The 140,690-nt window shown below is 30.5% G+C and overlaps 14 protein-coding genes and 2 non-coding genes across 31 annotated transcripts; 11 read left to right on the top strand and 5 right to left on the bottom strand.

Annotated features, from left to right (window-relative positions):
• Positions 1-25,380: 25,380 nt before the first annotated feature.
• Positions 25,381-29,485, top strand: LOC114187178 (sugar transporter ERD6-like 5). The gene is made up of 18 exons (XM_028075342.2): positions 25,381-25,674; positions 25,763-25,825; positions 26,151-26,240; positions 26,325-26,384; positions 26,566-26,631; positions 26,731-26,796; positions 26,906-26,981; positions 27,080-27,144; positions 27,273-27,365; positions 27,458-27,541; positions 27,630-27,714; positions 27,819-27,862; positions 27,986-28,048; positions 28,167-28,226; positions 28,311-28,364; positions 28,595-28,654; positions 28,754-28,868; positions 29,029-29,485. The coding sequence occupies exons 1-18, from the start codon at positions 25,504-25,506 to the stop codon at positions 29,145-29,147; spliced, it is 1,434 nt and encodes a 477-aa protein (XP_027931143.2). The 5' UTR covers positions 25,381-25,503; the 3' UTR covers positions 29,148-29,485.
• Positions 29,486-30,231: 746 nt separating this feature from the next.
• On the top strand, positions 30,232-35,597 carry LOC114187177 (Major facilitator superfamily protein). Of its 3 annotated transcripts, XM_028075339.2 has the most exons (18): positions 30,233-30,770; positions 30,853-30,915; positions 31,008-31,097; positions 31,562-31,621; positions 31,768-31,833; positions 31,935-32,000; positions 32,095-32,170; positions 32,257-32,321; positions 32,477-32,569; positions 32,658-32,738; positions 32,833-32,917; positions 33,010-33,053; positions 33,162-33,224; positions 33,305-33,364; positions 33,468-33,521; positions 33,764-33,823; positions 33,912-34,026; positions 35,340-35,597. In XM_028075339.2, exons 1-18 carry the CDS (start codon positions 30,576-30,578, stop codon positions 35,453-35,455), a joined length of 1,452 nt encoding a protein of 483 aa, XP_027931140.2. In that variant the 5' UTR covers positions 30,233-30,575; the 3' UTR covers positions 35,456-35,597. The 3 variants fall into 3 exon arrangements, with proteins under 3 accessions (XP_085530669.1, XP_027931140.2, XP_085530670.1); XM_085674543.1 differs by lacking the exons at positions 32,095-32,170; positions 32,257-32,321 and adding an exon at positions 32,171-32,227 and having other exon boundaries at positions 30,232-30,770; XM_085674544.1 differs by lacking the exons at positions 32,095-32,170; positions 32,257-32,321 and having other exon boundaries at positions 30,234-30,770.
• Positions 35,598-35,741: 144 nt separating this feature from the next.
• LOC114187179 (uncharacterized) lies at positions 35,742-37,331 on the top strand. Its single transcript, XM_028075343.2, has one exon. The coding sequence runs from the start codon at positions 36,054-36,056 to the stop codon at positions 36,987-36,989; it is 936 nt and encodes a 311-aa protein (XP_027931144.2). The 5' UTR covers positions 35,742-36,053; the 3' UTR covers positions 36,990-37,331.
• Positions 37,332-39,536: 2,205 nt separating this feature from the next.
• On the bottom strand, positions 39,537-39,618 carry TRNAS-UGA (transfer RNA serine (anticodon UGA)). The gene has a single exon. It is a non-coding gene; the product is annotated as a tRNA-Ser (tRNA).
• Positions 39,619-41,189: 1,571 nt separating this feature from the next.
• Positions 41,190-42,001, bottom strand: LOC146885873 (uncharacterized). Its single transcript, XM_085675121.1, has 3 exons — positions 41,930-42,001; positions 41,457-41,825; positions 41,190-41,375 (listed from the first exon to the last, which is right to left on the bottom strand). The coding sequence occupies exons 1-3, from the start codon at positions 41,999-42,001 to the stop codon at positions 41,190-41,192; spliced, it is 627 nt and encodes a 208-aa protein (XP_085531247.1).
• Positions 42,002-44,441: 2,440 nt separating this feature from the next.
• Positions 44,442-64,531, bottom strand: LOC114188198 (piezo-type mechanosensitive ion channel homolog). 9 transcript variants are annotated; one of them, XM_085674535.1, is made up of 21 exons: positions 64,103-64,519; positions 63,334-63,414; positions 62,947-63,106; positions 62,671-62,831; positions 61,341-61,497; positions 61,033-61,219; positions 57,158-57,273; positions 56,405-56,489; positions 55,359-55,574; positions 55,102-55,276; positions 54,270-54,398; positions 53,711-53,884; positions 53,367-53,591; positions 51,676-53,193; positions 48,977-51,462; positions 47,685-48,101; positions 47,337-47,495; positions 45,878-46,381; positions 45,592-45,733; positions 45,240-45,384; positions 44,442-45,121 (listed from the first exon to the last, which is right to left on the bottom strand). In XM_085674535.1, the coding sequence occupies exons 1-21, from the start codon at positions 64,149-64,151 to the stop codon at positions 44,986-44,988; spliced, it is 7,422 nt and encodes a 2,473-aa protein (XP_085530661.1). In that variant the 5' UTR covers positions 64,152-64,519; the 3' UTR covers positions 44,442-44,985. The 9 variants fall into 9 exon arrangements, with proteins under 9 accessions (XP_085530661.1, XP_085530662.1, XP_027932558.2 ...); XM_085674536.1 differs by having other exon boundaries at positions 62,947-63,010; XM_028076757.2 differs by having other exon boundaries at positions 47,685-48,080; positions 64,103-64,518.
• Positions 64,532-69,602: 5,071 nt separating this feature from the next.
• On the top strand, positions 69,603-69,675 carry TRNAA-CGC (transfer RNA alanine (anticodon CGC)). Its single transcript has one exon. It is a non-coding gene; the product is annotated as a tRNA-Ala (tRNA).
• A 2,852-nt stretch (positions 69,676-72,527) lies between these two features.
• Positions 72,528-74,451, top strand: LOC114187326 (phosphoglycerate mutase-like protein AT74). Its single transcript, XM_028075545.2, has 2 exons — positions 72,528-73,117; positions 73,700-74,451. Exons 1-2 carry the CDS (start codon positions 72,664-72,666, stop codon positions 74,125-74,127), a joined length of 882 nt encoding a protein of 293 aa, XP_027931346.1. The 5' UTR covers positions 72,528-72,663; the 3' UTR covers positions 74,128-74,451.
• A 1,724-nt stretch (positions 74,452-76,175) lies between these two features.
• On the top strand, positions 76,176-78,233 carry LOC114187403 (uncharacterized). Of its 3 annotated transcripts, none has more exons than XM_028075655.2 (4): positions 76,176-76,613; positions 76,729-77,009; positions 77,639-77,662; positions 77,801-78,233. In XM_028075655.2, exons 2-4 carry the CDS (start codon positions 76,799-76,801, stop codon positions 78,115-78,117), a joined length of 552 nt encoding a protein of 183 aa, XP_027931456.2. In that variant the 5' UTR covers positions 76,176-76,613; positions 76,729-76,798; the 3' UTR covers positions 78,118-78,233. The 3 variants fall into 3 exon arrangements, with proteins under 3 accessions (XP_027931456.2, XP_085530836.1, XP_027931455.2); XM_028075654.2 differs by having other exon boundaries at positions 76,177-76,613; positions 76,714-77,009; XM_085674710.1 differs by having other exon boundaries at positions 76,176-77,009.
• A 507-nt stretch (positions 78,234-78,740) lies between these two features.
• LOC114186756 (glutathione synthetase, chloroplastic) lies at positions 78,741-88,094 on the bottom strand. The gene is made up of 12 exons (XM_028074760.2): positions 87,861-88,094; positions 87,593-87,762; positions 87,384-87,459; positions 86,210-86,340; positions 84,457-84,579; positions 84,289-84,369; positions 83,837-83,917; positions 83,657-83,726; positions 79,974-80,095; positions 79,468-79,607; positions 79,193-79,385; positions 78,741-79,108 (listed from the first exon to the last, which is right to left on the bottom strand). The coding sequence occupies exons 1-12, from the start codon at positions 87,972-87,974 to the stop codon at positions 78,985-78,987; spliced, it is 1,425 nt and encodes a 474-aa protein (XP_027930561.2). The 5' UTR covers positions 87,975-88,094; the 3' UTR covers positions 78,741-78,984.
• Positions 88,095-94,362: 6,268 nt separating this feature from the next.
• LOC114188952 (glutathione synthetase, chloroplastic) lies at positions 94,363-101,098 on the bottom strand. The gene is made up of 12 exons (XM_028077630.2): positions 100,790-101,098; positions 97,471-97,640; positions 97,269-97,344; positions 97,039-97,169; positions 96,760-96,882; positions 96,266-96,346; positions 96,025-96,105; positions 95,848-95,917; positions 95,590-95,711; positions 95,085-95,224; positions 94,806-94,998; positions 94,363-94,730 (listed from the first exon to the last, which is right to left on the bottom strand). Exons 1-12 carry the CDS (start codon positions 100,967-100,969, stop codon positions 94,607-94,609), a joined length of 1,491 nt encoding a protein of 496 aa, XP_027933431.2. The 5' UTR covers positions 100,970-101,098; the 3' UTR covers positions 94,363-94,606.
• A 5,437-nt stretch (positions 101,099-106,535) lies between these two features.
• LOC114188542 (ATP binding microtubule motor family protein) lies at positions 106,536-116,068 on the top strand. The gene is made up of 17 exons (XM_085675305.1): positions 106,536-106,591; positions 106,728-106,779; positions 107,171-107,330; positions 107,459-107,561; positions 107,910-107,953; positions 108,579-108,608; positions 108,696-108,818; positions 108,911-108,936; positions 109,098-109,179; positions 111,235-111,276; positions 111,355-111,388; positions 111,680-111,755; positions 111,823-112,042; positions 112,132-112,223; positions 114,971-115,085; positions 115,150-115,326; positions 115,651-116,068. The coding sequence occupies exons 3-17, from the start codon at positions 107,217-107,219 to the stop codon at positions 115,813-115,815; spliced, it is 1,443 nt and encodes a 480-aa protein (XP_085531431.1). The 5' UTR covers positions 106,536-106,591; positions 106,728-106,779; positions 107,171-107,216; the 3' UTR covers positions 115,816-116,068.
• An 840-nt stretch (positions 116,069-116,908) lies between these two features.
• LOC114187309 (GDSL esterase/lipase At1g54790-like) lies at positions 116,909-120,400 on the top strand. Of its 2 annotated transcripts, none has more exons than XM_028075527.2 (5): positions 116,909-117,221; positions 118,493-118,693; positions 118,968-119,134; positions 119,250-119,520; positions 119,923-120,400. In XM_028075527.2, the coding sequence occupies exons 1-5, from the start codon at positions 116,990-116,992 to the stop codon at positions 120,189-120,191; spliced, it is 1,140 nt and encodes a 379-aa protein (XP_027931328.1). In that variant the 5' UTR covers positions 116,909-116,989; the 3' UTR covers positions 120,192-120,400. The 2 variants fall into 2 exon arrangements, with proteins under 2 accessions (XP_027931328.1, XP_027931327.1); XM_028075526.2 differs by lacking the exon at positions 116,909-117,221 and adding an exon at positions 118,031-118,355.
• An 865-nt stretch (positions 120,401-121,265) lies between these two features.
• Positions 121,266-124,072, top strand: LOC114187406 (uncharacterized). 3 transcript variants are annotated; one of them, XM_028075658.2, is made up of 10 exons: positions 121,267-121,425; positions 121,500-121,569; positions 121,647-121,772; positions 121,861-121,924; positions 122,014-122,101; positions 122,331-122,415; positions 122,672-122,728; positions 122,823-122,936; positions 123,314-123,384; positions 123,492-124,072. In XM_028075658.2, exons 1-10 carry the CDS (start codon positions 121,328-121,330, stop codon positions 123,922-123,924), a joined length of 1,206 nt encoding a protein of 401 aa, XP_027931459.2. In that variant the 5' UTR covers positions 121,267-121,327; the 3' UTR covers positions 123,925-124,072. The 3 variants fall into 3 exon arrangements, with proteins under 3 accessions (XP_027931460.2, XP_027931459.2, XP_027931461.2); XM_028075659.2 differs by lacking the exon at positions 122,331-122,415 and having other exon boundaries at positions 121,266-121,425; positions 121,647-121,735; positions 122,014-122,091; XM_028075660.2 differs by lacking the exon at positions 121,500-121,569.
• A 1,924-nt stretch (positions 124,073-125,996) lies between these two features.
• On the top strand, positions 125,997-129,032 carry LOC146885872 (S-adenosyl-L-methionine-dependent methyltransferases superfamily protein). Its single transcript, XM_085674815.1, has 10 exons — positions 125,997-126,141; positions 126,218-126,287; positions 126,444-126,569; positions 126,667-126,730; positions 126,821-126,908; positions 127,199-127,283; positions 127,518-127,574; positions 127,782-127,895; positions 128,423-128,493; positions 128,604-129,032. Exons 1-10 carry the CDS (start codon positions 126,044-126,046, stop codon positions 129,013-129,015), a joined length of 1,185 nt encoding a protein of 394 aa, XP_085530941.1. The 5' UTR covers positions 125,997-126,043; the 3' UTR covers positions 129,016-129,032.
• A 1,882-nt stretch (positions 129,033-130,914) lies between these two features.
• Positions 130,915-137,296, top strand: LOC114187408 (D-aminoacid aminotransferase-like PLP-dependent enzymes superfamily protein). Its single transcript, XM_028075661.2, has 20 exons — positions 130,915-131,201; positions 131,561-131,659; positions 131,784-131,855; positions 131,997-132,089; positions 132,327-132,464; positions 132,616-132,674; positions 132,858-132,960; positions 133,238-133,426; positions 133,550-133,650; positions 133,811-133,865; positions 133,968-134,054; positions 134,384-134,435; positions 134,687-134,772; positions 134,860-134,913; positions 135,094-135,177; positions 135,357-135,428; positions 135,965-136,045; positions 136,430-136,465; positions 136,809-136,941; positions 137,036-137,296. The coding sequence occupies exons 1-19, from the start codon at positions 131,103-131,105 to the stop codon at positions 136,935-136,937; spliced, it is 1,689 nt and encodes a 562-aa protein (XP_027931462.2). The 5' UTR covers positions 130,915-131,102; the 3' UTR covers positions 136,938-136,941; positions 137,036-137,296.
• Positions 137,297-140,690: the final 3,394 nt, after the last annotated feature.

Here is a 140,690-nt window from a genome sequence, read left to right as displayed (position 1 = left end):
TGACCGCTTTGCATACAACTGCTTCTCTCTCAGTATGCTCAGAATTATCTTCAGGTGTTCTGCATGTTCTTCTGGAGTCCGCGAGTAGATCAAGATGTCATCTATGAAAACCACCACGAACTTGTTTAGGAATGGCCTGAAGATTCGGTTCATGTAGTCCATGAACAAAGCGGGGGCATTAGTCACACCAAACGGCATCACCACATACTCGTAGTGTCCGTACCTGGACCTGAAAGCGATCTTCTGCACGTCATCAGACTTGACTCGGATCTGATGGTATCCTGATCTCAGATCAATCTTAGAGAACACAGCAGCCCCGTGCAACTGATCCATCAAGTCGTCAATTCTTGGCAGAGGGTACTTGTTCTTGATGGTTAACTTATTCAGCTGCCTCTGCACCCGTCACAACATACACTCTGCCCACTGCCTGTGGTCTCGCACCTCCCCTCGACGGTTGTGACTGAGGCTGTGATGAAGGCCTCGACACTGTGCTCCTATCAATTGGGCAATCCTTGATGAAGTGGCCCACCTGACCGCATCTATGGCATGTCCTCCTATCAGAAAGTTGGGGGCAGGCACTCCTCAGATGGGGCCCCCTACAGTGGAAGCACTGTGGCCTGAAAGGCTGTGACTGCTGGGGCTGATGTGAGAACCTCCTGGGCCCCTGAGGCTGAGGCCTAGAGTATGGCTTCCTTCGGTCGTCATGTCTGCTCGTGGACCCAGATGGTCCTCCCACCTTCAGTTGAGACTTCTGCTGATCTTCAACTTCAGCCTTAAGCTTCTCCATCACTCTTGCCTTTTCTACCAAGGCAGGAAATTCCTTGATAAAAAGCGGGGCCACCATGAGCTTGAGGTCACCTCTCAACCCATTCTCAAATTTTCTACACTGTCAGTCCTCTACCATCTTCAGGGTGTGAAATCTACCCAAGTGTTTGAACTTTTCAGCGTACTCCGACACTGACATATCTCCTTGCATCAGCTGCAAGAACTCAACCTCCTTCGCATACCTCACACTATCTGGGAAGAACTCAGTATAGAACTTCTTTTTAAATAGTTCCCAGGTGATGGTCTCACGGTTGTCCTCCAACATCATCTTCATGCTAGACCACCAATGCACGGCCTCTCCAGCAAGAAGGTACTCAGTGTAAGCAAGCCTATTCTCTGCAGGACATCTCTTAGCATCAAAGATTCGTTCCATGTCCCACATCCACTGATCAGCTCCATCCGGGCTAACCTTGCCATCAAAGCGGAATGGATGGTGTTGTAGAAAATCCTCCAAACTCCACTCTTGCACTCGAGGCAGTGAAGCTTGGGAAGAACCAGCGGCTGAACGGTTTTCCCCTATCTGATGCAGAGCTTCCAAATGCCTCTGATGAGTCGCTTCTGCTGCTAGTCTTGCAGACTCCATCTGTTGCAAGGCTAGATTCTGCTGATTCACCATATTAGCATTCTGTTGCTGCATGGCTGCTATCATCGCCTCAATTGCTCCCACCAAATGAGGATTATCTGGGTTTGGAACAGGAGGTGGAGGAGGTCTAGGTGCCATAGCTCTGATCACACAAAGAAGGAACCATCAGATTAGTCGACAGGTACAACAACTCATCACAAACACGCTACGGGGGACACACAACAGAAGCTAAGCAAGCTCACACCTACAGATCCTAGAGGAATCACTGCTCTGATACCAAAATTGTAACATCCTATTTTCATAGTTTTTAAACTATTAAACAAAACATTTAAATTTTTAATAATTCAGAAGTAGATGATGATGTGGGTCAGTATGAAATATGATACAGTCATCCTCAAAATAACCATACATACAGCTTATACTAAACACGGGTTTACAAAACACCCTAAGCATCTACTGGAGAAACATGTGACTAGCACTACTGGAAAGCATCCTGGAAACCCAAATCAACGTCTGACTGGGAAGGGTATATCTTCGCCTGCACTTTTACCTGCTCACGCCATTCAGTATAGGACGATCATTGCAAAGGTAGAAGACACACAGAACACAAAAGAACTAGAAGGGTAAGCTAACTTGAACAAAGAGCAAATCATACAATTTTATACTAAGACGGAAAACAGACTTCCATTCCACAATCCACTAACTCATCCAATTAATTCTGACCATAACACCACACATCATTCTAGACTCGATATCCGAATTATGTAAGTGGCATTGGAGCTCTTGGTGACTTGCACTTGAAGTGGCTCCTAACTCTGCAGAGTCTTAGGCACAAGGGGTATTCACCCAACCACTCTCAAGGTAAATCCCATCACCTCTATGATGGATCGGAATCATAGACCAGGACCTCCTGCTACTTCCCCCGACGTAATCCATCACACTCTACTTGAGTCTTAATGGTTACTGGAAGCGTCAGGATATCACCAATCTGAGTCCTCATGCCCTTACATTCACTAAACCACATACCTTAGGATTTCCCTTGAATCCTAACTCTAACATACTCCATTCACATCAAGTTCACACCCAACTTCTGCATATAGTTTAACATGCATAAAGATCTCATACATTATCAACCCTCATCATCTTAAAGCAACCAATCAAGAAATCAAAACAGTGGGAAAAACCAATCTTCTGCGGGGAATCTCGCTTAGGCTAGAGGGTCTCGCCTAAGCTAGAGAGCTTGTCTCGCTTAGGCGAGTTGGCCTCGCCTGGGCGAGACATCATACAGTGGCAAATAAAAATTCCTGAACGAACTCTCGCTCAGGCTAAACTGGCTCGCCTAGGCGAGATGTTATCTCGCTCAGGCGACTCCAACCCGCCTAGGCGAGATTTTGTGCAGTGACAGGGGTGTTCTTCTGATATTTTCGCTCAGGCGAGAGCAACTCGCCTAAGCGAAACTATCAGGAAATCCTCCTTGTTCTTCACATGCAAACTCGCCCAAAGTCATCCCCCACTCAAAACACACACACCAGCAATCTCAAACACCAATTCAACAGATAATTATGCAATTAAATCACTCATGGGCACAATCCACATCAAAAATGAGCTAAAGAGTTAGCTTCCCTTACCTAATTGTCAAGAATCCACTTGGTAGAGTCAAGAAATTGGCAAGGCAGCATAATGTTCAGTTCGACCTATGAGAATCTATCACCACAATAGGGAGAATGAAGAATTACATGATCAGATTCGAAATTCATAGGTTAATTTGCGAATTCTAGCTGGACTTGAACCCAAAGGAGATATGACTTACCTAAGAGGATGGAAGCTAAGGGAGGAATTGTGGGGAGTCCTGTTGGCTGGTCCTTCTAGAGTCTGAGTAGAGAAAAACGAAATTGTGAGATGGCAGCACAGAGAGAGAGGGAGAGAGTTTTGGGTTGCAGAGAAGAGTGGGAGAAATGAGGAAGAAGAGTGTGTTTCTGCTTTTAGGAGAGAAACAAAAGAGGGGTATCACAAGAATAGATCATATAATACTATAAATAAGAGATTATATAGAAAAATATAAAAAATAAACTTTATAAAAATATAAATGTTAGATAATATAAAAATAATAAATCATTTAAAACTTTAAAGAATAAATCATGCTAACATATATAAAAAAATATATAAAAATATAAATATTAAACATATGGTGGACTCGATTAACTAATCTAACGGCGTCATGTGTTATAATATATTATTATATGATTAAAAATCATAAAATATTTTGAGCTCTTAATCATATAAATTTTGTTTTCATTTTAAATGTGTTGAAAGCATCAAAAAATCCAATAGTTTATTTTTATTTACGACATTTTTATTTTAAATTTTAAATTTAAATTTGTTATTAAATTTTACCATTTTTGTGATTTTGAATTTTAAATTTAATGACATAAATTTTAATTTTAGAAAAAATTAAAATTAAAATGGTAAGTTTCTTGTAAATTTAAATAATTTATAATTTATATCTTTTAATAATCTACTTATATTTAAGTTATTGAAATATTTTTTTAAATTTGACTTATTTTGAGTAAAGTTTTATTTTTCATATTTTGTTATTTAGTTTATTAATGATGTCATTTTCATTATTTATTTATTGTTTTATATTATATTTTATATTTAAATTTATATTAGTATTATTATTTTATTTATTATTATATCCCTAAATATTATTGTGAATTATACTAAGTGGCTAAGAATTACTACATTTTTTATAACTCTTTATCTTTTCATTACTAAAAATTTTCATATTACATAGAATTTTTCTTAAAAAAAAGACTTTTTTCTGCTATTTTTTTTAATCTTATTTAGCAAGTAATTCCTTAGTGAATAATTATTTCCTACAAAATTATAAAATTTGCAAGTATTTCTTACAAAATTTATTATAAAAAGTGTTTTATACAAAATATTTTGCAAAAATATTTACAGCAATTTTCTGTAATTTTTTTTTAAAGCAAAATTTATAAATATTTTTTATGAAAAAAAAATTCAAAACAAAATTGACAAGAAATGTAAGTTTTGTTAGTAATTTACATTATATTATGTTATTGTGCTCACTTGAAAATATTTATTGTTTAGAGGAAATGAAGAGATATTATTTGAGAGTAAAAAATTGTGTTCATTTGTTGGTATTTGAAAACAAGAAAAATAGAATGAAACGTAGGCTGATTTAAGAGTGGTTAATGGTAAAATACCATTATATCTTAAATTCATTGGTAGTTTTTATTTGCTTTGTGTACACTTATGACAATAATTAATATCCAAATTTCTAAATTATTTACAAGAAAAAATAATATGTAAATATATTGTATTTTTAATTTTTTTCCAACTTACATTTAAATATTTTTTATTAAATAAATCTAACTCATTTAAATATAATCTTATATTACTTTTAATATTGAAAACAAATTAATAATTTTAATTTTTTTTAATTAAAATTAACTTTTAATCTATTACATCAATTAAATCACTCCTCAATCTTAAAAAAATTTATATCAACTTTAACTATAAATTCACTAATTTTCACTACTAAATAAATCTCTTAAAAATAATACATTTAAATTCATTTAAATTCATCGTCTCAGACTTAATTCTCAAATGTGAATATTGAGTTCTTCTTAAAGTTTAACAATTTCAAATTATTGGTATTGTATTATTGATAATGTGAATCTTAATTAAAAAAAAAGAATTTGAAGTCTTACTTATATCCATTTTTAACTTTTCTTTTATAATTGAAAGAAAAGTTCAAAGAATTTATAATTATATTTTTTTATAATACACATTTACAATAGACTTATGTTAATGTTATTAACTAAATTTAACCTAATTGTATTATAATTTTAATTGGAGCACTATTTTCATTTATTTTTCAACTTTTCTTTTATTTAGTTTGTTTTTTTATTATGAATGAAATTATTATTCGATTATTTATTTACTTTTTAATATCATTTTTTTATTTTTATATTACTAGTAATATTATGTCATTATATTATATATTATAACAATATATAATAATATACTATTGTATAATTAAGAAGGGTCAAATCTTTTTAACTCTTTATTTTTAGAATCGTTCTTATCTTACTTGTTAACCTTTAAGAAGGATTGAAAAATTCTCAAAATTGTTGAAGTCACTAAAGGTGAATTAAAAATACTTCATCTGATAGTTTTTATATTTTGAATTTAAAATACTTCATTTGATAGTTTTTATATTTTGAATTTAAAATACTTCATTTGACCGTTTTTATATTTTGAATTTAAAATATAGCTTTGTTAAAAGTAATACAATTTTTTATTATATTGTTAAAAGTTATAAAAAAGTTTATTATATTGTTAAAAGTCATAAAAAATTTTGAACTTTTTGCACAGATTTGTTTATATCTTAAATTGTATAGATTAGAAATATATGAAAGTTAACTATTAGGATTTGTGTTAAGTATTTCAAATCCTTAAACCGTCCTGCTAATGTCAAGTTTATTCCTTGACAACTAAAATCAAGATTTGATTATTTTAACTCATTTTATATATTTATTTTTAATATTATTTTATATATTATAATTTATTATTTCATATAAAAATATATAAACATCACAATTATTATTTTTTTAATCAAACTATTAAAAAAAATATTAAAAATTTAATTACATCATCAAAAATAAGTTCTAAATAAATTTATAAAAATAAATAACAAAAATACATATTAATCAATAATTATAATTTTGTAGAAAAAATTAAATAAATTACTTTGATATAAAAAAATATTAAATAAAATTAATTATCATACTTTTACATAAAAAATAAATTTTAAATAAATGGTATGATTTTGTAAATTTGTTACATGTCTCTCGACCTTTTGTCGCCATCTTTAGCTCGGTGTTGTTGCTGGTGTGAGATTTTATACGAGAGGATCATAGTGAATTGTTGCCATCTTCGACTCCATCTTAATGCTGCTGGTGTGGGATTTTATATATGAGAGGATCAGAATTTTGCATAGTAAATCTACTTAATTTACTATTAGTCAATTTTTTTTTTTCAGTTTTACAAATTTAAATATATGATTTAGTGAATATAGTAGTATAGCTTTTATAATACTTTTTATATTTTCTCTTTATAAAAAAAATATTTGGTTGAGTTTAAAAAATTGGTAAATTATTTAAAGTTATTTATTTATAATTTATTTAAAATATATTTTTAATCAAAAAGGTTAAAATATGTCATAAATATATACCATAATATATATATATATATATATATATTAATTATTTATTTATTTTAACAATAATTCTATTTAATTATTGTTTGAAAGTATTTTTTACTTCAAAAAAGATAAAATATTTGATATATTCTCCCATAATATTTTTTTTAATAATTAATGTATTTGGAATTAAAATTGTCTTTGATATGAAATATCGATCAAGTTCAAAATTTCATATCGAATAGAAAAATAAAAATTGAGCTGAATAACATATTAAAAAGAAAAATTAGAAAAGTTTTGAGTTTTAAAACTTTGGATTGGACGTGATTTCTCTTTTATATGATTTACTCATGAGTTGAATGTGATGTCTCTTATGTATGATTTTCTCATGTCTTATTCTAAGTGTATTTTTTATGAAAAAATCTCAACGAGTGCAATGAAGGTACAGCATAATTTATATGAATTATTTATTGTATTTACAAAATTTCATGGAAAAAAAGTATAAAAATATAGTCAAATAACTATTTGTATGTTTGGGTGTTTTATTCTCTATATTCATTTGCTTGCGCAACTTCAGTCTTTTATACAACCTTTGATATAACAAATAAGCATGTTAAAATATTTAGTAAGATGATGTTTAATTAAGTGGGATAGCAATATATGCAACACATAAATAAACAATGTTTGTTAATGAAATGTTAAAATTTATTTGAAAACAACATTTTTTTTTTGTAAAATTGTTGTCTTATTCTTCACGTTAATAAGAATTTTTGTATAAATTTGAGATAATACCTTTTAACAAAGTAACATATAATGACAATCACTAAACATGTGTCATGGAAGTTAGATTTCTATGTTGGTGTGTAGTTTGTCCACGTGGTTCTTTTATCATAGTTGTCAAACTTAATTTCACAAAATATTGTTTTCCAGAAAAATAAAAATGAAAAGTCCTATACATTTTGTTGTCCCATGCTTAATTCTATGTATCAAAGATTTTTTTTTATAGCATGGCCTATCAAGATTTCCACTTACAACGTATAGCGTATATCGTATTCATACAGAATCACAAAATAGTGATGTGTCCTTCACCACAAAACTAATTTAGTTGTACAATATATTAGTGTGTAGGCACGGATTAAGAAAAGTCAAACTTTACATTACACTTATTAATCAATTCAAATGTTTTAGTACAAGAGAAAATCATTTATAAGGTTGAGAAACAATAGAGGAAAAAAAACTAACGATAATAACATAAAAAAACTAACTGACCGAACAAAATTGTGTATTTCTAACTGTAATACAATATGAAGTTGTGGCTAAAATAATTTTACATTTACTTCTTAAATGTGCGATTAATGTATGATAAAAAGAAATCATAGACCATCCATAAAAGAAAACTAACAACAACCTTGTCATGTTGAATTTCTTTAAGTCATATTTATTGACACTAAAGTTATAAAAAATAATCCAGTTTGATGTAGTCTGATCTATCACAAGTTGGTCATTTAATGAGACAATCCAATCTGACTCACTTATTAGTGAGTCAAAAGATTTTGAATAGGGATCGGACCACCATGGGTTGGTGGATTAAACAGATTGATTCACTAACTCACTTTATTAAAAAAACTTTTTTTTCTTTGGACTAAAAAAATAAATTATAACTATGATTAAAATATAAATGAATTCAATAAAATCCAAGTTAAATCCAAAAAGATGTTAAACTCCAAATACAAACCAAAATTACAAAAAATACAAATTACTAATGTGTTGACTGAAAGAAACAACATAATCTGACCCAGATGCAAAGTTCAATATAATAAAAAGCACTTGTGTGCACCTTTATTTGTGGGTTGGTGAATCAACCTCGCTCATCACGGGTCTAATCCAGGTTAATCGGGTTCTAAGTGAGCCGGGAAAATTTGTAAAGAAAATTAACCCAATCCGGCCCAAACTCGTGGTGAACCAAGTTAGTTCACGGGTTCTAACCCATTTTGATACCTCTAATTAACACATTGGATATATGCATTATGAGTTTTTTTTTTTATATTTAAATTTCATTTGTTGAAATTTATTTTGCCATCATCATTTTATATTTCCTTCGAATACAATCATTGAAACTAAATTTTAGTAGCATAAGGATTATATTTGTAATCTCTTCAAACTTTTAAAATGATCAAAATTACTAGTCAAAAAACATAGTTTATACGCTTATAATGTCAATCCTCAATTTTATTTGGGTAAATAGATTTATTTCTAAAAAGTTCAAAAATAGGTGGTAGATAATAAAGGGGTGAAATAAAAATGTTATCCAAAAAAATTATTAATTAAAGGTTTTCAGATTAAAAATTAATCAAAAAATACTAAAAAATATAAACTAGAAAATTCTTTTTAAAAATTGGTGAAGAAGAAATAAAACACACAAAAAAAAAATTAAATAGAGAACCCAATCTATATTTTTCATCCAAATCACTCAATTTCCCTTTTCTTCACAGGGGCTTCTCCCTGCACCTCCAATAATCTTTTCAGTACCCCCAAAACTTAATTTATTTCCATGTTTGCCCATGGTAAAAAAAACAGTTACTCCATCTTTCACCGCTCTGTACCTCCAAAATCGTACACCCCAAAAACGCACCCCAAAACGCACCCCCAACCCCAATAATATTGTGCATGTGTATTTATATTTTAATTGATTTAATTATTTTTAGCAGTAGATTTGAAGATACATAATTCACAGTTTTTCCACACGCGTGAAACGGAAGGTTTAACTTTTTTTCAGGAAACGGAATGTGGAATCTGTTTCTCACAATTTTTTTTTTAAGGAAACGAATTATGTAATTCGTTTCCCATTATATTTTGTTTTTTTTTAAGGAAACGGATTGTGGAATCCGTTTCCCAATTTTTTTTTTAAGAAAACGAATTATGTAATCCGTTTCCCATATTTTTTTTAAGGAAACGGATTGTGGAATCCGTTTTCCAAATTTTTTTTTAAGGAAACGAATTGTGTAATCCGTTTCCCAAATAATTTTTTTTACCACACTGTCTGGCCTTCACTGTTTCAGGATCTCAAACCAACTTGATTTTGTCTTTTGACATAATTTGACATGGCATTTCACGTTAAATAAAAAATGTTAGAGAATAGCATAACTTGACAAAATCATATGATCTTTTCACTCTTACGTTAAGCGTAGTTTTTGTTCTCCTTTTTATAATCTAGATTTAAGTGATAAAGATTGAGGACTGAAACGTGAATAAAAGGGAAGAAAAAAAAGAAGCAACTACCTATTATCATATGTGCCGCTTACATTTTCATTCTTTTTCTTTCATGGGTATCTCATGATACAAACTTAGCAACTACCTATTATCATATGAAATTTTTATCTCATGTTTTGCCGCAACGCTTAAACACCTTGTCCCTGCTTCTCCGACCACTTGTTAATATTTTTTGTTATCCAAGGTCGTAATTTCATATTATAAGGTAACAGTCCCATGTGTAGATGACCAAATAATTTTTTTTTTTAGGAAAGGGATTGTGTAATCCGTTTTCCATAAAAAACATTTTATTTTATTTTATTTTAGGTGAAACGGATTCTGGAAGCCGTTTCCCAGAGTGCTGAAACGGAACTTGGAATCCGTTTTGGGATGTGTTGTTTGGTTTTTCAGCGAATGTGAAATCCGTTTTGGGCGATTCTTTTTTATTTATTAATTTTTATTTTATTTTATTATAGATATGGTTAGGACACAAAAGTAAGGTTTAAAAGTAATGGGGTGAGGTGTAATTTTGTGATGAATATGGGAAACGGAATACAAATTCCGTTTCATAACACTGTGAAACGGATTCTGTAATCCATTTCGTAAAAAATTAAAACTCAGGGGCCACAGACCACAGAGAATGAGAGCAAAATTTTAAATGAAAACCTGTACTGGGATGGAGAACAAACGAAACGGGAGTAGACTAAATAAAGTTTTGGGGGTGAAATTTACTGCGTCCCACCCACTTTCATCCACTCTCTCACCCGTAGTAAATAAGGGTATAACAGTCATTTTTGGAGTACAGAAGAATTATTGGAGGTGCAGGGAGAAGCCCCCTTCTTCACACCTTGTTTTTGTTTATATATGGCCCAATTACGTTTTTTAACAACCCAATTTAAAATTTTAATATTCACACTCTCCTATTCTTCTTTTTGGAGCACTTTTTACGGGGATAGCAGCCCGATCTTCTTAACACTGTCACCCGCATATATTTCTTTACATACCTTTTTTCTATTGGGCTTAGCATGGGTCCATTTTTAACACTCACACTCCCATTCTTTTTTTTTCTTGCACACTCCAGTTTCACTTTCATCCAGGAAGTGACACGTGTTACACTTACTCCACTCAAAATCCTGTCTACTCACAATGTGTCATGAGTCACTCAATGATTTCAAAAATATTTTCTGGAACAGTGCAACCGTTTTGGCAGAGGAACTATATCTTAAACTTATAATCCACTCAAAATCTACTAATTAAAAACACTATATATACACATGTAGACCACTTGAAATTTAAAAAAAATAAAAAGTATATACTCTTAATTTTTGAGAAATTAAGCACGACAAATTGAATAGATTTTATCAATTAAAGCTTACATCGCCCAGGTTCAATCACAGTAGTTCAAATCCTAACTAGAAATATTAAATAATGAAAGGAAAGTCCACCAATTTAATGTTAGATGGAGATACTCTTGAGTAATAAAAAATTATAAAATAGTCTCAATGTGATCTATAATGTATAAATATTTTGATCGACCAATTTTGATAGATAAATAAATCGCGATCGACCCTCTCATTGATCACTTTTGGATTGATGGTCGATCATTTTGTTCGATTACTATGATCGATCATCTTGATCAACTGGTTGCAGAATAAAGATTAACTTAACCACAAATCAACCGATTGATTAAGGTATGAATAAGTGGTGATTAGGCCAACAAAAAGGTAAGAATCCATAACACCAATTATAAATAAAGGTTTAATGTATGGTTATATACACAGGTGCATTACAACACTTAAATATCAGTGATTTTGGACAAAAAGAAGACCTTAAAGACAAAACGAACAAGAAAAAAAAAACTTTATGTGACAATTTATCTTGGAGTTGTGAACGTTTGACCGTCCATAACATTATCTAAATTTAAATTACTATAAATATTAAAATTTTATTTATTTGAATTAATAAATTATTTTAGGTTTCACGTAAAGAAATTAATCATAATAAAAACCCACGAAAACGAAATTTGATCCGGGTTTAAATTATAAATTAATCATCCATAGTCGAAAAATATAATTAAATAGAATAATTATGAAAGAAAAGCTGATCCATTCAACCTTGATGTCTATGAGTATGGTACTTAAGTAACCTATTCATTTAAAAGAAATACACGTTAAGAGAACATCGACAGAAAATAGTTCATCTTTATCCACGAATATGTTGACTTATTTTGCTCTTTTTGATTAATTTAAAAGAAATAATATTTAATGAAATGAACAAATTATTATATTTTAATTAGTATAAATAAAATATGAACATACCATAACTAAAATAAGTGGTATGGTAATTAAATTTAAATTAAATGATAAAAAAGGAAGAATATAATATTGTTTTTTTCTTTTACATTGAGAAGAATAAAACTATGATTGTTCGTGATAGAATAAAAAGGTTAGAATTTGAACCTTTATTATAATTTGATTATTATAATTTAATGATGGTATATTATTTAGGAGTGTTGAAATGAGATTAAATTTATAAGTCAAGATAGTGTTTTAATACGAGGAATTGTTTCCTGCATTTTTCTTTTTGCACTTACATATATTCATAGACTACATTTATCTTTATTAAAAAATTTAATAAATATAAATACCTTTTTTACTTTGCCTTCTTTCTCGTCGTTGAATCGCGACTTATCACTAATTTCACCTTCAACTATAATGTCTTACTCTAATTTTATTAATATGCATGTTGATTTATATTGTGCTGTCTTCTAATCTACCAAATAAAATGTCACGGGTAAAAGATATTAACATTAACTTTTAAATTAAGATAACAAAGAGTTTAATTTTTTTTTATATTATTTGAAGAATGTAATTATATAATAATAACTTAAATCATCATCGTAGTTAAGAAATTAAGATTCATGTTGAAGGTATAACCACTAAATCTTTGTATCTTGTAATTTTGTAATTATTCTCTATCACTATGCATTCATACGTATAAAATTGTTATGATGTTCAAAATATTTCAATTTCAATTTTAATTTTATTTTAATAGTTTTTTTTTTTAAATTATTTCTTCACTTAACACTTGTGAAGTGTTGTTGGATAAGATATTGGTTTTGTTTTATTATTTTGGTCAAATAATAAAGTAAAAAATAATTTGTGCAGATGAATATTCAAGATTTTGGTACTGAGATATTATATATGGTTATAGAAGGTTGGAATTTTTCCTTATAATAAAAAGAAAGTAAATATATTTACTAATTTTTTAGGTATAATTTGTTTATGCACTACAGTGACATATTTTAGTTACTAAAAATATATTTAAAGATTAATTTTAAAACTAAATTTCTAATTAGAGATTAATTTAAAAACTAATTTAATAAGCTAAAACATTGATAGTTAATTTGTAATTAATTTAGAGACTAATTTATATAAATTATAATACAGTGATTAATTATTTTTTATTATTAAAATTAATTATTATTATTTTTAATGATATAAGAGATTCAACATCATACTATTAAAACCTTAACACTCAATATCTATAAATATATATTTTTCCTTATATCTCATTCTACCTTTCATTTATGGTTAATAAGAAACTTTTTAATTAATACTTAAATTTGTAACATTAAGTAATAAATATTTTACATGAATCATTTAAACATTATTTACTTCAATTAAAATAATTTTTTTTCTGATTCAATTCAAGTTTATCATACAATATCATTAAAAACAATCATCACGTGAAAGAATAAATAAATATTTAAATTATGTTTCACTTCAATTCCCAAATAATATAAAATTTATTAGATATACCTACACATTTTTATTACTGGAGAGATTATTAACGTGTGCATGTGAATTTTTTATACGAGTAAGTAGATCTGTATCATGTACAAAGTATTAATAAAAATGAATAAAAAATGAGAGAATTATGATATTAAGGGACACATTTCACGATATAAATATTAATATTTCATGCGAGTGATTATCAACCTAATACTTATAATCTGAACTGTTAATAAATAAATAAATAAAAAGTCGAGATCAAGAATTATTAATTCATTACTCTTGTAATAAATATATCTTCATTTTCATTATTGTTTTTATTCTTATCAAATTTTACATTTTTTTAATATATTTTAGTGACCAGATTAAATATAAATTTATAAACTAAAAATAATTAATAATTAAAAAAATTTATATTATGAATTGATATTTATAATATTCACTAATATCAATTACTAAAGATTTAACTACTAAAAAAAATTTGTCTCTAAACTTATTTTCAGTTATTAAAATTAGTCATTATTTATGAATTTTCTTGTAATATATATATATAATATATATATATATATATATATATATATATATATATATATATCAAATTCAATTAATTTAATTTATAGTAGTTAAAATGAAACGTTGAAATGTTTGAAAATAATGAATAATTAATAAAATTATTAAGAAAAAATCTAAATTTTTTGAGTTACAAAATTACAAGCACATAAAATAGAGAATCTAACTTAAAAGTTTTAAATCATTAAAAATAACTCAACTAAACATATATAATGTGAATAAGAAGCAAGTGTTTAATATAATTAAATATTCGAAATTCAAGCTAAACATCATTAATTTTAATTTGAATGTTAAAATACAAAAAAACTGCAATTTTTCTCATTACGTTTTTTTTTTTTCATAATTGTCTTCTACCTCTGCAATGCACCTTATGCTAGTTTCTTTTTTTCATTTAACTTTAACCATTTTGTTGCCCTTTCTACATGTTCAATTTCCTTAATCTCTTTTAATGCATTGAATTGTTTAATAAATATATTATTTTATATAATTACCTTTGATAATTAATAATTATATTATTACAGATGACATAAATAAAATAAATGTGTATATTAAATATGTGTATCTCCTTATATATAGTTATATATAGGTAAAGATGAGTAATAATAACTTTTTGAAACCATCCACACATATTTGATAATTAATTTTTGATATATTTTCGGATTTGCAAATTGACACATAAACTAATTACAATAACAACTATTACATGTTTTTTGTTTTATCTTTAGATTAGATCTTGATTCTAAAGTAAGATTAGATCCTAATTCTAGAGTGAGTACACTATTATTTAATTTTTAGAGTCATTATGCATTTGTTGTAATCACAAACGGAATAAAAAAGTTTATAAGATGTGAAAAGAGTGTCTGTTATTTAGAAGATTAAATCATTGATATTATTATATACGTTACTAATTTTACAAATTTAGATTGACAACTATATAAAAAAAAAATCACGTGCAAAGTTTTTAATGTATTATTGTACCATCGTATTAATAAATTAATTAGTACTAATTTCTTTATTTAATTATGACGCGAGAAAACATTGAATCAGGTGTAAAAGATTATAGTAAATATTTTTTAAATATACAATAATTATGTTTTTAATTATAATAGAGTATAATTTAAAATTTAAACAGATAAAGATTTAAGTGTATGTAAATATATAATAAGTGTATTAATAAAATGATGATAGTAAAAAATAATTGGCTTTTATTTTTATCATCACTTAAATTTATCAAACTATTGTCCTTGACAAAGTAATCGGCTTTATCCTTGATAAAATGACATTACATTCCATAAACAAATTATCTTATTTTAAATGTAAGAGTTTGTTCATTATTTTTGTGATTTTATTCAACATTAAGTTAATACCTAGAGTTTTTATTATATTAATTCTCTTATAACATCTTTAACATCATTAAATTTTACACCGACTTCAAAAAATTCATATGATAGTTTATACCACTAATAATGTTGTAAAATAGGATAATAGTTATCCAACCTTAATAATGCAAAATATATACTTTTTTATCTATAAAACATCAATGATTGTATCGACAATAATAAAAATTATATAATTTTTTATGTATAAAACATCAATGATTGTATTGTATGAAATTATTAAAGGCAACGTTGTTATTCGCTGTCACTATCAAGTGCTGCAGTGAGATCGTATACAATGAGATCGTATACAATTTGAAAAATGCGATTTAAATATTTATATACATTGATATTAAAGATTTTTGTAATTTTAAATAGGTTCAAACTTTAACTTGAATTTTTTCGATCATGACGTAATACTGAAATAAAAAATAGTAATTAAAAATAATTGTATAAAACATTTGATACTATTTTATACTTTTTTTTAAACAACCAGTACAAATGGTTCGTAACAAATATAACCAAATGTTAAACATAACTTTAAAGAAACCATTTTAAATAAATATTAATATTTTTAATTAGTTCTGTCATCTTAATTAGTTATCACAATTTAGAAAATAAAAAAAATGTGAAAAGTGTAAATCGTTTTTCTTTAAATAATTTAAATTATTATGATAAAAAAATAATATTTTAAATAACTTGTAAATTTGTTATCTGATATTTTTCTAATTTAGGGCTTAATTTACTTGAAGTTTTTAATATTGATTATTTAAAATTTTTATATTTTTAATTGAGATTTTATTATTTAATAGTGAAAAGAAGGTGATAAACGTGGTGGATGACAGTTGCACAAAGTCAGTGCTTTTAGGTTATAAGGTTGATTCCGTAATTTTATAATGAATTTAGAGGTTAAAATTAAATTATTTTATTGTTTTTTTTTTTGTTGTAGTTTCGATTGTTATTTATTTATTTGTGTCTCTTGTATCCTGATAAAATAAAGAATAATGACTTTTAAATCATAATGCAGATTAATTATATGAGCATAATGGTTTTTAATTTTAATTAATAATATATTTTATTGAAGTTATAAGTTTTTATGTAATTGAATGAGTTTTTACATATAATTGAAGATGTACTTTAACTAAAAGTAAAATTTTTAAAAATAGTTAATGAATAATGTATTTTGGTTAATTAATTTTTTATTTGATGAGAAAGGAAAAACATAAATATGACTAGAGAACTTCATCAACTTAATTCAGAATTTACTTTATTTGAAATAAAAAACAATAATATGTAGCCATGAATTTATTTTGGATCGAAAAACCACTGAAAACGGTATGTTTTATTGTAATTATTTTAAAGTCTTTTATCTTTTTTGTTACTTCCTTTATTGTCATGAAATTCATATATTTGCATATAATTCTTATTTATTAGTTCCATTAGGCTAGATCATTACTTCTATCTTTAATTATTTGTATTGTTTTCTATTAACCTTTTTCTAAGATTTTATAAGAATTAAATTGTTGAAGGTCTATTTGTTGAGATACAAACTCATGATTAACTCGATCCTATCTAATTTGTTAACTAGTAACTTTAATAATCCTAAAATTATTTTAACAAAATAGTTTTAATTTGATAGACAAACGATAAAATATCAAGTTTATAAATAATCAATAAATAAAATAAAATTTAATCCAATCATAATTTATCAACTAACTGTTTGTTATTTAAGTAATAAATTTTAACTTCTTTTAAAATAATTTTTTCTAGTCTTTTGCCTCCTTCTTCATCCATTATTTTTAGTATTTAATTTTTTTTATCTTATTCTGGTTCAGTATTATATTTCATTATATATATATATATATATATATATATATATATATATACGTTTTTCATTTTATTATATTATCTACTAGAGAGGAAGTAGATAAGTATCATAGCAAAGTTCCTATACGAGGATTTTAAAACAAATAATACACTGTTTATAAAGTGCTAGAAAAATGATTTTTTTTTTATGCAAGATGTGACACTGAACAAATATGGATTGAGTAAAAGAAATGATGAGAAGGCACCATTTTTTCCCTTTCACTTTCTTCAATGTCTCATCTTGTCTTCTCTCATACGCAAATCTATCCTTTCATTTGCTCATTGCTTCCTGATGCTGTTTTTTCACGTTGCCACAAAAGCACAATTAAATATTAGTAAAATTCGTATTGGTGTCAACATATATATAAAAATGGTAATCATTAATGAGATATTCTGCGATCACTTTTCAATTCACCACTGTGTTAAATAATAAATTTTGATTTGTGATTGGTGACTCTGCACACAAATTTACGTCACCCATGTCAAATCGAAATGTTATCCACATTTGAATTGGGTTAGGGTTAGGGTTATGCACAAATGATAATGAAATTAATTAAGGGCTGGCCTGTCACTTTATGAATTTGTTGAAACTTAAGAGATAAAGTTGGTGCATTTAATTCAAGTTTGATCTCATCCGTGACAGTTGATACGTTAAGAATAACATATTAGATATGGGATGACTCGTTTTCTAAAATAAAAAATATAATAAAAAGTAATTTAAAAATAATAATAATATTATAATTTAAACAATTAATATTTAAAATTAAATTCTAACCATTATATATATAATAATTTTTTAATTTGTTCATTAAAATATTAATTAGTTAATTCAAAATTTTAAAATATTTATGTGATTATATATATATATATAATGGATTTAAAAATATAAAATGGAAATAATCGACAATTTAAGAAAGTCAACGAATTAGTTTGTCGATCCATACTGTTAAGATAAAATCAAAATTTTCAATTTACTTTATTATAATAGTTCAATTTCGCTAACTTTACTTTTAACGGGCCAATGATCAAATGACCTATTTTATTATTATTAAACAAAATTATTTTATTGAGAAATTATTGAAAATATAGACCTTCAAAATAAAATTAATAATTTTTTATTTTAGAATTATAGATAATTGTAACATCCCAATTTCAGTAGCTTAAAACTAATAAAAATAGGGAGTTTCATCATAGTTCCAAAACAGATAATCCAGTGTACCCAATATATTAATACAGTCTTACAAAAGGTATGACTATAAAAAATATATCACTTATACACTTAAACTAAACTAATAAACTCTGTACTACTGACCACTGCTAAAGCTCCCACTGGAAACCTCCTCTTCAACACTAACACGATGGCTCTTCATCCTCCATAAGTGCCTTTGACACTGCAACCACATCTGCTCCCACCGAATAGGTGATCATCGCAAAAGGAAACATACAACACAAGACAGGAACACAAAAAGCAAGGGTAAGCTAATCTGATTAAGGAATCATGCAGTTCAATTATAAACAGAAATCACGCAATCTTTCTCATTATCACCATAATCATATAGACCACCACAACACATTTACATGACTCTAGACTCAATATCCGGATTATGTAAGCGACATCGGATCTCTTGGTGGCTTGCACCTGCGATGGTTCCCAAACTCTGCAGAGTTTGGACACAAGGGGTTATCACCCAACCACTCCCAGGGTAAGTCTCATCACCTCTATGGCGGATCGGGTCCATAGACCAGGACCTTCTGCTACTCCCCCCGACGTAATCCATCATACTCTACATGAGTCTTAATGGTTACTAGGAGCGTCAGGATACCAACCAAAACTGAGTCCTTATGTCCTTACATACACTAAAACATTCCTCTTAGAATTTTCCTTGAAATCCTAGTTCAACCACTTCTTCTCATATTCCAACTTCATGCAATTTCACCGCACATATTACCAGTCATAACAATTCATGCATATCATAACTAAGTTCATATTTTAACATTCAAACATAGCTTCATCCATTAGAAACAAAGAAATAACACTCAACTGCAGGGTTTATCGCCCAAGCTAGAAGGTATCGCCTAGGCAAAAAGGCTCTCTCGCTTAGGCGAGTCATTCTCGCCTGAGCGAGGCTCAAAACAGAGAACAACCCAAACTTTGGGCGAATTCTCGCTCAGGCTAAGTTGTCTCGCTTAGACGAGAGTGACTCTCGCTCAAGCGAGACTGGCTCGCCTAGGCGAGATCTCGCACAGAAACAAGGGATGAGTTTCTGGTGTTTTCGCTCAGGCGAGAGCTGCTCGCTTAGGCGAAAATACCAGATTCCCAATCTGTTCTCACATGCAACAGTAAAGAAATCTAGCACAATCCAAGTATACACTCAATTACACAATTCAAGAACTCATACAACAATCAATCATGTAATTCAAAGTCATCAGAATGATTTCTAGATGAAATTCAAGTAAAACAGTTAGCTTCCCTTACCTGTTATCCCGTTTAGACAACTTTATAAACGTCAACGCCTTAAAAACGTCAACACCTCTAACTCCACAGGATGCTCTATCTACACATAGAAACATCACAAGAACGATCAGGACATACCGTTATGATCACTGATCAACAGAGACTCATACTGATGATTAAAACGTCGCATGCAAGCGAAAGAGGGCCTGCATGCAACAGAAAACAGAAAAAAGACTAAAATAAAGAGCGAAAACTCAACTTACGCGAACAGAGAAACTGATCGGTCCAATTTGAAGAGCTCGCCGAGAGGATCAATCCTACGGTCTCGGTTCTTCAATCAGACGACCAGAGAGACAGAACCTCTAGAGAGAAGTCAGAGAACTCTAGAAAAGTGGTTTCTAGAGAGATTGTGTGTTTTAAAATAATGAAACTCGTTTATAACAATTCTATTTATACTAAAATCTTTTAATATTAAAATAATTGAGTCTCACTATTTTTAAACCACTATCACTTTTAAAACGCCATTTTCTAGGGTTTTACAATAATCACTGTAAATTTTTAGAATAATTGAGATTTTATAGCATAGTTATTTATATAAGGATTAAATATGTTTTTCTTTTTCAGTGAATTTTGGAATTAGTTCATTTCGAAACTTTAAACTAATTTAGTTTTTCATCTTTTGAAATGTCTTGAATTTAGTCATTTTTATCAAATTTTGTTAAATTTATTTGATATTTCAAACGCGTTTCATAATAGTATTTGACTTAACATTAAAACAAAAATGTGTTAAACAGTATAAACAACTTAAAAATAATTTTGAAATGTGTACGAAACATCAAATAAACCTACCAAAATTTGATTAAAAGGACTAAATTCACGTATTTATATAATTATAAATTTAGACAAATAAGGAAATACAAAAGATATTTTACTTCATAAACTTTTACCTTTTTAATTTAGTACGGATGGTTTTAAATATATATATATATTTTAATTTAGATACAATATTAGGTTACATGTTATGAATGCATAAGTAATGAAACTATTTTTTTATTCTAAAATTATTCGACAAATTAGAGATCTATTTTGTTTAGAAGCGGTAGTCATCAATTTAATTATCATTTATATTATAGTATAAGGATTTCTTTTACCCATTTTTTTACCGGTTTTTAATTTATTGTTCTAATCATTAGATCATATATTATATTATTAAAAAGAATTTAAAATAAATAATTGAAAAGGTTTTTAATTTATCGTCCTAATTATTTTTAGATCAATCATATTGTATTATTAAAAAAAAACTTAAAATAAATAATTGAAAAGTAACTAAAATAATAAACTAAAAGTAGATAAAAAAAATTTAAATATCATTATCATATATTATAATATTGATACACATGTAATATATGTTATTATAATAATGTTGGTCAACTTTATTAACTCTTTTTATTAAGTATGTTGTTTATAGTTTATATGTCTTTCTCCTCTTGCAATTCTTTAGGTTTTTAAATGTTTAAAAGAGTGAAGAATTGACTTAAAAGTAATATGTGGTTTTTAAATCATCTTACCAAATATAGAATTTCATCAGTCTCCCTCAAATATTCTCTCATTTATTCACAATTCTTTTGAAAGGAATTGAAGCATATTATCTCCACTTACTTTCAAACAAATAGTAAATAATCTTAAAGTAACGTTACCTTAATCTAGAGATGGCAAATAAACCCGTGCCCGTGGGTATCACCCGAACCCGTCCCCGTTTTGACGGGGAATCCCCGCTTTGACTGGGTATGGGTATGGGTATGGGTAATACCCGAAATTTTCAACTGGGGATGGGGATAGGGATGGGGATATATATATACCCGCCCAAATACCCGTCCCCGCTTAAATTACTAAACTATTTATAATTTATTAAATAATCTAAAAAATATATATAAATAAATAATATATTTACACATAAAATATAATATAATATAATATAGTATATATACATATAAATAAAATATACTTATATATATATATATATATTTACACATATACATGTAATATAATATAATATAATATAATATACATATAATATATATACATAATAATATAATATAATATATATAATATATACGTATAAAACAAATTAATCATTTAACTAGTGAGATCTTTTATAAACAAATTTATAACATTACAAATTTATAAAAATTTAAAAGAAATATATATATATATATATATATATATATAAAAGCATAAAATATCTACGCATATACATATAATATATATACATAATAATATAATATATATTATTATATTTATATTATTATATAATATAATATAATATATACTTAAAATAAATATATATCTATAAAAAAATATATATAAACATAAGATATCCACACATATAATATATATACATAGTAATAATAATGTAATATATAATATAATATAATATATATAAATAATTATATATATATATATATATATAAACATAAGATATCCACACATATAATATATATATATACATAGTAATATAATATATAATATAATATAATATAATATATATATATATATATATATATATATATATATATATATATATATATATATATATAACATATTTCTCATTCTCTTTGTTTTTTGTTATATAACATATTGGCAATTGCTTCAGTTTTAGATCCAAGGTACAAGATGGACATGTTAGAATATTATTTTTATAAATTGTATGGTAATGATTTTGATCTGAAACTTAGTAGGATTCGTCAAATGTGCTATGATTTGGTTTTGGAATATCAATCAAAAAAGAATGAAACTTCTTCTTATAGAGCTACATCATTGGAGTTGGGAAAGGATGTTGATAATGATGCGAATGAATTTTTAGAGTTTATGGCAAAAAAGAAAAAATCTAGAACTACAGTTATGAAAACAGAGTTGGATTATTACTTGGAAGAAGATAATTTGCCGGTTACACAAGAATTTGATATCCTATCATGGTGGAAAACAAATGGGTTAATGTTTCCAACCCTTCAAGCAATTGCAAGGGATGTTTTAGCTATTCCAATAACAACTGTAGCTTCTGAATCTGCTTTTAGTACTGGTGGTCAGATATTAACTTCTCACCGTAGTCGACTTCATCATATTACTATAGAGGCTTTGATGTGTACAAGAAGTTGGATATGGAACTCAAACCATCTAGGTAAGTTACTCAAATTTATTAATATTTTTTGTTAGTATTTTTTGTGAATTCTCATCTAATATTCTACATTTGGTGTTTGTAGGTGTTAAAAAATTAAAAGGAAAAGATGTTCTCATGAGTGAAAATGAATCTGATGAAGAAGGTACATTATATTCTAGTAATTAAAATTTTCAATTTCAATTATTATATCATATCTAATTTTTCATTTTTTTTCTATGTGTAGGTGGATCGAATGCAAATGAAACCACTGATCATTTGTAAAATTAATAAATATTTTGGTTATTATAAAATTTTAGTAATGTGTAATTTTTTAGCTTTTATATAATTATTTGAATTTTATTTAGTTGTTATTTGATACTTTAATTTGAGATTTATACTATTATAATATTTTTCTTAATATTTGACATCATGAAAATAAAAAAGAGGATGTTATTTTAATATTGAATATTTTGATAGTATCATGATTCCGTTGGTGTGATTTTTAAATTTTTTTTATAAAAAATATTTAATTGATATATGGAACAATAAAAAAATGGGTATGGGTATGGGTATAAGAAAATACCCGTTACCCGGTGGGGATGGGGATGGGTCAAAAGTTGTATACCCGTTGAGTTTGGGGATGGGGATGGGGATGAATTTTTATTATGGGGATGGGGATGGGATCATGATACCCGTACCCGCCCCGCCCCGTTGCCATCCCTACCTTAATCATATTTTTGGTTAAAAATAGTGTTATGTTATTTTATATGCATAATACATTGGCCATTAATGTTTAAAATTCATATTTATCTCATTATACCAACCTTTTTGTCTCTCACTATCTAAATGATAAACTAATAAGGACTAGTTAAACATAAAATATATTATTTCATACTTAAATAATATTTTTAAATACATAAAATAAAATAATATTATATGAAATGAAATAATATTAGATGAAATTATGCTTACAGTCCTCTATGTTTTAATGTATTTTTTAATAAAAATAATTTTCTTACCCGTTAACATTATTGAAACTCATGATGGAACGTAGTATGTTTTTTTCCTAATTTGATTGATTCGCATGTGTTTATTTGAGTTTTGAAGGTAATTGTTTTTCTTATTCTTTTTGTTGATGTATAATATTTTTTTTACAGTAAACAATTTATATTTTTATAGTTATTTACTAAATATAGTTAATATAAATTTTGAGATTATTAGTGTACATTTATAAAATTCATAAGTTATAAGATTAATACTCGGCATTTTATATTAAATTCGCAATTTATCAAATTAGTTTAATCTCAAAACTTAATAAAATTTAATGCTTATAAAATTATTTTGGTTCTACGCTTGTAAATTCAAAATTACATTTCTATAAATTTAAAATAAATATTTTCAATTTCCTCAGAAATGATTCTAAATTTTAAAGATTAAAAACACAGTAATTAAAATAACACATGTAATACGTAATTCGCACTTGTTAATAATATAAATCCAGACATTACCGAATTGATATGACACCTAACTAAAACTTCTTTCAATAATTGCACGTGATTTAATCTGATCAATTATGATATAAGTCACCATAACATTATTAAATTTCATCCGTCTTCGTAAAATCCATTTGATTTTGTTGAAATTAGCATATGATCATGTGATACGCACTAGAACAAAAAATAATTTAAAGTATTTAAAGTAAAGAAGATACTTGTATTGTATGCATAATATTCTAAAAATCTCATAAAACATAAAGTAAAAAACCACGTGAAATGAATGTTGTTTTTTAAATAAACATATTGACAACGGGTTCTGACGTGCTCTTCACCACACCCAATACAAACCCATTCCGCGATTTTACGAAATTATGTTATTAAAAATTTAAAACATTATATTGTACGAATTTATAAATGAAAATCTTGTAAAGATATTCACGCAATCAATTTTTCAACTTTTTTCAAAGAAGTAGTTGAAAGGTTTACAAAATTTAAGTCTCTCATAAAAGAAGTGAATTAACATATGTCATATCTAAAAAAAGAATTATTCAAATTATCCAAAAATATCTCAATAAAATACTAATTTAAATAAAATATGAAAAGCGTTTAATAAAAAAGTCGTAGATTTTTGTTGTAGATAACGTGGAAGAAGAAGAGTCGTAGAATAATGAAATGGCTGAAAATACACATCGAAAAATATTTTTTTCAACTACTTTTTCTCCCAACAACTGGCTGACAGTTATTTTAATAATAAAATATTAAATATGCCATTTTGTTCTTGTGCTATGAATCGGATACAGAACCACATGTTTATCTGCTAAGCTTTCTTGTTCAGTTCAAAACAACTTGTGTGGAGTGTTTGGTCGTGTGGTGGAAACTTTGCAGTGAAGGAATCATCACTCATGGGTGTCAAAGGCAGTGAAGCAAGCGAGTCTTCAGCTCCTCTGCTATCCACGAACAAAGATGGAGTTGATTTCCATGAAATTGAGCAAAGTGAAGATTCTCAGATGACATTTATGCTTGTTTTCACCGCCGTTTCTGCTACAATTGGTTCTTACGTGTTTGGGTATGCTGTAAGTGATCGATCACACATTTTGGTTCATCACAGTTCAGAATCACCACTTATGTTCTTGCTGTCACATCACACACCTCTTTTTGCAGCTCGGATATTCCTCCCCTGCTCAGTATGGAATCGTGCACGACCTGCATCTCTCTGTCGCCGAGGTTACCACCTAACATCCTTTGTTTTTGTAATCTTTCTTAAAATGTGTCGCCGTGGTAAGAACAGTTGACTTTATTGGAAATTGAATGTTCCTTGTAAAACTCGGATGTTGTAAGTTGAGTATGTTTTTTATGGTATTCTCTAATTTTACTTGAGGACACCTCGATTGTTTGTGTAATAGATGTTTGATTAAAGGTCGTACATAGATTCTTAAGATGAAACTAACAATACCTAAGAAGTTTTCTTCTAAATTCACTCCTTATAGTTTATTGGTTCTTGTTTATTTGACCGTTTATGCCTTAAGTTAAACTCTATGCACTTTTGCAGTACTCAACTTTTGGTTCAATATTGACGATTGGAGCGATCGTTGGTGCCACTTTAAGTGGTAGAATAGCAGATTATGTGGGTCGTCGATTGGTAAGTCTGATACAGATTACTCTTAGTTTTAGTTTCAATGGGTACTGTTGTTTACTTTTGGTTATTTTGCATTTTTCCATGAAGGCCATGGGTTTCTCGGAGGTTTTCTGCATCGTGGGATCAGTTATCATAGCATTCTCAAAGGTTTGCCAATAATTTCTTTTCTTCCCAGATTTCTCAAATTGAAGTGTACTCATATTCGAGATTCTTTTCTAACAAGGCTGAAGCAAAACTATTTCTGAGTTGATTGGTTACTTTACTCCCAAAGGCACAGGGTTAATTTCCTAAAATTCAGTCTAAGATATTGAACATTCCGTGTTTGAAGGTTTCTTGGTGGCTTTATATTGGAAGAATGTTGATAGGATGTGGGGTTGGCATCATATCTTATGTGGTAATTACTTTAACGTTTGATATGTCATGACTGCAATTCAAACTAATTTTATTCAGTCAATCAAGAAATACATATAACACAGCTCCCTCTGCAAATTAGGTTCCAGTCTATATAGCAGAAATAACACCCAAGAATCTCAGAGGAGCATTTACCGAAGGTCATCTGGTAAAGGAATACTATAAATGATATCACCTAAATCATTCTACTCTTATTTTGTGTATCATGTCTCCCTCAAAGGCTTACTTTAAATTTCTTTTTGGTATTGTTGTGACAGTTAATGACTTGTTGTGGGTTGTCATTAACTTATCTTATTGGCGCATTTTTGAATTGGCGGATTTTGGCAGTGATTGGTAAATATACTTGTACTATTACTTATGTTCCTCTTTTTCACAAAACTAAATTAAAAAGGGTTCCAAGTAACTCATATAATTTTTTGTCTTTATTTCAGGAACCGTTCCTTCTATTGTGCACCTTCTAACTCTTCCTTTCATCCCTGATTCTCCCAGGTGGCTGGTGAGTTGTTCTTAGCTTCTGGAATTTTGCTCTTTGATCAGTGCATGTTGGACATATATCACACAAGCAACCAAGTTTTTTCTTCTATTTGTTAAATGATTAGATTCAACACATGTCATCTTCTGCAGGCTAAGGTTGGTCGGTGGAAAGAGAGTGAATCTGCTTTACAACGCCTAAGGGGAAAGCATGCTGATGTTTATCAAGAGGCCACTGAAATCAGAGTATACAACAAGTTCTTGTTTGCGTTATGATCTTACTACTAGGACACAAAGTTTAATATATAACATTTTTTGCACTGTACCTTCATTTGTAGGAATACACAGAAGCCCTTCAGCAACACACAGAAAAGGGCAATTTTATCGTCTTATTTAAGTTGCAGTACTTAAGGACACTTACTGTGAGCATTCTAATTTCTAAATTCATTCCATTCATTTAGGCTATCTTAATGTTTTACAGGCTCTCACGGTATTTAGTTACTTGTTTAGGTAGGTGTAGGCTTGATGATGCTGCAACAGTTTGGAGGGATTAGTGGCATTCTTTTCTATACAAATTCCATATTTATCTCTGCTGGTAGGTGCAGGTCCTTCTAACATATGCCAAATAAGAAAAAAAAAAAATCAGAGAATACCAGATTTGTGCATGATTCATTAAGCAAAAATTCTTCTTTTTCACAGGGTTTTCAGACACTATTGGAACAATAGCAGTGGGTGTTTTCAAGGTTTTTATTTCTGTTTACACAATTTCATTACTTCTGTGTGCTCAATTCTATACAAGATGAAATCAGTGCCATTTTGGATTCAAGGGTCTTCTCTTCACATAGTCTTATTATTTGTGTTTATAGGTCTCATTTTCATCTTTAGGAGTACTTTTGATGGATAAATGTGGAAGACGACCACTTTTACTGGTAAACTGGTCAAACTGTTTTTTTTTTTTCCTTTTTTCCTTTTTTCCTTTTTTAATTTTTAATTTTATTTGTTTCCATGTTCTGTTAATTCTCATCCAAAATTTTGACTCTTACACAGGCTTCTTCCACAGGAGCATGCGTAGGAAGCTTCCTGACAGCCCTATCATTCTTCTTGAAGGTTCTTTTCTTTTGATAGAAGATCTTTGCTTTAATCATTTGTTTTTTGAACATTTCTAAGAACAATTTGGCTTGCTTGATACAGGATTTACAGGAATGGAAGTCAATAAGTCCCTTTATAGCGCTTGTTGGTGTACTGGTAATGCTCTTCTAACTATACCAACACATGCATCTTCTCCATATCCTTGTCTTATGTTTTTCACTGGCCTTGTATCTGTCTTAGTAAGACCAAATTTAGGACTTTAATGTTGTCTCAGTTTAATTCTCCGACAAAATTTCAATTCATGTTGCATATTCAGACTGGTTTACTCATGGATTGAATGACTGATAGATAAATGCAATTCTGGTTTTACTTTTCCTGATGAGCAGTTATACATGGGATTGTTCTCGCTAGGCATGTCTGGAATTCCGTCTGTTATAATGTCCGAGGTAGCTTTGTTCAACTATGCTTCGACTCATCAAATTAAGATTGAAATATAATAAATCCTCAGCACATGAATGTTGTTCATATATACATTTTTTTTTCAGATATTTCCCATTAATGTGAAGGGCACTGCTGGAAGCTTAGTAATCTTGGTTAACTGGACATGTTCATTGATTGTTGCATATACTTTCAACTTTCTCATGAGTTGGAGTTCATCAGGTAAGCTTCAATTTACTTTTATTTCCTTTAATTTCCTCAAGAGACAAGGCACAAAAATCAGTAAAACATCCTAATTTAAAGAAGTATTTTAAGAAAAACAGGGAACTTCCTTATTCTTATATATATGTGTAAAATTTATGTTTTGGTTGTGTTGGATCAGGAACTTTCTTCTTGTTCTCTGGCATATGTGCCATCACTGTTCTTTTCGTAGCAAAACTAGTACCAGAGACCAAGGGGCGTACACTGGAGGAAATTCAAGCTTCTTTGAATAGCTTATGAGATATGAATTTTGGTATTTCTCTGCAACAGAATTTCTGCAAGTTGCACACTGATGGGGTTTCGTGTAAAAAGTTTATTCAAAAGTTACATAAGTTTGAATCATGGAGACAACAATCACCAAGTCACAATAATTTTTTGTGATTGTATTATTTGTCCAATATCCAATTTAATCAGTGCAATGTACGGTAACATATCAAAATTGTCAGTATTAGCAAAAACATGGACTCTGTGTATGTGTATGTAAATTTTATTTGCTGTCTTAGAATTTATATATATAAAAATGTATAATATATTTAATTTATTTTGTTTATAATATGAAAACAAGAAATTAATGTGCACACTTACTTTTACAATCCATGCTAGTCACTTTCCAATATCTCATTATTTCTTTTTCTTTTAAATTTGTGACTTAAAAATATTATTATGAGTAAAATATGAAAACAAATTAGGGTAAATTCCTTTGTATATTATTATAAATATAACTAAATCCAAATAAAGTTGATTATGTAAAGATATAACTTAAATGTTTTTTATTTACCAAATTTTTTTTAAGTATATATATATATATATATATATATTTTTTTTTTAAATTGGATACTTAAAGTTTATACTTTTGTCTAAATATTTTATATCGTATGTTATACGCTTCACACAACAATATAAGTGGTTCGAGATTAATATAATATAAATAAAGTTACTTAAGTGGATTACATTGTTGTCGACAAAAATGATTACGTTTTTTTTTCAGGAACTTAAATTTGAGTTGTAATTAAAAAAAATGCTTTCCATTAAAAGTAGAAATATAGTCAAAAGTAACATTTTAATCTTGTATTAAAAAATTAATGATGTTGGGTTGAAAATAAAATATAAATAGCTTCACACAAAAATATCTAAGTTACTGCTTCATCTCTCATCACCACTTTGGATTATGTATTGAATCTTTAATTTTATTTTTTGTTTTGTGTTTTTAAAATATATTGAAGGATACTAATTTTACTAATTTAAAGTATATTATAAATTTTTTAATATATCAATATCATACTTTAAAGACTCAGGGACGACACAAAAGAATCTTCAGGACTTAGTCATCACATGCAAGAAAAGGTAAGATTTTCAGAATGCCACAGCTTGGAGCTCTTGGCATTTTGTGCAAGCTTGTGATGACACATCCTAAAAAAATCTATGCCTATCAATTCAGATTCCACATGCCCAGTATCAAAAAACATGTCACAGTCCCTCCAATGAAGTTGAGTTCAAAACAACAAACGCTGTATCGCGAGTCAACAATACACAAACACTTATCTCCAACACTGTCGTCCTCACTTGTCATTTTTGGACCTCACAAAGCACTGTTCTTCATAGATTCATTTACTGTCACGAGCAACCTTAAAAATTCTCAGTGGCTCTTAAATCTGTTTCTTGGGAACCATGGACGGTACTAATAGTGCTGAACCGAGAGAATTTTCAATTCCTTTGCTTTCCCCAGAAACATTGCAAGCTTATCATGGTAACGATGGAGTTGAGTGTGAGGAAAAGAGGCAGAAAGAAACTTGGTCGGTACCAGCTATTCTTATACTTACCACCCTTGTTGCTGTCTCTGGTTCTTACGTTTTTGGGTCTGCTGTAAGTTCACATTCACACGTTTTTGCTTTTGGCAATTTTATGAGAATTTGGAAGTACCATTGTCGGTGTGTGAATTTTGCAGATTGGATATTCGTCTCCTGCTCAAAATGGAATCATGGATGATCTCAATCTCGGCGTGGCTGAGGTTTGAACTTTGAATCACGACCTTTGTTTTAGTTTGTCATGTATTCAACATTGAACATTTAATGCCTTTTTTATTGGCCTCGTTTTGTGCAGTATTCGATTTTTGGATCAATACTGACGATTGGAGCAATGATTGGGGCTATCATAAGTGGTAGAATAGCAGATTACGCAGGTCGAAGAGCTGTAAGTTTATTCAATTTGTGTTTTGAAATGAAAGTTTCATGTCGTTAGGTATTTCAAAGGGAGAAAACAAGAGATTTGACACAAGTAAATTGTGAAGAAGCTTATATAAGAATTCAAGACATAAGTTTTAGCAAAAACTTTAAGATAATAGGTTTTTGAGTCTATCTATTTATATGGGTCATCTTACTCATTTCACCAAATGTAAGACTTAGAAGTCTCATTCTTTTCCTTAAGTGGGAGTCTCCGATACCATTAATTCTGATATCACTGAACTATTTCAAGAAAAGAGGAAGATTTGGTATTAAAGAGTTCTGAAAGTTTATATAAGAAATTAGGACACCGTTTTTAACCAAAAACTTTAAGTTAATAAGTTTGTAGATCATTCTACTTATATATGGTCATCTTAAATTTCTAACAATTTCCCCCACCTTGAATTCCTAACGCATGTCTTACTTCAAAAACAGGCTATGGGTTTCTCCGAAGTGTTCTGCATCTTGGGATGGCTTGCCATAGCATTCTCAAAGGTTTACCATCCTTACACGCCACTTTCATATAAGCCTATACAAGCAAAATATCGTTTCGATGAGCAATTAACTTGATGATAAAGTAAACCTTGAGATTTGCACACAAGTTAAGTCGTTGTTATTTGACACTTGGTGCTTGTTTGAAGGTTGGTTGGTGGCTTTACATTGGAAGATTTTTGGTAGGATGTGGAATGGGCCTTCTATCTTATGTGGTAATTGTTGTGACTCTTAGTTTTTCACAAATGCAGTTCGAGAGGAATTCAGTCACTCAAAACAAAAACAAGTGGGTTTGTTTCTTCTGTTTCCATAATAGGTTCCAGTTTATGTAGCTGAAATAACACCCAAGAATCTCCGAGGGGGATTCACCACAGTTCATCAGGTAAAAAAGTTATGATTCTTTTCTGAGTATCACTTTACTCCCATTGCAAGTAATAGGCTTATTTTAAATCCCTATCTGGAGTTTCTTTTGACAGTTAATGATTTGTTGTGGGGTATCATTAACTTATCTTATTGGAGCGTTCTTAAATTGGAGGATTTTGGCTCTAATAGGTAATGCTCATATGCATGGTTTTCATCTATCAAAGTGAAATTAACAAAGGTTGCAATTTATGTGGCATTTTCTTTCTTTATCTCAGGAACTATTCCCTGTCTCGTACAACTTTTGGGTCTATTCTTCATTCCCGAATCTCCTAGGTGGCTGGTGAGTTGTTTGAGATATTTTTGTTGATGTGCTGTGGGACATAACATGATTCACACAAGCAACTGAGATTTTCAGTCACTCGTGTCAAATAATTGGAATCCCTACATGTTAGACAAACACATTGCAAATTTGTGATAGTTTGAAATCTTCTGCAGGCAAAATTTGGTCACTGGGAAAGGAGTGAATCCGTTCTACAGAGTCTTAGAGGAAATAATGCTGATGTTTCTGAAGAGGCCACTGAAATTAGAGTACATATAGTGTTTGTTCATTAGAGTATTGGGGTGGTAGAACAAGCCTAAGAGTGTAACACATTATTTTGTGTTGTATTTATTGTAGGATTTTACCGAAGCCCTTCAGAGCGAAACAGAAGCTACCATTTTTGGCTTATTTCAGTTGCAGTATTTGAAGTCACTTACTGTGAGCTAAGCTTTCTAAGATATATATCCTCCTTCTTGCAGACATTCCTGTTCTTTTTGCAGATTCTTATGGTATTTTTTATTTACTTTGTTAGGTAGGAGTTGGTCTTATGATACTGCAACAGTTTGGAGGGGTTAACGGCATTGCTTTTTATGCAAGTTCTATATTCATCTCTGCTGGTACATGCATGTTTTTTTTTTTTAATGCTTCTAACATATGACTGATAAGGAAGATGGTCATGAGAATATTAAACTTACAACACAATTGTCAGGATTTTCGGGAAGTATTGGAATGATAGCAATGGTTGCAGTTCAGGTTCTTCATTCTCTTCATACAGTTCATTCGCATGCCTTCTTAATATGTATAGAATGAGATAATATGCCACTGTTTTGGTGAGACTTCTCTTCACTTGTATCTTCATAGATCCCAATGACAGCTTTGGGAGTGCTTTTGATGGATAAATCTGGGAGACGACCACTTCTGCTGGTAGAAAAAGATGATGTTTTGTTTCTTCTGTTTTGTGCTGATATGTAAGATCTGAATCCAAAATGTTTAGCTTTATGCAGGTCTCTGCTTCAGGAACATGCTTAGGATGCTTTCTTGCAGCCCTATCATTCTTCTTGCAGGTTCTTTGAATAACAAACAAAACCTGCTCTACCAAGTTTTTTTTCTTCTTTTTTCAATTTAGTTATTTCAAAATGATCAATTAATTGAGCTTGCCTCATGCAGGACCTACATAAATGGAAGGAAGCCAGTCCCATTCTGGCACTTGTCGGTGTACTGGTGATGATTTTTCAATAACAATGTTTAAGCAATAATGCACCATTATTTGAATCTTTGACCACATTATGCAATCTTATGCATTTAATTGGATAATAATAACAATAACAAAACACAAATTCAAATTCATTACTTTGTTTTATGATATTGAGATGACATGACAGAATGTTACCTGTGTTGAAATAAATCCACATATCTGATACCACTGTCTGGTTTGAGAAACAGTTATTTTTTGAAATGATCAGGTATATACAGGATCATTCTCTCTTGGCATGGGGGGAATCCCCTGGGTTATAATGTCTGAGGTAGTTTCTGAACACATATATGAAACAAAAAATGGAGATCATGAGAAGTTAATGAGTGTAGTGAATTACCTTTTTTTATGATCCCCAGATATTTCCCATTAATGTGAAAGGCTCTGCAGGAAGTCTTGTGACTTTGGTTAGCTGGTTGTGTTCTTGGATTGTGTCATATGCTTTTAACTTTCTCATGAGTTGGAGTTCCGCAGGTAGGTTCATTCATGCTCACTCTTAATTCCTTGTGAGAATACTAACTCCACCCATAAAAGAGAAAACCAAAATGGAGGTTTTTTTTCTATTGTAGGCAAATGGGATGGGTTTATTACGTATATGGACAAATTTTTTAAAAATTACGGAAGTAGGCAAAACGTTTTGGGGGGACACGTTTTTGTAAGAAGAAATCGTGTACCCCCAAACGTTTTTGCGGGTCAGCGTGGTCAGCGGGGAAATCGTGTGGGGGGTGAACGTTTTTGGGGACGTAATCGATTACAGTTTGTTGTAATCGATTACTGCATGTTGTAATCGTGCAGGGGTATAACGTTTTTTAATCAGTAATCGATTACCGTTGTTTGTAATCGATTACTGAATGTGTTGCAGTTTTCTGGGTATTGTGTAATCGATTACGCACGTTGTGTAATCGATTACAAGCGAAATTTTTTGAAAAAAAAAAACATTTCACTCGATAGGAAAACAATGATGTATAATGTAATCGAATATGAGATAAAAAAATAGTGATAGTAGTGAAAAAAAAAATGACTATCAATTAAAGTACTAACATAATAATATCAATGTCAAAGTGCATTAAAGAAATACAAAGTTTTTGAATGAAAATAAACATTTGAAATGCATCTAAGATGGAGGAAATTGGCGCCGCACATAAGTCATGTCTTCCTCAAGTTGTCCAACCCGAGCATCTATACTGTCAAATCTTGAACCAACAAAAGCCCGGAGATCGCGGATGTTGTTGTATCGAGTGAAATGTTTTTTCCTATCGAGTGAAATGTTTTTTTTATCTCATATTCGATTACATTATACATCATTGTTTTCCTATCGAGTGAAATGTTTTTTTTTTTTCAAAAAATTTCGCTTGTAATCGATTACACAACGTGCGTAATCGATTACACAATACCCAGAAAACTGCAGAAAACTGCAACACATTCAGTAATCGATTACAAACCACGGTAATCGATTACTGATTAAAAAACGTTATACCCCTGCACGATTACAACATGCAGTAATCGATTACAACAAACTGTAATCGATTACGCCCCCAAAAACGTTCACCCTCCACACGATTTCCCCTCTGACCACGCTGACCCACAAAAACGTTTGGGGGTACACGATTTCTTCTTACGAAAACGTGCCCCCCCAAAACGTTTTGCCTACTTCCGTAATTTTTAAAAAATTTGTCCATATACTTAATAAACCCATCCCATTTGCCTACAATAGAAAAAAAACCCCAAAATGGACCACAAAAAGAAACAATACCAAGAAAGCAAAAACTCACATTATGTTTGTTCAGGAACTTTCTTCATCTTCTCTGCCATATGTGGCTTCACGGTTCTGTTCGTGACAATACTGGTGCCAGAGACCAAGGGGCGTACCCTAGAAGAAATTCAAGCATCCCTCAAGAGATGAATTTGTCACATTTATAAAGAACACAAAAGAGACACACTTGTATTTCTGAACAACTCTACAACTTTGATCCGAAAAGTACTTTTTCAAATAAGAACAGATGTAGAAATGATTTGAATAACCAGCAATTTAATTTTCGGACCCACATCATGTTTCTGGTAGGAACAAATAATACAACTTTGTTTTTCGAGAACATATGAATGATCAATGCCTGGGTCTTGGAGCAGGAACAACCTGCGCAAACTCCAAGGGTGAATGTCTGTGCCTTGCAAACGCGCTTATTCAAATTCAAAGACCTGGGAATTGCAGTTTGTTAATTTTGTTCGGGTGGTCAAACGGTGACAAGAGAATATCCAAAATAAAAATTGTTTTCTAATTTTTGACAGCAATTGAATCCTTGACTAAAACGTGTATGACCATAAAAATAGTAGAAAATAAATGAAAAAAATTTAACCCACAGAAAAAAGAAAGAGTCCAACGTGGGACCCGGCACCGTTTGCTCCATGAGGGATTCCAGCTCATACTCTGAAACAAACAGGCCCTTCCTTTTCTTGCGTTTTGTTTGGTTGGCACTCTCACTCTGCCACCCCATGCCCATGCTATGCTTTCTTTCTCATTTTTATTAATACCTTCTTTCTCTTCTTCTCTCTCAAAAATCCCTTCTCACCAATTCTTACAACTGCTTCTGCGTTTTGATTACGATTATGATTATTGTTACTATGCGATGACAACCTCAATCGGTATCTCCCTCTATCCTCCTTTTCTTTTCTCCATCGTCTTCCCTGCCATGATCAAATTGTTCAAGAGAAACACCTCCACTGACACGTGTCACCATCATCACCACTATCACCACCACCCACTTTTGGGCCTTGAGCTCGCCACCACAGACATCCACAGGCCTCCCAACGTTCTGGAGTCCGCCATGTTAAGGCCCAACAGCAATCCGCCTCAGCCCAAGAAGACACAGATTGGATTCCTCGATGACGATGTGGTTTGCACCGTAAGCGGTGGCTTGGCCTCCTGCACAGAGAATCTAGGTTTTGAAAGCTCCGATCAAATCAACAGTAATTGCATGGACGAGGATGCGATCGATGACGAGGAGGAGGAGGAGGTTTTCTGGAGGAGGAGGAGGAAGACGGTGAGGGCCGAGGGGAGAGGGAAGGTGAGAACATTTCCACCGCCGCTGTCGTCGCTGAACCGGAACGGTAAACCGAGTTTTTATCTCCGGCCGGTGAGGAAAGACGGGAGGTTGGAGTTGACGGAAGTGAGAATAGAGCGGGCGGAGATTCTGCATGCGTGGCGAGAGAACGGGCGGTTGACATTGCGTCTGGTGTCAGATCTTGAAGAGGAAGAGATGATGGAAGAAGAAGATGAAGAAGACGAGAAAAGAATAGAGGAAGAGAATGTGGGAGAGTGGAGGCTACGTGGTGTGGGAGGGAGTAGCGAAGGGTTAAGGAGGTGTCACGAAATGGTGAACCATCATCACCATCACCATGTTCATGGCAGCATGCGCATGTGTGGAATCAGCATTGTGTGAGGGTTGGAGGACACGTGGCATGGGAGTCTGAAATGGAAGATAGAATGTAGATGCAGTGAATGAATGATTTGAACGTTGGAATTTGCACTGCGAAAATTGGCAGAAGAAAGGTGTTGGATGTGTATAGAGAGAAAACATGCATGCATGCGGTGGTGTTTGGTTGCGGGAAAACGACACTGTTCAGAGGTCCACACACACTGTAATTACTTTAACTGCGTTTTGTATTCTTAGGCAGAGAGAAAAAGAGAGAGAGAGAGAGAGGATGTTCCACACGGAGAGCGATTGTACTGTATTTACCAAATTTTGAAGATTTATGTTAGATGCTCAAAAACAATTCTTGAACATGTTTTCTTCAGTTTTTAAGGTTGTTCAAACCAGTTAAAGTTCTCGAAAAAAATTTGCCATTTAATTAACCCAGTGGCTTCTAATTTGAACTCTCAGTAATTTCATCTCTCACTCTCTTCAATTTTAATTGGATTGTTCTATACAAGTTAGTTCATGGTGTGTGTTGGGTTGATTTATGTTCTGTCAATTTGAAGAAAAAATGTTCTGGAAATTGAAGAAAGATGGGTTCTGTTAATTTGAAGAAAGTGAGACTCAGATAGTGGGTAAGTGGTTCGAAAACTAGTTCCAGTAGTTTTTTTTTTTTTTTTATTTCTTAATGAGATTTAATATAATTATTGTTATATTCAAATAAACAATTTAGTTATATAATTATATTCATGTAATTATATATAGTTTATAGAGATGATATTTAAATAAAAAAACATGTGTACAATTCAGAAATGATTAGTAGAATAGGCCAATATACATAGTGAAAAATTAATTATAGACTAAATTGAACAAAAATAATAATAATAAAACTACAAACTGACATGTGGCATTGACATTGACATGTGACACAATTGTGAGTTGACATGTGGATAATTTGTTTAAAATTAAAAAATTTTAAAAATTTAAAAACAAAAAGAGTTGACACGTGACATGCATTGTTAAAAAATATTAACTATTTTAACACCATTATTAAAAAGGAGCAAATTAACTAAAAATTAACAAAAGTGAGAATCTAATTGAATGTAAAACGAAAATAAAAAACAAATTGAACAAACACAATAAAGTTAGCAACCAAATATTTATTTTAAAACTTGCAAATATATTTCAGATATAGCTCTGTCAAAGAATAAGGAATGAATTAATTCATTTAGGAGACTTGTCTTATTTATGCCACATCGTTTCATTTTTAAATTAGAAAACATCCTAAAATGGAATGGAAGTGCAAATGTAAAACAAGACTAATAAAGACTATTCATGCTATATTTGAAATATAATGTTTGAAGTAGCTTTTGTAAAATTAGAAAAATTACTAGAATTTTTCATATTACAATTAGATTCTTTTTGAAAATTTGTTAAAATTTTTAATTGATAGGTAATTTTTTCGTAAATAATTATTTTTTATAAAATTATAAAATTCGCAAGTATTTCCTATATTTTTTTTTTTAAAAAATATTTTATACAAAATATTTTGTAAAAGAATTAGTAATAATTTATTACCTTTTTTTCCGCAATAAAATTTGTAAGTATTTTTTATAAAAAAAAATTAAAATAAAATTAGCAAAAAATATAAACTTTTTTAATAGTGAAAATCTTCTGACCATGATCAATTTTATACAATATAACATAAACATAATCAAAAGTCAAAACTAATGCTCAATAGCCTATCTTACCATGTCACCAATAAAATTGTAATATAATGAAATCAATTAGTGTTAAGTTTTTTAATTAAATTTTAATAACACAACCTCTCAATAACCAAAAGCAGACCCACAATGAACACTTGCAATTGTCAAATTAACCTGCAAAATGCAAGTTAGACTGCAAAACCAAATTCCAGTTTCGAAATGTGATTCGTCATAACATTTCTTAAAAACCCAATATCTCTCTAAAGTCGTCTTCATGATACAGAGAATGGTTTATATGACTCAAATTACCTCCTTTTGAAGTTCAAGATATTGTCTAGTTTTCTCTACAAGTTGAGTCCTCATGTTCATGTTCCATATCTATGACCTAAAATTCAATCAACAATCAATATAATAATCTATCTTAAATAACTTCATAAAAATCTTAACAAAGTAGAAAAATGAAAAACCATGCAAAAAGTCTCTTAAAAAACAACATATTAAACCATAAATAAGTCAACTATAAGAAATGAAAAATCTAAAACTTTTGGGAACGGGAAGAACCGGGAAAATGCTCCTTATAAATTTATACTCACTTTACATAAATTTGCAAAAATGAATTGTCCTCTTCATAAATACTTGAAGCAAGAAAGTTTAAAAAAATTTGGAGGATTCACAATGACTATATTGAATAGTTTTTGGTAAATAATCTGCTTTTGAAATTGAGTATTTCATGCGTGCAAATGATGGAGGATGTATAGTTGTTGATGAGATTGATTAAAATATCTACATCATCATTAACAAGTTTATGTGTGGCTTCATTTATGAAGAAATAAATCAGGATTAGCGAGAAAATTTGAAAAAGAAAAATCGTCGACAGCAGGGTTCGAACCTGCGCGGGCGAAGCCCAATAGATTTCAAGTCTATCTCCTTAACCACTCGGACATATCGACGTTATTGATAAATTCAAGATCCATTTATATAAAATAACTTTAAATATTATGATTTATTGCAAAAAAATTGTCGACAGAGGGTTCGAACCTGCGCGGGCATAGTCCAATATATTTCAAGTCTGTCTCCTTAACCACTCGGACATATCGACAGTATTTGTTTGTACATATACATCATGTGAATAAAATTATTTAGATCATGTTAAACATTTTTTACTCTTCTTACCAAAAAAAATTAATACTTGATATTTTTAATTCAAAATAATTGAAATTTAAATATCAATATGCATATGAAAGTTTGAATTAGTTTTATTAATGATTCTAGTTTATTTTACTTTACCAGTACTGTATGCTTCCTTGTATAGGATTATCTTTTATATTGTAACAAATAAATATCTTTAATATATAAATTAAAACTAAATTTCATAAAAATAATATTATAATTAAAATATTTAATAAATTGGTATCGTGGGGAATAAATATATCAAGTGTTCTTTCTACTGTGATGACTTGTTAACGTAAAGAAAAATTATAACAAAAAAAATGTTATTGGAATATTTATATTTGCAAAAGATGTTAGAACTCTTTAAAAGTGTTTAGTCATTCAAAACCAGAAAGGAACAACGAATTGATGAAGTTTGACATATAGTTTAACTAAAAGGTGAGTTTAACTCAATTATATGAAGTGGGTTACTTAACATATGACAAAATATTAGATACAATATTTATTATCTATTTTTTTATCTTTGTTTATTCTAGTTTCCTTTTCAATAAAACTTTTTTTTATCATTGCAGTTGAAATGAAGACATAAATTAGGCAACAACATGTACTTACTAACACATTTATTTGATTATAAATTCAAAATGTTTGCGATCTTAATTAATTTAATTTTTTATTTGATTTTATTTGGCCATGAAATTTTTTCATTTGACTGGATCTCACTTCAACTGAAATTACTTACGATATATTAATTGAAGTTTATTATTTTTCAATAACTAATTGATTAGAAGATGCTGAAGTTATGTCTTTAAATATAATATTATAATATATATAATGAAACTTTGTTGAAAAAGTACAAGATTGTGATTTGTAAGATTGTTGAACATCCTTATATAATCATAACATAATATTTGTAATTAATTAAAATTTATTTTGATTAAGGATTAAATATTTTTTTAGACTATTATGAAAAAAATATGTTTCATCCTTAAATTAAATTATAAAATATTTAGTCTATATATTTTGTAGGAATTAATATAAAGCACAATTTTCAAAATTGTTTGATAAAACATATCAAAATGGACTGATGGGTTGAAATCTTCAACTCAATTCGTCCATTTTAATACGGGCTGACGGAGTGACGCATTTTGTCACTTATAGTTTTTGTAAAAAATCACTCTTTAAATAAAAACATATTTTTTTTTTATAAATATTGTATATTTAAATTTCCAATCAAAGTGTTTTAAAGGTAAGAACGTAATAATGATAATGTTTTGTCAATAAAAATCATAACAAATACTACTAACTTAAATTTAAATATGCATTATTCTTTCACTTAACTTTTCATCCCCTTCTACTTTCCAAAAGTGAACCTTTCTCCGCAAAAGTTGTACCAATCTCTTCCAAGAACAACTTGATTTACTCTTCTACCATTCTTCCATATTATCTCCCATTCTTCTTCCACATTGTTTGGTAACTTCACTCCAATACTTGATGCTTCATTTATAAATTCATCTTTCACCACATTTGTTGGAATAACCTACCCATTAAAACTTATAGTTAAAACAGAAAAAAAATACAATTAAATAACAAAACATATATTATAAATGTTATAACTAACCATTTTTTTCCATATTGGCAATTGTTCATCAAAAATATTACTTTCCCATAACATTCTTTTAGTGCCCTTTTGAATCCTTGAAGTGGTTTCTAATGGTGGCCTTGGGACTCCAATTGGGGTTATAGAAAACCTAATTTTGAAGGTACCTTGTCCAACATATTTAAAATGAACCAATGTTCCAACTTCAATGTGGTAGAAATCCTTCAAACTATTCATACCATTGTTAAAATAAGCACAAACTTTATTGTTTATTGTAATAACATCAATTTCCACAGCAAAAATATTGCCATAATCATCTTCAAGTATAACTGCTTTGCCCAGTTCATTACTCCATGTGTTATAGAAACCTTTTGGAATTCTTACTCTGCTCTGATTTATATATTTTACAAAAGTAAAATATGTTAGATATTATATATGATTGAGTGAAAATTAATTATATAAGAATAAGAAAATTTTTATGTAGTAATATTTACCTCACAAGCACGAATTATTCCTTCAAAGTATGCATCTGTGTAATCATTTATTTTTCCAAATTGTTGATCCATGCTCTGTGTGTAACATAAAAAATATATATTTCAATGTCAAATATAATCTATTTGTATATTTTTTGTCCTCATTGTAAGACATATCTAACAAGTAGTTTGTTCATAGAACATACCAGTATCTTCTTACAAAAATGCATTTTTTTAGATAGCACATAAAAGTGGAAGCATTATTTTAGAATGAGAAACTTAATAATTGAGAAAGAACATTAATTTCACGTAGAACACTATAAATGATTTCTAAACAAAATTATTTTTTCATCCCTTTATTAAAGAAAAATCCCAAAGACAAATGTTTAATGTTTTTAATAAAGATAAATAAGTAAAATATATTATGTTTTATATGAGAAATTATAAAGTACTTTGAAAAGGGACCACCAACATTCTCTAGAAGGTGCATTATAATAAAGATAAAAAAATATTATTTAACAAATAAAAAACAACAATAAATTTAATGTTTTTAATTTAAAGCAATGTATTGAGAATCGTGAAATTGGTATTTCAGTGTATGTTTAAATAAAGTTGTCAAGTTTATATATATATATATATATATATATATATATATATAAAATTTTTCCACGACATTAAAAAATATAATTCAACAAATATATTTAAACTGTACCATTATTTCCACATTAAATAGTTCAAGGAAATAATATGATACAAGAAAATAACTAATTAATCTTTTTATGTTTTTTCAAAGATGAATGTAGTTGATTCTACAATAACAATAAAATACATAAGATAAAAATAAACTTTCATTTGTTATTATTTATACATAAAATCTAATGTTTTTCTTCATTAACAAATATAATATTTGATTCGCAACTATTTTCTAATATAAATACTAAATCACTTATTCCTTTTGTTTTTTCACATCAAACCACTTCCATTTGAAGCCAATACATCATATGCATGACAAAAATGAAATAACCAGTTTGTGTAAATTCACGGACAATGAATACAAAGGAAAAAAAAACCTGAATATGCATGGACAAAAAATAATTGAACCTTTTTTATGAGAAAGAATTTTACTAAGATAGTAAAAAACTTTGTCTTCCTTCCATTAAACCTGAGAGAAAAAAAAAGATGAGAGAATAGAAAAACAAAGAGATTAATGTTAGTTTTTGCATGAACGAAGAAAAAGAATGACATAAAGAAGCCTAAAATTGAATAATCTAACATGAATACACCATAACTATCGATGATAAATTGGAGAACCTAACAATAATATATATTTCTTGAAAAGGCTGAAAATACCTTCAACAGATGAAAATTATGAGAAGTATGATGTTATATCATCAGATTGTATATTTTATGTGATAGAGTAAAAGAATATTGAGAAAAGTTGAAGTAAAGAGGTTGTCTTGTTTGAATGACAAAGAACTGAACTTAATACTTTAATAAGAATAACGTTTATTCTTTAACAGTTATATTTGACTTATTTACTTTTATATATTAATTATTATATCCTATTTATTATATTTATTATGTTTAAGAGAGATCAAGTTAAGAAAAGCTTTAAAAGTGTTATTGATATCTTATATTAAGTTGAATTAACCTTTTATAACTAGCACAATATGAGAGTCATACCGAGTCTACTCGATAGTGACTTGGGATTCACCATTGGTCCAGTAAATATGACAATTTTTCAAATTATATATATATATATATATATATATATATATATGATTTAACTGGTTAACCGATGCATTTAAATGATAAATTTAGAGAATAACCAATTCTGTATGTTAAATTACACAATTACAATAAAAAGATTAAAACTTAACTAAGAGGCATTCATATTTCAATCATAATTTAATTTGCATTCTTCAAATAACATAATAAAAAAAATTAAAATCATTTTACATAGTTCTTCTTATTTTAATAAATATTTTTTATTTTAATAAAATAATTTTAATATTTTCATAGAACGTAATAAAATTATGCACTTAGCGATAGATTTATTCCATATACGCATACGCGAACATATTAAAAAACTAGTCTTAAAAAAAATTGTTTGACATAAATCGACAACCATTTGAATACTCGTGTAAAATGATTATAAAAAGTAAACTTTGTATTTGTGAAAAATAATGTCAAACGAGTGTAAAAAGTTATATTCATTCTATATTTAAGTTATATTGATGTAAAAACGAGTGTATTTTGTATTTGTACTTATTCTATATTTAAGTTTATATTCATTCTTATGTTTATATTTCTTTTTATTCTTTATTTAAGAAATGTTAGAAACTCAATTGAGAAACATCAATGCATTTACTCTTATATACATCGTCAGACAATATTCAAGATGAAATTTGAGACATTGGATGATGGAAATAATTAGGAAATATAATTCCTCCTTTAATCTAACAACTACTTACTAAACCCGATTTAATGGGTAAGAAAATGGAAATAAGCATTGACAAGCTTACACAAAATAGGTGTAAACAACATATCATAGTACACATTTTATAAATGCAAGATTCATTAGATAACTGGAACTTACAAAATCATATTTTTCTAATAAATGTTGACTAGTGGCAGAAAATATGTTAAAATGAACGTGCAATATATTATATAGCTAATATATCTCAGTGTGAATCAGTCTATTTTTTATGTATAATTCGTGATGAATAATTAACTGATTTAGCTAGTGGCTAACACATGAAAGGTAGTTTCGGTAGGAATCACTCAAATTTGCATCTTCAAAAGGTGTGTATGCTACCTTGACCAATTCCTGAAGAGAGCATGGAATAACGCAGAATCAAAACCAGTAACCCTCAGTCAATATATCACTCCTGATTGTATGAGTGACTCCATATACAACTCGAGATTCATTCGGTTGAGAAGGCCTTTGCACGTGGTCTTCCTCTTCCTGCTTTGTGTTTCCAACGGAAACCATCTGAGAATGAGGTTATGCTCAAATGTCGATGATTCTGCAATAATACAATGGAGACTGAATATCTTCCAAGCCTTTCAAGAATTTATTCAGCCTGAGTATACTCTAACAACATGTGTGGAGAACGGTAGATTTTAACAAGCGTCCAATACAAAATTTCTTCCACTTCAAGCTCTCCAGCAGCTCTTGCAGCATATATATCTTCACATATTGCCATCAATCTGCATCAATGAACAAATTATTTGGACACTTATTGAAACCTTTGGCATCCACTTCGTTTTATTCCTTACTAAAACAGAAGGGAGCCTTATATGAACAATGTATTAATTGCTCGAGCACCTGTCGCACGAAGGAAGATTCTCAAAAGGGATTCTCATTCGCAAGTCAGAACATTGTAATCTGATAAAACGTCCAACTGCTAGCACAAAGGTAATGTACAGCCCCCAGATGCTAAACTTGCTGAGGGTGTCACCGATAATGCCCTCTTAAGCAACAAGGAGATTGGTATTAGTCAATGTATTGATAAAAAAGTTACTAGTAATAAAACTGACTATTTTTGTTTTTATGAAAACAAAAAGTACGTAAAGTTGTTTTAGTTTAGATAATTTTGGACTCAATAAATTCTTTAAGAGAACCAAACATATGAAAGACACTAAATAGGCAACTGTATAAAAGTTTAAGTTCAGCTTACGCGGGGTTTCTTCAGATACAATTATAGCCATAGGTCCTGGGAACTTCCCACATCCAAGTGAGCCTAAATAGCCCAAATCATAAAACGACCACCACTCAGGATCTCCACGGTTAAGAACAAGATCCCCACTAACCAGCTCAACCTGCATGGACCATATATGCGCATTATAATCTAAGCCATATCTAATAAAGGAATGTAGCAGTCCAAATGAGTAAACTAGGTACGTTTTTTGGGTCTTAATAAATATTTTTAGTCTTAGATTAGGCATATTATATTTTAAACATACCGACTGTTCGAGGGATCGCACTTCTCCGGACCCTGTGACTCGGAAATATCTAGGATAAATATTGAATACTGCGAAACTGTTAGAAGTACCATTGAAAACTTTAGTCACTTCTGAAGATGTGGGAATATCCGGCTCCATTATGGTTAATTCATACTTGACTGCTTCCTTTCCTTTTGGCCTATCTCTGAAAAATTCCCAGGAGAAAGAAATGTCCATGTGTCGCGTAAGGTACTTCGTAAATCTGGCCTGCACAATTGGTGGAACATGCCACAAGGTACTTGCGTCTGATTGGCAGCAAATTAATTGAATGTCTTTCTCATTGTATGAACTAAGATAACCCTGGGGATCCAAACTTGTTCGTGCTTCAAGATTTTCCCAAGAAATCTTCTCGCACAAAGTAGTCTGAAACAGTGTCAACCGTCCACTTGATGTCTTTATATCAACCCTGACACTTGCATCTTTGATTGGGTTCGCAATGTTTGTTGGGTTACCACTGCTGTACATCTGTCCAGAAAATGTAATTTTGAGGAAATGGTGGAAGTGATACTTCAGTAAATGATTTAGGAATTTTTTTTGCCTCCAATGTTATTATAATCTAGACTTCATAACTGATCTCAAAAATGTAAAAGTAGCACTCAACTGCTTTTATCTGCAAAATGGCAGAGGCATATAAATAAAATATTTGAAATATGTATGTACCATATGATTATGACATTGGAGAGTTTAGAACAGGACTGTGTTGAACCTACCAGTGTATATCATTTCCCAAAAGGAAAAGAAAAAGAAGTGCCGGTAATAGTCCTATGGTATGACTTATGAGCTATCTGAAACAGCAGACATGACCATATAGCGGTTCCATGATTTTTTTACTCTTAATGTGCTATTTTCGAGGCCTGACAATAGTCTAGCTACAGTACAGCAAATATATGACCAAGTACTTGACAAAAGATTTTTCAGGCTGGCATTCTAATACAGGACTTGAACACGTCTGTTAAATCTAGGAAAAATATATCTCTGCTCCCTATCAAAAAATGATAATCGAAGTGGAGCAAACAAGCCAACTTGAGTTATTTCAATTACCTAAGCTAAAACATATATAACAGGTATTGGACCATCACAGTGATTCGGGGAAGAGAAGCTGTGCCAATGATTTTATTTATTTCCTTTCACTAACCAGTCATATTCATCAGCTAAAAGTTATGAAAGAACAAATTATATCGTATAGTTCCATGGAAAGAAGTTATTTTCAAGCAAATTGCTTCTTTAAATTGAAAATGTTTTCTTATCTTTCTCACCTGAGAAAGGTATTTACTTCATCCTTTTCAGACCAAGTCATTCTCATATTATTATGCATTTCATTAATTGTATTAAAAGGATTCAGAATTCGATGAGACTCAAAGTAGTAAATTTTATTTTTAATTTTAACCAATAAGCAAATACTTGGATTTTTGTTTCTTACCAACATTGGAGCCCATATGACACATAGTAACACAAAAAATAAACATATCCCATTGGTGAACTTCGTCGTTTTTGTTTGCTTTTGTCCTTGTTGGTGCCTGGCTCGATTGAGATCCACATCGCATTTGACAAGAAACAGACTTGAATGAATGTCTTCTAACTAGAAAACAAGAAGTTAAAGTGTTATAAATAGGGAAAAGAAACAACATTGCCCTACAGTTTATTGTGCTCGAGAATAGCCAATCAAGAGAAGTCCTATACTATTAACATGCTAATAGCGTAACTCATAAGCAGTAGCAGCAAAAAAAAATTATCAAGAGGGAACATGTGAAGACCGTTGACAACATACCTTGAGCCAGTCATGCATAGTCAAAGATGTTGTTGTGCAAGACCAATCTAGCACAGATCTCAATTCATAAAGGAAAGGTATAGCACGATATAGTCGAAAACCCAAAACATTAATCCGAGAAACACTACTGGTCAAAAACTGCCTGTACAAAGTGCTCTTATGTGGAATCCCAAAATGAATTTGTATGGCTTGCAAAACCAGAGAAATTGCTTTTGTGAGATAAATGGCTCGGAGTGCTAGTATTCCAGCATATCTGTGTAAAGGATCCATATCCCAAGCATATTTTGTGACAGAATACGTGAAGAGAATAAGGTTGAATAAATAGAAAATAACTTTTCCTGTTGCAAATGAGCAGAGGTATATAATTCGATCAAGCACAATCAAGAAAAAGACAACCTGCAAGGTAAAGCTCTTACGCTGAGTAACAAACGAGACATAAACATCAGTGTGTTGTAGAATTAACGTCAAGTTCACCGGATACTAGAATGTCCAACACCAACACCACAAGATATTGAAGAAGAATAATAAGTGCGAATGAAAGAATAAGAACACGAGAAGATAACGAGGTTCAACGAGAATATTAACAAACTCTAATCTACATCCCAAACAAATTCTCTAAGAACAAGTTCTTCTCTCTAAGAAACCTACAGAAAGAACTTCACAGATTACAACTCAAATGTCCCTCTCTTACGACAGTAAATGCTCGCTCATTTAGAACTCAACAACTCAACGTCATGTTTTACGCAAAGGTACCTATTTATACAAAACAGCTATAACACTCTCACGAATCATGGCACATATCACTTAACAGAAACGTGACATGTGATACCCACGTTTCATGCTTAAGATAGTCATAAAACATATGATGACCTAGATTGCGGAAGAGACACAAATGGCTATACAAGATGATCCTCCACTAAACGAGTATACAAGACAATGTTTCTCCAAACAGGTGTACAAGATGATCTGTAGTAGACGAGTGTTTCAAAATATCTTCACTCCAATAGGTGTATTAGACGATATTTCACCAAACAACACACAAGAATAGACAACCAAGTATTACTAGACGACCTTGTTCAACTAGATGATGTTGAATATTTTTCTAACTGACCCAATCTTTACATGAACTTTCAGTAAATTATTTAATCAATGCATTTGAACATAAATGGCAAGTCACACCAAGCAAAATGATCAGCCACCTGCATCTCAGTATTGGACTTATAATATACATAATAGAAATGAAATAAGCCATCTATATCAATACATTCCGAAAAAAATAAATAAAAACTTACCATGAGAACTAATACAAAATCTTCTGGGAACTGATCTTCAAGCTGATAGACTTCAAAAAACTCACTATTAGCTTTCATAACTGTTTCGTATAAAATGGAAATTAAGAAGAAAACAGCCAAATCAGCTCCAAAGATGTAGGCATACAGATCAATTTCCTTCTTTCCACCACCAATGACGGAAAGTATGCGATATGGAAACCCAATTTCTTTAAAAATACCAGCTTGTTGAGCTTTTTGAATCTCATTGGATACATCTTCAGCTGGGGTTAATGAACTGTACCATTCCTCAGCAGCAAATTCAACAGGAGGGGAGGCATATAACACCTCAAAAACAACAAGACACAAGTTTTTGTTTTCTTCGCCTTTTTCAATGCTCTGTACACGAACCCTACTTGCTGAGTGCAATTTAAAATGGTTATCCAATTTGCATCTCCTCTTATGCAAGATCTTCAGCAACCTATTTATTCTTGTTTCAATTTTCTTTGGCTGAATTCCCTCTTTAGGCCACGAGATAACTTCCATAGACAGCTGGACAAAGTAAGGGGGAGTTTCTGCATCCCATGTCAATGATTTCCAGTACCTAGAGAGGCTTCTGATAATCAGTTTCAGTATACTTTTCACGGGTAAAAATAATCTCTGTAATCTCTCTAGGTAGGTGGAGCACTTTAAATTCTCTATGCAGCTCTGATTTCTTCTCTTATAAAAAGTCAGATCTGCAGTAATTGTCCAACCCCCATCCTTCACAGTTACGGAGATTTGCACAAGAGTGAATATATATACCAGGAAAAATGGTAAGTTGCTTGTCACAAAAGATGATGTTATTTGCTTAGTAGGAAATCCTAATTTTTGAAGTAAGCTAGCATGAAATTCAAACTCGGTATGTTGAATGATGATTTGATACAAGTACTGAAGCAAAATGCACACCTCCGTATAGATTAGCATAATAACCCAAAATATGTAACTGGGACCAGTATTTTGACAGAGAGCATATAAGAAGAGTGCTGCTAGATAAACCACAGAAAGTAAACTGAAGTACCATAGATATATTAGAATAAAGCAGCAATAGCAAACAACATCATTATTTGACCTCATTCGGGACCACATGTAACGTAAAATAATTCCAATTTGCAGGCATGCAGTATCAGGCACAGTATGCTCGTGAATAGAGTGAGTAGAAATTGCAGGTTCTAAAGGTTCGGCACCGACATTCTGATTCTCAATTTCAATCTCATAGTATTCCTCATCCTCCGAAGAATCATCAGTTGACTCTAGTTCCTCACGTTCTATCTTTAGATAGTTCATTAGATTTGTAACTGCCATATTTCCAAGAGATTGCAACTGAGATAGCCCACTTCCTATGAAATATATAGCTGAAACCAAAGAATTTCTCCTGCCTCGAAGTTCGCAACGATTTCTTATTTCCAAATCGAAAACATTATTGTTTTTAGTTCTTTCCTTTCCCTCCACAATTCCATGAGGAGAAACCATTGGGTGCTTCCGGTATTGCGGTATCAGTGGAAATTTTGATTTTTCACTCAGTAGAGATTGTTTCCCATCAAATGGACTAGTTGTTTCCCAAGTCATATCAAGATCTTGCTTCCTGAATCCATTTTCCGGATGCAAATCTCGGGAAGAGTTTCCTCTATTTGTTAGGCCATCAATTTTTAGAGAAGCATGACTACAATTCGCTTCAGTGTTCATATTATGTAGCTGATTTTTAAGATTTAACATCTCCGATTTCATCTTTTCTACTTGCAAGCTCCGGAGATGCTTCAACTCTTCAGCTTTACGGATATGCCGCAAATGAGCAGTCTTCCAAGCAGCTTTCTTCTCCTGCTGTCTAAGTATGGCACCAATCTGCTCTTTCTCGAGATGTTTTGAAACATAAGCAAACTCTGGAAATGAAAACATGTATGACTGTAGTGCTACCAACACAAATATTATGATTTCCACAATTGATGATCTTGATGTAATTCGAAACCCATAATCATACTTGTGGAATCCAATCAATTCATTAATGGATTCTATTGAACCAAGTTTGAAATTACTGAAGTTTCCAACAAAAGGAGATTGATATGCAAGTGACATGACAATGAGAACAAAATTATACATCCTTAAGAATCTAAAAATTTTATTTCCCTGCTTTAGTATTTTGAGCCTCATTCGGAAGAAAACCAGAGCAAAACCAAGATAGCCAAGATGCAGAATATCATATTCAAGAGTTCCTGTAATCAAAATCAATGAGAGAACAAAATCTAGCAAGTGACAGTAACCATAAAGCCTCAGGTGGTCAACGAATGTCCAGTATCCTTTTGTCTCAAATGATAGATCACTTAGTACAGAGGCAGATTTCCATTGGGAGAGTATCTTCTGGTACATCTCCAATCCAGTGAGACAAGATGAATGGTCAGCACGGAATTTAAAACATGAAAACATGAAAACACCATAATACCAAATAAGCATACGAGGATCATCCACAATAATTCCTGCAGTAAAGATATTTAGCATAAATTATTTTGGAGAAGTAATCACACAACAAGAATTTACAATGAATGGAGCTCTGAATTATCACTAATAAGCACACTATAGTGTTGGAATCAGGCTTCAGATTTGTTATATGGGATGCGCACTACCCACGAGATAATATGCCTAATACCAACCATCTAAACGCACATAGCCATGAATTAACGGAGAGATACCTAACCAACATTTTTTGCAGTAGCTAAAATGTATATCTGATACTCTTCTCCAACAGTCACTGCATGGTACTTGTTCTTCAATGTCTTGGTTCATATGAGTGATGCGCATCCAGATGGCCAAGTATTCAATAACGACGATGGAAGCAAATAAGAAAACAAAAACAGGCCATAGTTTTTTAATTAGTAGCCGATGAAGAAGAACACAAGCAGCAAGTGATGCTATATAGAGCAGAGATATAGCATTCAACACTGCAAAGCTAGCAAGAAGCAAAGCAATCATGTTGATTTCAAGACCAAATAAATTGAACATATTTTCAATCCAGAACTTCAAGGATACTTTTAAAACAGTCTTCTGCATTTCCATCCTTTCTTTTCTTAAGAAAAGAATCCGCTTTCTATTCCACTTCAAGCTATCCTTGGAACTCTCCCAGAAATGAAAATATCGTATTTTTTTTGCACTGTCTCTTTCAGGTCCTGAATCTGCCCCCTGGGATAATGCAGAATTAGAAGTTGGCCATGAACGACTTCTTCCACTTTTTTTAAATGTTGGTGAAGTGGAATTTTCCAATTGTTTGCTCTGTGTACAGGCAGTAAGTTCATTGGGAACTTCTATTGGATTGAACAGAGGACAAGGTTCATCCCATTTTCCTCCATTTCCATGAACATGTTTTTTCTCCAACCAACGCAAAACATTATATTGAAGTATACATGCTACAATAACCACAACCTTTCCTCTTAATCCTGACTCCAAACCTTTAAAACCAGGCTTATACAACTGCAAACCCATAAATAATGACAACTGGAAGTGCTCTTGACCAGGGAGCATCTCAGACTGATTACCCCACATCTGGAAAAGATATTCAACCGTTATAAGAAGTCCTGAATAAACTATAAATATTTTTGCAGGAATCTGAGACAACTTTGGTAATCTTGAACAATTGATTAGACCAAGAAGATACAGGAAACCAAATGCACTAATAGGTGACAAGGATGCATAAAATAGGGCAAGAAATAGTATTTTCTCGGCATGCCGAAACAAAAGGCGTCTGGCAAAAGCAAAGGGTCCTACTTCTGGTCCATTGCAGTCACTAGATGCAGATCTTTTGCTCTTCCTCCTTTCATAGCTATATAGCTGCATCACAACCAAAACCGCCAAAGATCCCCAAATGTTTTGCAACATTGAAGCTTCTGGGTTATAACCAAATGCAGTTTGAAGATCAACAATCCTAGGAAACCAGATCTCAGAGTTGGAAAAGACACCAATGCCGTAAATTGAGACAAACACAACTATAGCATAAACTTTCATAGGATACCAAAGATGCTTTCTTGATTTCCCTACAAGTTGTCTCCCACTTATCCACAGTAGAAGAAAGAATAAGTAGCCAAATGAAGCATAGTTGGGCGTGCAAAGGTATATAGTGAAGAGAATTGTTATGAAGGCAATGTATTTGCCACACAACCGATAAATAGAAAGGAAATTCAGTCTTATGACCTCCAAATATGATTTAGTCTTCCTCTCTGAGTAATTAAATAGAATGGTTAGAATATTAACGCCCAGTATACACTTAAGGCTAAATATGTAGCTTAAACCAATAAAGTAACAAAAGGATAATAAGACAAAGAGGAATTATTTAGTAAAGTAAAATGAGATGGAAATCCTCAAGTATAGTCAATATTTACTGAACTTATACCATGAGTTCCTTGGTTCTCACTAGATCTTGGACTATAACCTGATAAACAAACAGGTCTGATCAAGAAAGCTCTCAAGATGCTAAAGCCAAATGGGGGACAAGATGTTTGCCGCACGATAGCTGACAGTGAAAGGAGTGTTTGCAGCCCATGATTATGAATTGCACAGAAACAAGCAAGAATCGATATCTGGAAGAAATCCACTGAATGGATATAATTAAGCAGACCTGCAACATTCACAAAACACAAGATATCATAAATAAAAGTGTCGAAGGCAATAGATATTTTACATTTCACCAAAAAAAAGAAAACACATGACAAGTTCATTCTTACATAAAAAATTTACCTAATTGTGAGAGAATCTCAAAAGCATATGAACCCTTCTGGTTCAAAGTTTTGGAGATCAAATCAAGTTGAAGAATGAATTGCACGGCAAACTGTGCCTCACATAGAAGTATAATAGCTTGGTGTAATTTACAGTCGATTGCATGGCTTAATAGATAAATCAAAAAGAAAATCACTGCATGTAGAAACGGTAGCAGTCAGAAAAATTTGGAACACTGCTACATCTCAAACTACTCTAAAGACAGTGTTTCAAAGCAAGTTTCAATTTGATCAACAGTCAGAGTAAAACTCTCGGTTTTATAGATATAAAAGAAATTGCCACATTATAATTGTAATTCATGTCTTTCAATTGATTTGAATACTTCAGCTATTTAAACAGGTGGAACCTTGTGGTTCATGGGTATTGTTGTGGATCAGAACTTCATTTCTATAAAATTTGGTCAGGACTGGACCAACATCTTGGGCTAACAGAAAATACAAATAAAAATAATTCCTTATTAACATGTTAACAACCAAATGTATAATTAACAAAGAATGAATTTTTTGGCAATTGTACTTACTATAAACAGCATGAACGATACCAGATCTTATTGAAATAAGAAATATCAATATCAGTACTGCAGCATGTGAGCACTTGCGTAGTCCCCATGCTATTGTAGCCACAACTGACAGTGTCGTCTCTTCTTCCACTAGAAATTTTGCACAAAAAAAAAAATAAACAAATAAAAAATAACACATTTCACCCATAAAACAGCAAAAGGTATTTTATAAGCATTTACTATAAGCAATATGCCAAAATAATTGGAAGAATGAAAAAACACATTTAAGAAGCATTATTTTATTTCTTAAACTACAAATTTATAATAATTATATTTTTGAAAAAGATAAATGAAATAGCATTAGATATTCAATTGGCAAAAATTAACACCACATTCTCGTATAAGGTGTCATGGTAGAGACTTATCTCAGGCAAAACACTTTTTTCTTCTAAAGATGTGAAACATAAAAATCAAACAAGAAGACATTATTTAAAGAATTGTGTGTTGAGAAATACAATATTTATATCATTTAAAAAATGTCCCAGCCATGCTTTCTTGCTGATTCAATTGTTAAACCTTCTGAAAGTGACTGCAGACATCAAATTTAAATGTGTTTCATAAATGAATCTAAAGCCAGTAAAACTTGATTATATTTTAACAAAAAATAGCCAAATGTTATGCACCTTCATTAGCATATATCTCATAACCTTGTAGAATATAAGGGAATTTTACTATGGAACTCATTCATCATTTCATAAAATCTCACTAAAAAGGGGTATATGGTTAAGCACTGGAAAAGCATAATTTCACACAGTAGTAAGCTTTGTCTACTCAGACCGTCTAGTTCTGTCACCTTCCTCTACAGCCTCATCAGCTGTTAATTGTCCTTGACCAGTAATGCACAATAACACTGAACTGTTCACAAGACTACACAAAGCAAAAAGAAAACCAAGACAAAATTGAGCTAGCAAGTAGTATCCTGGGATAGGGTATTGCCACAAGCCTATAGTTTCCCATATTTCCATATCCTGCAATTGAGTTATAGAGGATGTCAACAAAAGATTCTTTAATATAATTGTAAGATATCTCAAAGCCTCTAGCAAAGTGTACCTTCCATGATTTATTACTAGAGAAAGTGAGTACTACATTGAAGATATATGTGCCAGCTGCCCAAAACAGAATGAAAACAAGAAGCATGCCATTTATATGGTGCAACCGAAACATGGAAGGGAAGGCATACAAAATGTATCCCACATAAGCAAGCAATCCAAATGAGCCCAGACTTGCGAAGTGAAAACTCCATAATGATAGAGCCAGCAAGGAAATCTGCAAGGTACCAACTAATGCAATTAATCAACTCGTAAAAGTTCTGTTATGTATCATGGATCAAAACAGGGAGAGCGGAATCACAAGAGAACACTAGATAATAGGGTCAAGTTGATCAAAGGAGGTTTGTTTCATGTTATCTTTCTTCATTCCTGGGAACGTGAAAATGGGGATAAGTACTCCCATGTTTGATAGGTGGCTATTAAAATATATTCTCCGGTATCTTTATCTCCAGGAAAACAAGTCCTTCGCGTTTTATTGCTCCTATTCCTCTGAAGGGAGTGTTATAAAATATTAAGATGGAAATGGAAATTATTGATTATTATAACTACCCATTTCCATTACATTCTTCTCTTCTTTTATATATTTTTTTAAATTAGTAAATAACAATCAAACATGCTTATGGGAATATGATTCATGGATATAATATTCTAAGAATGTGACTTCAGGGAATATAAGATAATACCGTGAAACAAAACGTTCCCTAAGAAATCAAAAAGGTATTGATATGACCAATACACATTTGATGGATAATCTCACGTGATTAATTTAGTAATTAAGCAAACTGTCACAGTTTTCTCAACACCCAAAATAACCAAGCATGAATTTGTTGTAATGTTATATGGTTGATTGATTTGTTAATTACAAATATACAACTAATCACTTGATAAGTTTATGGATTAATTGATTAACATAGTCCCTTGATTTTATAATCTTTTAAACGGCCAACACATGTCATATCAAACATTAGATACAAACTTTGCACATAATTTTAGCAATAAGCAAAGTAATGATTAAAAAATTAATAGAAATGGGTATGTCTGGGGTACCGGAAAACCATATGTTAGAAAGTTAATACTAAATGACCGAGAAACAACTCCTTGCAATAACAAATTAGTGTGCCTCACACCAGACCTGTCAGAAAATTACAAAACCAAAAGATGAAAGAAATAAATATTGTTAGATCACACCAGACCTGTCAGAAAATTACAAAACCAAGAGATGAAAGAAATAAATATTGTTAGAGTTCCTTGTATAGGTGATTAGATGAGGGGACCTCATGCATTTGTTTTTAATGGATATTATATTTATAAAAGATCACCGAATCAAACATAAAACTAGTTAAAAGATGGAATCGTGATATACGATTATTTTGGCAAAGGTGCCCGATTCATGCATCTTTTCTATCACGAGAAACTCCTTAGCAAGCAAAAGGAGTCATTTAATCATTTCATCTAAAATATATTTAAACTATTCTACTTCATACACGCAAAAAAGAAAAGAGAGAAGAGGTCAACAAATTAAGTACTTACACAAAATTCCAGTACATACCGACAACATTCATATCTCACCCATAAATCATCTTATTAGTATTGTAATACGCTAATACCTCACTTGAGTTCACAAAAAAAAACTCAAGTGAAGTATTATAATACGAAGGTAGAAGAACATTAGTATTGCGGCATTGAACCAGAGGATTGTCATTGCTAATTTGCTGTATTTTTTAACTTCATTATTTAGAAGGCAAAGAAATAAAACAAAAGCAAGCAAGAAAGAAGGATTAAATGAGGAAGCAGCGTAACCTGGACTCTTGAAGAAAATGAGAATGCTTCTTAGGAAGAAGCTGCTCCGTCAAGTCACTTTCTCTTGTAGATGTGATGATTTCCATTTCGGCTAGCTCACTTCTAATCCAAGATAGCTGGAAAAAGGCTGAAGAATAATGACCCAACCTAAAGGAAATCTTAAAAGAGACAGAAAAAATCTAGCCTACTACTTGTATGAGTGTATCATCTCAATAAATTGTCATATTAATGCCACAATTGGTAACTAGATTTTATAGCAAGTGTTCAACGCTTTCCTCTCTGCTCAATACAAGTGCCAAACTCAAGAAAGCAATCCATAACCAAGTTTAAGTTTACCTAAATTAAAATGCACTAGAATTGCATTGTGTAAATGTGATAAATTTACAGGACACTAAACTCTTCTTTTTAACTGCCGTAATTAATTACTTATTTCAGTTAGTTTTCTTGTCGGTGGTAGTGTCTAGTTATGAATTTACTCTGATTTTGAACATATTTGTACCTTAAATGCAGTGAGTGTGTGTATGACCTTTTGTTGACAGCATGTATGGATGGGCTGTCATTTCTCATGTATTTGGCCTTTTCATGTTATACTTCTGTTTCATGGTTTTATGGTTTAAACTATCTTCATTTAAAAGAATGAGCTAGGACTCCTTTGTCATCTAACAAGCCACTCTTTTCTTCAATCCCATGGAGAACAATACGGAGCTTTTGGCCTGGGAGAAGCATATGCAAAGTACAAATATGTTCTAAAATTTTCATTAGCTAATAATTTTAGAATTGCCAACTGATCTAGAAAAAGGAGAGGCATTTTATCAACTACAAAAATAGGGTCGCATGTTCTCAAATTGAATTATTTTCTACAAGGAAATTGGATAGAAAGCTTTGCATAAAATCCAAAAAGAGATACTTGGGGAGAGCTTGAGTACATCAATACAAAGTATTGGTATTGAACGTAGCAGTTAGGAACAGAGCAAGGAGGAACCAGCTCAAATAGAATTTAAATGGTTAAGCAATGGAAAATAAAATACAAAGAGAAAAGGAGCTTTCAACCTTTCAACTAAAAGTTGCGGAGGGTGTTAGGAGACAAAAGGAACTAAAAAATAATTTGATTAGACCTAACACAATCCTACAAAATTAGCTTGCAAAATAAAGTTTTCTCCTACTTACATATTATAATTCGATCATATCTCTATTCAAAGTGGAATCTCCAACAATCCTTTTATAAGAATGAAAAAAATTAGGGAAAACAAGTTATAGTTAAGAAAGGTACAATGTTGGAAAGGGCTGACATGAATATAAATTAATCCTAGTCAGAATGTGCCCAAACATTTAGTTGGTGAATAAATATCTATTATTCCCAACTTGTATGTTAGATCATAAAATCGTTTCGTGGGAAGAACCTTCGTAAACATATATGCTAACTAAAGCCCCAATGAGATACAAGAAGTTGTTGTAAGGCTACTGTCTAGTTTTTATTCAATAAAATGTTTGTCTATCTCTTGGATGACAATGACAGTGATCATGAAACCCAAATTGGTGCACTTCAAACAACCAGGATAAACAAAGGAATTATATGCACTTTAGACAACCCTAAAAAATGGAAACCATAATTAAGACAACGATGAAAAATGTTGAAACAGAGGTCCCAAGAAACTTGAAAATGATCAAGTTGTATAAGAAAAAATATCTTCTTGAATTGAATAATTGAAACAATACATGAATACCTATATAGAGAATTTTATCCCTAAAGCAATGATTAAAAGAAAATCCCTGGTATCTTACAACACCACACTTGTAATGATTACAATATCTTTTTGTAACTAAACAAAATATTTTCTCGTGACTAAAAAAAATTTCTTTCATAATCCTAATTTGTTCTCAAAAAGGAAATAGCTGAGATGAGCTAAAGCTTTTGATGGGTTATGTTAAGCACTTGAGATAGGGAGCAGCATTTATAGACTTCTAAAAATAAAGAAATTCAAAAGAGAGTTGGATCAAGTGAAATGCATCTAAGGAAAAATTACTTTCACAAGTCATTTAGTTAATGGATGAAATTTTGCTTTTCCATATGCTAGACTCAACCAAATGGTAAGCCTCAGTTCCGCCTCTCAGATTTGGAACAAACTTCAGATTTATCACGCATATCAATCAAGAGCAAAGGTCAAGTCTTTGAAGATTGCTACTGTCTTTTGATGGAGTGTAATCTTCTCAAAATCCTCCAAAAATAAGTCAATGCAACAAGTTGTACAGGTGTCTAGTATAATTTTTGTTTCTCTTCTAGGTCAACAAATACCCAACTACCTTGTATTTTTCTACACTATCTGTAACAATTTGGACAATATTCTCTTCCCTGTTCTCCTCAACAACATTATTCATCATCTTAAAAAATTTGTTCACTGTCTTAAATCAGTTGACTTCAAAAGGCAAATTGCCTTAAGACTACGTACGAAAATGTTTAGTCCTCTTCCACTTATTGGTCCCTCTACTGGTCATTATGGTGCGTCTTGTTTTCCTCTAAATGTTTCTAGGCTCCTTCAAATGTTGAGTATTTCAACTTACTGCTTCAAATATTTCATCCTAACCTCAGTAGGATACTGACTGGAATTCTATACCATCTTTGGCAACTAATACAAACATGTTCTTGAAATTTTCAAATTTTGCTACATCAAAAAGGTATAGCATATTCTCATTATGTAGTTTTGAATATAAAATTGCTTTCTAATATTTTTGCAATCAAATTTATACTCTTAAATCCTATTACATAATTGTCTGTAGTTATTTTCTACACATACAGCCTTTTGAATACTTGCAGGATTTTTAATAGATCTGCTATTACAAATTCTGTTATTTTATATCACATATACTCCTGATAATCAATCGTCTCTAACTTAGATCTTAGATCCAATCACACAAACATGAGACCGTCTCCGTGCTTCTATAGTGTTCTATTTTCAACAGTACTTTTGGCTGTGAAATTGAGCGTCAAAGCCTGTGTAGTTATACTTGGAATTTCTCATTCAACTTTTGCAAAAATGGAGTACTTTGTGGTCGGTTCATGGTACTACCTTTAACCTAAAACCTCCATTGTTGCCTTCAAATCAGTCCTTCGCTCTCCCTTTGTGTCAAAAGTTGGGTTCCCCTTAATTTTGGCCTCTTATTTACGCCAAAAAACAAAAAATCTTCTTTTCTCATCTTTGCCACAATAATTCTTGATCTCAAGAACTTCATTTGATAGGAAGGTATTGAACACTACCTCGTGAAAAGTCCAGGTTACGTACTGGTTATTATTCTTCCAACTAGCCTGCCATTTCAGAGCTTCTAACATGACCTACTATAGAACCGATTAAATCCCCCCCCACCCCCCTCTATGAAGCCCTTTTCTTATTTATTATTTCAAACAATCCCACATTACTAACTAATTCACTAATATAAGTAAGAAATGAATAACTACTCTATTGTGACTAGCTATTAATGAACCAAACACATTGTTTAATCTAAGTTGCTGACTCCACCAAATGGGAAAAGGCGTGATCGTTTCTATTTGTTGATCTGTCTACAAAGTATCTGGAATTCAGTCCGCTTTGTTAATTGGAAATAAGCAACAGGAATTATCAACCGTAAATAACATTAAATTTAGTTGAGCTAGTAGTACTAAATCCCATATACATAAAGCGAATTTTGCAACCATTTAGTCTAAGTATAATACTTTAATACTCAAAAGCATACGAGTGAACATGTTCATATTTTATTTATGTAGTTGATTCCCGCCACCTTTCCACAAACACATAATGCTAAATAGCTATCTTATTTTATGTTACATATTGACTCCTTTTTCGATACTACAGCAGTGTTAAGGGTGCATTTAATATTCTTACCATAATGTAGAAAAGTAGAAGTGAAAGACCAGAACAAACTTCTGACAATTCCGAACTTGTAGAAATTTTGAACAACCCAAAGTGGTAAAAAATCCACCTAAAAGTTGCGGGGAATTCAATGGGAAGTTGATATATGTACAGAAAAATGATATTGAAGCCACCATAAAATAGAAGATATTTCCACCACCTACAAGTTCGTATGAACCAGAATTTTAGTAAACTAATCAAATTCAAATTCTAAATTATATTGTAAGTAACAAAAATATGCCGTTATCATAACTCTTTTGCTTGAGGAAGGGGGAGCTTACCGAAAAATACCTAAATAATTGCTTGTCCATGACCAATCAACAAGCCCTATGCTGCTACAAATGAAAAAAGGGAAAGAAATCCAAGATACATGACTAATCCCAGCAATTAATTGTACGGCCGGTAACAATAAGCAGCATGTACCCTTGAGATGAGATCCTACAACCGAAAAATGGACATACGTTTATAATTATTAGAGACAAGTATATCAGTTTGTTATTGGTATTCAGTCATTCACAATTTCATTTGCTAAACATAATGTAACTAAAAGAATTAATGTAACAATTTTATTTACATCTCATTATATACTCTGATTTTAATGATATCACCAGTTGATGTGCCCCAACACCCCTCCTCACACCAAGAATTGAACATTTGTAGATCCAATAACAACTCAACAATGAATGAAATAGTCGAAACAACAATAGCTGGAATAAACTCTAATATCACCTTATAATTTGGATTTGAGTCTAACTCAATCATACAAACCAATTTGTAAAGTGAAACTTGTCTCTCCACTTATATACTTAATTAGATCATATTTCTAGTTGATATAGGATCTTCAACACCACAACCCATGCCAAAGGCTCGACATCTTAAGCGTGAAGTTTGTAGGATAGCCATCTATGAGTGTTTGATACCAAACAACAACTATTAGGATAGGCTCTTAGACTATCTTACAATTCGAGTTTAGATTTAGCTTAACCTCACAAAATCAACTAAAAAGTGAAGGTTACCCTCAACTTATATACTTTAATTTGATATATCACAAGTCATTTTAACTCTCCAACAGCCTAAAATAACAGCACTAAGATGGAGATAATACATGAAAAAAAAAATTTAGTCTTAGAGTCAAAGCCTCACAAACAAATAACTATCTGAAGACACAATTACCACACAAAAAAGTTTCAATTTGAGGCAAGTATATCTAAGTCTGCTCTTAGTCCTTCTCATATAGACTTTCCATGGCCTACTACCTATCACGCAAATAGCCATCCTAAGAGCCTAAGAAAAACCTTTATTATTGTGTGTGCCACTTGTCTTATGACAAACCTTTTTCATAATATAGAAAAATAAACTTTATTTGGGATAACAAGTTAATTACAAAAAAGGGGAAAGCTAAACCATCCATGAAAATTGAACACAGAAAAAGAAGACATGAACAAACTTAAAATAACAAGGTTCAAAAATGTAAAAGTCCCTCAAATACCAGCAACGATAAGTTGGTAACTCTTCTTAAACAAAGATGATCAGCGCGCAGGAGAAAAGCCATAAACACAACCCTGTCCCAAAGCAAAATTTAGGGCAAAAAGAGAAGTTTTTATGGCAAACCTATCAGCAGAACAAAATAACATAGATTCCCAGAACAAAAATCTCTCCACCATGGATTTTGATCAAACCAATTTCCATAGATTTCAACTATAGAAAGGAAAGTTGCTAATACTTGTGTGACCAAAAAGTGCTCTCTCAGCAAAGTCCTCCAAGAATGCACTCTGTAAAACCATTTCATTCAATATTTGTAGTGTATTCTGAAGAGAAAAAACACTGAGGATAAAACCTCTATAATATAAAAGAGGTAAAACCATAAGACAGAGAAAGTTCGAATACCGTATAAATCCAATTAGCTCAGCCCACTGAGCATCAGCAGTACTCCAATGATCCCCCTCAATGACTAAAACAATATGAAATACGGCATGGGAGAGTAGGGTCAGAGACGATAACATTAGAACAGACCATGATATCACATATTGTTGATGAACACGGAATCCTGTTTGAATAAAAAGAAATAGTTTACTACATGAAGAAAATATATAATTATATATTACCGCCAAAAATACTAAAAAAGCTATGTCATGAAGGAATAATGGAAACAGAATCATAAATTTAGAGTATGTGTCATGAAACTCCCTATTCGACACCAAATCTTTTGATGTAAGAAAAAGACATGAAAAATCATGTATTTACAGCATACAAAGATTGGAGCAAGCTTCTCACCCTTTCTAGAAGCAGTGTACTGAATGAAAAGGAATGCCATCAAATCAAGCAACGATATCAAACTCCAGTTAAGCAAAGATGCTGCATGAAAAGAGAAAAATCGTCAGTTGCAATTTTGACTAAGAAAACAACTCTGACCATACAATAGACTTCATGTAACTTCAAACAGTCCCACTCAAACTTAAGACGGGATCAAATTTATAATTACAGTCACAGACAGTTGTAATTATAAGGGTTGCGTGTCCTTATTTTATGCAAAACCTTAAGAACAAGTATACATACTCGAACAGTATAATTCTCTGGAACTTTACTTTTTTTATTCGAAAAGCCCAAACTGATCATGCATAAGAGCCAGTTCAAAAAACATTGTGATTAGTAAAAATGAATAGAGTAAATAAATAGTATATAGTATATAATATATACACTGACAGGGCACAAGAATTTTATAATTTCATTTAATCAGTAACAGTCATACATCATGTGTTTGTTAATTATTACATAAATACCTCAATGTCAATGATTGTTTATAATTGATTGACATGTAAATTTTGCTTGTTTACACTTGCAACACATAAAAAGTAAACTCAAATGAATAATGTAAATTCTTCACAATTGAAGGTCAAATATTCACATGAAGTTGGTTACTATTATTTAATATATATTCCATAGAAGTGCAATATGAAGTAGCTTCCATCAAGTAAAAAACGCGTATAGGTGAACGGTAACTGACAAAAATGATGCGCGAAGAGAGTGGAACGGTGAAGCAAACCTAACAGAAGGAGCATAGGCAATGCGAATCCAGGGATAAACCTCGCCATTACCACTGTTCAAGATTGAAAACTCTTGCCAGTGCCTGCATTATAGAGATATTGAATCCAATCCGCGCGTGAAACCCTGGAAGTTAACGCGGTAAGCTTGTTGGTTCTCATGGCGATGTGAACGGCAAAATCGAATTGGAAAACGACACCGCATCGTGTTGCTGCGGAGCGAAACGGAAACAGAAGTGTTATGCGGATTGAGAAGAATTGAACGTGAATGGATTTGACGAGGAATGAGAATTGGGGTTTGAGATTTGAGACGCGACAAAGCGTGTTCTACGCTTACGATTTTATTTATTTTTTAGTTGCTGAGCCAAAACTCTCCGTGTGCTCAAGTTTTGCTTTCCCTCCTGAATTGGAGGCAACTGTATCCGATTACTCGAAATCATAGAAGGGTAATCTCGGTACTCCGCTTCTCCGAGCCTCTCTAACACTTATAGGCACAGACAAAAGACACGGCAAAATTACAATAATCACCCCTTAAAATCATATAAGGGTGAATTGTTAGTTATAATATTGTTAGTTATCTATAACTATATATAAAGGGGATTCCCTTTTTTGTATCCACATTTCATAATTCCAACTTTACCCTTTATAATTTAATTATTTATTAAATTTTTAAAAATTAATGGTTACTTTTACAAGTTTTTATAAAATTATTTACTTATCTCCTTTTTCTTTTTTTCTCTTACTATTCATCAACAGTTATTTTTCTCTTATTTTTTCCGTACATTTTATTTTATTTTTTATAAATATACTTTTATTTTGTTTATTAAATTAATAACATTACAATATCATCAATTATTAATATAATTCAAAAAATGCGTACACACAGGCGCGATAGCGCCTGTGTTTACACTAGTATTATATAAACAATGTTTCTTTACATGTATCGGTAATCATCGATATATGATAATAATGTCAATTATCTATTAACCAAAAATATTAATAATAGGTTTAATCATTAATTTTAGTGTACTTTATTCTAACATGTGTGTTAGTATATTTTTAACAATGTAATACTGTATTTATTTTTAATTTTAAAAACTACAGGACCCAAACTATCATTAAAATTTATAAAAACTGTTGGTTCTCAAGTGGGTATTTACCAAAGTCCTACATCGAGTTATGAAGAAGAGAGCAGTAGAAAAATACTATAAAAGTAAAGAGTTGGTTTTAGAGTTGTAATCACAACTCAATAAGTCTCTTGGGTGTATGAGGGACTTGGGTAGTTGTGTGTGATTGGAAGGTTTGGAATTTTTGCCAGAAAAATTGCACTATGAAGGGTTTGCAATTTTGGTCCACAAAAATTGTACTATGAAGGGTTTGCAGTTTTTGTCCATAGGTTTGCAATTTTAATTGCACTTGGGTGATAATATACTTCTTGTTGAGTGGTTGTGGATGTAGGCCTTGAGGTGGTGCCGAACCACGTTAAATTTCCTGTGTGCTTTTATTGCTTCCGCTTGAAGAGATTATTATTTTTAGTGCGTGATTTCGTGATTTCCCAACAGTGGTATCAGAACTGAGGTTCTGACCAAGGGTTTCTAAGGGAGGAAGAGGAGCAGTTTGACATACTGACCAGTATCAACCTCCTTTGAAGAAGAGAGTGGAGTTCATGTGTGGTGAGATGCTCCCAGATCTACGAAGGAGGTCGGCTTACAAATTTGTGTTGTTGTGTCTAGTAGACTACGATGTTTGATAATGTTGGATCTGCATGGTGAGTGTGGAGCTCGAAATGTCCAATGGTGGTATTTTGCATGACTCACGCGATGCTTCGTCAACAAGGTTGCGTCGTTGTGTTGTGGCAGTGTCGTGGCTTGACCAAGGTGGCGTTATGATGGATTCCCCTTTAATATTAGTGAATTGTTAGTGACAATGATGTGAAAGTTGCCGACAACGAGTCTGATGTGCAAGGCGGTGATGGTCGATGATGGGGAAAGATTGTCATTGGCAGTGAGTCCGTGCAGATCCCCAGTGACAAGAGTGGTTCAAGCAGATCTGTTGGATCACTAGTAGCAAGAGTGGTTCAAGCATATATGTTGGTGGTGTGTCAAATGTTTGTTTCATAGCATGTGAGACTTTTGGTGAAGGGAGGATATGTTGGTTCTCAAGTGGGTATTCACCAAAGTCCCACATCGAGTAATACGAAGAAGAGAGCAGTAGAAAAATACTATAAAAGTAAAGAGTTGGTTTTAGAGTTGTAACCACAACTCAATAGGTCTCTTGGGTGTATGAGGGGCTTGGGTAGTTGTGTGTGATTGGAAGGTTTGTAATTTTTGTCAGAAAAATTGCACTATGAAGGGTTTGCAATTTTGGTCCACAAAAATTGTACTATGAAGAGTTTGCAGTTTTGGTCCATAAAAAATTGTATGAAGGTTTGCAGTTTTTGCCAGAAAAATTGCACTTGGGTGATAATATACTTCTTGTTGAGTGGTGGTGTCGAACGTTAAATTTCCTGTGTGCTTTTATTTATTTTTCTGCTTTTATTTATTTTTCTGCTTTTATTTGTGGATGTGCTTCCGCTTGAAGAAATTATTATTTTTAGTGTGTAATTTCTCAACAAAAACTATACCCAAAATTGGTGTCAATGTGTTGTTTCAATGTTGAATGTGTTGTCTCAGTGTTGAAGCTCCTACTGCTTAACCATGGAGGGAACGCATGGTCTGCTAGGAATGTTGAGTTTTGCATTTGGGAGTGAATGCATGGGGAGTTGGAATCGATTATAGGAGGAGGGAATTGATTCCTCACTATGTAAAAGGGACATGGAATGAATTTTGTGTGTAATGGTGTAAGCCTGGAATTGATTATGGATGTGTAAAGTAGAGGCTGGAACCAATTTTTGAAGTGTTAAAAAGGCGGGAGAATCGATTATGGGAGTTGTGGAATTGATTCCATTGGTGTTGGAATTGATTATGGGTTTCACACAGTCGATTTTTGAGGCGTTAAAAGTTGTTTATGAGATGTTAAAATCGATATCTTTGGGCCTTTTAATTGATTATGCGATCTGTGTGGTACCAAGGAAAATGAACACTAATAGAATTTTATTTAATTTCATTTAGGTTTAAGAATATATATTAAATTATAATTTAGATAAAGTAAATTTAATTAATATAGTTTATTATATTTACATCTTAATTATTTGAATATAAATAATTTGAATTACCTTATTCATTATTTTATTTTGAGTTTATATCGGTGTAAAATGTTATGTTAATCATGATTATGTTTAGATTTATCTTACCTTTAATATATATATATATATATATATATATATATATATATATATATATATATATATATATATATATATATATATATATATATATATATATATATATAAAAGGTGGGAGACATGGAACGAGAAGAAGAGTTTTCATATGTTAATAATGAAGATGAAGATTTTATAGACAATGTCGTAGTTGTGCAAAATTTTAAAGATCGAATCGATGAACTTTGTGTTAAATAACTTTTCATAACTGTTCAGTTTTATTTATTGGGTATCTATAAATGTAATTAACTGTTTTTTCAAAACTTATTTCTATTTACCAGGACAATTTTTTTTCTTATGTGTTAAACTTAATTAACAATTTACTATGTCTCACATTCTATGAACTTAGTTTTCTACCATATGCAATGTTATTACGATTTAATATCATTTTATAAACTGTCAACATCATAATTACTCATACAAATTCCTTCTATTCATAAATTATTTTACTTTTTTATTTTTTTATTACAAATAACAAATTTAGTTTCATTTTAATATATATACTACAATTTATATCACATTTTATTATAAGGATAAATTGATAACATATTTTTATCAATTCAAATATATTTTTATAATATATCACATTCATCAAATCATTCATAAATTTTTACGAATTTATTCAAACCTCATCATTTATTCCTTCAAATCTTCTAATCTAAACAACTCTACGATCAATTCTATGTTTCCATGAATCTATCTATTCACTTTTTCTCAAATCCTCTCTCCAATCCAAACACTATCGATATATTTTATATATGAATTATTTTTACTTTAAATACTAATTAACTTTTACTTTAAATTTAATATTTACTAAATCAACTATATAGTTTAAATTTTTAAATGAAGTTACTATTCTTACTTATTTTAGTTAAAGTCTTTTAAAGTCTTTTAATTTTTTTCTGGTGATCAACACTTTTTACCGCAACAATTATTATCTTTTGTATGACATGCAATAGTAATATGGAAAAGATATGATATTAATTACTATTGAATACACATAATCTTACGACAAGAGAATCTAAATTACTCCTCCTGGGAAGTAGAACCCAGGGGATTAACATAAAAATAAACTGGTTAATTTATTATGTACTTAATTTGCAAGAAAAATTACCAATAATAGATCATATAAATGAAACTTATTTAGGCTATTATAAAGAATATCACGTGTATAGTTAACAAATATTTATAATATTTTTAAAGTTAACTCACTACTCTAATTCGTTATAGTTATGTTATGATTTAAGAGTGGTATTTTTAACAAACCAGCTGCCGGAAACAAAAAAACTTTATATATCGAAACAAAAGAGAAGGATAAATAATTATTAGAGGTTTAAATGGTTATATTATCAATTTTATATTTTCGACTCATTTTGTCTAATTTCTTATATTTCAATAAATTAATTTATTTTTATATATCGAAAAAAAAAATTGTCAAGACTATGATAGAATGTCCATAGATTATATGCTGAACCAAACTTTCAACATAGCAAACATTTTTTTTATATAAAAATAATTGATTGTGTTGCATGATAAATTGATTACCATTATTTTAAATTTGCCCATAGATTAGGAATAGCATATGTAATCAATTATACATTAACACTGAATTATAATTATACAATAATCAACAATTTATCAAATGATTCCTATGGTAATGAATATATTAACTAATTATCAAAAGGTTATTTAAATTTAATAAGAAATATTGTTTTTTTTTAAGTCTAGAGCTACATTAATATTCGGAAGAAGATTTTTGCTATGAATAATAATCAAGCCTATGATAGAATGTCTAGGGAAATATGTCTATTATCTCTACCCATCAAAATAGTGAACATGATATCAAATTGTCACAAGAAATATATATATATATATATATATAATAAATTTGAAGTACATTACATTTGTTAAAAGATATTTATAAAAAAAAAACATTTGTTTATGAAACAATTGTAAACGTAGAAAAATGTGCAAGCTAAGTGTGATCTAAGCAGGCTTTATTTATTATCTTATGTGCTGAGGATTTTTTATGACTTACTTACCTTACTTATAAACATTTAAAATGAAATAAATATTATACATAACATATTGATTTCAATCAAAATTTCCGAATTAAAAATTGTTCTCCATTTTAATGTTCGTAATACATAACATGTTTAGAATAATCAGCTAAATTTCATCAAGGGGACGTAGCTCATATGGTAGAGCGCTTGTTTCGCATACAGGAGGTACGGGGTTCGATTCCCCGCGTTTCCAAGTTTTTTAAAAATTAAATAAAGTAACATTTTTTTTAATTTGAAGGATCTCTTTTTGACTATCTTTTCAATAAAGCTTTCTAAGAAAATAAGATAAATACAAGTTATACAAAAAAATATTTTATACATTTTTATGCGTAAATTAGTTTTTGGTGGAGTTTAAGTGTATTTTAAATATTACATCTTATAAAAGTGTACAAGTTAATTAAAATATAAAGTTATGTTTTTTAATGGCAAAGTTACAAACACTGTTTATTTTTCTAATAAACGGAAAGTCGATCATTAATATTTGTAATTGGTATAGTAAATGGTATTAAATTTAATGGTTGTTCAGTAAAAAAATTCCATGAACAACTGAATGTATCTCTAACTCATCAATAGAATATTTTTCACCATACTAATTCTGTGCACTTATTGTACATGTTTTAATGTTGTTAGTCACAATCAACATTCTTCAAAAATACTACAACTTTTTTGGTAGAATATTAAATATGGTGAAATGGATCTAATGTATATAATTATGTCGGGTTTATGATTTATGGTTATAGATTTTATTTTGAATAATGTATGTATAAATTAACTCTTCTTACTTCTCAATATTTTTTTTAATAATAATATTTTAACTCACTTTTAATTTATCACTTCAATCATTTTTATAATTATTTATTTTAATTTTTCTAATAATATAATATAATAATAAAAAATAATTGAAATGATAAATTAAAAACAGATCAAAATATTATTATCCATCTTTTATACTCATAATATATCTTTTAGGTTTCCAAACGGTATACTGCTGTACACAATTTACAATAACAGATTAAAAAAAATATATACCGAAGTTTAGAGTTAGACGTGCTTAACTACGCACTTTAAGAATTGGCAGGTTAAAAAAATATACAGAAATTTAGGATAAATTGTGCTTATTTACTTTAACATTCATTATACATATAATATGTGAACTACAAAGATGACTTCAATTTTTTTTTTCAGTCCAAATTCGTGTACATAAGCATGCCTTTAGTTACTAATGTTTTTTTTAATTAAAAGTGGACGACTTCTGCTTAATTTTTTTAACTGAAGTCACTCCTTTGATTATCGACTTTTGTATTGGATTTCTTTTTTTTACCAACAAATTAACATAAAATCACCGACTTTAGAATTGCCCACCATAAATCTATTTCTGTTATTAAAAAAATGCTATGCACGTTCTAAGCACGATTGGTTATGTTTTGTACTCGCTAGAAGTGTGTATAAGGTGAATGGTTCACTATAATAAAAATGTGACCGGACTTAAAATAAGTTTTTTCTTTTTTCGTTTTTCATTTATTGGAACTGAAACTTTCTTTTCATGCTAAGTCTAATCGTAGCACCTGTATTTGGATCATGACACTACAAAGCTACTCTTTTTAAGTGTATAAAGTTGAATTTAATATTGTAAAACTGCCTACTGCACTGCATGCTAACATAAGTGAGGTTTTCTAACAAAATGAGTTTGGTGAAGTCGTGTGCTTTCCTAACGAAATTAGGTTGATAAAGTTGTGTGTTCGTGTAACATAACACGACTTCTAATTAAAAAATAAATAAATTAGAAGTTGTTTTCATTGCTTCAGACTTTAGTATCCAAGGACATGCTCTTTACATGACTTTTTATTTTGAGAATTGAAATTCGAACTCATCTTTGTAACCCACAACTTCTTCAAAATAAATGTAAAAATCATATTAATTGGACACGAATTACCCCAAACTGTATAATTTTTTAAAAGAATAATTATATTATAATTTTAATATTTTTACTTTCATTTTTTATTTTCTAACACAGTTTAATATAAATTATTGATTAATGTATTAATATATTTCTAAAAAAAAATAATAATAACTCGTACTAAATCACGAAGTATAATAATAGTATAATTTTCTTCTTTAAATTCTTTTACACCATTTAGGTAAAAAAAAAAAAAAAGCCAACATTTAAGTAAAATCACATTCACCCTCGTATATCCTCACCTATGCAAAGATCTTCTCTCTCTTCCATCTTCAAATCTTCTCCCTCAAACATGTCCAAATCAACCGAAACAAACAACTATGTCACTCGCTTTCACTTTCTTGCCAATAGTAAACTCCATAAAGTGAACCTAAATACACCAAACTCTTCATTATTAGTTTTAAATAAGTCGTACTTGAATCTTATTTGAATTTTGAATTTTAAGCGATTGAATAATTAATTGTATAACATCATTCTATTATAAATCTCCTTATTAATCAATAAATATACTTTCTTTTATTAACGAAAATACTATTTAAACATTTCAACATAATATTTCAACCTTCCCAAACAAGTGATATAAAACATGTACAATTGATTCTATAAATTAAAGAAGTATAAACTCATTAATGATAATAAACTATTAATCTATATATACATGCATATAAATTGAGATTTGAAAATTCATCTTATTTGTTAGTTTTGATAAATAAAGTACATATATTTTGACATATTTCAAAAGCCTTTGCTAATGAAACGAGCATTTCATAAGAAACTCCTATATGAACATGTTAAAGATCTTAAAATTAAGATTCGAATCTTACACAGGACTTTGACTCTTAAAAAAATCATGTTAAGATATGAACATTCTAGACATCGAGTGAGAAAATAACTATTAAATTGTAACATGGCGAGAGCATTGAAGAACAATAAGATCACAAAAAAAACTTAATTTATAATTTTACAATATTTAACATTTAATTTTGTTATAATTACAACAACTTAAAATGAATATTTAATTATAGAAAATAAAATAAAGCAAGAGTAAATGATTCGATGTGAAAGAGAGCCCAGTGAAAGAAGTGGTGAGTATCTTGGTTGCAAAAGAATAGAAGAACAAAAGTGGTTGAGGAGAATTGAATGGTAAGAAGAAAATGAAACATAATTTGGGGATTAGGCAGTGAAAGTTAGGGAAGAGTAATAAAACAAAAGCAGTGTGGGGAAATGAGGGAGAGGGATGGTCACAGAGCAGTGTTACCGAAGAGAATAATTCTGGTGCGTCACGGGGAATCGCAGGGGAACAACGACCCCGCAGCATACGACACAACGCCGGACCCTAAGATCCAGTTGACAACGCAAGGCATTGCACAGGCGCGACTCGCCGGGGCGCGCATGCGCCACCTTATCGCTGGCGGAGACTCCACCAATTGGCGCGTCTACTTCTACGTCTCTCCCTACGCTCGCACCCGATCCACGCTCCGGGAGATTGGTCGCTCCTTCTCCAAGAAGCGCGTCATCGGAGTCAGGGAAGAGTGCCGCATACGCGAACAGGACTTCGGCAACTTCCAGGTGCAGGAACACATGAACGTCATCAAGGAGACTCGACAACGCTTCGGCAGATTCTTCTATCGGTTTCCAGAAGGAGAATCCGCCGCCGACGTCTTCGATCGCGTTTCCAGTACGCTCTCTCTCTCTCTTGCTCTTTCTCTCTTCTGTCGCAAATCAAAATTGAATGTTTCTCGTCGTTTCCTGGGATTAACTACATTTTTCGCAATAGTTAGGGCTGAATGTATAGATAGAATAGGAATTATTGATTAAATGTTCGAAGACAATAATTTGGTAAATAGGCTAAGCATTTCGGAGGTTATTTGTTTGGATTGAGCAAAAGAGATTAAATGAGTTCGGATGAAATGGATTGGAATGAAATACAGGTTTCACTGTCAATTGATTCGAAATCAATTAGTAGTAGGTTGTGATAGAATTACGTGTATATTTATTTATTGGATGGTGGTGTCGGTACATGAAATGTGAAGATGTTTCATTATTACTTAGTGTGATTCTTGATTTTAAATCTAAAGAATAGTTGGTTTGTACTTGTGTGCACACTGGAAATGGAAATTTTATTTTAATTGTAAGATGCATGTTTGAATAAACTAGATTGATTATAGTTAAATTTTAAACGTTCAAATTGTGATTGCTTTTTTGGTTGAAAGATGCTAAGGAGACATTATGATTTCAGACATATTGTGTTGTTTTGTAGGTTTCCTAGAATCTCTGTGGAGGGATGTTGACATGAACAGACTTAATCACAATCCTTCTGATGATCTGAATTTAATAATTGTGTCACATGGAGTGGCATCTCGTGTTTTCATGATGAAGTGGTTCAAGTGGACAGTTGAACAGTTTGAGCTTCTGAGAAATCTTGAAAACGGTGAGTTCCGCGTGCTACAGTTGGGGAGTGGTGGAGAGTACAGTTTGGCAGTTCATCACGCAGACGAAGAACTGCTTGAGTGGGGTCTCTCTCCTGATATGATAGCTGATCAGAAATGGCGAGCCTGTGCCAACAAGGGTGAGGGGAACGATCGATGTTCCTGGTACCTTGATTCTTTTTTCGATCCTCTTCCTGACTCTGATGATGACAATGTGGATAAACTTGACGAGACAAATTCTTTAACTGTGCATTCATAGTGTGCCTAGCTAGCTTCTTGGTTTGGGTTTCGTAGTTAGCATTCATTGGACAGTAGGTCATTATTTGTTTGAAGAATGAAAATTTCATTTCCAATACAGAGGGAAGTTAAGAAGGGAAAGGACAAGGTGATTAATGGGTGTTCCTTCTTAGTTAGCTGCTCTAATCATTCATTCATCATCATAAGCTTGGCATTCGATTGTAAGGAATGGTGGTTTTGTGAATGCATAATGAATGGTTGCTTTGTGAATGCATAATGAATGCACAATGCATGCATAATATGAATGGTTGTTTCGTGAATGCATAATGAATGGTTGCTTTGAGAATGCATAGTGAATGCATAACGCATGCATAATATGAATGCATCACGACAGAATTTAGGAGAGCCTAATATACATTGTTTCTCGACTTTGTACTCACTTTTTGATTCTTGCTGTTTGTGAATATTGGATATCATTCTGGATTTTCATGATGTGAAAAATTCTTCTGGATTTGTACTGGTTTATACATTTTTATGTTGAATATACCTATAAATCATGTAGAACAGGGTTGTGTGAAAAATAAAAATTGGACACTAAGAATCAATTTGACAGAAAAAGAAAGAATTGCAAATGAGCCAGTCCTATGATATTTGCACAACATAAACACTTGCCATTTTTTTAAGTATATCTTGCAGTTTAAAAATGTATGTGAATAAAATACTAAAATTATTTAAAATTTAATGGTATATTAATGATAACTAATTATGATTTTAATATTGACATGGAATTGTAATTCTTCTATCCATTTAATTGCTGAGTCTCACTGGGGCCGGTTTTATTTTCTTCTATACAAGTAGAACGAACTACTACCAGGCATCATTTGAACACGACATTTATTACTTTTCTGTTTTCCTTTTATGTATGTAGAATGATAATAATGTACAGATGGAAGCATATACTTAGTATTTGTATTTATTAAATATATGTATGACTTCGTAAAATTTGTTTAATTCATAATAAGTATGTAAAGTATTTGACAGTTAATGAATATAAACCATATTAAAATAGCTCATTTCATTGATTTTTATCTTTCTTTTTAGGTTTTTATACAGAAACCCTTGAAAATAGAATTTACTTTTAAAAAGTATTGATAACAAAGGCAGAAAAGTTGGCCGGTGGACTTAATGAAGATTCCAAATAGATAAAGTAAAAATGAATTGAATAGGATGTTCTTCTGATACGTGGTTTCTGCTTAGGTTTTAGGGGTAGAAAAAAGTGATTAGGTGGCGGTGTTCAATAAATGCTTTTCAATACTTGCTTGTTCCGATCTCACCATCAAATTAGATTCTTCCATCAACTTTGTATTACATTTAAGTTCGTTGTTCACACATTAATTAGTTGCTCCAGTGTTGGCATCGGTGTCCATTATTTGATACTCCTACAATAATAAAGAGTATTTAATAGATTATTTGATACTCCAACAATAGTAAAGGATATTTGTTAGATGGATTAAAATTAAAAACAGATCAAAAAATAAAACATACCGAGTTTTCATTGGATTTTTTTAAATCAAAATTAAAGAGTCAAACCAAACAATTTATTGTATTTAAATATAAACATTGTATATTTAAAATTAATTAACTACTAATAAACATGTTCATAAATATGGATTTATAATATGACCACAATATATTTACATTCATAAAAAAATATAATATAATTTGAATTATAATTTTTAACTATAATATTTATTTATAGTTTGTTTTCCCTCCGATTTAAGATGTTAATCTTTTAACTAACCAATCCTTAAACAAACATGGTACTGTGAAGAAAACCTACAACGTTCGATTTGCCTTTGTCTTTATCGTAACACCCCGAAAAAATTTTGCAGCCCTGCACGTGCAACACAGACCAAGTGGAAGGTATCTATCTGAGTAGCAACAAAGAATCTTTCAGTTGAACCGTTCCAAAATTACAGGGCACATACGGTTGTTTAATCACTTCGGTTTAAAGTCATATACGAGTGTTGTTGAGAGTAACCAAACGGGGCATAACAAAACATAACCTACCAACTACTAAACTCTTCCTTATTGGTGTTAACGCAATGTTTCAAAATGTCAAGGTTACCGTTCTCATTTAAACAAACGAACCAACCCAATCATTAAAGCAACCTTCTTGATTATCCTAAAGCCGCAACAACACTACCACTCTTTTTCTTTCTCATTATTATGCAATTTCTTCCCCACTCTTCAGCACCAAATTCCCGTTTGCAAACCCTATAAAGACACCATCTTTACACTTTTCCGGGATCTGGGTCGGGTCTCCTTTAATTTTCCCGAAAGACAAAGTAGACGGTGACGGTGTCTTCCACTCACTTTGAAAAAGGAGAGAGACTATGTGATGTGTGATAGTTCATCAAACTGAAGTGTTTCTCTGTCAATCATTGCGTTCTGCAGTCAAATTCAGCGTCTATGATCTCGTTTTGTAAAATTTTCCGCTTGTTAAAGGTCTTCTTCTCTCGCAACTTCACAAAGTCACACTCTTTATTTATCGCAGTATCCAACAAAGTGTTGTTTGTTCCTTACTTGCTATTTCTCACTGACCCAGATCTTGAAATGGCAGTGTGAGTGTCGTCGCATTGTTGCATGAGCCATATATAAAGAATTGTTGAAGTTACTTTCTGGGTTTTGTAATGAGGGTGTGGAGGGTTCACCTACCAGAGCAAAAGCTTTGTCCTCATGGTGTTTTTAGGTGGGTTTTGGTTTGGATGAGTGTGTGTTTGTTTGTGTTCATGGTTGGTCCACCGTCTCGGTCGCTGGTGAAGAAGAGTGCATCTCCTCAACTTTCTTGTCCTCGTTGTGATTGTTACTGCTCTTCAGCGGAATTTCTGCTCGATCCTCTGGGTGAGTGAAGTTTCCATTTTTAGTTACTGTGTAATGTAGCAGTTTTGGTTTTGAAGTCCAAAAAAGAAAGAACTTTGATTTGATGCAATGACAAGAAAAAGACAGAAGTAACCCTTGTGTGTTTGAAAATGGAAAATGGAAAATGGAAAATGGTGCGGGCATAGAGAATAGGTATCGCAATTAGTTAGCATTTATTGTTTCCAGTGCTGCGCTATTCTGAATCTGGAATTGCCACATCTGCAACAATTTGCAGAGGAACTGGCTTCTGCACTTTGTAACCTTTTTTGAAAAAAATCATCAGAAAAATGTGTATCTTTAATAATGTAGAAAGCTAAACTTTTGTTATTTCTGCTATTTCATCCATACATCAATGGGTAATCTTGAAAGCTTGGATCTACCTTTGGTCTTAAAAGGGAAGAACCAAAGAAAATTGGGGAATTAGGTTTACCTAATATTAAGCCTACTGCCATAACTGTAGTTTGTGTTGCCACATATTTAGTTAGACATGGTGGGAAGTATTAGTTTCCAGTTTTAGTTATCCTTGTGCTAATTAGTATTTATATATATGGTGTTGACATTCTTTAAATACATTGGTTTATTTCTCAACCATGTTTTTTTCACTTTTGCAGGACTTGCCAATGGCTCGGTTTCTGGTAACTTCATCTCTTGCATTTCTACTACTTGTTGAAATGTTTCAAAAACAATTTGCTTTATTATTTACTTTGATGCATCAAGGCTTTAATTTTTAATATCAAATTTGACTCATGCATGCCATGAAATTGCAAGTGTAGATTGTGGGAAACATGATTCAGTTTTGAATGAGGAAATGAAGAAGGATCTGCTGGCAATGCTATCTGAGGAGCTAAATTTGCAGAAAGTGGTGGCCAACGAGAGCTTGGAACACACGAAAAGGTTAGTAATGGATGCCAGGAATAGCTTTTCACAGTACCAGAAGGAAGCAGAAAAGTGCAACATTGGAATGGAAACTTGTGAAGAAGCAAGGCAGAGGGCAGAGGCTGAGCTCGTTGAAGAACGAAGGCTCACAACACTGTGGGAAAATCGAGCTCGTGAATATGGGTGGAGTGACAGAACAAACATAAGGAGTTAACCATCATTAGCTAATGATAATTGTAACATAGCTTTCATAGCCAACACACTGGTTTTTTGAGATGATTTCAGAAAGAATTTAAATTTTCTAATGGATTTTTCTATATTATTCCTCGACTATGTTTTTGACATATATTATTGATTACTGATTTTAAAATTTTAAAATATATTAAAAAGATTTTTAAAGTAATAATATAATTTAGGTAGAGGACGGCATAAACAAATCCAGTATATACTCTGACTTTTTCATAACCGTCTTCTATTCCATTGAAAGCAAGTTTAGTGTTACTTCATCCTTGTTTAGCTCATTTTTTTTCATAAATTGATCACTAAAGAAGTCCTTAACACAGTTGAATACTAACAATGCCATTTGCCAAAAGGTTTTCCAAATAACAGTTACAGATCCAGAACCGGTGAGAAACTAGTGGATTTCATTCAGTTCGGGTATTATGGTGGTTGGTGGATGCTTCATTGGAAGCTTTAAAGATACCAATATTATAGAAGCAATATTGCATTATTTTATTGACGATTGAATTTCATTCTGGTCCCGCTAATAAAGATTGGACCCGGGTTATTAAATAATATTGAAAATAATCCAAGTCACTCAAAATTTCAAGCACCATATAAGAGAAAATACTCAGTACCCTTGTTATGTTAAAGTTTTTGGTTAAAAGTGGTTACAATCATTTATATGTGGGTTACAATCCCGAATGACATCCCTCTATGAAAAATCCCGTCAAATAAAATGTAGTTAAGCTTCCTTTTAGAAGCTTGTCACCAATCACATAATGTTTTGCTGATAAGAAACAAACATAATGTTATGAATTAGCCTGATAAATAAACTAAGGTATGTAAGTTGTTGGCTCCCTCAAGTCAAGTATACACTATCTAGCACTGCAAAACCAGCTGCAACCCCTCCTTCATCAGATGAAGATACTTTTGTACGCATCAGATAGCCACTTTGTTTGTTAATGATAACCTTATCCTTATTCCTGCATATTTCAGTGCATGAATGCCAAGTTAATGCAAATTTAAACTCTGAACTGTTGTAGTGTGGTGTGGTGAAGCAAATGTACCTTAAATAAGTACCAAATACCCCTAGTTCTGAAATGGCATGATCCTTACTCCAACAACCCTTACGCATCAAAACTGTTGCAGAAATAGCCGGAAATATCCTCTGCATAAGGATATAAGCTGCATCTTCTTGAGAACCTGATTTCTGCAACTTTTGGAGGGTCTTCCTCACATCATCACCATAAATATTGTTTCCTGAGAAAGTAATAATCATGTAAGTTTTTTTTTTCAATAAAGTAAGGTAGTAGGTTGAATCAAAGTTTAGGTAGTGCAAGACCTCCTCCTTCTCTTTGGGGCTTCATCACAAATAACTCTGGCTTTTCAATTGCTTGTGCAACAATGTTCGAGTCATCCAAACTCCATAACCCAGCAAAGCATTTACGCAGTTTAGCAATGTCTTCTTTGTTTTCAAGGAACCTGTTTATAGTTTTAATTCAAGGATTTAGTCATAACATTAATTACATAATTAAAGAAATGTAATCTAAGTCTTAACTACGAATGGTTGACACTGCTTTAAACTTGAAATTTTAATGTAACGAGTTTATATGTCTTCTTTCTATATAGTATTTAACTTTCTCAATTCTATTGTGAAAGTTACACTCATACTTGTATTCCAATATCGACAACTTCTACCAATTAACTAGTCTAACTCTTTTATCGAAACATTCCCCGTTATGATCTGCTCTATGGACAACTTCTGGAAGGAAAACAGATCCTTAAGTATAATGTCATTTTACATGATAACTTAAAATTGTTCATCATACAATTGACAGGAAAAGATACCTCTCAAGAACACCAGGCTTTGCAAGTTCTTGTTGAATCTTTTTTGAGCCAGCCAGATGATAGGATATAGAAGGGCATTTGATAGCAGAAGATTGTTCCATCAGTAGCCTAGCTTTCCATTCCTGCGTTTGAGCAACATATACCAAAACCGTAAGATGTCAAAGTGAAGCGAGAAGACTCACTAATAATATAAGATAACGTAAGCGTAATAAGAAACAATAATTTGGCAGAAAATAATCCATAGAATTAAAAGAAGGAAACAAGCTTTTTGAAAACATATTCTTTCATGTTTTTCAGAAGAGCTTTCCCACTAAAAATTTTAAGAGTTTTTTTTTCAGCTTATTTTTATATTTTTTATTTTAAAAAAGTTTTAATGAACCTTTAAAAATTAAAAATATATTACAAGTGTTCCTTCAGTTAAAGAATTGAGAAAGAATATTTGAATAACAATTTACTGATGGAAAAAAGATATTTTTTTTACAAGTAATATTTAAATTAAAAAAATCATTTAAAAAAAATAATATAAGAATTTTTGTAATAATTAACTTGGATAAAAATTAATTTTAGTACATGACGAGAAGTATTCAGTCTCAAATGATGGTGGACTTTGGAGACAACGATTACCGATGTACGCCAACTACTTTTATAGTGCCAAAAAATAGTTTATGTCCCATATTTGATAACTACACTCCAATCATGTTTAAAATAACTATGTTATCCTTAAAAAAGTTATAATGTTGACAAGGATGGCGTCATGCAGTGAAGGTATTTTATTTTATTTTTTTAGTAGTATGGAATGTAGAAAGAAAAACTCCCATGTTTTCTATATCAAGTTGATCATTTTCGTAAAGAATTTAATTTGTTAGCACTTTGTTAGACAACAACTCTATAATCTTGTGAAAAAAACTTTATTCACCTCTTGTTGTTATTGTTATTCATACAATACATTATATTTATAGAGCACATTTCCTCACCATTGTACTCTCGACGGCTATAAACGGCTAACTCATTAACTACCTAGACTCCAACGGCTAGTGCATTAACCACTCACAACGGCTTGTTTCTTACAACGGCTAGTTACCTATAGTGGTTAATACATTTAAGTTTATTAAAAACCCAACAAAACTCCCCCTTAAACTTAAATGCTTCTTTTATTCTCCATCTCTGTTCCTTTATTCTTCATCACGGCTTCCAACGTGCAATAACTCTTCTCACATTGTGCTTGTCCCTTTCATGAATAGTTAAATTTTTCGCTTTCTTCATGACTGACTTCCCTTTCACTTTATCTATGGTCGACTTGTACTTCGCTTTCCCTGTGACTAACTTGTTCTCTGCTCTCTCAGTTTTTGCATCCTTAATGGCAAACTTGTTCTTCTCTTTGACTGACTTGTTACTCATTGGGTTCTTTGTCTTTGTGGCCGATTTATCGTTAACTGAGTTCTTATCAATAGGCCGACTTCCTTTTGAAAGATTAGACCACACCCACGTATTGTTGTGCTCAATCTCCTCAATCTCCTCATCCATTTCAAGTCGCCACTTCTCATCTTGCACTTCCAGTGCAGCTCTCAGATCCTTCTCAACTTGTAACTGTTCTTGCAAACTTGAAACATCTTCTTCAAATTCCAAGTGCCGCTTTTGCAAAGCCTGTTTCCTTCTCTCTACGCTTTCTTGTAGAATTAAATTATCTCTAACCTCCTTTTCAATACTCTGTTGCAAGTCTCCTTTTGCAATCTCTAACCTTTGAATTAGAAGTTCTTCTTCTTCAAATTCTGAGCTATTCATGCTTTTCACGTGCTCCACCGAGCTATCTGAGTAATCTACTTGCCCCACCGAGCTATCTGAGTAATCCACTTGCCCCACCAACTTATCCGAGCTATGTAGGCGTTCCACCAAGTTAATCGAGTTGGCCTCATGCTCCACCATGGTGTCCAGGGTATCTACATGTTCCACCACCCTATGTGGGCTATCTGCATGTCTCACCAGCCTATGCAACCTACTCGGTTGTGTTGCCGACCTATCCACGCTACTCGACTGTCTTGTCGAGTTAACAATGATACTCAGCCTTCTTGCTGAACTCTCCATGCTACTTGGTCTTCTTGCCGAGTTCACCACTTGCTTATGCTCAGCTCCCGAGCTACGCACCATCATCAACAATGTTGCTTCTTCTTCAACATCTTTTGTGAGGTTGATCGTCTCTTCATTTCTACTTTCAGATCTACAATCTTTGGCAAAATGTCCAGACTTACCACAACTGAAACACTTGCCCGAGTAGCACTCCTTTGCATAGTGACCATACTTGCCACACTTGAAGCACTCAACATTTGAGTTGCTTGATTGACATCTTTGTTTGGAGTAATTGATCAAGTGGCTCAACCTTCTTCTTCTTCTTCCGCTGCTCATGCGCCTCAAGGGACCCAACAAGCTCTTCAACTGTGAGCATTGGCAAGTCCTTAGACTCTTCAATCGCACACACCATGTTCTCAAAGTCATCCGTTAGAGACCTCAAAATCTTTTCCACAACTCGGCTAGCGGGCAACGTCTCTCCGTTTCTACTAAGTTGATTCGCCACAGTTTCAACCCGAGTAATGTACTCGGCTACTCCTTCTGTCTCCTTCATATTCATGCTCTCCAATTCGCCTCTAAGTGTTTGAAGTCGCACCTGCTTCACTCGGTCATCTCCCTTATACGCCTTCTCCAATATGTCCCACGCTTCTTTTGAAGATTTAGCACTTGCAATCTTTTCAAAGCCAGACTCGTCCACAACTTGGTACAGGATGTACAAAGTTGCCTTGTCCTTCACACGTGCGTCTTTCAGCACTTTCAACTGGGCATTTGACCAACCTGTAGTGTTGGCTGGTTCATCAAAACCATCTTCAACCACCTCCCAATTTTCTTGGGATCCAAGAAGGGCCTTCATTTTGAGACTCCAATTGTCATAGTTGACAGCCTTTGTCAACTTGGGCAGAGAAATACTATTTGTAAGACTGGCCATCTCACTCTTTTTTTTTCTCAAACACTTAGCTCTCTTTTTTCAAGCACTCAAGCTCTCTAGCTCTCTCTCTTTTCCACTCAAATACTCAAGCTAACTGGCTCTTGATACCACTTTGTTAGCACTTTGTTAGACAACAACTCTATAATCTTGTGAAAAAACTTTATTCACCTCTTGTTGTTATTGTTATTCATACAATACATTATATTTATAGACCCACATTTCCTCACCATTGTACTCTCAACGGCTATAAACGACTATAAACGGCTAACTCATTAACTACCTAGACTCCAACGGCTAGTGCATTAACCACTCACAACGGCTAGTTTCTTACAACGGCTAGTTACCTATAGTGGTTAATACATTTAAGTTTATTAAAAACCCAACATAATATTTGTAGGGATCAACTTTCCTGATGCCTTCAAAATGAAGTTTAAGAAAGATTATTATTATTTCTACACTCAATAAATTTTTTCACACATTTTATATTCATTATTTTATCCTTTAATTTTTTCTTTTTCTATAAATATAAAGGTTAATTTTTTTAATAATCAAAATATCCTTAAAATAAGTTGTCAACAGGAAGTGTCAAAAACCATTTTTCTTTAAAAGAATAGAAAACGAAAGAGATGTTTGCAGAGGGAAAAGGCAGGGTTCATACGAGCATGAAAAAAACTGAATTCATGTCACTTACAGATTCTGAAGGATAGTCAACAGGTGTATAGCCAGCACGGAAGTAAATTACTGAAATTTGCTGTCCATCCCTGCAAAAATTATGTATATTTCTCCACACTCAGAAATATCCCGAAATAAAACCACAAAACAAAGCTGAATATGCAGTTTTTATTTTAGTGGCCGAAGGTTAATTACATACACACAAAGCGTTCCATCTGGTAAAATCTCCCCTTCTTCATCAACTTCTGCCAATGTTTTCCGTATACTTGTAATATTGTGCGTGTTGAAAAGCTAAGGATACTAACACAACAAAAATATGCACACGGTAGCATAAAAGCTACAGTAATTTCCTTTTGATGGATCTCTCTAGAAAAATAATGAGAGATAATAACTCATGAGTCCAATCCACACATAAATTGATTGACATACCACTTAATCCAAAACCACATTCAACTTTTTTATTTTTAGTCGATGTAAAACTAAAACTAACAGTTGAACTCCCAAAATCATTACATATAAAAGCATCCCTTTATTCCTTTGATATGGCCTTTAATTGTACAAAGTATTAAAATAGAAGTGCATTAAAACTTTATAGGAATAAAATGAACACTATTCTTTTGACATTATTTATAACCATTAAGAAAAGGATATTTTTCTCTCAGAACTGCACAAACCAAATGCTGATCGTACATATTTCGTTCTTCAGCTTGAACAATAATCATAATCACAGCCCTTCATGGATACAAAGAAAACATAATGAATCAAAAAGCAGCATAAAAATTGAGAAAGTTCAAAGTTATTTTTTTCCCCTTAACTGACCTGGGGTTATTGTATTCACTCCAAGCTTTAGCTAAGGCTTCTGCAGTTTGAATAACAGCATCGTTGGCACCAATACTTTTGGAATCAAGTCCAAGCAATTTTCCATGACGAGAAAGTATGTATCTACAAAATGACCAACTAATATAAAGGTATTTCCTCGACAGCAAAATTTCATTAAAACCAAAATAAATTACAACTCTAATACGAATGCATAATTTCAAACATATTTATTAAGAATGGCACAGCATGAAAAAAAAAAACAAAAAAACTGATATAGCAAAATAGCTGTACTAAAATATCACAGATAGATGATAAATCATTTATAATACACAAGTAGTTTAAAATAAAATAGTAAATATTACAGAATTTCATAATTAACTGTTAAAAGTTGGATCATAGTACACATTCAACGTCTAAAATAATTAAAAATGAAAGAAATACCAACGTATTTCATGGTTGTATGTTTGGATGAAAAAAATTATGATTTAAAAACATTGAAACACATGTAATTTGAATTATTTGAACTTCTTTCTTTTTAAATTCTGGTTGGATAGAGCTAAAATATTTTTTAAAATGTTATATTTGTTAAAATAATTTAAATATTTTTTAATTTTGAATTCTGCGTTTTAATATATATATATATATGATTATGTGAACTATATAATCATAAAAATGGAAAAGAAATAACAGAGGGAGAGGAGAGATATAGAAGAGAGAGAGGCGATGAAATTTAAAAAAAAAAAAAAAAAACTTCAAAAAGAAATTAGTGAAATATGATGAGTCTCACAAAGCACTAGTTATAGAGCATAGTTTCTTTTTTTTAATCAAACCCTAATCTTTGCAGAAAAATAAAACAAAATTTTATTAACATTGCAATAAATTCTTAACTTCATAAATCTTTACAAAATCATTTTTAAACCCCAAGTTATTTCAATGAAAAAAAAATGAGAATTAAAGTTTTATGAAGAAGATAATCAGAAAACAAACAAATTTATTTAATTTAAAAACAGAAAATTTTAATTAGATACAAAACTTAAGAAACTAAAATATCAATCATTTCAAATTAAACCAAAAACCAAAATTATAAACAAGTAAAATAAAAGAAACAACATGAACAAAGACCTGTGCGTGCACACACCGTCAATATCATGTTGCATGATGTGAAGGACCCAAAACATGGTTCACGGAGAACAATTGATTTAAAATATAACAAATATTATATATATATATATATATATATATATATATATATAATATAGACCTTCATATTTGTATATCATTTTATTGGTATCTTGTTTGATGGTATGATAACTGTACGAATTTAGGTGTAGAATAAAAAAAATTAATATATTTTATGGTAAATTTAGAAAATTGTTGGGTAATCTCTCCATTGCAATTAAGGAATGTAATCCCTTAACCGACTGGCTAAGGACGTAAATGAGCATTGGGTATGAGAGTTGGTGAATTGCAGAAAATACTTAAATGGGTTATTATTATAATATGAATGTCTTAGTTTAGCACATAATTTTAAATAAAATTTTTGTATAGACAAGTATTATGAAAAATTAGTCGAGTCATAATTTTGTTTACATTTAGTATAAAATAGTTTATCCATAAGATGAATTTTTTAATAACTTATTCACACGACAAGGACACGCCATTCTGCATAATAATATATAATATATATAAATACATGTATGAACAATGAGAATTTGCCGCAATGAAACAAGTTAAAACCTCTCAATACATTTACCTGTGAAGTTCTGTCACAAGGCTACTAAGGCCGGCAAAAGAAGAGGCGATTGTGTTGAGTTCTATTTGCAGGAGTGAATTAGTCTTTTCATCAAGCATATAATCTGAGCGATGTAACCCCAATCGTATTTCCTACAAAAATTTTGACAGAGCAGACACCATTCATCAAGAAAAATATAATAAACAAGTGAAATTTTAAGGAGTGGTCTTTAAACTTAACTCAACTCTACAAAATCAATTTGTAAGAGAAAAGATTTGTATCCATTTCTATACTATAAAATCATCTTATCTTTAGTTAATGTAAGAACACACACCTTTCACGCCGAGACATGTATATCTTGAGTGTGAGATTAAATATTAGTGATTGTTCGATAGTAGTGACACGATAAACCCAACAAACAACAAATCTTGATAAGATAGGTTCTAACTCATAACTACAATATCATGTTAAAAAGTAGACTTTAAGCCTAACTCAATAAAAAGAACAATGAAAATATTTCAAACTAAGTAAATGTCATCTTTAAATTTTCTGTCAGAGTTGACAACAGGTCCATGTAAGAATGCATCAACAATAAAAATGATCGTGACAATTTATGCATAATTTTGCCTTTTGTGCATCACACTCCTCCTGACAAATTTTAGCTTCCTTTAAATTGGAAGATTTTCCTAACTTTTAAAGTTCAATTTTCGATTCCTTCTACAAAGACAGCAGCCCAGTCAGATAGACAAAAGAAATCAGAAATTAAACTTCTAAAGTTGGAGTAATCCTCCAATTCAAAAAAAGAGGACACACACAATTTGTTCATAATGACTATGAGGCAGAGAAACCAACTTTATATGCAGATTGTAACAATCATTTCCATAGTTGATGCATTCGTATATGAGTGTGTTGTCAAGAAAATTTAAAGACGCGAACTAATTAGTTTGAAATTCAAATGCAATTCCGATATCATGTATACTGTCCCCAAAGTTACAAAATTGATAGTTTTTGTTCTTTTGTATTTTCCACATACCTATGCTAAGAAAAGCAAATGCACAATGGCCACAGAAAAATATCAATAAAATGCAAAATTCATTTACTTCAATCATTCTTTCATTTGCAATTTGAAGTCAATTTAGAATACGAATTAGACTTAAAATCCAATCTATCATTTGTAATTATATCAAACAGTTACCTCTTTTTTGTTAATCTGTAGCATGTTGGAATGAATGTCCAGAAGTCTAGAGGTGAATTCATCGGCTTCCTTAGTTCTGCATTTAGAATGATACACAAAAATATGAACACACGAAATAAATGTAAAACAAAATAAAGTATGATATTATTGAATAATAAACCCTAAAATGCATCCAGAAGGTAGCAAGAAAGAGTGGAGGAAGAGTTAACCTGGAGAGAGAGTGTTGGAGAAAGTCTGTATCCAAGCTAACACGATCAACGAGTTCATTGAATATCGGAGCCAATTCAGAGGCTTGTCTCCACTGCTTTTGGGGAAACGGCGTCGGTAACAATGCAATCGGAGCATGCACCAGTCCTACGCCGGGAACGCTCCCTGATCTCTGCATCCATTGATGATTTTAATTGGTACTAACAAAATGCGGTTATCAGCAAGCAAAGGAACCGAAGAAATTAGAAAAGAAAATGATGGAAGAGTGACCTGAACGGAGCTATCACCGACGACGAGGCCATGGAGTGAGCTCCAAACGAGAGCGTCATAAGCGACGGTGTGAAGGAGTTGTTGATCGAGACGGTGGTAGTTGAAGAGATACATAATGGTTAATGATTCTGAAAGTGTGTCAGAGTGAAGACTGATGGCTCAGAGAAGGAAGGGAAAGGACTATTCCATTAGGAATGGTGCCAACCACACAATAAGATATTAGATAAAGCCAGAATCCACTGAAAAGGCAAAATAAAAAAGTAAGTAAGAACATTTATATTATTTATTACTAGACTTACACCCGTGCAAACGCACGGCTCCTTTTTTTGTTTACTTTTTTAAGTTAAATTAAAAATTAATAATAATAATATTATTATTATATTTAAATAAATATTTTTTATACAATTTATATTGAAGTACTATAATTATATATAATATTTAAATGATGAATTAGATAATATGATAAATATAATTTTTTTTATTTTTTTAATATGATATTAATTAAAAATAATTATCAATAATACTGTTATCACTTAATATCAATACAATTATTTTAATATTAATTTTTCTACTATAAAATATATATTTATATATATATTACTCTTGATAATATCAGACTATTTAATAATAATAATAATGGATTATATTAATAATAATAATATTATACTATTATTAATATTAATATTATTATTATTAATATTATTATTAATATTGATATTATTATTATTAATATCAATATTACTATAATTTTAGATTTAAATTTTTTTTCTAAATTTATAAAAATTAAAACTAAATTAAAGATAATCTTATAATTTATTATCTAAAGTAATTAATATGAAATTTGTTTTTCTGTAATATCAATCGATTTTACAAAAGAAATCAATTAGTTCCATCTATTATCTATTCTCAATTCTTAAAACAAAAAATCATTTCAACTTTTTAAAAGATGAATTAAATTAAGCTCATTTAAACTAAATATAAAACTTGTACTTTTTAAAATGAATATATTCCATTCAAACTACTTTATATAAATTATTTTGAGTATTGAATTAAAATCTAAACACTTTCATTATGAAAAAATTGTTCTGAAATGTTAAAATATTTATTCCCACCAAAATTTTACAAAATATCAACAATTTTTTTTAAAATAGTTGAAAAAAGATTGAGGTTTAGCTTTACAACATTATTAGTTGCTTTATTCCAACACTATATAGTAAAAATTATAGAAAGAGCCAATTAGATGTTGATAAATAATCAAATAAATTTTACTTCTATAATTAGAATGAAGTTAAAGTAGAGACATATCCTAACAACATTCATTTTTTTGTCAAACTCAACTGAAGAGAGACTACTTAAGTATGCTCTCCACTCAGTATCAATGATCTGAATCAAAAAATGTTTTTCTCATACTAAGATAATATTGTTCATCTATAGCATGGACCTTGTAACTTAACAATAACACTAATATACTCAACACGCTTTGATTGTAGTACTCAAAATGACAGTAGCCACAACATCATTGTCCACTAATAGATTAGAGAGTGGCTTTGTGCTTGTGATGTGATAGGTAGATAAATGTATATTGTTCTAGAGTCTTCAAAACTATTTGTCTACTGATTAGTATGTAAGTAAATACCAGCACTGCCACTAAAATAGGTATAGTTAGGTATAAATTTGAAGAAAACAAAGAACCAAAAGTCTCAATCATAACGTTGCAAAACAATTCCATAATTAAAAAATTGCACTTTTAAGAGAATCTCAAAATCCAAAACTGCATTCTCATTATCTGTAGCAATCAAAAATATGAATAAAGAGTAAGTCAAAAAGTATATTAGATTTATATTACTAATTACTTAATCAAAAGATAGCAAATACATATCATCTAATATAACAAACATCTTGAGGAATGTCAAACTTTCAATTCAAACATTTCATATATGAATAGTAACGAGTTAATGTCATGGATTTTCTTCTTTTGTTCAAAAGGAATAAAAGATGTCAGCTTATAAACCTGATCCATGACATATGCCATCACTGAGGTTTATAAATCCCAATTGAAGTTCAACAACACAGATCCTATTCTCCCAATTGAAGACCAACAATGATAGCCTTGCATTCAAATACAACATTAACTTATAATTAAAATTCATACTTGCATTACATTTATCCTACCCAAAAAGAATAAGCAAGCACAACAGAACATAATAGAAGCAGAACAAAAATATCCCTTGCAAAAAGCATACCAAGCAGAAGAAGGATGTCCCAAGACCAATTGTTGTGGCACTCAACCTTCATATGTAATCCCTCGTTCGACCCTTTCTATTAACCCTTTTGGTAACATTATGTTTATATAGAATCATAATGGAAAAGAACATTTACCTATTTATATAATATATCGTATGGTAGATCATAAATTAGGTGAATTTTTACCTACTCTAAACTTTTGAGGACATGCGAAAAATATTAAAAGATCTCGTTAACTAGAGATGGCAAATAAACCCGTGCCCGTGGGTATCACCCGAACCCGTCCCCGTTTTGACGGGGAATCCCCGCTTTGACTGGGTATGGGTATGGGTATGGGTAATACCCGAAATTTTCAACTGGGGATGGGGATGGGGATGGGAATATATATATACCCGCCCAAATACCCGTCCCCGCTTAAATTACTAAACTATTTATAATTTATTAAATAATCTAAAAAATATATATAAATAAATAATATATTTACACATAAAATATAATATAATATAATATAGTATATATACATATAAATAAAATATACTTATATATATATATATATATATATATATATATATATATATTTACACATATACATGTAATGTAATGTAATATAATATAATATAATATACATATAATATATATACATAATAATATAATATAATATATATAATATATACGTATAAAACAAATTAATCATTTAACTAGTAAGATCTTTTATAAACAAATTTATAACATGACAAATTTATAAAAATTTAAAAGAAATATATATATATATATATATATATATATATATAAAAGCATAAAATATCTACGCATATACATATAATATATATACATAATAATATAATATATATTATTATATTTATATTATTATATAATATAATATAATATATACTTAAAATAAATATATATCTATAAATATATATATATATATATATATATATATATATATATATATATATATATATATAAACATAAGATATCCACACATATAATATATATATACATAGTAATATAATATATAATATAATATAATATATATATATATATATATATATATATATATATATATAACATATTTTTCATTCTCTTTGTTTTTTGTTATACACTTTGTTTACTCTCTCAATTGTCTGGTTTGTTTTTCAAGATTTAATTTTGAAGGTAATTTTTCTTCTTCTTATTACATAATTTTTACTCTCTGTACATGGTTATGTTCAAATAGGTGTTCCTCAATTTCATTCTATGAAATAATTTTTAGGTTACACATTTGATTATCTTTATTTATTTATTTATTTTCATGAAAATGTTTGACTCTTATTTTGTAGCTCTTCTTTTTGTTACTTTGGTTATACACTTTTTTTACTCTCTTTTAATTGTTTGGCTTGTTCTTTAAGGTTTAAGCAGATCTTCAAGGTACTTTTCCTTTTATCATAATCTTAATTATACATTTTTTTTCCGTTATGTTATGTTCAAATGGATATTCTCAAATTTGGGTCACACATTTAATTATCTTTACTCCTTTATGATAATTTTATTTATTATTTATTTTTTGTTTCATGATAATGTTTAATTATTTACTATAGAGGCTTTGATGTGTACAAGAAGTTGGATATGGAACTCAAACCATCTAGGTAAGTTACTCAAATTTATTAATATTTTTTGTTTGTATTTTTTGTGAATTCTCATCTAATATTCTACATTTGGTGTTTGTAGGTGTTAAAAAATTAAAAGGAAAAGATGTTCTCATGAGTGAAAATAAATCTGATGAAGAAGGTACATTATATTCTAGTAATTAAAATTTTCAATTTCAATTATTATATCATATCTAATTTTTCATTTTTTTTCTATGTGTAGGTGGATCGAATGCAAATGAAACCACTGATCATTTGTAAAATTAATAAATATTTTGGTTATTATAAAATTTTAGTAATGTGTAATTTTTTAGCTTTTATATAATTATTTGAATTTTATTTAGTTGTTATTTGATACTTTAATTTGAGATTTATACTATTATAATATTTTTCTTAATATTTGACATCATGAAAATCAAAAAGAGTATGTTATTTTAATATTAAATATTTTGATAGTATCATGATTCCGTTGGTGTGATTTTTAAATTTTTTTTATAAAAAATATTTAATTGATATATGGAACAATAAAAAAAATGGGTATGGATATGGGTATAAGAAAATACCCGTTACCCGGTGGGGATGGGGATGGGTCAAAAGTTGTATACCTGTTGGGTTTGGGGATGGGGATGGGGATGAATTTTTATTATGGGATGGGGATGGGATCATGATACCCGTACCCGCCCCGCCCCGTTGTCATCCCTATTGTTAACGTTAATTTGAACATCAATTTTTGAACAGTAATGCATAAAGAAATATTACAAAATTGAATTATTAGTAAAATGAAGTTCAACTCATTTCTTTTAGAATCCATTAAATGAATTAAATAATTCATAATAATAATAAAATTTTGTTTTAATGAAGAATTCAATCAATTCAATATTTTATTGATTTGTCAAAATAGACTCTTATAATAAAGAAGAACATCTATACATAAGTCTTGTCTTTTGGTCAAAGCTCTTCCATAAACTAAAATCCATTAAAAGGCTTATCACTAAAAGAAATGGAAAACTTGTTAGTTCAAGACCAACCATCAATTCTTTCAACTAGTTATGTGGTAACGGATTTTCACTTTTGTATGTACTCTAAAATCACCTTTAAATCTCTTAAAAGAAACAACACTAATTTTACCCTTTAATCTTTCTCGATCTTTTCTTCTTCATCTTTTTGTAATCCTTCCTATCAAAAGAACACAACATAACAATTAAAAAACAAAAAATATATTTAACCTTCTGTTTTATATGCAATATGAGAAAAATTTTATCAATCTCATTTTAATATTATATCAGTATATTTTTTTGGCTTAAATATCTTTTTCGTTCTCATTTTTGTAGTATTTGTTGTGAATGGTCGTCATTTTGACATAATGTTTAAGATGGTTTTCATTTTTACCAAATATTTAAAATGATCTTCATTTTCGCAATTCGTGTTTTATTTTGTCCTTTTTTGTGATGTCGTTTTAAATCAGTAACGGAGCACTGTACAGTACACATAACGCATCCCAATGCAACATAATACAAACAATGTCACATGTATAGTGCTCCGTTATTGATTTAAACAGTGTCACAGAAAATGACAAAATAAAACACGAATTGCGAAAATGATGACCATTTTAAACATTCTGTCAAAATGAGGATCATCTACAACAAACACTACGAAAATGAGGACGAAAAAGGTATTTAAGCCTTTTTTTTTCTAAAAAGTAGCCTATTATTTTTTTACTTAACGTAAAAAGTAAAAAATGAAAGTTAGTAAAAAGTAAAAAACCAAAGTTAAGAGAGAAAAGTCAAAGTATAATTTCCGTTACTTTCAGTGGGCCATGGCCCGTAAAATTTTTCTTTTGTCTACGTATTTGTTTTTTTGGTTTGGTGAACTTTAATGGAAACTGAACTTAGTTTAAATTTAAATATGTTTTTTTATTCATGAAACATGGCCATATTTTATATTTGGCTATTATAATTTTTTTCTTTTACTCCTTATTTAGTTCTAGAATCTCCAAAATATTTATAATTTGTGTTTTTTCTTTACGACACATAGATTACTTGTATATTCTCTTTATTAGTTTCTTTCTTCAAGATGAAAAGAATATTATAAAACCTAAATAAATAAATATTTTACAGATTAAAAAATAACAAGAATCAAAATTAGAAAATAAATTGTACAGGATAAGAAGCAAGATACAGCTAAATTTTGAAAACTAAAAATAAAATCACTCAATTGAGCTAGTTTATAAAAATATTGAAAAAGATGACAAGCCATATTTCATTAATTTAAAATCATTATCAAATTAAAAATAAGAAGGTACATAAAAATTTAAAATATTTTACACCTTTTTTATTTCAAAAAGAACACACGAGTTACATTTTTTTTACAACTTGGATTTTAATAAAATAAAATAAAAAACTAAACTGGCATTTAAAATGGCTTTTTATGCAGAAGAAGAGGTTAATGAATGACATTATCAGAGTCTTCACCTCCCTCGTGAAAGGTTGCTATGGCTTCCTTCAAGTTCAAGCCAAAGCTATCTCATTGAGTCACATCACAACTTCACTTCAAACCATTTTTCTGAATCTGTAACGTTGTGGATTCTCACTTTATTAACATTTTTTAGTATAGTTGAATACTGCTTAAGATTACTGCACCAAATACACCAACATTTCATTATGTTCAAACCAAATTTATATAAATACATTTGATAATCGGACACCATTCCGTAGGAAAAGCTAAAGGAGACAACAACAATGCATCTTCTCTTCTTTCACTGTTTGAGGAGAGAAACAAACACAATCAGGAGTGAGGAAACTAATGGTGATACATGTAAAACATTCATAATATTTTGAATTGAAGTGAATGTGATAACTAAGGATCTTGGCTCCATCAAGTTAGGTATGCAGTGTCTATCACTCCAAAACCAGGTAAAACTCCACCTTCATAAGATGATGATACTTTTGTACGCACCGTGTAGCCACTTTCCTTATTAATGATAATCTTATCCTTGTTCCTGCAAATTTCAGTTCATCAGTGTCAAGGGTATTGCAATTTTAAGCAATGATAGCAATGTTGCTGAGCAATGTACCTTAAATAAGTACTAAATATTCCAGCTTCTGAAATCACATGATCCGTACTCCAATTACCATCACGCACCAAAATTGCTGGAAAAGTGGCTGGAAATATCCTCTGCATGAGGATGTAAGCTGCATCTTCTTCAGAACCAGATTCCTGTAATTTAAGGAGGCTTTCCTTCAAATCATTGCCATAAATATTGTTTCCTGAAAAGTAATTGCACTTCGTTGTGTAAGTTTCTCTTCCAGGTGTTTTTTCTAAGGAAGTGTTGAATCAAAGTTTAATATAAGACCTCCTCCTTCTCTTTGCGGCTTCATCACAAATAACTCTGGATTTTCAATTGCTTTTTTAACAATATCTGAGTCTTCCAAACTCCACAACCCTGCAAAACATGAACGCAATTTGGCTACGTGGTCCTTGTTTTCGACAAACCTGTTTAGAGTTTTGAATCAAGAATTTTAGGAAGAGATATCAACCATAGTTAGATATGAAAGGAGAGATACAACATCAATAAAACATTAAGACATGAACTCAATTCACACCTAAGGGATTGATACTACTCTTACTCCAAAACCTTTAAGATAATAGATTTATGAGTCTTCATTCTTATATAGTGTTCAACTTTCTCTTTTTACTTAATGTAAGACTTAGACTTAAATTTGGATTTCTAACATGAAGGGTAAAATCTTAAGACAATAATAACTCACAATATTTCATTTTACACTTTTCCTTTAGACATAGTATCTGTGAATTGATCATAAAGGATGGAATATATAAGAATATTAATCAGAAGATACCTCTCAAGCACACCAGGTTTTGCAAGTTCCTGTTGAATCTTTTTGGTGCCAACCAAATGATAAGATATTGAAGGGCATTTGATAGCAGAAGATTGTTCCATCAGTAGCCTAGCTCTCCATTCCTACACATTTAGCAAGATATACCCAAACCAGAAGAACTCGTTAATGTTAAAAAACAATGCAACTTTAGCAGGAAAATTATTACGGAGTTGAACAGTGAGTTTTTCTCAGCTAGAAAACTGAATTCATGTATCTCACTGATTCTGAAGGATAGTCTTTTGGTGTGTAGCCAGCCCGGAAGTAAACAACTGAAACTGGTTGTCCGTCCCTGCAAGTTCCAACAAATTATACTTCTCTTCTGTCAGAAATGAAATATAATTAAACCAAAAAACTTTAGAACAAAGCCAGATTTTCAAGATAGAGAGAGTTACGTACACAGAAAGTGTTCCATCTGGCAGAATTTCCCCTTGCTGATCAACTTCTGCCAATGTTTTCCTTATGTTTTTAATATGATACGTATTATAAAGCTAAGGAAAATAACTCTTGCAACCCAAAATGTAATGAACATAAAACTACGGTAGTTTTTCTAACATAACATCTCTATGATACAAATCAAAGTCTGCTCACACAGATTGTTCCTTTAGTACCATAATTATAAGTAATAAGAAAAGGATATTTGTCTCTTAGAAGGGCAGAGATATAATGCTGCTCATACATGTTTCGTTCTTCAACCTGAACCACGACCAAAATTGCAGTCCTGTACAGATCCAAATATGGCATGAACCAAAATTAAGACTTTTGATACAGGACCTACACTTGTCTGAACCGATTTTAACTATACATTCTGATAACACTCGTAGGTTTAAAGAGGGAAGATGTTCACTAAAAAGATACATGAGTCCAACCACACAAGACATTGATATCACTCTTAACTCCAAATCTTAAGACAATGATTTATAGATTTTCATCCTTGCATTATACTTGACTTTCTTGTTTATGCCCAATATAAAACTTAGAGTGATACTTAAATTTCCAATATTGACTTTTGTAAAATAACTCGTTGTCGTACTTTCTCATGTTTCTTCAAACTTTTTCTTACTCGTGTTTTATCAAATACTCAGAGAACCACAAATGAAAGAGTGAAAAGGAATTTTCATTTTCCAAACTGACCTGGGATTGTTATACTCACTCCAACCTTTAGCCAAGGCCTCTGCAGCTTGATCGACAGCATTGTTTGCAGGAATCCTATTGGGATCTAGTCCAAGGATGTTTCCATATTGAGAAATTAAGCTCCTGCCAAAACACCAAAATAATAACATGATACACGTCAACATGATAAATTTAACTTCAAATAAAAATCTACCACCAGAGTTCGTGTGAATAATTCCAAGATGCAAACCAGAGTTAGAGATGAAAGCGCAATACGTGAAATTTACAGCAACTCCTTACTTATGAAGTCCAGTCACAAGAGTTCCCATCAAAGCAAAGGAAGTGGAAATGGTGTTCATCTCTATTTGCAGAAGTGATTTAGTCTTCTCATCAACCATATAATCTGAACGCATTATTGCCAAGCGTATATCCTGTGAAAATTATGACAAGAGAAGAATCAAAACCAGGAAAAATTATGATTCTCTCTTAACAGTGTCGGTGGTACAAATTTCCTACCAACGTACACTTACCTCTTTTTTGTTAATCTGTAGCATCTTGGAATGAATATCTAAAAGTCTGGAGGTAAATTCGTCCGCATTCTTAGTTCTGCATCGATATGAACAGATTATAGTTCAAAATTCACTCCACAGTATCAAATTTTAATATAATGTATGCCAAAAGTAAAGTTGACTCATTCAGTGCCTTGTAATATAGCAACACAAAAAACATTACCTTGCTAGAGATTCCTGGAGGTATTTACCATCCAAACTCACCCGATCAACAAGTTCGTTAAAAATAGGAGCTAATTCACAAGCTTGCTTCCAGTGACTTTCAGGAAATGGCCCGGGTAATAAGCAAAACGAAAGATGCACCAAGCCTACACCAGGAACTGTTCCTGATCTCTATGATAGGTAACATTGATTGTAAACATCAAAATATCATTTTAGTATCCAAAATCACTGTATCAAATTTAGTTCTTATATCATAAACATCAAGATTAAAACTATAGCCATTTAGTAACATAAAAACGGAAATGGTATTTTCATAATTTTGCAAATTAAATTACTCGGTATTTATAACTCCAAGGTTTAATTCCATGTATTACTTAATCTCATCTGAGGTTGATGTGAACATAATTTACTAAATTGTATTGTTAATAATTTACTAAATTGTATTGTTAAAAAATTGCAGTGAACTAAAAATTAGTTCATCTGAACTGAAAAAATAGTTAAGACGAATTAAATTAAATTGTTTTCTATTCTAAAAAATTGGGTTGAACTTTGTTTTCTGAACTACATTATTTTTTAATTGAATTGTACTAATTTTGAATTGAATTGCACTAATTTTGAATTAAATTGTACTATTTTTGAATTGAATTGTACTATTTTTTAATCGAATTGTACTAATTTTGAAATGAATTGTATTATTTTTTAATAAAATTACACTATTTTTGCACTGAATTGTAATATTTTTGAACTAGACGGTACTATTTTTGAATCAAATTACACTAATTTTAAACCAAAATATATTATTTTTGATTAAATTGTATTAATTTTGAATCGAACTATATTATTTTTTTATCAAACTGCATTATTTTTGTACTGAACTGCATTATTTTTGAACTAGACGGTACTATTTTTTAACCAAACTACACCAATTTTAAACCAAAATATATTATTTTTGAATAAAAAAAAATAATTTTCAACCGAACTACACTTTATAGACGCATATACATTGATATGAATGCATATACATTAATGTCATTTAATCATAAATTATTATAAATAATAAAAGCTTTAAAAAATTGACTAAATGATCTTTTATTCCTTAACTGTGTCTAAAAATTATACACTAATACAAGAATTAAACTAATTAAAAAATTATTTCCAATATGTTTGCTTCAAAATGACCTAAACCTCTAACAGATTAACCATAACCCTCCCAAGGTCATTTGAAACCCTACTCACTCCATTCAGAATTTATAAATATGTTAAATCCAAATTTAATTCATCAATTGTAACATAACTCAAAATAATCATCTTACAAATTCTAACAAATTTTTCTTACAAATTAATGACAGGATAATATATATATATATATATATATATATATATATATATATATATTAGAATTTTTACTCTCCGATTAAATTACATCCCCGATTAATCTTTCCGCAAATCCTAACAATTAAATCTGTACAAAAAAAAAAAAATAGAAAGAGAGAGAAAAAATATCCTTAAAATTCAATGTTAATAAAGAAAATTAATAGTTTGTCCATAGCTATGTTACAAAAGAATTTAATTACTATGATTTAGTTAAAATGAATTAAATTGGTCTAAATCTTGTCCAACTTCCTTGAAATATTACTGAACTAAAAAGTAAAAGACACAATTAGTCCTAAAAAGTTTATTTCTTGATTATTTCAAACCACTCACTTATTTATTTATTTCTGCATTTTATTTTCTTAAAAGTTTATATTATCCACTTTTTTTTTACCTTTATTTTATAATTTAATTTTAACATTTCTCAAATATATTATTTACCAGTTAATAAGCAAATTTATCGCAATTTAACATATTAAACATAAATTAAAAATATTGTTCTTATACATATTTTTGCATAAATAAATATTAAAAAAGTTAAATACTGGTAAATATCTATATTTATTAATAGGTATTTGATTTTTATATATATAAAAAATATCTATTAAGAAGTTATCCTCTTAAATTGATTTAAATATTTTATAAAAATAATTTCTAATTTTGAGAAAAGATACCCAAGTTATTAAACAAAAGTAGTTGTCAATCTCATATTTGAGTTAAAAGACTTAAATCTTTTCATGATTTGAATAGAAAAAAAGTACTGTGTAAGATTGGACTGGACCTACTCTTTTTCTTTGTAATTGATGGGGTGTTTATAATACAATATTTTATACTAATATTTAATCAAATTAATTTCTTTGGTTATATTGAATTAATTATTATAAAATATTTATAATTAAGAAATACTTATCCGTGTTAAATTGATGGTCTTTCTTTTGTGAAAACTTTGGTTTGGAGATTTTGGAAAAATGATTGTTTGACTTTTATTGCATTTAGCCATTATTATTACATTAACTTATGCGGTATGAAAAAAGAAAAGAAAGATTTTAATAATTAAATTTTGATAACTTTATTTTTGACATGATATTTTTAAATAATTTTACAATATATAAAAATAAGAAAAAAAAAATAACTTCAAAAATATTATATTAGGTTATAAAAAAAATTTCAAAATTTAATTGTTAAAAATTATTTAAAATAAAAAACATCCCAAACTTGACTTTTAACGCGGAGATTTAAGTAGTTAATTGCGTTGCAGTAAAAGGTTCAGTTTTCTTGAACTGAAATTTAAAATAGTATAATTCAATTTTTTTAAATAATTTAGTTACTTTAGTATAATATAATATAGATAATTTTATAATTGAGTAGAATTAAGTTTATTTTACCCGACCTTAATTGTAAAGTGAGTTTATGTCTCTCTCAATATCACATAAAATAAGGATTGACCCACTTATATAATATATATGAAATCTCCCACCAATATTAAAGAAAAAGTAGGATAATGAATGAATAATAAATTATTATCATTAATGTCAAACTTTAATCATGAAGTATATTATTAGAGTTTGGATTTTCCGGTTAATTTTGTGTATTATTTTTTATCGTGTCTTGATATTATATTGATAGACACTTATTTTAATATTTTAAAATATATTAATTTTTTTTAAAGTATTATCAGTGTATTTTAATAATACAGCTCAAGAATACGATTGAAAATCTGAACTCCTTAACCTTCTGAGAAATATCATACTCACTCTCGCTGTTTATTACAGTCACTCATGTTATCTAAGAAAGACATTATACAAAATATAATGTTAAACTATGAAAAGTGTACACATGTTGATGAGTTTTGCGCAAGGTGGGATAAGCAGAAGTAAAAAAAGTTGCAGAAAGCAAAGGAACAGGATCCAAGTAACGTAGAGAAAACAAAAACAGTGACAGAGTTTGACCTGAACCGATTTATCTCCAACGAGGAGGCAGTGAAGAGTGCTCCAGACAAGAGCATCATAAACGATGTTTTGGATGAGTTTTTGGTCGATATTATGATAATCGAAGAGGGAAGGGGCGGCGGAAGAATCAGTGTCAGCCTCTGCAAGAGGAGCAGGGTTCACAGATGAAGGCTGAGACATGCGTTTAGGGAAAGAGAGTGAGTGTGTTTGGTGAGGTGAGAAAGTGTAAGAACTCAAAAGCTTAGGCTTTATTCCAATGAAAGAAGGAGAACACAACAACCACCCACCTCTACTCCCATTGTCGTCTTCTTTTCATTTCCGTTTATTATATAGCAATCCACCGGCAGTGCTCCATCTTCAATCCACTTTTAAATAAAAATAATAAAAATAATTTTTTTGACATCTTCCTTTAATAATTTGAGTGATTTTCTAATTTTTTATTTTATCACTTTTTTATATTCCAAAATCACTTTAATGATATCACCTCAAATAATAAAAAAAAAATCGTTAAAATTTAGTTCTCAAAGTATAATCCATTAAATAAATGTCGCTCCTGTTAAAAAATAATAATAATATCAAAGACGCTTTTTTTGTTATTTGATCACATTTGACTTGTCTCTCTAGAATGTTTTTTTTAGATTTAATTAGTTGGATGATATTTACTTTCATTTGGATATGTCAATTTGGTATCTGCTTTTAAAAAAAATGTCAATTGAGTCTTAATTTTCTAAAAAATGTCTCAATTAGGTACATTTCAGAAAAAAAAAATTATTAACATTATTAATGGTATGATATTTAAAATGACTTACAAAATTAAGTATTGATATTTTTACTAAAATTTAGTGATAAAAGTCATTAATAAAATTAACGACATTAATAATTTTTTCTAAAAATAATCTAATTGAGACACTTTTCAAAAATTAGGATTCAATTGACAACTTTAAAAAAACATGTATCAAAGCGCATATCTACCATCAACCTACTTAATCTTTTGTTGACATGCATATGTAACATGTTACTAACATGCGCTAAATATTAGATTCAGTTTATTTGTCAAAGAAAAAAGGTTAGGTTTTGTGGTTGATAACGAGGTTAAAATGGTTTTACATCAAATGATGAGTTTGGGAGAATCAAAGATGTTGTAGAGAAGAGAATGAGTTGTACAACACGTTCAATTGTCCACACATTATTCAAGAGTCGACAATTTAAATATTCATTTTGTTTTTAATTTTTGATACATCTTTTAAAAACAAAAGACAAATTTCAAGATTATTGGATAAAATGAAATAATATAAAGCACTTTGATTTTAAGTTCATATTTTAAACTAAAACAATGTAGAGCACTTTGATATTAAGTTCATATTTTAAACGCACTTATTAGGTGACGGGTCAAGTTCAAATTTTGAAGGACATTTTTTTTCCTTATTTTATTGGTATATACAGAGATCAGATATGTTGTGCCAAATGAATTTGATATTTTAGTCTGATATGTTACATCGGTTAATTATTTTTAATTCAATTGTGTGATTCAGATAATCAAACCAAATCCAACTTGTCAAGTGAATATAAAGAAATAAAGAAGGTAGTAGGTGGGTGCAAAATTTTAGATGTTGAAGAACTTTTACTAAATATTCTAAATGTTGTGATGAAAAAAAAGAGTATAAGATCAGTATAAAAATAAAACTTTTATTGTATCACTCATTTTTGTTGGAAATATTTTAATTGAAATAGTTTATTTAAATTGCTTTTATGATTAAATTTCGTTGTGTGTAATATTTTAACGTAGGGTTAAATATGTTTTTCTTTTTGAAATAATCTTTTATTGAAATTTTGAATTAATTTAGTCTCTCATTTTTAATAAATGGGTGAATTTAGTTTTTTTAACTAAATTTTTTTGACATTTTAAACGAGTTTCATGATAGTATTTGAATTGTTTACATCGTTAAACTCATTTTTGCTTCAATGTTTACTTAAAAATATGTTTAAAACGTCAATTAAATTTTAAAAAAATTGGTTAAAATGACTAAAATTCATCCATTTATTAACGATGAAAGACTAAATTAGTCTAAAATTTAAAAAATGAACTAATTTCAATTTTTACTAAAAGTGAAGGGACCAAAAATATATTTAACTCTCTAATTTACTATATCGGGGTGGGTAAGATTCTTTATATAATTTAGATTGTATTTCAACTCAGTGAGATTCTTGGTGGACTAAATTGATTGTCGTTAAAAGTTGTTCATGATCCAAGATTTAAAAAGCTATTGATCAAATTTACTAAAAAAAATATTAGGTTGAATTACATTAATTTTTTCTATTAATTTTAATCTAATTTAACTAATTTTTAATTGAATGGAATTAAGCTGGATCGAATGGATTTAGACATTAATAAACTTTCACAGGAAAATAACATTAATCAAGATTAATTGTAAAAGATAATCAATTTTGATACTTTTGAATGTTTACCAACTATTTGATATTTAATTTTTTTATTTGTATGTAATTCACATTTATTAAATTAAAATCTCATTGTCTAAACAATTTTTTTCTTCAATATTAATCGTGAACACTTTCAAAACGTCAAATAAATTTTAAAAATTTTGGCTTAAAGAATTAAATTCACACAATTCTAAAAATGATGGACTAAATTAGTTTAAGATAATTCTAATTTTCATTGAAAATTAAATAACCAAAACATATTTAATAAAAATAAATGAATAAGTTAATTTGATCTAAATATGTACGTTAAATACTTTACAAAGAAAAAAAAAACTATGTACGTTGAATACTTAACAAAGGGAAAAAAAACTTTGTGTGTACATCTTATTAGTGTTAGGAAGCCTATATTTTTAGTATAAACTATCTTTGTTATGAATCAATTTAAAACTTCTATTTCATTGATTTACAAACTAGTTCCGCAACTAGGGATTAATTCATTTTGTTATAAACAAATTCATTTAAATTGTTTTATTTTATCAACATTAAATTTTAATTAATGTTTTTTTTTTATTTACATAATTTTAGATGTTTTAATAAATGAAAATATTAGTTAAGATTAATTATTGAATTCGTATTCAAGTCAACTACTCTACACTCAATCAGATTAGTTTTGTGCAGATTTATTTTCATTTATATTTGAGTTACATATCACACTAAAAATAAGTAGGTAACAAAACGGACAAGCCTAACTTGTTCTACAAAAAACGGGTTAGATTGAATTGATCCATCACTAGAAAATGAATTGAACAATTCAATCCGTCCCATCTCAGGACGGGTCGACAGGCTGGTGGATTAGGATTTTCTATTTATTTATTTTTCTTTTAACTTTTTAAAATTTTTTGTTTATAAATTTTATATATATATATATATATATATTTGTTTATATAATATAAAAAATACTTTTTTAATTATTTTTAATTTTTAAACATTAAAAGATTACAAAAAAGAAGGGTTGGTGAGTCATGGTAAGTCCGCCTTTGGCCCGCCGAGTTAAACAAGTTGGCGGGTCAGACCACAACGGGTTGGCGGGTTAAAAATTCGAACCCAACCCGCCATTTTCTTGGCGGGTTGACAGACCAATCCAACAAGTCTGACCTACTTTGACATACCTACAAATTAACAAATAAGGCTTGGTATGAAGATCTCAAAATATATTATAATTTATAAGCTAATATCGTTTATTATAGTATCAAGTCATATTGACTTAGAAAATAATAATAATTTTTTAAATGTAATTTAAATTGATTTCAACTTAACTTAATTTATCGGTTAACTAGATTTGAGTTGGGTTAAAGGTGAATTAACTTTTAATTCACCAACAAAATGTTAAACATTAAAATATTGTTCAATAACTTTTGAATATTTTAGATGTATATTTATTAGTTTGTCAAGTTATATACATATGATTTTATTTTGAATTACTACTTCGTAATAATATTTGGAAAATTAATTGAACTTTTCAATTCTATAACTATAAAAAACAAAAAGATAAAGTAAATTCACTTTTATGGTACTTAAATAAATATACAATTGCAAAATTAAAATATTTATAACTGAATCAACCCACTAATCCATCAACACGAGTCAACCAATATTAGACAAATTTTGACTCACCAAAAAGTGAGTTAGATTGAACTGATCAATTTTTAGCCCAACCCATAGTGAACAAAAATACATGAGTTTAGTTTGCTTATTTTGACACTTTTATATGATAATTACCTTATCAATTAATTGAGAATTTTAGTGTGATTTATTGTTTCATGTATTAAGAGTTTAACAACTATTCAACTATAAATAGAGGGTTTAATAAAAATTATGCAATAAAGGAAGAGTTTAATAAATGCATACTACTAATAAACATGGGATAACTAATTTCAAGATAATTAATATCAAAACCATTAAATGATCATGTGATCTAGAAAATCTAAGTATCTATTATACAATTATTTTTACCTTCTGTACAACTCATGTAACCAAATAACTAATTAGAAAACTAAATCTTTACTCATTTTACATATATGAATAATACATTCTCAAAACCTTATTTAATTTTATAAAATGGTAAATTAAGATTGTTCTCATTATTTATATGTTATAAATGTTTCTTATTTTTAATTAATGTGGGATTTTTAATTCGTAACCCTCCCGTTAAAGTTGAGACATGTATATTTCACGTTAGACTAAATAAATGATAAATCTAATAGAAACCTAACAGCATTCATATAATATATAGTCTAAAGAAACTTAAGCAACTAATCTAATAATAAGAATCAATTATATTAAATCAATTATATTAAACCTCATCAAGTAATAAATAAATAAAAATGACAATAACAAACAAATTTATACAAAGATGTGAGATGAAAAAAAGTCCTCTCTCTCACCCTGTCGATTCTAATAACATGAACATTACAAACGAAATGAATTAACATATTGAGTTTGGTGTGTGATTGAGATTAGAACCAAGTTTGAGAATTGAAGGCAGAGATTCAGACTTTTGCGACGGATTGCTTCTTTTCTCCCTCGAACCATGATGCGAAGGACTCCCCAAAGTCACTGTCTTCATTGCTTGAGAAGCCAAAGTTTTCACCACGAAAAGATAGAGCTTGTAGAAAATGCTTGAATGAAGTTCTCCTGGATCCATCTGCAAGAAAATTCTGTGGAGATGTTGTGGTGTGTGGATAGAGTAATGTCCCTGTGTGCTTAGAATATGTACAAGTTTTTTCCTTGCAAGTAACTGAAGCACTCAAACTTTCAGAGCAGATTCCTTGCTTTTCTTTCAAGGGATCGATGTTTTATGAAGTTCTTAATGTGAAACTTTAAGGCAACAACACGTTACTTCTTACGTTATTGTTATTATTATCAAATAGCATCATTTTTAAACTATATAATGTTTTATTTATTTTTATATTTCTATTCTACTCAATATTTTATTTTATCATGTATCTATTTTCCTCAAACCAAACACAACTTAATCGATATCAAGACTGTACCACCACAATTTAAATTAGATTAAAACAAAAAGATTCATATTGTATAAGAATAAAAAGTTAGTCAACTTGATTTTTTTTATTATTATTTTTATATATATAAAAAATTAAAATATTGTCATTTTCATTATAGTTATGGGGGTTGAGGTATTAATTATGGGGTGAAGGGAGTAAAAGCGGAATTATAAACTTGACCCAGATACAGGCCCATATAAAGGAAGATATTGGCTTATTTTGGTTCCCGCCATCAAAGATCACGCTCACAACATTTCGTTACTAGTGAGTTCTCCGTTCATCCATCGCCGTCGGAGAGGTGGTTCTCTCTCTTTCCCTTCGCCGAATACTGTTATTTATTCCTTTCGAATTGTTTTTCTTACTACGTTGTTCATGAAGAAGAGAATGAATTATCAGTCTAACACTGTGACATTATCATTGACGTTGCATTTCAGAGAAGATTGGCTCAGGTTCATGCTTCGCCACGATTATTCAACTTCCGAACAGGTTTATCTGCTAATGACTCAATGTGTTTTCAAATTTATTTCTGCATCTGAAAATGGCTTTTAAGGAACCAGGAAGCTTCGAGAAATTCCACTGCGGTCATTTCATCTCTTCTAGTGCAATTAATATGAATTGAAATGTGGAATAATGCCTGATGCAATGACCGATTCATGGAGTGCAGACTTTTGTTTATTGAAAAAACCAGATAGCTATAAGTTCCATGGTTTTTGATTTCACTTAGCGTTTTCCTTCTTTCCTTAACTCACTGAGAAACCTGACTCTAGATCGATGTTATCCGGAAAACAACGCATATCTGTTTTAAACTTTCTGCTAGATTCTAATATATATTCCTCTGGTTTATTATTTATGCACTAATATCTCTTCTATTTGACAGGTTTAAATCAATGATTGCAGCGAAGTACTGTTTGCTGTAAAGCATCATGTCAAATATTACAGTATGCGCACGCTTTAGGCCTTTGAACTCAAGAGAGAAGCAAAATGACAATAACTCTGTTTGCATTCGATGTAGAGATTCCGAAACTTTCATTTTCAAGGTTTTTTTTTTCTTTCTTTTTTTACGTCAGATTAAGCGTCTATTAGTTTTTACTTTTGCTTTATTAAACTTTGTGAATCACACATTACTGTGAATAGTAAAATAATTTGAATCAATTTTTTTTTTCAGGACGAAAAGGATGAAGAATCCGTGTTTAGCTTTGATAGAGTGTTTTACGAACAGTCTGAGCAAGCTGATGTCTATCAGTTCCTAGCTCTTCCCATGGTTAGAGGTACAATACAACTACATAATTCTCATTACAAATTAATATGTCAATCACTCAACGCAACGCAGATTGAAATCTTCCTTAATTTGAATGACTCCTGCTTCCGTATGAAATGACAGCTTCATTACGGTCAAATAGTGCATATCAACTTTGGTTATATGAAAAAATATTATACTTATAGTTTGTGTAATGCTAGTGTATGTCTGCACGTCGTACATTCAAATTTTAAAAATCTGGAATGTTTTGTAAGAATTAAATTCGGGAAAATGACACTTGCCTTAGTTATAGTTTGCTTTTTAGTTTTTTATTGATATTAGGCTTTCGTTTTTGAATGTATTCCTTTAAATGAAACAGATGTTGTTGATGGATACAATGGGACAATTATCACTTATGGCCAGGTAAGATATTAGGCGTCTCAAGTTTTCCAAAAGCCTTTTACTTCTTTTCTTAAACTTTCAAATCAACAATACGAGGTCGTATGTGGTTTTTCTCCTCAAATATGGCATCTACATGTGTATAGAGATATTGCATCATACGAGCTTCGCTGAATATGATCCCTTGCATTAGCTCAGAAATACCCTTTTGGAGTATATTTTGGTTATGTTTGAAGGGGGGAAATAAGAACTGAAAAATGTGTAGATGAGGCATGAAATATTTGAACTGTTATTTCACGGTGTATCCGTGTTGAATTCAAACCTAGCTAATCTGGAAGTAAGGAAAGGGCGCCTGATGCTAAAACTAGACAGTTCCCTTGTAAATATTTAGCGACGACAATTTGCAAAATTTATAATTTTGTTAAACATACATGTTAGTAAATATAGTTTCTTGTATTATATGCCATATATGTTTCGTTCTACTGCCTATTGACTTAAGAAGATATGCTACATATGTTTTCCATTACGAGGGACTGCCGTTATTATTACATTTTTTTTTTTCAGAAGAATTTGTCAACTGTATTCACGAATCCATTTTTCTTTCGACTCCAAATGTTTAAAGCTTTAGTTTTCCTACAATCAATTGCAGACTGGAGCTGGGAAGACATATAGTATGGAGGTGGAAAGTTGTCACCTAAAAAGTATTTTAAAACGATCTTACAAAACTTCAGATACAGGAATGTAAATAACTACTTCTCTGAAGCAGGGATCTGGTATACTTGAATGTGGTGAACAGAAGAAGGGACTTCTTCCAAGAATTGTAGAGGGAATTTTTGATTCCTTAAATTCTTCTGATGAAAAGAAAACATATTCAATTAATTTGTCAATGGTACTGAGACACTTACTAATTTAACCACATCAGTCTTAAAAAATCATCTGGTTATACTAAATTATGCCTCTGATTGTCTCTGATTCGTTCAGGTTGAAATCTACATGGAAAAAGTGAGGTATGAATATAAAAAAAAAACAGTATTTCCCCTCCCTCCATTGTACTTAGAGCATATTATATGCTTTTCTGGTAGGAAATTTTCTATTTTGCAAAAAGGTAGTTTTGATGTGAATTTGGATTCTTCAATAGTCATCAGAATAACTCTATCGTCTTATGTAGGGACCTATTTGATTTATCAAAAGTTAATATACAAATTAAGGAGAGTAAATCACGAGGAATATTTTTGCCCGGTGTTACAGAGGTGAGCTGTTTTTCGGGAACTTTGTATCTTGTTCCATTCTGATTATTCTTTTTCTATCTGAAACTACTTCGTTGTTCACAATTATATATGTGCTCTTATGCATATGATTAAGATGTAAATTTTCAATTTGAAGCATGGGTATTGGATTATTTGGTTAGCATTTTCTTAGGATTCTTACACGTTATAACTTAGCCTACGGTGCTTATATTGACTGTAGTCCCTCTAAGAAACTGAGAAGATAAAATTTGATTAAACAAGTGATATCAAGTAACTAAGTCATGGTTTAGAATCCGGGGGTTGTCTTTAAGTGGGTTTGTGGGCTTAATGTCTTGACCCAAAGTTACAATGGTAACCCCTTAAGCTTCAAGTAAGTAAAGTTGTAACTTAGTTCACGAACTTGACCTTTTCGCTCATCATGCCAGGCTTGATTTTATTTTCCAAAACATTGAGATTAAATGTGAGTTTACGTGCTTAATCTCTCGGCACACAATATTAATGACTACAAAGTTAATTTTATGCAATTTATGCAGGATTTCTAACGCATTGTTAACTCTTTGGCAAGTGTACCAATTCGTTACAAGTAGTAAAAATGGAAGTCCAAATATTGTTTTCCCAATGGATTTGTGTTCGTTTGTCTAAGTGTGATTATTTATTAATTTTAGCAATAACGTCAATGTAAAAGATTAGTTTAATTTAAGAACAACATGCAAAATTAATAAACACTAAGTTATAAAAGGATTTAAGAAACACTTCATCAAGGTTGGATTTCATGAACCATACTAACGCAATATTTTCTATACAATTTCTCTATCGTGCTCAAACATCCTCATAATAAGCTTACTAACCCCTAATTCCTTAGAAGTAAGTTCTAAGTCACATGTCAAAATATTAATTCTTTAATTATTTTAACACATGACTTGCATTAAAATTTGATGTATAGAATGACTTAGAGATTACGTCTATTCTTAGAACCCAATCTCATGGTTGTTCTATCCAAGGTTAAGTTCTAATTCATTTTCCAATAATTAGATACAACCAAATAGCAAAGATTTCCATCAAGCACATTTATAATTGAGATAAAACATATGAACAACGAAAGAGATTACATTGCATAGAAAAATTACAAAGAGGATAGGTTCATTACATCCAACCCCAATGAAGGAGGAGTTTAGTCACTCCTAAGCATCTAGAACAAAGGATGGATGAATTTGATGGAATGGATGAATTGTTGTGAAGTCTCCTTGCCCTAAAATGGCGCTTTTTCGTCTCCTTTCTTGTTCTGTCGCGTTCCCACACTTCAGCACACAGTTTCGTGTAACTTTTCGAAACTATAACCACTTCAGAAAATCGTCTTCTCGCCGGGCGAGATGACTTACTCGCTGGGCGACCGGTGATTACTCGCTGGGCGAAAGAGCACACTCGCTGGGCGACTAGGTCCTGGCAGAATAACCTCACTTCTTCTCCAATCCTTTACTTTCCTATACAATAATCTCAAAGATAACACAAAATATATCTAACCTAAAAGAACCTAAAAACAACCTAAAACTTCTCACAAAACATATGATTAAGTACAATTAAGAGGTCTAATAAAATAAGAATAATAAGTATTTTTCATACTTATCACGCATTTCGATTAAACATCTTAGTGTGAGATTTGATATTTATAAATAGTAAGATATTAGTTCAATAGAACCAAAAAATCTTACTCATATAAATTTTAATATCAAGAAATCAACTTAAAATCTAATTTAATTTTATAGAATTAACTTGTAAAATTTAAGTTTGCACATATTTATATCATATAATTTAGCAGAAATGTGATTCCAAACTCATTGTCCAAAATAACAAATGCAACCCGTTAAGCTTCAAGGAAGTAAAGTTGAATACTTGACATTTTAGTGTGAAGCAAGGTCTCATTTCTTTTGATTGAGTATTAGGCGAAGCTTTCCATGAGCTGATTCAAAAAGTACAGTGGACTGGAATCATTCGGTATTTATGTATGCTAAAAAATATTTGTCTAAAGGACTAACGGGACCTTTCGAGTTTTTCATTCAGATTACTGTGCTGGACCCTGTTGAAGCATTGCAAAACCTGTCTGTAAGAATAAACAACTTGAATAACATTTTCTGAATGATTTTACAATTTCGGCTTCTAATTCTGACCTCAAATTTGTAGAAGGGGATAGCTAACCGGACAGTTGGTGAGACCCGTATCCTGCTTTGACTCTTAGCTCACCGTTCAGTTTTTATTTTACCTTTTTATTTTTTATATATAGTTAAACTACATAGTACATTGGGAAGAAAAGCAATGGCCATACCCATGGTAGTGGCCGAAGTATTTTTGTACTTCTTGTGCCTGTTTAATGTTATTTTCTTTCTTAGTTGATAAAAAAGGCATAACACATTAGGGTAAGTTCCCTGTTTTCTTGAGGGAGGAAAAACAGTGATAGGAATTAGGAAGGTTACTTGCGTTCTGCAAACATCCTAAACAAAACATGTAGAAATGAACATGGCCAGCAGCAGAAGTCACTGCATTTATATATTCACAATTCAGCAAGAATTTTCCAGAGATAAAAGGTCATACTTCTTCCACAAATCTGTGATATGTTTATGAATCATTCTTAAACACTGAGACTTTGAACAGGACGAGGTTTGGAAAACTAATTCTAGTGGACTTGGCTGGGTCAGAGAAAGTGGAGAAAACAGGAGCAGAGGGAAGAGTTCTAGACGAAGCCAAGACCATAAACAAATCCTTGTCTGCTCTGGGAAATGTAATAAATTCTCTTACATGTGGTCTGCAAGGAAAAACAAGCCATATCCCCTATCGTGATTCCAAGCTCACTCGAATTCTTCAGGATGCTCTTGTTAGTCCACCCCCCCTTTTTATAATTTATCAAAACATACCCATTGTTCACGAAATCAGTTTCTCAAACATTGTATCTCCTATTCGCAGGGAGGAAATGCTAGAACTGCATTGCTTTGTTGTTGCTCACCCAGCGCTTTTAATGCATCTGAGAGTCTGTCCACTCTTCGTTTCGGTGCAAGGTATTTCATGCCCGAAATCTTGAGGCACTGCCATTTTCTTTTCTTTCCTTCTTTATTTTCATCTGCTATGTTTAAAATGATGTCAGAGCTTCCTCAACAAAAAGTTCTAATGTAACTTCTTTATTTTCTTGAAAAAAATTATTTTCTCACGTGCTATGGTGAGCTTTTATATAAGATTTCTATATTTCAAGATTAAAGCATAATTTCATATCTTTAGAGAACTAATTTTAAAAAAAAAATGAAGTAAAATGATTTGTACAAATGTGTATTCTCTTAAAATCTTTAATTGTGAACTTTGTTTAAAATCAATGTAATATAGCACAAGACAATTAAATAAAATAAGAACTTACAATAATCTTTTTAAGACCTTCATATTATAAATGTTGTTAGATTAAAATAACGGAAACATCTGATTTATGTCATTTAGTTATTATAAAAAATAATATATGTAGTGTTTTTTTTTTATTAAATGGCTAGAAAATTATCTTACAAAACTATTCTTGAATTGAACATATGGCATATAAATATTTAATAGATATATGTAGGTATAGTAACTTGTAGCATTGTTAAAATTAGGTTAAAATACTTATTTGGTCCAGGTTTTTGTTGAAAAATCTCAAATAGGTCCTAAGATTTTTTTTAGTTTCATTTAGGTCCATATTTTTTAAAATGTGTAACAATTAGACCCATTCCATTAGTATAGAGTTAACGGTGTTAAAAATGTGCCACGTGTCGCTCCACATTTTTTTGATTTTTTTTTGAATTTTTTGATTTTTTTTTTTGAAAATTATTCATGCCACGTGTCACGTTAGTATTGTGCCACGTGTCAAGTCAGTAAGGTGACACGTGTTAAATAATTGTCTGAATCTCAATTTGGTCAATATATTTGTTTTTTATTACATTTCAGTCCATTTTTTTAAAATTTTTTAAATATATTTATTTTAACTTTTTACAAAATTGTTTTAAAATTTTATATTTAAATTTATAAGATTGTTAATTTTAAACCAACTCTAACATTTGTATATAAATTATTTAAAACAATTTTGTAACAAGTTAAAATAAATATTTTAAAATTTTAAAACAAAATATAAAATAAACTTAATATTATTAAATTGTTTAATAAAAATATCATTATAAAATTTATATAAAAGTTAAATTTGATTTCAATTTGAAAATGATGAAATTGAAAATTAAAAAAAAAATGGACTGAAATATAATTAAAATAACAAATATATGGACCAAATTGAGATTCAAACAATGACTTGACACGTGTCACCTTCCTGACTTGACACGTGGCACAATATTAATGTGACACGTGGCATGAATAATTTTAAAAAAAATTAAAAAATTAAAACAAAAATTAAAAAAAATTAAAAAATTCAAAAAAATGAGAAACTGACACGTGGCATATCCTTAACACCGTTAACTCTATACTAACGGAATGGGCCTAATTGTTACACATTTCCAAAAATATGGACCTAATTGAGACTAAAAAAAATCTTAGGACCTATTTAAGATTTTTCAACAAAAACATGGACGAAGGGAGTATTTTAACCTTAAAATTAATGTTAACATCATAAATTTAAACGTAATAAAATAATTATAAAAATCAAACTAACACTTTTATTAAATATTGGGCAATAAAAGTAATGATTTTTTTTTTCAAAGTTTTGTAAAGGCTATAAAAACTTATTTAATGTATTATTTTTTCAATTATTCAACTTAATCCAAATCATATTTGTTAATCTAGACCTAAATTAGAACAGTCAAAATAAGCAAACTAATATGACTGTCAAATATGGTAATAAAATTTTTTATTGGGCTGTAATTTTTACCCAACTAGCCTTTTTTTTGTCAATTATTGTCCAATACAAAAATTCATTCAAACTCAATATAAGTTAATTCTCAAATCAAATTTCAAAACATAAAATATCAAATAAGACATTAAATTAAAATTTTGAAACATGACAACAACAAATTCATTATAAAAAAACTTTGAAATACACTCAATCTAACTCCAAAAAAATCTATTCAGAAGTCATTTTTGAGTTCCAATTTATATAAATTAGAAATCATTTTTAATTTTCACACTGTACAATTTAAAAATTGTAAAGCTAAAATTTTAATATTCATGAATGTGTAGGATGGAAAATATGGAGGTGCAGTAAAAATTTTGTTTTACAAGCACGTGGGATGACCATATGAATTGGGCCAAAATATCTGAATATATTTAGGTTATAATTTCTTGAGTCCAATATGATGTTAGGATATTTCTTCCTGCACCCTATGGTTGTTTCCTATACCTCAATGAGGGGTGTAAAAGTCAAAAGGGCTCTTAGTCTCTACCGTTGTGATCATTCCTTGTTGAAAAAACTTATAGATTACACAATTTAAGTCATTTATTCAACTGTAAACTAAAAGTTTTCATATTTATGAGATGCAGAAAGAAATTATAGGGGTGCAAAAGAAATGTTTAATGTGTAGTTAGAAATTTTTGGGCTAGTCTATCGGACCGACCCATTATGAGAGTTACATACCTAAGCTAATAAGAATTTGGTTGAAATAATTTGGTTAAGGTAGAAGATAAATTTTCTCCTAAGAAAAATTCAATTAAATCCAATCTTGTTTAGTTCTCATGAACTTTTTTTCAACAAGCTTTACACAAAATCATGACCATCCTTAATGAAGAAAAGAGTTAAAATAAATATTCACCCAATTAAATTTCTATTTTAAAATGCTAATTGCAGGGCGAAACATATAAAGTCGTCTCCTCGCTTGAATTACAGTGAAGAAAAAAGTGACACAAGTTCTAGTGCTGCTTCTCTGTTTGACGACGAGTCAAGCGCTAGAATTTTGACCAAGGTGAGAATATTGTTGTAAAATCCCTTTGTAATTAGAATTCGTAATAAAATTTATGTTAATACAGTTGAGGGAGAAATTTAATGTTGAAGATGTGAAGTTCCTAGAGGAATTGTTCATACAAGAGGGCATTCTCTTTGACCTTTCATCTGTTGAAGAGGAGTCAGACATAGATGACCTCACTTTACAGATGATATCCTTGCTGCAAGCAGCTATGGAAAAGCTTACAGCTACTGTTGACGAGGTAAGACAAAAATGTGCGATAATCTTTCAAAGTAATGTTTCGGTCACTTCCAACCATTTGGGCACTTTTTGTTTACCAGATTAATACTAGGTTTGGTTAAAATGCGAAACGGAAGAAAAAAGTAACAGTAATAAACTTGTTTTCTTGGTCTTTTCTTAAATTTATGAACATTTAATCTAAAATAAAAATTTACCATCTTTCTCTTTTTGTTCGAAACTCTACAACCAACCCGTACGTTAAAATCTGTTTATCCAAGTTAAAAGCTTGTAAAAAATGCTGTCTGTATAATACAAAATATTTATCATCGCACGTATAATTTCACAGCTTAAAAGGGAGAATAGCATTCTCAGGGCCAAAGTTGATGCCTCCATGGATTCTCTATTCCACAATGGAGCAGAGAATAGTTCCATCTTTCAGAATATGATTTCAGGTATCCTGACTTTCTTTCTTCGTTGGTCGGGTTACACTTCTACAAGACGCTGGCAGTGACTACTCATTCTTATCTGATGCCTTGCCGCTGCGGGGCCTTTAAATACGATCAAAATAATGCATAGAAATAATAAAGATGCCTCATGCTGATTCACTTACTGTTGGACATTTTGGGGCTAGCTAATAGCATAATATATGATGAGATGGCCAATTCATGGATCGTATCACAATCGATAGCATTGTTTGTGAGACTGGGTTTAACCCGAAAATTGTTTTATATGAATAATAATTCGCCGTTGATGGCTGTTTCCTGATACCTCTCTTTATGAATTCAACCAATAAAAGTATGGACCATTTGAACTGCTTCAATTCATCTTGATTTTTACACTGTTGTAAGCAATACAGTAGCTCTGCAGCTTAAGAGTAGGAGGCACTGGATTTCATGAATGCGATTTCTGAACTGGTTTCTAGTATGCAATGTAATTTGGAAGAACGGATACTTCTATAAACTAGTCTTAAAGAATTGTGGATGATGAATCATTGAAAAAAATTATGGATGAACTCCGAGTTCAAATATCATGTTAAATTTCAATAGAGAGAGGATCTGAGTTTAGATCTGGATTTCTAACAATAAGACACAGCAGTTCAATCAATAACGTAAAGGGTTCTCTGTGTGTGGCCGAAGATTACGAGGTGAAGCAATAGAATCCCGTGGAAATGCAAGTGAAGCCACAAGCGTGCAATCCGTCGCAAGGAAAAAACCATTTCCTTGCTTTTGTATTAATGCTCTCCCAAGTTTCCGTTACCATTTCTATCGTTTTCCCAGCGTTCTCTTTCCTTCTCTGGGGCAATTATTGTTCGGGGGCAGGTTCCAAACTAATATGAGTTTAGGCCTCTTAAGGGAACGACTTAGGACATGCATTGCACTCACTGGATTGCGCTAATCACTTAATATAGAAAGCGGTTGACCGTAGTAACATAAGGATATCATGGTAATTTTAACGCAAGGAACATTTTCCTTTTGGCTTTCATTTACTTATCCACCATCTAAAGCAAAGCTCTTATTGTTTATTAGGTAAGACTTCACGTTAGCTCTTTGAAGCAACCAATGGGGCGTGCATATATAAAAGGCACGGAATCATTTTTTATGATGGCAGTGTATACAAAAGTATAATTGGTATATCAACTTACCAAGTTGGTAGTTGGTTCCATTGGCCACAGGTGAAAACGTGCCATGGCTTCCAAGAATGTATTTTTTCATTTTGTCTTATTTTCCATCTGTTTAGCTATGTCAAATGCGGCAGAGTTCAAATACCCTGCAGTTTTCAACTTCGGTGATTCAAACTCGGACACAGGAGACTTGGCTGCAGGGCTGGGCTTTCAGGTTGCCCCACCTAATGGACAGGATTACTTCAAAATCCCATCTGGGAGGTTCTGCGATGGCCGTCTCATAGTCGACTTCCTAAGTAATTTTTATTTATACCCTAATATTATATTATTTATAATTGCTGCTATAACCATTACTCGGAAAGCTTTCAAGTATGAATATAAACATAAATTAATATGGCAAAAAACTTAAAACATCATAGGCCAAAAAAATTAAGCTCAGGTGCTAGACGATAAATAGTTACCGGCTTCTTTGTTTTCACCGAACTAACTAGCCTCGCAATATGTAGCGTCATTGAAAATGGTTTGACTTTCGTCTTTACTAATTTTGATTTTGGTTTAGTATATTTAGTTTACATTATTATCCTTTAACGTATCATTACATGATTGAAATAATTTGATAAAACTCGTAATTATATGAACAGTTATTTTTTAATAATATATCAATACAAAGTTACATGTGCAACAAGTGAATTTGTTTCTGTTAAGTGTGTACAATAAAAAGACCAAAATATTTAATTTTTTATTTAGATTTAAGTTTCTGAGAAAAATATAAAAGTGTTTATATTAATTATTGATGAAAATCAAAATGCTACACGGGGATTTGATTTTTATTATAATAATAAATAGTATTGTTATCCAAATATCAGTTTTTATTTATTAATGTTGGTTAACACAAGCGTTCTATTAGAACTAATAATACAGTTCAGTACTAAGGATAACAAAATTTAAACTTTTCATCGGTTGAGTATTTAAAAATTAATGTCTTTAAATAAAAGTTTATCTTTACCATCCAAAGAAATTTAGTACGTTGATTGATTATATTATTATTGATTCAAATGACTTACTTCCAATTCAAGTTATACGCACCAACCAAACAAACAAGTATGAGATGGAAATCTAACTAATAGCAGAAGTTTGAAACACAAGCAAAAGTGGGATGGATAAAAACCTCTCCTTACAACAGTAGTCAATAGCCATGGCCACCAACACTTGTACCCTTCGGATTCTTACCCTCATTGCCATCTGCATACCTTGTGCCATATCCTTCCAGTTGGATTTTCCAGCAGTTTTCAACTTTGGCGATTCAAATTCTGATACTGGTGCTCTTATTGCCGCTGGTTTTGAGAGCCTTTACCCACCAAATGGACAAACTTACTTCCAAATACCATCGGGGAGATACTCTGATGGCCGTCTCATCATCGATTTCCTTAGTAATAAATCTCCATAACCTCATTTTTTGCAATGCCCTCATCACATAATGATCCCAAGTAGATGTTTACGTCTTCCTCTGCCCTATAAACAACTCTTTCACTCATTGTTCCATGTGTTGTTGGTTTTTTTATTGCAGTGGATGCTATGGACTTGCCGTTCCTAAATGCCTATCTGGATTCTCTGGGTTTGCCAAATTTTAGGAAAGGTTGCAACTTTGCTGCAGCAGCTGCAACTATCCTCCCAGCCACTTCATCATCCCTCTGCCCCTTCTCCTTTGGGGTTCAGGTGTCTCAGTTCCTCCGATTCAAAGCTAGGGCCCTTGAATTGACTGCCAAAGGTATCTGCCAAAGGATAAGATTAGCGTATGGTTCCATAATACCTTTAGTGGTAGCTTCCCATTAGAGTTAGAATTTCATATCGTTAATCTATGTTGATCTTTGATTAAAATCTTTCTTATACAAATTATTGAGATTAAATTCCATGTTTTATCTCTGCTAAATTTATCTAATGTTTTCAAAATTGACTTTTGCTATACTATTTCGGCGGCACAACTAGTTTGCAGTCAGTTTCATAACCCTCATTCGTGTTAAAAAAACATCACAATGTTTCAGGCAGGAAATTTGATAAGTACGTCCCAGATGAGAATGTATTCGAGAAGGGATTGTACATGTTTGACATTGGCCAGAATGATCTTGCTGGAGCATTTTATTCAAAAACTTTGGATCAAATACTTGCCTCAATTCCGACAATTCTTTTAGAACTTGAAAAAGGAATAAAGGTTGGTGTCAAATAATATGCTTCTATTTTCTTGAATTTATGAATCCGTAGATTATATGCACAGTTTTACTGAGATTAATACAAACAAGTTCTAACTCTTTAGTTGTGTCTACTAGAATCTCTATGACCAGGGGGCTAGATATTTCTGGATACACAATACAGGGCCTCTTGGATGCTTGCCTCAGAACATTGCCAAATTTGGAACTGATGCATCAAAGCTTGACGAACTAGGATGTGTTAGTTCACACAACCAAGCTGCTAAAACCTTTAACCTACAGTTACACGCTCTCTGTACTAAATTGCAGGGCCAATATCCCGATTCAAATGTCACATACGTTGATATCTTCTCTATAAAATCAAACCTGATTGCAAACTTTTCCAGATACGGTTAGCATCTCCCAGTAATTTTTATTTACTTTCCATGTTTCAGTTCTACAATTTTGACTATGGATATTCACCGTTTCCAAGAGAGTTAGGCTAAACCTTTTAGATTATAAAATCTGTTGCTAAAGTTTCTCTGATGGCTTTGTCATCAGTTCTCAATTGTGCTGACAATGCAACATTACATAACTATTGCAGGAAATTTATTTTGTTGCAACATTACATGGATCAAACCAGTGATTTCATGAAATATACTTCAAAGTAGTTAGAAAAAGCCTGTTCAATTTATTGGCTCATTAAGGACCCTGTATCAGTCATAACACCAGTGTTACATTCTATTCTATGATGTATCATAACAAAATTTGTGGCGAGGAAAAACATTTAATCTGTGTGATTGCATCTTTGCAGGGTTTGAACAACCAATTATGGCTTGTTGTGGTTTCGGAGGTCCACCACTGAACTATGACAGTCGAGTTTCCTGTGGGGAAACAAAGACCTTCAACGGAACCACAATTACAGCACAAGCTTGCAATGATTCCAGTGAGTACATAAGCTGGGATGGGATTCATTACACTGAGACTGCTAATCAATATGTAGCATCACAAATTCTCACCGGAAAGTACTCTGATCCTCCTTTCTCCGACAAAATGCCCTTCCTACTGAAGCTCAAGTTCTAGATACCCCATTATATTTATTGCTATCATTATTTGATTCTTTATGTGCTGGTATCTTGAAAGCAATAGCTGGTTGTAATTCTGAATGTCACTCAAGCTCTTATTAATGGTCTGTGATAATGTTCAAGGGTTGGTACATGACACATTCACGCTTCATGGTTCATATGTATTTATGTGTATACTATAAAAGAGGGCATTTTGGGGTTATCACATTTGATATGTTCTACTTTTTTCTTCTTAATATCAATTTTATACATGGTTAATGCTTCATAATAAGGCAGTATAATGACAACGCTACCTTCTATGAGAGGTGTTTGAGTACATCCAATAAATCTCATATTGCTTAGGAGTCGAGCTCAAGCGAAGTTTAAATATTTCTACCTTCACTCTCCGAGGCGCCTTTTAAAGACAAAACTGTGATGGAACTCTAACGTTCCAAAACGGATAATATCTCGGAATTGTGATGATTGTTAACGATGACTACCGGACAAACTTGGATCGGAATCGGAACATTGACTTTAAGCCATCGAGGGGAAGCTTATTTTGGAAGATGGATTTAAGGGCTTTTTTTTTAACTTGTTAACTTTTACGTGTTAAATGACTAATTTTAATTTTATAAAAAGTATATATAAAAGAAATCAGTTAAAAAATAAGTAAAACGAACTAAAATTACGTGTTCGTCTTATTTTGGAACCCAACATTTATGTTTCAAAAAGGTTGTTTTGGAAAGCTTGTTAGGGAAAAACTTGTTCCAATGCTGTAGAAGGTATTATATATGTTCTTGAAAGCTTGTTTAAGAAATTTTATTTCAAAAATCTGGTTCTAAAATACTTTTTATTTCTGAAAAGCTTGTTCCCAAAAATTCTATTTTAGAAATCGCGTACTGAAAATTTCAAAATTCTTGTTCCATTCCAGGAGAGAAGTTACTTTCCGAAATATAAAATGGTGATTTTAAAAGTTATGGGAGTGTGGAAAGAAAAAACCGAAGAGAGAGTCTCCTAAGACGTGTAAGGCCCATAATTTTGTTGGGACAAGACCCAATTTGAAGTAAAATTGAAAGCCCGTAATGCAGTGGAAATGTCCAATTTTTGAATGGCGGAGGAGGAGGAGGAGGAGGTTGATGCAGTGTGGAGGTGGCGATGGAGCAAGAGTTGGATCCCTCTCTCCCATGTAGCCAGCGATTGCTTTCTGCAATTCTCGCCATGGAATCTTCCGAATGCCTTATCTCCCATGCCAGGTTTCTCTTTCTTCGCTCTTTCGTCTTTCTATTTCGTAAGACTTCGAAAAGTAGTGACTGAATTCGGTACGTAGGGAGTGTGGTGGAGGCTCAATCACAGAGCAAGTTCAACAATTCATCTGGAACCATTGCCTCTCCACTCCTGTAATTTTTGTTTTCTCTTTTTATTTTCTTTAAATTGCCTTATAGTTGCATTGATCGTATTTTGATACTAAATGCAGGGTGACTTTCATGTTCCTTACTTGAAGAATTTCCTCAAGAAACTCATCGCTCAAATTGAGTTCGACCATGGCTATGTCTTGGACAACTTGTACGAACTCTATGCTCACTATATGACATCATGCAAGGTTTTCTTTGATCAACAATTTTCTTCAAGCTTCCTTTTTTTGCTCTTACAGAGGTTTTCTCAGGATTTTCCTTTTTTTCATTTTTTAGGATGATAGTTTGGAGAAGGGAGATGCCAGAGTCAGCAAAAGAATTTCGTTTCTTTTTCCTGATGGTAAATAGCTATTCCAGTGATGTTTCTGCATTTATTCTTATGATGTTGTTTCATCCACCTTACTTTGGCTGGTAAACTGTTATGCCTAGGTAGTTCTGAACTGCAGAGTTGCCCGCACTCTAGGGTACTGGTCTTTCCATTGCAGTGTTCTCGAAACATGCTTGAAGGTGGTACTGGGTATGCTCATATTTTTATGTTTAGTTTATCAATGCAAAGTTCTTCTAAATGATAATAAGTAGTACTCTTGTTCTTTGATAATACAACATGTGTGAATTCAGCAACGCCATTAATTTGGGCATTAGTTAGATCTATCTACGTAAAAACTTCGAATAATTCTTCCCTGAATATGCATATGTTTGTGGAACTTGCATTAAAGTTTAAAGTTGGTATTGGTTTGGTTGTGCAGTTGCTCAATATGGAGACCGGGTCTGTTTTTGTCTGAGTTCGTACTTTCTCATCCAGAATTATTTTCTAATAAAAAATGCTTTGAGGTTAGTAACATGATTAAGAGTTTTTTTAATCTACCAGAAATGTTAATGTATCCAATCATGAATAGCTTTGGATGCAACAATTTTTGTGATAATCATCACTATGGGAGAGGCTCTGAGATATAATTTTCCCCTTACAAAGTTTGAAATTTTTGTGTTTGTCCTGTTTATAAATTCTTGTCATTTCGTTTGTTGCATTAGAATTAGCTTTCCGTTCTTCTTATTATACCTTGTTGCACTTTTTTAAAATTTTAAGTAGGTTGGTTCGGGAGTTGGCTTAATTGGATTATGTCTAGCTCATGTGAAGGCTTCCAAGGTATGGTCAACTAATTATTACACGGGTAATATTACATGATATTATTGTAATTAAATTTAATAAAAAAGCAATTGTAATTATCGTCTCTCAACAGGTGATATTAAGTGATGGTGACCTATCAACATTAGCTAACATGAAGTTTAATCTGGAGATGAACCACCTGAATGTCGAAGCTGGCATGCCACAAAGAAACAATGACCAAAACATGGTCAGTCTCAATTTGAATAGACTGTGCACAGGATTTTGCTTTCATATATAGAAAATGGAATCTTCACAATATATGGTAGATACTGAGCTTTTAGCTAAACTGGTACAAATAGAAATTTCCAGTATTTTAATTTTTACCCCATCCCCTTATTTGTTTCAATAGTTTCTAGTGCTTGAACATGTGATAGTTGATTTGTTCATGGAAGTTAACCTTTGAATTTTCTTTTTGAAATTTTGTTCATCTGATAGTGGATTCTCCATCCCTTTCACAACTCTTTCATTTTTTAAAGTATGTGTTTTTTCTTGTGTATACAAAGTAGAATATAACCTGAACTGTACTTATAAGGCTCTGTATTATGAATTGATCATGTATCTCAGGTAAAATGCTTGTATCTGCCGTGGGAATCTGCATCAGTAAATCAACTCCAAGATATAATGCCAGATGTCGTGTGAGAGTTCAAATATGCAATCTCTGAGACATAATTTCGCAGACTGTTCTTTCCATTTTGTTCCAAATTCCGTTGTCATTCTTATTATATTATTATTATTATTTCAGTTTGGGTGCAGATGTGATATATGATCCTGTTTATCAGCCACATCTTGTTCGAGTACTTGCCATTCTTTTGAATCCGAGGAGTTTGGAGTTTTGCAGACAGCATGCAAGTTGTAAGGTCATCTCCCCAAACATTAAACATGAAAATTGTGAACATAATCATGAACATGCTATTGACATATCTCACAGTATATTCAAAGCAAGTCATAATGATGATAGTTACAACCTGCGAAAGGAAGCACCGGTGGCTTATATTTCATATGTTATCAGAAACATTGAAACTTTCAACTATTTTATGTCTCTGGGGAAACAGGCTCATCTTGATATTGTGGACCTTACTGATTCATTGAAGCCACTAAATCTCCTCTGCTACATGCAATCATACAATCAAGCCAATGTAAGACTATTGCGTATCACTGGCAATAATATAAAATAGCGAGTATCTGAATTTCACATGTTTTCTTTTCCTTTTTTACTAGTGATTTTAGATCATACTTAGGTTATCCTCTAGACCTAATCTATTTCATTTGGATTGTCACTGACTAATTTATTTTTCTCAATTATCTATAATTCTTTTATTTTTATATTACACTTTATTTTCTTATTAGATACATCCCGCGGCCCTTGTAAAAAATGTGGAGTGAGTTCGACATTTAAGTATAGGCTGTAATGGTGTTCATATTTTGTATACCTCAAAATACATTTATAGTGATCATTTTCCAGGAATAGTTTTTATATATACATTGTGTTGTGTATATTTTTTCAGTCACCATAACATGTAATAAATAAGGTTTAAGAAAAAGATAAAAAAATATTAACTTGTTAAACATATAAAAAAAAAATCTTTTAAAAATGTAGTAACTACTCCTGACTTAGTGAAAAAGTTTTCGTTACAGTATGATAATTGAATATGAATTTTAATCATTCACACAACTTGGAAACTAGTTAAAAATCAGTATAAATGTAAATTCTAAATAATTATTACTTTTCATAAAATATGTAATTATCACAAAAGTTAACTTTTTTCTTTACTGAATTATAGTTTGAAAGACCTTGTATTGTAGATCATACACTATTTTCATAAAATAATTTATAAATATATTAACTTAAATACAGAGTCAAAAAATATTGATATTTATTTAAAAATTTCCAAAATAGTTCAAAGATGTCAATTAATTTAGCTTGAAAGAAATTACATTTTTTTCCGGTAAAATAACTGGATAATGAGTTAGGTTGGTGGTTTTGTTTAAAATTAAATGGATTGATTTAATTCAAAATGTGAAACTATTGTCTTAGTTTAATCCGAAGCAATTATCGAGTTATAATTAAAAAAAATGTTAAGGTCTGTACTTAATTATATTTTTAATTCATAAAATATACTCATTGTTTTAATCCCATCAAATATTTTAAAGAGACTGAAAAATGTCTAGATTACTCGAATTTTCACTGCAAAATGATGTATGGAGAAGTGGGTAACCATGAAATATTGGAAAAATTATTGATAGCGTAACTAAACTACATAAATTGGCTTCGAACACTAATGCATAAAGAAAGATGAAATGAAATCCAATATGAACGTATGATTACAAACTCCATTATATTGAATCTAATTCAAATTTAAATATGGAATGTTCTTAAAATACAATTTATTTGAACTAATCGACTGTATCATAAACTAATTCAAAATAAACAAATTACTACAAAGACTAAAATAATACTATTTATGAAGACTAAAACAAATAAAAAAAAATGTCATAACAAAAATAGCTTTACAAAGACTACAAGTATATATATATATATATATATATATATATATATATATATATATATATATATATATATATATATATATATAAAATCTAAATGGTAAATGTTGCACTGACCTATTTGATTAGGAGAATCATATAAAAGAAAAAATAATGTGTCCACTCAAAGTACCACAATTAGTGAATTCAATTGAGGGATTTTGTTCCTACATCTTATAATTTTTTGTTGTATCTTTAAAATAAACTTTTTAGAATGTGTTTTTATTGAAAGGTGCATGATTTTTCTGAAGTAGAAAAAATGGTATTTTTAGAAAGCTAAATGTGTAGGATTGATGAAGTTTTTGATGAAGATTACACACTTGCAGATAATCATAATCTGTATTTATAAATTTTTAAACCTTCAATAAAAGTTAAAAAAAAATCAAAACCAAATTTAAGAAATAATTATATATATATATATATATATTATTTAAATTACAGATAAATATTTTTGTTAATTTTAGCAAACGTATTTTTAACTAAATTGTGATAGTATCTTATTTTTAAATGAAACAAAGAAAATGGACATATTTTATTAAAAATATAAGAAAAAAAAATTACAAGAAAGTGAGTATTTTAAAGGAGTAAATTTTTATTTTATTAAAAAAATTGAAGACGCGCACTATAAAAAAAACATAAAAAAAAAAACAATAAAGTAAATATTAGGAGCTTGTTTTGGACACTATAAAAGCACATGTTTTGAATAGAATAGGAGGTTGTCGGAGGCAGAGCAGAGCAGTGGAAGTGGCGATGGAGCAACACTTAGATCCTTCCATGCCTTCTTCCCGCCATTTACTTTCTTCAATCATAGCTATGGAACCTTCTCACTGTGTCATCTCCCATGCCAGGTTTCTCTTTCCCTCACTCCTTCTCCTTTGTATTTCGGCAACACTTCAAAAAAGAGTGACAGAGCTAGATTTGCAGGGCGTGTGGTGGAGGCTCAATCACGGAACAGGTTCAGCAATTCATTTGGGACCATTGCCTTTCCACTCCTGTAATCTTTAATTCTGTACTCTGTTTCTTGGGCTGATGAACTTTTGTTTAAATACTTGTAAAAGAAAAAGAAAAACAAGAAGTGAAAAAGAATTTAACTAAACCAAACTAATTTTCGTCTCTGAGCTTGATTGATCTGATAGAATGATAAATGCAGGGTGATTTACATGCTCCTTACCTGAAGAATTTTCTCAAGAAACTTATTAATCAAGTTGAGTCAGACCATGGCTATGTGTTGGATAATTTATACGAACTCTATGCTCACTACATGGCATCGTTTAAGGTTTGTTACATCCATTACTTTCTCCAAGTTTCCTTTTTTTTTTTTCTTCTGGTTGGAAAGCTATATCTTTTTCTTGATTTTCTTTCATTTTTGCTAGGATGATAGTTTGGGGAAGAGAGATGCAAGAATCTGCAAAAGAATTTCATTTCTTTTTCCTGAGGGTAAATCTTGATTGTGGTTATGTTTCTTCATTTATTCTTATGATTTTGTTTCATTCAGATTTCCTTTGTCTGGTGAATTGGAATGGCTAGGTTGTTCTGAACTACAAAGTTGTCCACGCTCGAGGGCAGTGGTTTTTTCGTTGCAGTGTTCTCTAAACATGCTTGAAGGTGATACTGGGTATGCTTATATTTCATGTCATAAAAGACTATGCATATAGAGTGCAACATTTAAACGCTGTTATGTGATGTTTTTTGTCAATGCAGAAGTTCTTCTAAATGATAAACCAGTGTTCTTGCTCCTTGAGAATTCAACTTGTGTTGAGTTCAGCAATACCATTCATTTGGGCATTTGTTGTATCTATCTACATATTCTTATATCATAATTCTTCTATCAATATTCATATGCCACGTGTATGTTTGTGGAATCCGCATTAATTCTTACAAGTTGATTTTGGTTCGGTTATGCAGATGTTCAATATGGCCATCAAGTCTGTTTTTGTCCGAGTTAATACTTTCTCATCCAGAATTATTTTCTAATAAATCATGCTTTGAGGTCAGTTCTATGTTTGAGTTTGTTAAATCCAGTAGCAACAATAATGTTTTTCCAGTCATGAGATATCTTGCATGTGATGATGAGATAATTATGTGATTATCTTCACTTATCAGAGAGGCTCTAAGATGTAATTCTGCTCTAACTATGTAGTTTCTAACTTTTTTGTCATTTCATTTGTTACATTAAGATTAACTCTCATATGTTCTTGGTGCATTTTTTATAAATTTGAAATAGATTGGTTCAGGAGTTGGCTTAGTTGGATTATGTCTGGCCCATGTGAAAGCCTCCCAGGTATGGCCAATTATACTTGGTGATTCATGCATGAACATTTTCAATGATGACATTTTTGTTATTAAAGTATGATGTTTTAGCTAGAACACTGAAATTTAAACCAAAAAATGGTGCTGTTTTGTTTAGTTATTATATGGGTAATATAATATTAGGTGATATTTGTAGTTGAGTTTAGTCAACTGGAAGCTTGTTATTGTCTCTCAACAGGTGATGTTAAGTGATGGTGACCTATCAACTTTAGCTAACATGAAGTTTAATTTGGAGTTGAACCACCTGAATGTTGAGGCTAATATGACAGAAAGAAACAAAGATCCAAACATGGTGAGTCTGAATTTGCATAGGCTGTGCATTGTATTTTTCTTTCATGTATAGAAAATTTAATCCTCACAGCATCTTTTCTCATGTTTTGCATATGATCCTGAGCTATTTGCTAAACTGATATTTTCTCACCCGACTCAAGTCCGTCTGGCAGCATCGTCAGGAACATATATAAATACCAATTTCCAGTATTTGTATATATTGGCTTTCTACTTATCTTCTTGCAGAGTGTTGATGTGCTTATCTTGAGTGTCATACATTTTTAGTGCATGGTTCTAATATATTTGTCCATAAAAGATTAATCTATAAAATTTCTTTTTGAAGTTTTATTTTGTCCTTTCTGTTGCAGTCTATCTTTGTGTTGATAAATGGTAATAAAAGCTGAAACCAAAATTGTCTGGATCTGCATTCTTTTGAAAACCTTTTTCTCAAGTACTGGATTTTTGCAAGTGTAAGATAGAAGAGAATATAAACTGTATTATACGTTGCCAAGTTTCTGTATTATGAACTGATCCATGCACCTCACTCAGGTAAAATGCTTGTATCTGCCGTGGGAATCTGCATCAGAAAGTGAACTTCAAGATACCATACCAGATGTTGTGTGAGAGTTCAACTCAAGTTTCTACTCAATCACTGAACTTAATTTCTCATCCTGTTTCTTTAAATTTGTTCAGAATTCAAATGCCATTCCATAATATATTACTATTTCAGTTTGGGTGCAGATGTGATATATGATCCAGCTTGTTTACCTCATCTTGTTCGATTACTTGCCATTCTTTTGAATCAGATGAATTCGAGTTTCTGCACACAGCATTCAAGTTGCAAGAGCCTCTCTCCAAACACTAAACTTGGAAATGGTGAACAAAATCATGAAAATGATATTGAAATATATAATGGTGGTAGTAACAGTAGCATGTCAAAGGAAGCACCAGTGGCTTATATTGCATATGTTATCAGGAACATTGAAACTTTCAACTATTTTCTGAGCTTAGGGACACAGGCTAATCTTCATATTGAGGATCTTACTGATTCATTGAAGCCATTGAATCTCCTCTGCTACATGCAATCATACAATCAAACCAGTGTAAGACTATTGCGTATCACTTCCAGTAATATACAGTAACCATTATTTGACTTTCACATGTTATGTTTTCTTTTTTTTTTAACTTGTAAGGTCATAAGATATGGTGAAGTGACAGAAATATATTATGCCTAGGCATAAGTAGTTTGTGAGAGACTTGGTGAAGATAACTGATCAAATTATACTTTATAGTGGATTTCGATATGAATATAATTTTAGATGGTAATGATGATAATTCATTTTAATAGATATACAATGAGTACCAATTTTATTCTTATAAGTCGGTGGTTCTGTGACATTAAATTAGAATTAATGTTTACTTTGTAAAATAGTATTAAAATTTATCTATATCATCAAACTATCCCACCATCTACATATATTTAGTCCATGCTTGAAGTGTATTAGTAAAGATCTATAGATATATTCTTTGAATTAGTAAAGTGTATTATATATTCTTTTAATATCTATAGCTATTCACGGTATTCACAAATATTTACAAAAAAATATTAAAATATTTAACAATATATGTTAATTCTAAATTCAAATAAAATACAATATATAACATTTATAAATTTAAAGAAAAATATAAATAATTCATTTAAATAGTGTTAAATGATAATTTACAAATAAATAGAGATTTTTTTAAAATTAATTGATAAAAAATAATCTATTCAAAATCTATGTGTTAATATTTTAATTCTGTTTTTGTAATTTTTTTATATGTAAAGTAAAGTATAATGGGTACATATATGTATATAGGGATACTATAACACTCGTACTTACCCTGTTTATATGCAAGTATGAAAAATACGTGTATTCGTTATCTACGACTATGGTATTCATTTAAAATATTTATTTTCTATCCATTATCGATTTTATACGTGAGTACAAATTATTTTGACCTTTCTAATTATAGTTATACGTTACAAAAATAAAAAAATACTTTTACATTTGTTTAGTTCAAAAATAGGAAGAACTAAATAATTTTACATTTAACATTATTTTCAGTGTCATTTATTATTATTATTATAACAAAAATTAAAAAATTATTATTATAATAACTATTAAAATAAATTAAATAATTATTCAAAAAAATAATTTCGTTATTAATGTTATAGATTATTATTTTTTTTTATGATTATAAAATAAATATAGTAGTAAACTGCTAAGAGGATGGGAAGAAAATAAAAGAAATATGTAAAGTAATCATGCATATTTATTTCGTGTCTTTTTTAAATATTTTTTCATGCTCTTTTCCCGTGGATTGAGAACATAAAAGCTATTTGAACATAATAATTGATCATAAAAATAATAATAAATAAAAGAAAGTAGGTAAGGACATGTTTGGGGATGGGAATCGGACAATATAGTGGATAACACGTCTGCGCAACGAATTAAGTGACAAGCAATGATTTTGTGAAAAGGAATTCTCATTGCTTGTCCAAAAGTTGTGACAACCTAATTTTATTGTTTGGTAGCAAAAAGTAATCGCAAGCTCTGATATTTGATTACTTCAAATTTCAGAAAACCTCTAATCAGACCAAAAGGTTTTTTCTTTTGGTTAAAAGGTGTCAACTTTAATCTTTGTTTTTCATATGAATGAATGTTAAATAATTTTCTAATTATTTTATTTTATGGGTGGATTATAATTGTTGTATACTAAAAAAGGGTAGTAAAATAATAATTAGTAATAAACTCTTTTTAGCCTCTCTTGTTCAAAATCTAGGCGTTACTTTATATGGCATTGTGATCAAAATCTAAACACTTTTCGTCTTCTCTATGCAATTGCAAGTTTTAGCAACTATGACAGTAAAAGACAAAAAGCCAAACAAAATGCATCTCTCATGTGTCAACCTCATGCAGCTAAGTTGTAAAATATTAATTACCAGACCATAGTACTTTTCTAATTACCATGTTTCTTTGGCCTCTAAAGTCGCCTTAAAATTTAACGTAACTCTTTGAGATTCCATGGAATTTGTTGGTTACTGTTCCGAGATTTGGACCCATCTTTTTATATTCTGTTGTATTGTGATTCTCATAAAGAAAAGTGGCAATCCACTCGATTCCATCACCACTGTTACTGATAATATTCTAATCAAGTTGAATCAGAAAGAAAGGCTTAGCTTTGCATGGTGAAATCAGAGATGGCAGAGAGTGAAGTGGAGGTGATTCACTCATGGTCTGCTCCAAGATCCCTCAGTACCAGTCTCATGTATTCTTTTGCTCAGGTCTCTCTCTCTCTCGCACTCACCTTTTTTCTTGCCAATGTATTTTGTTGGGTGCAAACAAGGAGTTAAAATATTGCATAATTTGACCTTTCTATTTTGAAATTTCTCATCATGAGTGATTTTAGCAGACTTTGTATGATAAGAAAACGATATTGTTGTTTGATGATGTTTTTGTTTGATGATGATGATGATGTTGTTGTTGTTATCATTCTTTTGATTTGGTCAGTTTCAACAAATGTGTACCTAGTATTCTGCTGATAGGTTAATCATTCCATTAATTGATTCAAACCTTGGTCTGCTATTGATGATTACTCGAGAATCCTGTTTCTGATGAAGGCGTGTTCATTTGTGCTACCCAGAGGGATGACATAGAAGTGCTTGATGAGCCTCTTTATGCAAATTTCCTCAGAGTAACAGGTCTTGATAGACCGTACAGGGAGGAGCTACTCTCAAAAATGGTAAATCTCTCACAAAATGCCTTCCTTCATTACCTTTCCTCTAATGGTTCCTGTGTATTTGTCTCTTGTAGTATCCTCTTTCCATGCTTCATTTTGAAAAATGTTGGTGTTTCAAATGTAACAGGAATCTGATGGAAATAAGGTCACTAGTGACATAATTTTTGGTCCAGGAAGGAAGAAATATAGATTCTGCAAGGTAAAGAACGTATCTTTTGATATATGCATTCATTGATCCAAAAAACCCCATACTAAATAGTTTATCTTGAGCCTTAGCTATGTGTTACCAAAACCAAGTTTGTTTTCTTCTCCTTCATTATTTATCTTTTGCTGTTTTCAGCATATATCAAAGCAACGGTTACAAGGTTTGACTGGTGATCTAATGAAGAAAGGAAAACACTTCATTCTGATAAGAAATCCTCTTGATATATTGGTAAAATGTCTTTCATTTATTACTTATTTGTCACTAAAATAACTTGCCAGTTCTGCATATTTTTGTCATATGCATAAGGTTTGGCTTGTGAAAAACCCTATGAGCTTTGTGTTTCATTAATAATGCCTAAAGGGTGTTACAAATATTTTATCAATTTTTATGACATTTCTTGGTTTTTTATGTCTATTACTACTGCGTGATAGTTCTTGGGTGATTCACTCAATTGTGTATGTTCAGCCATCCTTTGATAAGGTTGTCCCTCCATCTTTCTATGAGTTGGGTTTGGCAGAACTAGTTTGTATATACAATGAACTTCGTGAGATTGGAAAGGCACCACCTGTTATTGATGCTGCAGAACTTCAACAAGATCCTGAGGTATTATCTGAGCTTTGTGAACATGCTTGATTGGTTTTTGTTTATTTGAGCACTAGATAGATAATAATATTTACAAACTAACTTAAAATATGTTTTTAAACATTACTTTTTGATTATCTTGCATTAGTCTTGTGATCTTGTTGATTTTCAGGCTACCCTACGCGGTCTCTGTGATGATCTGCAGATTCCTTTTCAACCTGCTATGCTCCAGTATGTAGCTTTTTGTTACCCTTTACATAAATTCTCCCAACAAAGTTAAAATGACAGCGAGGAACTCAATGGGGATGAGTTTATCACTGGAAACTTTGGTTAAGACATTGATCAAGTTACTATTTTTAGCGTTCAAACAAAACAATGTTCCTGATATTCTTATTCTGCAACAATACATTCCAGGTGGGAAGCAGGTCCAAAGGAAATAGATGGCTTGTGGGCTCCTTGGTGGTACAAGACTGTGCACAAAACTACTGGTTTTGAGAAACCTAGAAAGTATCCCCAGGTATTTTGTTGTTTCATCATGTTCTATTAGTCTTTTATAGAGAATCCATGCTGTTATTTTGTTTGAGCTATTATTAGTATTTTGAAGTTGTTTGCTCCATTACCTATTGCCATTATATTTTTTCTAACAACAGAAATTAGATTTGAAATTGGATGCTCATTATGAACCCATGTTTGTTCTTACTTTTCCCATAAAAAAATTGGATGATACAAAATTTGATTTGACCAAAAACATGACTATAGTTAAGCTGTAAAGTTTAAACTTGTCTTCTTTTCAGCCATTTCCTTTTTCTCTCTACGATTTGTTGGAGCAAAGTCTACCACTGTATAACATGCTTCGGCGTCATGTGAAGAAAAAATCATCTCTTCTTATCCCTCCTTTACCTACTCCCAATCTTCCTGTTCCTGCAAATGAGAAATTGCTTGCTTGGGTTGGTGATGAGATTGTGCCTCGTGATAGTGCTAAGGTAATTAGTTGCATGACAATTAAAGGGTATCTGCTGTATGTTTTTCATATGATAAAGCTTCAGATTTATGTGGTTGATGTACAGATTCTCATGTTTTGAAAATATTACCCTGTGATCTATCAGGTTTCTGTGTTTGATTCAGTTGTCCAAGGAGGTGACTCGGTTTGGGAGGGACTTCGGGTGTATAGTGGAAAGATATTTAAGCTTGAGGAGCATCTAGACAGGTGATGTCACAAAACTAAGAAATTGAATAGTTTTTTATATGTAATGCTATCACATTATTCCAATAATATTCTGTCTGATCAGTTGATTACATAATTGAATTAGTAATGCAATAATTGAAATACTCATGATGTGTCCTCTTACATTTCTTGTTTCTTATAGGTTATTTGATTCAGCAAAAGCTTTAGCTTTTGAAAATGTTCCTAATCGGGATGAGGTGAGTCTTAGATGCATTCAGTTCATCTATGTAGCATGTGTCAGTTGAAACATTCAGTTCTTGTTTAGGTTACCATCATAATGAATGTTCAAAAAATTGCAGATAAAGGAAGCAATTTTCAGAACTTTGATTAGGAATGGCATGTTTGACAATTCACACATACGGCTTTCCCTAACACGAGGGAAAAAGGTTTTACTATCTCTCATTTATCATTTCAGCTAGCTAAATTATTTCTTAAGCCTAATAATTCGTCAAATTCTGTTTCATCATCACTCACATGGCGGTGCTCAGCGTTATATGGGAGCAGCTTCATAATTTTAATAATATATTAGAGTATATGAACAAAAAGCCTGTCCATATTAACCAGAAATCTCAGTTATAATAGAATGAAGCAAAGGGTTCTGCTTGTTTGATTATTCAGTGAAACTATGGTAAAGACGAAATAAATTGTATTAAAGTCCCTTTCTATGGACCATTCTTGTTTTAATTAAAGTAGAATCAATATTCTGTTTATCCAGGTTTCTTCTGGGATGAGCCCAGCATTCAATCTTTATGGTTGTACATTAATTGGTAACTTCCTATCCCATTGCCAACTAAGTAACATTGATGTTAGTATCAAATTCTTTATATTCAAGTTATTTTTTAGCTATAATAGTTCTTCTTTTAAGCTTTGATAAATCTTCACACTAGTCTTTTAGCTAAGTCAAGCAAAATCATGCAGTTTCAATAATATTTAAATGTGTGGAATCATCACTTGCTATCATTGCTTTGGAAATGGTTAATCATTTTATACTATATTGGTTTCTTCTTTACATATGCAGTGCTTGCTGAATGGAAACCCCCAGTGTATGATAATACCCGTGGTATAGTTCTTGTAACTGCTACAACTCGCCGTAATTCACCAAATGTGAGTTTCTGCTTTGTATACTTGTTATCATGGTTCTCTTTCATCTTACACATTGGAGAACATTTTGATACATTTTGTTTTTACCAGAACTTGGATTCGAAGATTCATCACAATAACCTTCTCAACAACATACTTGCAAAGGTATTTTCCTGTTCTTCTCAACCAAAATGTGCTAATTAATTACTGTTGTTGGTAGTAGATGGTTTCTGTTGTAACAGTGATGGTTGTTAAGTTAATTTAACAGGGTAATCCTTATAGTAATATCATTATGGATAATGTTTATTCACTACATTACTAAATATTATCATTGACCAAGTGCAGATTGAAGGCAATAATGCAAAAGCAGATGACGCAATCATGCTTGACCAAGATGGTTATTTGTCAGAAACCAATGCAACTAACATTGTATGTCCTCAAATTTACCCTTACTGTCAAACAAGTCTTTATTTTCATTGTACTAGGTAGCAACCAACAGAGATGTTTCTTGGGGTCAAAGCTTTGCAACAAGGTTTATTTGCAACATAGACACTACAGGGTCTAATGTTTGGAACACTTCAACTCATTTAATGTTCTTCTGTCTGCAGTTTGTTGTCAAAAAAGGCCGTGTTCTGACACCTCATGCCGATTACTGTCTTCCTGGCATTACTCGCGCAACTGTAAGTTGTGTACACTAATCCTGTTGTTTTAAAACCAATTTCTGTATACAGTGACGGACCTACATGTTGAGCGTGAACAAGCAGTTTCCTGATTTTGTTAAAATTAATATCAAATATCTCAAAAAAAATTATTTTGTCCTCCGTAATCTTATATATTTGTCCTCCTTAATTCTTCTCCCCTTGATTCTTTACTTTTATTGTCAAAGGTTGCTTGATTGGGACACATAATTTCTAACTGACCGCGCTGACTCAGGGTCTTAGATTCGTCATTGTCTGTATGTATTGTATATGTATTGTTTATGTTTGGCATGAAGAAGCAGATGACACCTGAATACAAGTTTCAGCTACAAGAAGTGCTTTTATTCAGCATCTGATTTTGTTTGTTAGAGTGCCATTGTGTTGGCAAATAATCATTTTTTTTGGTAGGACATGGAGTAGATTACTAGAAAAGTTTAGGTTTGTAATTTCATTCTAAGTTATGCTTATCAATGAAGTGTACTTTGGCATTGATTGACTCTTCTGGTTTGCAATTTTAGGTAATGGATCTTGTTGTGAAAGAAGAGTTAATCTTAGAGGAGCGCAGAATCAGCTTGTCAGAAGTGCATACTGCAGATGAGGTTCCCATATACAGTTTCAAATACGTTTCTGAACAAAAATTGCTATAAGATATTAGGGATTAACTTATGAGAACAAAAGATCATACACTGATACTGTAAATAGTTTTACACTATCATCTAGTCATAAACTACCATGGTAAGTTTATTTACTTCACAGTAGCTATTTTGAAATTCATGTCAAAGGTGCATTGCAATTAGATAATATATACTCTCAGTTCATTACTATTCAACTCTCAACTTTTACTGTTCTAATCATTTTCTTATTTGATAATTTTATATTAATCTATTACTTTTAGCATAAAAATAATTTGTGCAAAAAATGTACAATTATACATATATATCATCCAATTTAAGTTGAGTTATAAATAGAAGACTATCTTGCAGGTCTGGACAACTGGAACAATGGGAGAACTAAGCCCGGTAAGTGCCTATTATACCTTTTCAATCGAATCTTACAATACATTTAAAAGTTAAATATGTTTTTAGTCCCTGAACTTGAACATGAAATTAGATTTCGTTCCTGTTCCAAACTTTGATACATTTTGGCTTTCAAACTTTAAAAATGAATAGATATGGTCCCTTTAATCTGATGACATTAATTTTTTCTTTTACATGTCAAATGGTGTAAACAACTTAAATATGTGTAAACACCATTTAAAAATGTATCAAAGTTTAAATTTAGGAAGTAAAAACATATTTAACATTACATTTAAAGGACAAGTTTAATGGTATGAGATTAAAATTTATTGGATATTTTGTTTAGGTGGTGAAGGTTGATGGTCGCGTAATTGGCAATGGAGAAGTTGGAGCAATCACCAGAAGATTGCAAGCTGCATATAAAAATTTGACAGAAGAGGCTGGTGTACCTATACCAACCTATGTTAAGACTTGAAAAGGTTTACCATCTTTTTCTCTTTTTCTTTTCAAAAAACTTAGACTTTTTGGTCTTAAAATTTTCCATAATCCTTTTTCTCTCTTCATCTCTTGTAGATTGCAGTTATAAGGGAGAGGAAAATGCTGTACATTACTAAAAGCTACATATATGGAAGCATTTTTCCCTCAGAAAAGAAAAATGGTTTTTCTGTTATTCAATAAATTAGCAAAAAACAAACTCTTTCTTTTTCTTTGGAGGGGAATTAAAAAGTTCGTGGTTCCATTAGAGCTTGTTAAGGTTGAGTTTGGTTTCAAGTTAACTTTTTTTGAATCACTGACCAGTTTACATGGTTTTAGCTAAATGATCGGATTTTTTTATTTGTTTCTATTATTTAAACAGGATTGTGAAATAAATAAAATACGATTAAACAGAGTATTTTTTTTATTTGTTTCTGTTATTTAAAAAAATTATATTCTTAAAATAGTCAGTCTCTAAATTCATATTTTTAACAGTTAAAATTTAGTGATTTAAACATAATATTTTTTGTTCACAATTGATTGGACACAGAATAGACACAAAAATATTGTTTTAAGTAAAACGTTATTTAATTGTACTTCATTAATTTTTTTATTTATTAGTAGTTAGTAGTATTAGTATAAAAGACATAATCTATTTGTGGTGAAAAGTTTTTGAAATGAAGTTATAAAATTGAGTGAATTTTGATAAGTTCTTCTATTATTACTTGTAAATTTTTATTGTTAACAAGATAGTTTGATTAGTAAGTGAATCTATTTTATTAGTTTATACTATCTTTTATATGCAACTGGAAAGATTGTGCCCTACTCTATAACAAGAGTAGATTAAGGTAGAACTTTTTAATAATTAAATTAAGTCAACATTTTTATTTGAATATATTTAGTTGAACAATGTCTAAGACATTAAAAAAACTGTAAAAGTATAATTATTTAACTAAATATTATTTTTTATTAAATGTATTAAAAACATAGGTACTGATAATACAAGTGGAGACTAGATTATACATATAAGAAATTGAAAAATGATATATTGTTATAGTTTTTTCATCTCAAACTTAAGTCTTTCTTAAAAAAACAAGGAATTATCTTAAAAGAAAAATCGGGTCAGCTTTCCCTAAGAATTCATCAATTTTTCTATTGTCCGTTTCCAACAATTAATTCCAATTTTTATAATAATGAGAATTAATTAGAAAATTTTCCAATTCGTGATTTAATTTCAATAAATACTAACAGATAAAACTAATATAATAAAGACTAGAAAACTGACAGATTGCATAGTAAAGTCTACAGTACACGATATTTTAATTTGGGTCATACATTTTACACCTATTCATGTTCAATACTTTATTGTTTTGATTACTAAATTAATAATACTTTTATGATGATTATTTTTTATGTTAATAATTTTAATACATATGATTTTAATTTGGATTCACACTATAAATTATTTATTTATAATATTTTTAAAAATTAATTTAAACTTTTTAATATACGTGTATCACGTAGTATGTCGTATTATTTTTAAAATAAACACACTAGTATATTATTGTTTATACATGTTATATTCGATATACTTATTGTGTTTGTGCATCATAAAATAAAATATAAACTTAATTTGTTGTTTTTTTTACATTTCTTATTTTTTTATTTTTTTTAAAGAAAAAAAAAGTAAAAACAAATTTATTATTTCTACTTATTTATTACTTATTCTATTCCACTTTTTAAAAAGAAAAAACAAAGTAACTCTTTTCAGACTCACGTGACAATGAAATGTCAGTTTTATAGTATGATATTTGTCATATACGACCTTTTATTGTTTCTCAAGAATGTTTCTTATATGTAATTAATGTTTGAAATATAAAAAATTTGAATAGTTATATCTCAATTTTCTTTTCAAATTTTGATAATGTAACTAATTCAAGTGTTCTTAATTTTTTTTATAATATGTACCTATAATTTTTTTTAAAACATAAAAAAATGAAAGAAAATCTTCTATTATATTTTTTTTATCGATTTTGATTTCAATAATTACATATTTCAAAATTTTATTTTTAATTTAATTATTAATAAATTAAGAGAAGGAATTACAATAGTTTAAATAAATATGTGTAATTTTTTTATAATTAAAATTATATTAAATTATATATTTTTATTAATGACAATAGTAATACGTATATTTTGAATATATTATATTAGCTTACCAAATTATTGGTTACCACTCCATACAACAATAAAGAATTCTTAAAAAAACTAATTACATTTGAATATATATTAACGTACATAAAAAAGAAATAAAGTCAGTAAAGAAGATAACTTTTTTTATTATATTTGAATGTATTATTGCAAACGTGTCTTTAAATAAGTTATAATAAAGATTAGATTTGACTTTAGAAATAGACATTTGTGTTAATAATCTTTAAAAGTACATAAAAACAAATTAGATTTCACTATAAAGTATAATCCATCCATTTTAACTAACAATTATTGGAATATTTGTATACATAATTATAGTTTGTTCTTATAAAAGTTCTCGTTGACCTATCATCTCGTTATTCTAGATAAATTACACCTGTATAAACACTTTAATTTAATTTGAAAGAGGTTTTTATGTAAATTTATGGTTAAATATGTTTTTGTCCCTCTTATCAATTTTAGTTAAGTTTATTTGACATTTTAAATGTATTTTATGATAATATTTGAGTTAATATTAAAGCGAATATGTGTCGAACAGTGTAAATAATTTAAATACTATCTTGAAATGCGCTTGAGACGTCAGATAAATTTAACAAAATTTGGTTAAAAAAACTAAATTCATGTATTTATAAAGATAAAAGATTAAATTGGTCAAAAGTTTTAAAGAAAGACTAATTCCAAATTTCACTGAAACTTGAAGGAAAAAACATATTTAACTTTTAATAGATCAAGTTAAATTTTAAAAATATGTTAGATGAAACCTAAAATAGAGTCCATGAAAAATAATAGATCATACCTATATCTTTAATTTGTTTAAAAGGGCGTTTTATTTTAATGTTTTGTTTGGGCTATTGTATTTACAAGTGTCCAAATAAGGATTGTTAAAAAATTAAAATTTATATAATAATAAGTATAAGATGTTTGGTCCTGATAATTTATTATTATATTTTTTATTTTAATTTTAAACGTGACAAGTAATTAGAATATTAATTGATAAAGAATGTAAGAGTAAGTATAAAAATTTCTAAAAATAAAAAAGTATAAAAGGCATTGCACTCTGTCTGTATTGCCTGCAGATAGTACAAGGATAAAAATGAAAGGAATAAGAATCTATAACCATGGCAGCTTTAATTTATGAGAGAAAGAAGAATGATTTTAAATTAATTATTCATAAAGTAAATTTTATAGGTGAAATATATATTACCATCTTTTTCTTTTCTTTGGCTTTCAATCCTGAATTTAAGTTCAATTACTTCAATTAACTATGGATATTAATAACACATAAAAAAAACTTAAAATTTTATAGATTGTTCAACTTTCTTTTTTAAATGTGAGATTTAAATTTCTCTGACATGATAAAATATTAAAAGGTGGATCTAAATCTATTTCATTGAGAAAACACTTGTAAAGTAATTGAAATACAAAGAAAATGAGTATATTTATTTTTCATGGATTTAATAATGCTGTCGCGTCATGGAATTAGAGCTTCGGGCCCAACTGAGTTTGGGCTACAATAATTGAACTTTTCTGAAAAGCCTCATTA

The sequence above is a fragment of the Vigna unguiculata genome, chromosome 6 (genome assembly GCF_037176805.1).
Source record: "Vigna unguiculata cultivar grain cowpea cultivar isolate G323 ecotype 2 chromosome 6, ASM3717680v1, whole genome shotgun sequence".
Taxonomy (NCBI): Eukaryota; Viridiplantae; Streptophyta; class Magnoliopsida; order Fabales; family Fabaceae; genus Vigna; species Vigna unguiculata.
Note: the sequence above shows the minus strand (reverse complement) of the source record. Positions and strands in the feature narration are given on the sequence as shown.

Coding starts and splice junctions, on each gene's coding strand:
- LOC114187406 (XM_028075658.2), top strand. CDS start 121,328: ATGGAGCAAGAGTTGGATCCCTCTCTCCCATGTAGCCAGCGATTGCTT. Junction 121,773..121,860: donor ACTATATGACATCATGCAAG/GTTTTCTTTGAT, acceptor TTCATTTTTTAG/GATGATAGTTTGGAGAAGGG. Junction 122,416..122,671: donor CTAATAAAAAATGCTTTGAG/GTTAGTAACATG, acceptor AATTTTAAGTAG/GTTGGTTCGGGAGTTGGCTT.
- LOC146885873 (XM_085675121.1), bottom strand. CDS start 42,001: ATGGATCAACAATTTGGAAAAATAAATGATTACACAGATGCATACTTT. Junction 41,826..41,929: donor GAATAATTCGTGCTTGTGAG/GTAAATATTACT, acceptor TATATAAATCAG/AGCAGAGTAAGAATTCCAAA. Junction 41,376..41,456: donor TGCCAATATGGAAAAAAATG/GTTAGTTATAAC, acceptor TTTAATGGGTAG/GTTATTCCAACAAATGTGGT.
- LOC114187179 (XM_028075343.2), top strand. CDS start 36,054: ATGCTTTCTTTCTCATTTTTATTAATACCTTCTTTCTCTTCTTCTCTC.
- LOC114187178 (XM_028075342.2), top strand. CDS start 25,504: ATGGGTGTCAAAGGCAGTGAAGCAAGCGAGTCTTCAGCTCCTCTGCTA. Junction 26,241..26,324: donor ATTATGTGGGTCGTCGATTG/GTAAGTCTGATA, acceptor TTTTCCATGAAG/GCCATGGGTTTCTCGGAGGT. Junction 26,797..26,905: donor CATTTACCGAAGGTCATCTG/GTAAAGGAATAC, acceptor TTGTTGTGACAG/TTAATGACTTGTTGTGGGTT.
- LOC114186756 (XM_028074760.2), bottom strand. CDS start 87,974: ATGTATCTCTTCAACTACCACCGTCTCGATCAACAACTCCTTCACACC. Junction 87,763..87,860: donor TCGGTGATAGCTCCGTTCAG/GTCACTCTTCCA, acceptor CAATGGATGCAG/AGATCAGGGAGCGTTCCCGG. Junction 79,608..79,973: donor AAGCCTGGTGTTCTTGAGAG/GTATCTTTTCCT, acceptor AACTATAAACAG/GTTCCTTGAAAACAAAGAAG.
- LOC114188952 (XM_028077630.2), bottom strand. CDS start 100,969: ATGTCTCAGCCTTCATCTGTGAACCCTGCTCCTCTTGCAGAGGCTGAC. Junction 97,345..97,470: donor CTCCAGGAATCTCTAGCAAG/GTAATGTTTTTT, acceptor ATATCGATGCAG/AACTAAGAATGCGGACGAAT. Junction 94,999..95,084: donor GCCGCAAAGAGAAGGAGGAG/GTCTTATATTAA, acceptor ATTACTTTTCAG/GAAACAATATTTATGGCAAT.
- LOC114187326 (XM_028075545.2), top strand. CDS start 72,664: ATGAGGGAGAGGGATGGTCACAGAGCAGTGTTACCGAAGAGAATAATT. Junction 73,118..73,699: donor CGTCTTCGATCGCGTTTCCA/GTACGCTCTCTC, acceptor GTTGTTTTGTAG/GTTTCCTAGAATCTCTGTGG.
- LOC114187309 (XM_028075526.2), top strand. CDS start 118,121: ATGGCCACCAACACTTGTACCCTTCGGATTCTTACCCTCATTGCCATC. Junction 118,694..118,967: donor CCTTGAATTGACTGCCAAAG/GTATCTGCCAAA, acceptor ACAATGTTTCAG/GCAGGAAATTTGATAAGTAC. Junction 119,521..119,922: donor TGCAAACTTTTCCAGATACG/GTTAGCATCTCC, acceptor GCATCTTTGCAG/GGTTTGAACAACCAATTATG.
- LOC114187177 (XM_028075339.2), top strand. CDS start 30,576: ATGGACGGTACTAATAGTGCTGAACCGAGAGAATTTTCAATTCCTTTG. Junction 32,322..32,476: donor CCGAATCTCCTAGGTGGCTG/GTGAGTTGTTTG, acceptor AATCTTCTGCAG/GCAAAATTTGGTCACTGGGA. Junction 33,522..33,763: donor TGGCACTTGTCGGTGTACTG/GTGATGATTTTT, acceptor TGAAATGATCAG/GTATATACAGGATCATTCTC.
- LOC114187403 (XM_028075655.2), top strand. CDS start 76,799: ATGAGGGTGTGGAGGGTTCACCTACCAGAGCAAAAGCTTTGTCCTCAT. Junction 77,010..77,638: donor ATTTCTGCTCGATCCTCTGG/GTGAGTGAAGTT, acceptor TCACTTTTGCAG/GACTTGCCAATGGCTCGGTT. Junction 77,663..77,800: donor TGCCAATGGCTCGGTTTCTG/GTAACTTCATCT, acceptor TTGCAAGTGTAG/ATTGTGGGAAACATGATTCA.
- LOC114188198 (XM_085674535.1), bottom strand. CDS start 64,151: ATGGCGAGGTTTATCCCTGGATTCGCATTGCCTATGCTCCTTCTGTTA. Junction 63,107..63,333: donor GTACACTGCTTCTAGAAAGG/GTGAGAAGCTTG, acceptor TTATTCAAACAG/GATTCCGTGTTCATCAACAA. Junction 48,102..48,976: donor ATTTTGTATTAGTTCTCATG/GTAAGTTTTTAT, acceptor TTTGTTACTCAG/CGTAAGAGCTTTACCTTGCA.
- LOC114188542 (XM_085675305.1), top strand. CDS start 107,217: ATGTCAAATATTACAGTATGCGCACGCTTTAGGCCTTTGAACTCAAGA. Junction 108,609..108,695: donor GGAAGACATATAGTATGGAG/GTGGAAAGTTGT, acceptor TCTCTGAAGCAG/GGATCTGGTATACTTGAATG. Junction 112,224..114,970: donor ACTCTTCGTTTCGGTGCAAG/GTATTTCATGCC, acceptor TGCTAATTGCAG/GGCGAAACATATAAAGTCGT.
- LOC146885872 (XM_085674815.1), top strand. CDS start 126,044: ATGGAGCAACACTTAGATCCTTCCATGCCTTCTTCCCGCCATTTACTT. Junction 126,142..126,217: donor TGTGTCATCTCCCATGCCAG/GTTTCTCTTTCC, acceptor CTAGATTTGCAG/GGCGTGTGGTGGAGGCTCAA. Junction 126,570..126,666: donor ACTACATGGCATCGTTTAAG/GTTTGTTACATC, acceptor CATTTTTGCTAG/GATGATAGTTTGGGGAAGAG.
- LOC114187408 (XM_028075661.2), top strand. CDS start 131,103: ATGGTGAAATCAGAGATGGCAGAGAGTGAAGTGGAGGTGATTCACTCA. Junction 134,436..134,686: donor TTATGGTTGTACATTAATTG/GTAACTTCCTAT, acceptor TTACATATGCAG/TGCTTGCTGAATGGAAACCC. Junction 135,429..135,964: donor CTGGCATTACTCGCGCAACT/GTAAGTTGTGTA, acceptor TTGCAATTTTAG/GTAATGGATCTTGTTGTGAA.